The sequence below is a fragment of the Conger conger genome, chromosome 4 (assembly GCF_963514075.1).
Source record: "Conger conger chromosome 4, fConCon1.1, whole genome shotgun sequence".
In the NCBI taxonomy this organism is placed as follows: Eukaryota; Metazoa; Chordata; class Actinopteri; order Anguilliformes; family Congridae; genus Conger; species Conger conger.
This window is the reverse complement of record NC_083763.1, coordinates 6,795,783-6,936,112: the sequence shown is the minus strand read 5'-3', so window position 1 is coordinate 6,936,112 and position 140,330 is coordinate 6,795,783. Positions and strand designations below refer to the sequence as shown.

Here is a 140,330-nt window from a genome sequence, read left to right as displayed (position 1 = left end):
GCATCGTAAGACCATCCCGGCCTCGCCGCCGTGGATACGGGCCTTCTGAGGAGCAAAGGGCCGTGCTATTACGGTCTACATAACATGAATAATGCCCTATAATCATTTCATAATCATTTATGGTCACCTGGGCAGGTTGATCTGACTGTCTGACTTTCCTCTGGTACAGATGAGAGCTATATCACTATTTAACGTAGATTCCCAGGTGAGCATTTATGTGGTGAAAAGTCAGCGAAACACCGTCTAGGCATTCAGGTGAAAACCTGGCTGCGTTTGGTTGAAAGGTCAGTTTTCTAACCAACTAGGTTAAAATAGGATAGGCTACAGCCGAGTAAAACATTGGCTACGTTGGGGCTAACCTAGTCGTTTGTGCCGAAAAACGTCTCTCAAACTTTTCCACCCCCACTATATGTCCAGATTCCAGCTTTTGCTCACTGGGTTTTCCAGCCAATGACAATGCGTGTGGCCTCTTCACCACACGCTGCACAGTCCATATCTCTGTGCAGCAGATGAAAACGCTGAGCTGCAGTGCCGGGCTCTGACTGCGTGTGCTCCTCAGTGTGGAGTGGGATGGGCCGGCAACGGATACTTCTGCGGCCGCGACGTCGACATCGACGGCTTTCCCGACGAGAAGCTGGACTGCGGAGAGAGGAACTGCATGAAGGTGAGACGGCTTTGCGCACGGGCCTCAGACCGGGACTTCAGGAAGTCATACTATGTCATAAATCATAAGGCATAAGACTATAATGGCCAGGGATCTGGGATTCCGGGTTCAAGTCCCAAGTGGGGCTCCCAAACGGGATTTTAAAATGGGTAGGTGCACCCTCTGGCAAAGTGCTGAACCTGACTTGACTGTAGGAATGGCTCGTATTCGTAGTCATGAATGTGAGAAGCAGACCCTGCTCCGGATATGTGAAGTCTGCCTTATATCACCGTTCGCTCGTCAGGGATCTCGTCTTCCAGACCGAGGAGATACTAATGACGGTGCCTCTTTCAGGATAACTGCCTGACGGTGCCCAACTCCGGCCAGGAGGACGCGGACAACGACGGGATCGGAGACGCCTGTGACGACGATGCTGACGGGGATGGGATCCTGAACACAGAGGTCAGTCCAGACTCCAGTCCAGACTCCAATCCAGACTCCGGTCCAGACTCCAATCCAGACTCCCTCCCCCTGACCACCGCCGCTACAGACTCCAGTCCAGACTCCCTCCCCTGACCACCGTTGCCGTGGCGTTAAGAGCCAAGGCCTGACTCACCGGCAGACATGGGCAGACCAAATATAGCTGCTCAGGGATACGCACGGATAGAGAGCTGGTTACTCGCTAAAAATAGGACTACTTTTTGGATGTCACTTAATCACTCCTCACAGGATATCAGCCCCATTACGACTGATTGCGCGAATTTCGATTAATTTGTGAACACTCTTGAAGTATCCTTGCTTCTGAATTTTGATATTCCAATATGACTTCAGTGGGAAAAGGGCAACAATAGGGCATTGTCTAACTTGACTCCCTCCTCGGTAGGACAACTGTGTCCTGGTGCCCAATGTGAACCAGCGGAACGTGGACCAGGACGACTTCGGCGACGCCTGTGACAACTGCCGTCTGAAGGCCAACAACGACCAGAAGGACACGGACGGCGACAGCAAGGGGGACGCGTGTGACGATGACATCGACGGCGATGGTAAATACCACGTCCTGATTGGCCCATTAGAACATGGGTTAATGTTAGTGTATGCCCCAGCGAATGGTTCTGGAAATCTTGGAATTTTTCATCTGAAATATTCATATCTAACATCACACATACTGTATTTGCAGGTCTAAATACTCTGAATTTAGTCTAAATACAAGGTATTTCAAACGGTATATGTGGGCAAAGGAGCCATGCCATTCAACTATACCTATTATATCTATCACAGCACACATACAAGTTATCTGCTATACATGCACACACACACCCACACACATACACACACACACACACACACACACACACACACACACACACACTACACAAGCTCCAATACCTGTGCCAGATAATCACCTTGACGGAATTCTTGTATTCCTGCTTTCAGGAATACAAAACAACATGGATAACTGCATGAAGGTTCCCAACGCGGACCAAAGGGATCGGGACGGAGACAACGTGGGAGACGCGTGCGACAGCTGTCCGTACGTCCGCAACCCGGACCAGGTCAGTCGGACCGCCCCCGAGCCCCCGAGCCCCTGAGCCTGACCGCGGAGGTGCGTCACGGTGTCTGTAGCCTGGTGTCCACTAGGGGTCACACTCTCATTTCTTCCTCCCGCAGATGGATGTGGACAACGACTTAATTGGAGATCCGTGTGACACCAACAAAGACAGGTATCAGCTCGCCGCCTGTGGCACTGTTGTTTTATTGTCACCGCAGGCTTTCGATCCGCTGTGGGAATTCTGCCGACTTTTGGAGAGAGACGTGTGGAAAACTCAGCCGGACTCGCGGTCTCTCTCTCCTCTCCTCTCTGTCCTCGGGGCGACATGGCTCAGGCAGCAAGAGCAGTCGTCCGGCAGTCGGAGGGTTGCCGGGTTCGATCCCCCTGCCCGGGCTGTGTCGAAGTGTCCCTGAGCAAGACACCTAACCCCCAAATGCTCCTGACGAGCTGGTCGGCGCCTTGCATGGCAGCCGATCGCCGTCGGTGTGTGTGTGTGTGTATGAATGGGTGAATGGAGAAGCATCAATTGTACAGCGCTTTGGATAAAGGCGCTATACGAATGCCAGCCATTTACCATTTGACCATCCTCTGCGCAGCGACGGCGACGGGCACCAGGACTCCCGGGATAACTGCCCGGCCGTCATCAACAGCTCCCAGCTGGACACGGACCGGGACGGCCTGGGAGACGAGTGCGACGAGGACGACGACAACGACGGCATTCCCGACCTGATCCCGCCGGGGCCCGACAACTGCCGGCTCATCCCCAACCCGCTCCAGGAAGACTCCGACGGTGTGTCCGCCCGCCCCCCTCTCTCCGCCCGTCCGCGCTCCTCCACTGCTCTCCGCTCCTCTCGTTTATTTTTCAGTGTTTTAAGGCATTTTATTCTGCGCTATTCACGATATTTGAGCAGTACATCTGTACCAGATGAAAGTAAAAATGTCAGATCATGACCGTAAATGATTATGAAATGACTATAAGGCATTATTCACATACGCGTATGACTCAATGAATCTGTCCTTTGCTCTTCAGGAGGCTTATATTTAATGTCCAAGATAAAATATATCATGTTGTCATGACATTTATAAACATAAATAAAGATTATATTAGCCACGTCACAAAATGTGGCGAATATAATCTCATTGCACGGTTATTTCAATCGAATTAACATTTGGCCAAGGCATTTTTATTTCCGCGGAAATCTCCCTTTGAAGATTGTTGTCATGCTGTTTCACTGTTCGCCATTTCTTTTTTTTTAAAGATATTTTTTAGGCCTTTTTCAGCTTTACTGGACAGTATATAGTATAGAGAGACAGGAAGAATGGGAGCGAGAGAGAGAGAGGGGAAGACATGCGACAAATGTCGGACGGTCGGATTCGAACCGCCGACGTCGCGGCTCGCAATGAGCATGCGGTCAGTGCTCTACAGGCTGCGCCACCGAGACACCCCCCGCCATTTCTAACATTGGCGGCTGTTGATGTCATCCGACGCTTACAGGAGATGGCATCGGGAACGTGTGTGAGCGCGACTTTGACAACGACACCATCATCGACACGATCGACGTGTGCCCGGAGAACGCCGAGGTCACCCTGACGGACTTCCGGGCCTACCAGACCGTCGTGCTGGACCCCGAGGGAGACGCCCAGATAGACCCCAACTGGGTGGTGCTGAATCAGGCACGTACAGCGGATATGGAACTGGGGGAATTTACTCTGTTTAAAACAGTGCTCCTCAACTCCTGGTCCTGGAGAGCCACAGGGTGTGCTGGCTTTCGTTGGTACTCAGAACTTAATTGATCAATTAAAGAAGTTAATTATACAGTTAACAGACCTCACTTCGTTTCATGGGTCTAAATGAGTTACTTATATTAAGGCGAAAACAAAAGGCAGCACGCCCTGTGGCTCTCCAGGACCAGGAGTGAGGACCACTGATTTAAAACATGGAAAGCCTACAATGAGCGTACATTTATTTATTTTAACTAATATGTTTGCCATTCCAACGATGTCGAGTATATATTTTTTGCATTCTACAGGGGAGAGAGATTGTCCAAACCATGAACAGTGATCCTGGACTTGCTGTTGGTAAGAGCCAGAATCAAATAATATTGATTATTTTTCCCCAAGCGGAGACAAGTTTTTTTTCTGCACCAACAGGAACTGCAGCTCCAGTAACAGGACAGTCCATGTGCCTTATTGGAAGACACAGTTCAATAATAATAATAATAATAATAATAATAATAATAATAAAAATAAATGAAGAATTTGTGACCTTGACATTATAAGGTTCTATCTTCATTCTCAGTAGTTTTGAGGTATTGGCTTTCAAAGCTCTCCCATCCTAACACAGCAAAACTGAAATGCGGGGCAGTTCTATATAGATCAAAATGACAGCCACCCCAAAATGTTAAACAGGGCAATTTGATAGGATTTCCATATCAGCAAATTGCCATATTTACAACACCAGCTAATTTTTCAAAAGAAATATCAGTTAGTACCTTATAATTCTTAAATCTCGAATTGCTGACAGATTCTCAGGGTACTTAAACTTCGATCCTACACCAGAAAACTAGACTCTTGTCCCACAAAACTCTCGTCTTGCTGGCCCCACAGTCGGGCGTTCTCACTGCCCTCCTCCCCGTTCTCTCTCCAGGTTACACGGCGTTCAACGGGGTGGATTTCGAGGGCACGTTCCACGTGAACACGCTGACGGACGACGACTACGCGGGCTTCATCTTCGGCTACCAGGACAGCTCCAGCTTCTACGTGGTGATGTGGAAGCAGGTGGAGCAAATCTACTGGCAGGCCAACCCCTTCCGGGCGGTGGCCGAGCCAGGGATCCAGCTTAAGGTAACGAGACACCGCCCGGTCATTCTCACTCCTCAGACACACACATATTTACATTACTTTAGACTGCAGTTAAAAGTGCAATAGGTAAGATTTTTGAGTTAAAACGTTGTTACAAGACCATTGTAAATCCCTTCCTGTCATTGAAACAGGCTCACTGACATGTTGACTCACCCTCTGCCTCTGTTCATAGTCCTTAAGTTCGGGTTTCAAAATATACAGTTGATGGGCCGGCACTCTGTACCAAAGCATTGAAAATTGGTTCTAATTGCCACAGCCAATGGCGTTTCAACGTCAGCGCGTTCACAGAGAAGGGGGAGGGACAAACAGTGTTGTGGTTTGAGGGTGTTTGTTGCTGCTATTCCTCTCCTTGATCGTTAGAAGTCCAAAATGACCTATTGTACCTACTTACTTACGAATGACTACTCTCTCCAAAATTACTAATGTCTGAGATAGCTCACACCTGCTAACTACTCAAAGTCAATGTCCGTTGATCATAGATTTCACACAGTTTGAAAATGAATAAATTGGGTCAGTTTACACAAGATCAAAGAAAGGACTAATGCAGGGTTATTGGTGAGTGGGTGAAAACAGAGCGGTACCTAGCACTCTTTGGCCTTATATTTAGGTGCTGTTTTTGACAAAAATAAAGATAGTGGTCTCATAATTTAAACGATTTCAAAAAATGTAAACAGTGACACTCAACAAATGAGGGATTTTCCACTGCAATAAACTGCCCGGATCAGAGGTTTCCTCTCATTGGCCAAGTTAAAATTAATTGGAATATAATACGCGGTAAGACTTACTTTATTAAACCCAGGGGGGTAATTTGGCCTCTGCATTTAACCCATCCTAGCTGCTTAGGAACAGTGGGCAGCCACAGTGCAGCGCCCGGGGACCAATATACTCCTTGTTGCCTGTGTTTTTACATCGTCTCTCAGGCGGTGAAATCTGACACCGGGCCCGGGGAGAATCTACGCAACTCCCTGTGGCACACAGGCGACACCAGAGACCAGGTCAAGCTGCTGTGGAAAGACTCCAGAAACGTGGGCTGGAAGGACAAGACCTCGTACCGCTGGTTTCTCCAACACAGGCCCCAGGAGGGGTACATCAGGTACACCAGGCCTCGAGTTTCCATGTCCTCTGAATTATGTAAGAGCGCAGACCAGGTTATTTATTTATGGAGTTGCCTCTGTCCGTGTGTGTGCGGTACGGTCGGCTGGCGGCGGTGACCGTGTGCGATGTGATGTGCTTTAGGGTGCGCTTCTACGAGGGCACGCAGATGGTGGCGGACACGGGCATCATCATCGACACCACCATGAGGGGCGGCCGGCTGGGCGTGTTCTGCTTCTCCCAGGAGAACATCATCTGGGCCAACCTGCGGTACCGCTGCAACGGTGAGCCCCCTCCTGCCCCATCCTGCCCTCTCCTGCCCCCTCCAGCACCCTCCAGCGCCCTTCTGCCCTCTCCTGCCCCATCCAGTGCCCTCCTGCCCTCTCCTGCCCCCTCCTGCCCCGTCCTGCACCCTCCTGCCCTCTCCTGCCCCCTCCAGTGCCCTCCTGCCCTCTCCTGCCCCCTCCAGCGCCCTCCTGCCCCCTCCAGCGCCCTCCAGCACCCTCCTGCCCCCTCCTGCCCCGTCCTGCACCCTCCAGCGCCCTCCTACCCCCTCCAGTGCCCTCCTGCCCCATCCTGCCCCCTCCAGCGCCCTCCCCTCCACACACAACACAAACAGGGGAGAAAGGGGGGACGAACCAACTATCTGCAAAAGCAGCAGGCTTTAAACATTAAATGTCAGAGTTCAGAGACAGTGGGTTAGCTCCGTGGGAATTAAGAGCAGGCTCTCTTGGTGGTATGCACAGCAAGCGAAAGTCATTTGAAATTCTGAACCTCGTTTCCAAACAAATTATTATTTCAGGTTTTCTGACAAGCACTGTGCAGAATTCAAACAGGCCATTTAGAAGTATAAATCAAAGCACAGTTATCTTTCCTCTTACATCCACTCACATGGCAGGTACAGTGGACCACATTGATCAGTGGGCAGTGAATTACACCTGTGATTACCTCAATTCACACGGTGATAATGCATACCATGCAGCATCATGGTGATAATGCACACCACGCAGCATCATGGTTTTTTAGTTTCTAAGGAATAGGATAGTAAGACAGCCAAGACAGTCTCTGAAATAAAGGTACAAAAGGTTTTTTGCTTGGAAAATGTACTCATGTACCCAAGGAGAACATTACTGTGCTTTCAAAATACATTTGGGGAAATTTGATCCTTGAAGAACAAAAATGTACTTCCACTATCACTTTGTGAGTGCATGCTTTGATCTGTGTGTGTGTGCGTGTGTGTGTGTGTGTGTGTGCGTGTATGTGTGGATGTGCGTGTATGTGTGGATGTGCGTGTGTGTGGACGTGCGTGTGTGTGTGTGTGTGTGTGTGTGTGTATGCGTGCGTGCGTATGTGTGGACGTTTGTGTGTGTGTGCGTGTGTGTGTGCGTGCGTATGTGTGGACGTGTGTGTGTGTGCGTGTGTGTGTGTGTGTGTGTGCGTATGTGTGGACGTGCGTGTGTGTGTGCGCGTGGCCGTGTGAGTGTGTGCCTGTCGGCAGGGAGTGAGTGACGGCCGTGTACTGACGCTCCACCCTCATCCACAGACACGATCCCGGAGGACTTCGACACATTCAGAGTGCAGCAGGTCCAGCTGAGGCTCTAAAGTAGTGAGCACACAGGGGGATAACACCAGCAGCTCCTTACCGAGCACATGCCGTTTGAAACCCCAGCAGGCCAGACCTGCTGCATCCCAGCCCCACAGTGAAGGGCGGCCATGACAGTCCAGAGCCCCCCAAGGCCCATCCTGCAGCAACAGTCCCCTCCTTCCCATCACAGTTTTCATTCCTCCAGAGATTCTGATCCTATGAATACTCCGTAAGGGTAACGGTAGACTCTCTGAAGATACACCGCCTGCATTTCTGTTGCCTGGACTCGTTCATGCCGGTTCAATTTCCTTCACAATTTGGGAGCATATAAAAATAAAATAAAATAAGGTACTTCTGTGGTCATAATGGAACTATATTGGTTATGTATAGATCTCTATGAATAAAATACCCAATCAATCAATCAAGGCTATTTTACTATTCTTTAAGCAGGGACGTACACAGCACACACCATATCCCTGAAATAACTCCTCCACGGTGCATATTCAATACAAACGGTAACATTGCTGATAATAACGCACCATACAGTACACCCGGAAGTATAACTTGATACAAACAATAAATCTATGGGATATGAGTGGCCGGAGAAGGGTGACACGTTATAGAGGTAGTCATCTCGCTTCTTCTCTCCCTCTCACTGCACAGAAACTATCTAAAATCTGAGCAAATAATGAATATAAAACATGCTAGCATTCATGGTCGGTAACTAGATTTCATGAGAAAAGCAGATGGCTAAGAACACACAGGGACCCAATATCAACAGAAATTTTCCTACTGTAACACACACTAAATACAAATCGCATACTCCACTTGGCAGAGTTTTCTATCAAGCTTGCTTTCTTTTGCAATGGTTTTAGTTGTTGTTTTACCTCATTAACATGTGATTAACTCCATTCTTACTATGGGGATAAACTTATCAGTGAGGATTAATTACACAAAAACGTTGTAATGATCACAAATTATTGAATATTATTTTCCTTGAGATACGTACAGAAAATACTAGGAAAAGACCAAACGTGATATACTTGTCAGTTGAATTTTCTTCTTACTTTTTTATTACATTTAATTTACAAATAGTAATGCAAAGATACAAAGACAAAAGCCTTCACACAAGAAAAGATACTTAAAAATGTACAGCTTCCATGTCAGTCCTTGGTTATTTGCACATATCTATAGCCTACTACTGATTTCTGTTTAGTAAATCTTTAATATAAAAAACAAGATAAATCAAACCAGATTCGATTGATTCCTTTTAAAGGGGCAGCTCTACAAAACTATTTGGGATTGCTGAGCTTTGTTGCTAAATGCTAAGTTTTGCATATTTAACAAGAAAAATGATACAGATCCTATTGGTGTCAGCAGGAGTTGCCATCGGATGCCTAAACAACGAATGACCATCAAACGTAAACAAAAATAAACTATCTTACAATATAGCTGCCACTGTATGAGAAATGAACTGACAATTGAGTTCAATCTCATGTAATGCTCATATCAGATATAATTTGATTCTAGTTGTTGTTGATGGGGCATCTGTAAATTTTAATTAAGAAGTTTTGCTCTTACAATACTTTGCTGAATGCCAGATTTCCCATCAAGTTGGCTTTCCCTTTTGCAAGTTTTGGTGGATATTCCATCTATTTTTTTTCTTTTGTTACAGTACAAAACACATAAAATGGATCGTAAACATATCTTATATATTTATATATATCAAGACTCCTCCAGCCTGGTGCAGGTTTGGGAAACTGCGCAGAGGTCCCAGAGACCCTTAAGAGACGCCATCTGTTACACTCGAACAATACCCCCAAAAACCTCCCAGGTGGCTTCCTCATAAGGATACCTACTTTCTTAGCATACTGGAAATGACATCTAGTCAGATTACGACAAATGTGTAAAGCAAAGCCTATTACACCAGCCCCTATCGTTGGGGGTCATTTGAAACCTAGCTCCATGCAGCATGAACTTCTAATGTCATATTAACGTATATGATACTCATATTTTCTGCATCGGGTCAACAACATACAGTTAAAGCATATTATACACTGGAGTTCTCAAAGCCTCCGGTTCAACATGTAAACAATGCACGTCAATCCTGTAGTTGCTTCAGTTTCATCCACGCCGAAAAAACGAAAACCTAACAGACAGAGCAGATGACACTACTACATACGCAGCAGCTGAATGGGAAGAGTGATAACTCGCCAATGCTGGAACCGATCTGAGTCACATCTTGTAATGACAGAACAACCTATACTTAAAAACCAATATACTAACACTGAGTATACATGTACACATAAGAGATTAGCATCTATTTGCTATTAAAGGGTCTGTATGCTAATATGTTATGGCATTCTTTGTGGAGCTCTGATGGCTACTGATTTAGTGCTGGGAACATTAAAGAGTGTAGGTTCACCAGTAATTAGTATTCTTTTAAGTTTGGTTTATTTCCAACAGAACGTCAGTGCCGCCATGAAGTTATAAAGTTATTTTTTATTTCTATATGCAATTGAGAGAAACTAAATTCGGAGAGCTACATTTTAAAAGTTTAGATACAAAATTGTGTTAGTTTAACACAACATTTGGGTCTGTCAAATAGCTCTTGTTTGAAGCAAAATAAATGAAAATAATACAATAAAATAAACCAAACTTTAAAGCTAATCAGGCACTACATTATTCAATAAACTGTTCGGACACTTGACGCAGTAAAACCCCCTGTTTTTAACATGTCTTTCTGTTACTTTTGAAAATGCTGCATTCGAGAGCTCTCACAATAACACTCAAAACACTTGACACACTGTACACTGAACATTAAAAAAGCAACCAAATATTTTCTTTTTAAACTGAAGTAAAAAGACATAACCACATAATAAATATAAGGGAATTTAAACAGTCTTTTAAACCCATGTAAAACTTTTACTTTGATGTCTGATTGTATTTATTTTGGTATAAGTCAGAACCTCTAGAAAGTCACTGTAACTAACTGTAGATGTATTATTTGTGGCAAAATAGCCACACCGTACTACCTTACCTTAGCACTTGAACTAAGGTTTCAACTTTTTTTGTTTGTTGTTGTTGTTGTCATTTATAAAAGTGTTAAGTTTTGACATCACTTTATAACTCTAATAGAGGACTTGAATAACCACCCAAGCAAAATACTAGCTGATAAAATAGTATCACTTGTTTACAGATTTCACCTAAACCAACTGAGGCACATCATAGATATGTATCCATAGTGTCAGATGAAGATAACAAACAAACAAAAAATATATATAATTCAGGCCCTTTTATATTGAAAAGAATGTGTTGTAGTGTTGAAGTGTTGTAATTCCTGAGGAATGTTTTAGTGTCGTTTTTGTAATAAAGAAAAACTGATATTTGTCCGTGAGGGAGAATAACGATGGTAAAATTTCTGAATGTACTAATCAAATTTGCTCAAATAAAGTCTATATTTTTAACTAAATTAAGCACATAATTAAATTAAGCACTGGGTCCATTCACAAAGAAACATTATCCTTGTTCATATAGCTCAGTAGTACAACTTATAAATTAACATATCAAATTAAAAATGGAAATGTTTATGTTTTGTATATAGTTTCCTACATACATTTGGCTACATAGATACATTTTGACAAAGCTTCAGTCCTTATAGGTTCCTAAAGTAAACTCTATTTGTAACACTGATCCATCAGGAAATTAAAGCAAATTTGTAAATGTTTAGGTTTCTAATCAATGCAAACAAGTGACGGAATTGCTTTTACACATCCCAAAGAGGACAAAGCATACCAGTTATGTACCAGTTCCTTAAAATGTCTGCAAATGATGCTCTCCCCATTCTAGCAATACAGTATGTTTAAGCAACGGACAGCCTTGACGTGCTGTGTGACTTGTACACAGGAATAGGCACGGCGTCAAGCCCAAAGAGACCATCTGAAGTTAGCAGTTAAAGCAGGAGTAACTAACTATTTTTAAGAAATATATTGGGTAATGGTCGCGCTTACTTGGTAGCAATGGTGCAAGAGAAAGCAAATTCGGCCCGAATTGTTGTTTTCAAAACAAAGTGATTCCAACGTGAACCAATCAATCAGATAGGCCCGTTCTCGAATGAACCAATCAACAACCAGACTGACCGCGCGCGTTCACATATTTGTACGTCGAGCTCGATGCAATGATGCAAAGGATTCACCAATGGCGGACGAAAGACCCGGTTCTGCATCGCTAACGTTATCGAAAATAAAAGGTAATTGGATACAGCTCACTTTAAAACTAGAATGAACATAGAAACAAAATTCAGAAGGAATTTACGTGGATTTTCTGCTTGCCAACCAATTGTACGTTCAATTAATTTAGTCAAAGCAAGTATCTAAGTATTATTTTGTTTGGCGGCTAATTGTTGGAAGAAGGACATGTTTGTTAATGTTATCGGTATGTTAGGTGAAGGTAGGCAGTTTACCTCGGCTAGCTAGTTAAGCTAACGGGGTCTGTCTCTGTCTCTGTGGACATTTTCACAACATTGCGGAAAATTGGTTAAGTTACTGCTGCTTTAAGTTTAAACAGGCACCTAAAACTCATATCAGTGATGTGTTATGTTACATAAAAGAAAAACAAGCCTTTCAACATCATCCATGACTTTAAGCTACACACATACATATACAATCCGCATTGATACAGAAATGCAGATCAGTGATACTTATTTGCATACATTATTTAAAGGATGTCTGCACTGGTGTACTGATTGTGTAAAGCATTCCTAGTTTAGATTATTTTTATCCTCAAACATGCTATGAAATGTCAAGCAACTGTGTTATGCCATGAATCTGAAACTGCTTTCACACCTCTGTACATCAACTTAAAAAAAAAAAGAAGCATGACAGGCAGGCCATGATCTTGATATAAAAGTTTTCATGGTCTCCAGACTATAAAAGGTACTCAATTCTGTGGTTATTTCAGAACATAATAAACAGTCATAATATTCAGTTTTCTTACAGATTCCTTATAGCCATCTCCAGTGTTACATTACAGTGGTGAGTTATGAACTTAGCAACGCTATGTTATGACAAGTGTATGGGGGGGGGGCATTAGATCAGTTAACTTCGTACTTCCAGAAATGAGTCAAGCTGGCCCAGACTTCTCACTGTTTCTACATCAAACACTTGTGTAAAATTCTGTTGACTTAAAGGGGAAGTTAAGAGCCTCTATGTTAACTTGTTCCTAAAAAAAAAACATCACTCATTTCCTCAAGACAAAAATATGCCTTTTTGTATTTAAAAAAAGAAAAAGAAAACAGAATAAAAGACAGTAAAGCCAAACAAGTGACCAAAAACTGAGAATGGATTTTTCTGCAATAGGCCGCCGTGCTGCCGACACTTGAGGTCAGCTTAACCGTCACATGTGAGGAAAATTCAGCTATACAAATTCTGTAAACACCACTTCAGAGAAATATCTTCTTTGCCCTAATTATTTTTCTTAAAATATATTTATCGTGTCACATCGGCAAACATTGTTCCAAATCGGTTTCAGTTTCATACATACATCTACGTTCACAGTCAGATTTTTACAAGCTCTCATTGCATCAAACACAACAACTCACTCTTTCAACAGGTTATGGGGGGGGGGGGGGGAAACCCAAAACTTGGCAAACTTAATTGGAGATGTATACTTTCCCTGATTTTGTGCAGGGGAACTGGAGGTGCCATGCCTTTAGACAGACAGAGACAGACAGAAGCACATACCAAAACGTGTTTCTTTATCCATGACAGATCCATATCTACGCAGCTACACATAGAAACATTACTGTCATGAGACATAAGTTTGCCAAGTTTCTATATAAAGCAATAATCAACTGCAACCACTGACAATGAAAATAACAGGATAAAACAAATAAAAGTTCAAATGTAGTGCTTGTTACAGTTCTTAGAAAAAAAAAAGTACAAACCTATAATACATTTCATTCTAAATACATTGTGATTAAGAAAAATAATAATTAATTCATGCAGTGCAAACATACTGTATGTAATTTAAATAATATTCAAATCAAAACAAAAAAAACCCAGCCACACAGTAGACAGTAGTAGTAAAATAGTTTTCATATTACTACAACCCTTCCTACCACACAACCCATATAACAGCACTTATTAACAAGATAATTTCTCCCATTAAATACTAAATATCAATCAGGACTGTAAATACTGAATTGTCCTTGGCATGCTTGAATGACTTTTATGCAAACATGTTCTTTTTTTTCCCAATCCTTGCATTGGTACATGTAGATGCTGGTTCAACAGTGGCAAAAATGGCACATTTAAGTTTCTTTTTGAATTGTTTTCCGCTTTACACAAACAGGTATTTGTGTTTCCGCGTGTACGAGCGATCTGCTTACGATGATATTACGCTGGCACTGAATTCTACTCACATGCACAAGCATTTTAAACAATCTTTTTAAAAAAAACAAACAAACAAACAAACAAAATAAGAACAGTACAAATTACAAAGTAAAACTGATTAAGAGACCAATGACAATCTGATAACACGGCTCACATTTCATGCATGTTCACATCGCAGCATAGGCGATAGCCGGTCTCCACGGCTACAGCGTGGCCTTGAACAGATCTGACGGCTATATTATGCAATAATCAAGACTATGTACAGAGAAAAGTTGCCTTCCACAGTTAACAGCAACCGTTTTCACAAACATCTCTAGATACAGATCAAACTCACATTGGGATTTTTATACTGGCACAAGGAAAATGACATCTAGGAGCAAATTAGATTCACTATAAAATGGTTTGACAACTCATGGCATGGTATCCAAGATGAGGCAAATAGCTGAGAGAAAACCCTGGGCTGGATTTCCTCTAGAACTTATAACAACATCATTGTATTGTGCTCTGGGTTATTCCTTAAATTGGGGATTATGTTGCGATGCCTTTTTTTTCCCGAAAGACAAATGTTCAAAACAAGTTGCACTAAAATTAAAACACATCAAATACAGCACATTTTATGATAAAATAGAGCTAAAAGATAAATAGAGCTATTTTTTAGTTATATACGTGATCTTGCCATTATTTGGTTTATCGCCTCGTGTCGGGCAAAACACACAGCAGAAATGATCAAATCTGTCTCGCAAATTTTCAGGAATATTGCACCTCACAGTTTCATTTAAGGCTGAAAGGAGCTCCCATCTAAGGTTCGATTTTAATCTCGATGTCAACCATATCACTGTACCCCCCCCGGCAGCGCAGGGAAGCAGACCGCCCCCCCCGATCGCCATTTCCCATGCAGGTGGAGAGCTGTGATGTAAACTCACCTACACATACAAACGTCCCACTTTTGATTCGCGTAGCTTGCTTGTGTTCCGAGTGTAACGCACCATGTTGCAAATGACAGGACACTGCCAGGAGCCCTTTCAGTTTAGCACTGAGAAATGAGATATCTGTGTTTCAAAAAAAAAAAAAAAAGATTATTCAACAATAACGGACAAAGTTTAAAACGTCTGGAGATTTACAAAGAAACGCACGCAGCCGTTAAAGAAAAGACCTCTCTAGAAGAAAATATATACATCCTCTGGTTTAAAATAGACATATCTCTAATGAAGGCGATGATAACGGGAGACGGGAGAGACGGGGCTGACTACACGGGGCAGTCCGCTTAAGCAGAGTTTTAGGCTGACCCAGGCTTTCATGCTATAGAGCAGCAAATAAAGTGCAAAGTAATCCACAAGATTAAACTGGCACAATGACACAGGGGTTTCTTAGCAAGTTACACAAACACACTGATTTAGATACTGGGAAGAGAGCTGATCTTGTTTTTTTTTCTCCTTTTTCCTTTTTTTTTGGGATAAAAAATAAAATCTTAATCTTTGGGGGGTAAATGACACAAGTATGAATGGCACAATGGCCTACAAAACAGGATTGGCCTGTTCTCTTAAACACAATAAATACTTAAACATACTGTCCTCACTTGATGCAAATGTCACGTTGGAATTTCTCTGGGGAAAACGACACACTTTTGGGAATACTTTTGGCTGCATATAACAGAAATGCTAAGCGGACATTCCTACTTGGTACTAGCACGTGCATGTTATCTTAACAAGGCTGACTGAAAATGAGTAGTATGTCCAACCAAGCATATTCCCTGGGTTGAATATTTCTGAAGAGCAACCCACGTCACCTTTTGGATCGGGAACTGTGTAGAATCAGAGACCAGACCAAAGCATGCTTTCTAAACTGCACCAACTCTACACCCAACTGAGGACTCTCTCTCTCTCTCTACGCATGACTGAAGATCCCATTTTATGAAACGCAAGTACAACGAACGCCCCAACGGTACAAACGCCCAGCCGCCATTTTGATTTTAATGCCAACGGAAGAAAAAAAAAAGGGCTTTCCGGTTTTGGTCCAACATTAGGATTCCAAACGCTGATGTCATTTGGCGTGATGCAAGGGGCCCTCACTAACTGTAAAATAAATACATTCTTATTTCCGCAGTGCACCGACAGTATGCTGCAATGGTAATGAGGAAATGACATCAGGAACCTGAAAACACACACAGGACTCGCTTCAAATCTCAAACACGTCCCTCCTCTCCTGCTTGGGAGTTCATTGTGTACCATCTGTGGCATCGTGTCGTCTAACTTGCTTACCTCATGAAGGCAATTTTCTGTATGTCCTATTTTTTTCATCATGCAGTTTTTTAAAGTTTTTTTTTTACAATTTTAGCCATAACCTATATACAGGATATACAAGAATATGCATTTGAGTATTTCTTCTATTACGCAGAAAAATAATATTGTATTAAAGACAAAAAAACTAAATGAAAGAAATTGTAAACATGATGTAATGCTTTTTTTTTTTTTGCTAACAGTATGAATGGCACAGAACACAACAGGAAAAAGCACAACAGATTTTGCTCCAATAAAGTTATATACCATAAACATTTTTCTTCAGAACATCCACTGTTTTCTATGGTATGTTTAGTAGTTTATCTGTTTTGCATAGGAATCCATTTATTTCTAGTAAACAAAACCAAATTGATTAAAACCTCACACTGGAGCAAAAGCTGAGCAGCGTGACACTGAACCGGCACAATTTTTGACGGCAAAAAAAAAAACGTCACACTCAACATTTAACACTGCATATGAACTTTGCTGTCCAATGCAAACCGTGCATTATGGTTATTTCTACACTCTTTAATTTTGGGATGCGAGAAAAAAAACCAAAAACATAAATAAATAAATAAATAAAGCTGAAACATTATCCCATAGATATTCACACTTTAAGGAGCAGTAACCCTCCCCTTTCCTTGCACTCAACCTCTACGTTCTCAACACAGCACTGATCCAGTGATCACCAGGTTACGGGCCCTAGGGTTCAAAGTGTACGAATAAACACAGCTGTACACGGCCACAAGTATTTTCACTGATTGTACATCATTAAAAATCTTTTGAAAGCAGAGATAAGAGACGCTAAGAAAATACATTTTCACAATAGTTAAACAACAGACACTTGAAAACAGCATCTTGTTCATGTAAGGCAAAGTAAGGTGATCTCACAGTGATGAGCTCAATTGGTTTTCTATAGTGTTTCATTACCGGGGTTCACGGGTTGGTCTGTGTGCTTCCTTCTTGCTCTTGCAGAAATCCCAAGGACCACAAGAAAAAACGGAAACAGCTGTCAAACTCGGAAAAACAAAAGCCGGCCAAGTCTACACTAAAGAAGCGCAGCAGACAGTTAGGGGGTTCCCTTGGCGTACATGAAATCAATTACATCAATTACGGTTTGCAAGACATGATGGCAACAGCAATACTACACAGACAAAGGCATGTACATACTAGGAATTTTGTTGCCATCATTTTTTTCTTTTTTTTCTTCTTTTTTAAAATATAGCATCAAAAGCACCTTAATAGTTGCATGTCAGTCGTAAGCATATATAGCCTTAGCTATTCGCACCTCCTTAGGACATCAGACCAAAACAGTCGCAAAGCAACACTCAGACGAACCTTGACCCTTTTAGGACAGGTGTCATGAATAACTACACATACTTTCGAATACTTATGCACTGTGTAATGAGAGTACTAACGGATAGGTTTTAAATGACACGTGAAGATACTTTTGTAAAACCTGAGTACACTTGTATGGGGAGGATTAGTACTCCTTATACTTACAAAAAATATATACACGGACCAGTGCTGGCACAAATGAAATTAGAAAACAAAAACTGAAGTGTGCACAAAAAAAACCAAAAAAAACAACTGACTTTTGAAGTGCAATTCGGCAGGGTACCAAAATAGGCAGTGAATGCTGGTCAATTAAAGACAGAAAGCAACACAAATAAACAAAGCAGAAAGCAAACGGCAAAGCACAATAAATAACAAACACCAAAAAGCATTCATGAAAATTTGGCTGTGGAGATAATTTTTGTGTAAGAAACATGTAAAACATATAAATAAAGTTTTGTGTACAAAAATCAAAGCGTGGGGAGGACAAGCTGGGCCAGAGAAGCTGAATCTGCCTGAATGAAAGTAAAAACGGAAACAAACAAATTTTGCTGCCATTATTAATGATGTAAATATACTTAAATGGCAATTAAGATAGGCATTGTACCTTTTCAAATCCTTTTTTTGTTGTGTTTCTTTTTTCATTCCTCTTTTAAGAGAAAATACAGATTTCAAAATGAGTAGATACAAGCTCTGTAAAATACAAAAATTGACAACCCAAAGCAGGTTTGTAGGAAAGTCTGAACGATGTTAAAAACCTCAGTCTTCAACTGCAAGTAGGGACATATGGCAAGCTTACAGTGGGTGCAGTTGTTTTTTTTTGTTTTTTTACGAGCTCTGAACATTAAGCTTAATTTCCACGGACGTGACAGCATCACCATTTTCTTTTTTTTTCTTTTTTTTTTACCCCCCAGTACCCCCCACCCCACCACCCCCAACCCCGGCAAGCTGTGGCACATCCTGACCCAATCAGAGGACACGGGGGGTGAAGGATGGAGGTCAAGGGGAGGGTGGGTATCTGGGTAACTGTGCAGCGGGGCAATGACTCCCCAACCCTCCTCTCATTCCAACCCTTTCCAGGTCGCTTTTTTTTCCGCCATTTTGTACACCACCTTCTACATTACAGCCTATCCATCCGGAAAGTGTCTTCCGTGGCGGGGTCTGCCAGGACCATGTCGGGGTCGTTCAGCATGTGCAGCCCGTCCAGGGTGAGGGGGTCGATCTTCAGCTCGTCCAGGGGGAACTGGGAGTCCGCGTCGAAGCTAACGTCCCCGACGCCGGCCAGAGAGTTGGTCAACTCCTTGGACAGGCTGGGTGGAGACTCGCCGGTCACTGAAAGCGCAGTCGGCAAGTATCAATGAGGTCAGTTGCAGCTCCAGACATTCAAATTATACGGTTCTAACTGACATTTATTGAGTTATTTCATAGGATTTTCATATTGGACATTCACATACATAGGGCGTCTGTCATTTTGCTCAAGGAAGAACTGCCCTGCATTTCAGTTTTGCTGTGTTAGGAAAGCCTTGAAGTTCAATATCTCAACACTACAAAGAACGCAGACAGAACCTTACAATCCCGAGGTCACAAGCACCTGGCGAACGGTTACTCGAACAATGCAGCCATTTTCTCCCACACTAATACAGACACTCTACACATGACACACAATAACATGGAGAACAGACGACTCACGTCGTTGAGAATAAGTCCAGTTGATGGAATATTGGATAAATACACTACAGTACAGGCCAGGAACGATGAGATGAGCGCTGTGTTATGGGCAGCCGCCACTATACCTGTGAGAATGATATTGGGGATGTTGCCATGGCTACTGTAGCCTAGCTGCTGGGAGTCCTGCAGGTTGCCATGGCTCCCTGTCAGACCCATCATGGCCGCCTGTGTGTAGTTGAGGGTGGAGCACTGGCTGTATAGGCCACTGGAGCTGATGGGGTTTTCAATCATGTTGAACTGCTCAAGCTGTGCAACGGAAAACAAACGCAAAAATGGCGACAGTCAGCGTACATTTAAATCTTTTACATTTTAGTCATTTGGCAGACGCTTTTAATCCAAAGTGACTTACAAGTGCATAGGTTCTTCCACAAGTTAAAGCATCACATCCAAAACTAGTAAAATGCACATGAAGTGCTGTTCTAAACAAAAAATAGTCATCATAAGTGAATTTTTAAATTCAAAAAATGTTACTTTGATTTTAGCTTGCATATCAAGATAATTATTATAATAAAATAATTATTAATAATGAATAATATTAAGTAATATTTGAGAATGCATTGATCTGCGGGCGAGCCGTACTGAGTGGGTGTTGGAGTTAGCTAACAAGCTGGAATAGCTTTGCGATATGTTTGCATTCTATTTAGTAAACAGTCTTACTCGAAAATTAAATGACCCCTCGATACTATGCTTACTAACATGTAAGCTAGCAACATCATAACGGTAAGCTTGCTTGGAAATGATTATAGAAATGGTTAGCTAGCTAGCTAGCTAGCCGCCATGCTAGGCCGGCTACCTACATCTCTAAGGAGAGCCATATCTGTTGCTGGATTTCAGACCAAATAATTTACGAGTGAATCGGTCATGGTGCATATGGCTAATTAGCTGATTGGGCCAGGGTAACTGGTGGCAGCAAAATCCTGCATACACACTGGCCCTCCAGGACTGGAGTTAACCCTGCATACACACCAGCCCTCCAGGACTGGAGTTAACCCTGCGTACACGCCGGCCCTCCAGGACTGGAGTTGCCCATTCCTGGCCTAGGGAGACCCAAGCTATTGTTGTCTCACCTGGTGCGAGAGAGCATTGGTCTGTCTGGAGGCCAGCTGCTGATCATAGAAGGAGTCTCCGAAGATGCTTCCCAGGATGGAGTTGTGCTGGAAGAGAAGAGGCGGCAGGTTTAACGCACACCCTCGGAGCCTCACCGGGAACAGAGCGCAGACACGTCTCTCACGACACAAACTAAAAACCGAACGAGACGACGGCGCCTGCCGGCACAAAGAAGACGAATAGACAGACCAACTGCCGCACACATTGGAGGTCATGTGACCTCAGTCATGTGACCTCAGCGTTGCTTTCCCCAGAGATCCGTTTTTTTAGAAGGTTTCACAAACAAAATGTCTGCTGCAAAAACAAAGTGGGTAACCGACTGCATTCTAGGTCACCGGGAGACTGATGATGGGCCCCGTGCAGAGAGATCATTGCGGGGAACGCAAAGTGAAACAGTTTAACATGGTGCTCAGAACATCTCTTGGGGAAACGCAGTCAACAAAAAGCTTGTCTCAGCCAAAAAAAAGAAAGAAAAAAAAAAAAGACAGAGCAAAACAAAACACAGAGCACAAGGGAATTTCACAAGCCAGCCAATTTCAGCCACTGCTGCGGATTTCGGTGTGTGAGCTGTCACCGGAAACGGCTTCAAAGGGCTTTCAGATCGCACATGAAACGAAGGTGTGCGCTGGGAAGCGACACCGGACGCAGCGGAGAGCTCCAGGTACAGGCGCTCCGGTGCTCTCACACACATCCGCAAAAACATCACATCATTTCATCCACCGCTAGGCAGGCTTTTATCCACAACAGGATGACGATGGCTGATACCATTTCAAATGAAGTATATTAACAAGTGTGTTTACAGTCACTGGATTTAAGAAGAAGAGTGGTCTCACTGGAACATAACTTACATATATTAATAAATATCAAAACAAAGAGTCCTGCATGAAATAATTTCTCCATGTTAACAAATTTTCTTCTGAAAACTTCACTGAACACATCTCTTTGCAGTAACTCATAACATAATGGAAAATAACTGGACTTTCATGCAGTACAAGAGAAGCTTGATTATTTCTACTTGAATATGGTACAAAGAAAGAAAAAATTTACATATCGGTCAGAAAATGAATGGACATTTCATTGTATTTCACAGTTCATTTTTTAAGTGTTTTTTTTTCCAGCTTTTGTTTACAGCAAATATTACATACATTTTCCGTAGTAGATCAGTCTTGCAGTTATCTGTAAACTCTCATGAATTACAGCACTCCCTAATGCACTCTCCATACGACCTTACAGCAGCTGTAGCCAAATTTATCTGTCTGATTCCCCACCGACCCAAATTAGGTATAAGCACGTTCCACCCAATAAAGGTGGTCAAGGGCTCAGTGTCCAGAGCCAGTTCCTGGGTGCGTGCGTGCGTGCACACACACACACACACACAAACACACACACGTACACACACAAACAGCGTTCCGCTGCATGTAAAACATCAAGCTGTTTCAGAAAGTACACTACTGAACATCACAACAGAAGGAAAAAAGCCAAAACCACATGCAATGTTGTTCAAGTTTATAATTGCAGTAATAGCAGGGTTAATAAATGTTCTCAAAAGACACAAAACCCCAAAAGGTTTTGTGTACACATTTTGATGCAGCCATGCTTTTAAAACCAAAAATTCACAAAGTCTTACAGTCAACACAACCTTAAAATAGCATTTCAGCTCTACAATCCTGAGTGGTAGTTCCTATCTAGTGCAGTCTTATCCAGTGGACCAGAGCTGTTAATTACTTCTTCATCTTTCCAAAAATATATGTCCATCTGATTAAATATCCTTAAACACTTTTATTAAAATATTTCAGACCTTGCCATGGTCCACAGCTACTAAATGATATGTAAGTTTTCTGAAATATCTCACTGTCTCCCAGTAACATCCGGAAGGAGACCGACTTATGTGCGAAAAAAAGGAGCTGTTATGAACCAATGAGTCAACCAAAACAAGCACAGTAGCAAACAAAAACAGGGAACAGACACGGGGTTTCCTCTCGATAAGACTTTTCTGATTCACCCCTTCCATTTATAAACAGAGAACTAGCACATACTGAGCGCAGACATGAACCAAAACAAGAAACAAAACCACATTAATATCGCATCAACCGACTACACAAGGCGACATATCTGTTTTGCGGGGAAAAAAAAAGAAAAGAAAAAACAGAAGTCTGTGGTGCAGACGTTGCCTAGGCGATGTGAGATGCAGACAGAGCGAGATAGCGAGGCGGGCGTTAGCGGGTGGACAGGAGCGCTCAGGCTGATGACATCATGGGCGCTAATGTGAGCAGCTGCTGGATGGAGGACGAGGCAGGCCTCAGCGCAAAAAAAAAAAAAAAAACGAAACGAAATAACAAAAGAAAGTAAAAAAAAAAAAAAAAACCAACAACAAATAAAGAAAGCAGCGGGTGGATACGCCCTTACTTGAGGCGAGCCGCCGGGGGAGAAGCCTTGATTGGAGACAGGAGAGGTTGGAGACTGGTTGGCGGGAGACCCAGCCTGACTGCGGTACTGTTGGAGGGAAGAGGCCTACACAGGATAATGTTACAGTTAAAGACGGGCAGAGCCCCCCGATGGGGGGGACATCTGAGAGCGCTGTGCCTACGGTCGAGGGGGGGGGGGGGGGGGGTTAATAAATGCGTGTACAGACAAGAGACACCTCGCTGAACCACAACTACACACGGCACGGCGCTGCCCGCCAACTGCCCTGATCGCCTCTGTGGGGGGGTTCAACAAAATGGCGGCTCGGCCTGTGTCCAGAATATCTTCTCAAGAGATCTCCTCTACGTTTAGACAAAGCACTTAAGCTACCCTCCGGTCTAGTCAGGGCGTGGTCATGGTTTTGTGCAGAACATTTGCAAGAGACATGGGTTTTCAAGCGGAGCGAAGTGAATGGTTCCACGGCTGCAGGTTTCAGTGGTAGTGCAGACGCTTGTTCGAAAGTTGCTGCGAGGTTAAGTCAGTTCTTTTTGAGAAATTTCATAGATGTGCAATTGGAGAGGGAACCGAGTTTCCCTAATGACTACAAGTATTAATAATTACGTGCTGTTACCAAAGCTGGGGAGGGGAGACTGGATAGTATTTTATGCTTAAAAGAAACAGCACAAGGGAAAAAAGGGAAAAAATTATTTCTTTTTTCCCACCCCGATCAGAAGCCACTGCTGGACGTTCAAAGGATTCAATTTTTTGTTGAGCTTATTAGCTCTGCCATCTGAAGGAATCCGTCCGCTTCAAGACCCTCACAACGCTATCCGGCTAGGGACGCATTCACCACACCGCTTCCCCTTTCCGCCAGCTATCTGACGGCATAAAAAGGCCTTTTCTCAATCGACCGGCCCGGCAGGGAGGATCTGGCATTCTCTCAGAAGTACAAGCGCACGCTCTGAGAAGAGGAGCACAGTGAGGATGGCGGAGGACAGCTAGGTGAGGAAGATTCTCCGGGGAGAAAACCTAGACTGGGCCCAAGACCAGAGCTGACAAAGGCAGATACAAACACTGGGACAGCTGCGGGACTATCGTCTCTCATTCACAGATTCTACACATCTGGCTTCTTCACACACTGATTATGGAAGAGCATTACATTACATTACATTACATTAATAGCATTTGGCAGACGCTCTTATCCAGAGCAACGTACAACAAAGTGCATACCCGTAACCCAGGGATATACGTGCGCTGAAAGAGGGAAGTACAATTTCAGCGGCTAACAGTACAACAAAGATAAGGACTGGGGGCCTATTTGATAAGAGCACTGCTCAACAGTAATATGAGATACATACATCTCGACTGTATACAAAAATGGTGTTGAAGCTTTGATGAGAGTGCTGTCGTAATCAGGAAACTACCAGCATTTCATTTGCGGTAGAAGATAAAAGGACTGCTCTGGAAGCCTCACCCGAATGCACCAGTTGTAGGACTGATATTTCCCATCTGAATGGCTGTGAATAATGCCATTTGTTCAGCGTTTTAACACACATTCAGTTTTAGGCGCAAGTAAAAAAGACAATCTGTCAAGCAGAGATGCTTTCAGAAAATAATGAAATCAATGGTTTAAAATATCAAAAGACCAGTGGACAGTTAAAAAAGAAATCAAATCGATATTTTTTGCGACTAGTCTTGGCCTTTAAAACTGCATCAATTCTCTTAGGTACACTGTCCTGCATTTTCATAAGGAATGCAGAAAACAAAAAAAGAATGATTAAAATATCTTATATACCTCATTTATAGAAAACAAAAATACTTATGCACAGTTCTGTACTGTAGAAGCAGCAAGAAATTAGGCCCTCCACTGATGATGAGGTGTCTGACAGAGGATGAACATTTATGATCCAGACACATCTGGGAGGTCTTATCCGGGGATGCCAGGCGAGAAGGAGGTCTATCCAGTCTAGCAATTTAACATTTAATCAGTCTCTAATCAGCCAACTGAGGCACAAGGTATGGGATGGGTCCTCCATTGGCCCTAAAGCCCAGTCTCCACCAAACAGCCAAGACGAGACGAAACAACACCAGAGAAAAATCGCATAACATCCGTGTTTAAATCTCAAAACGTCCGCGAGTATGGACTAGGCAGTCCACACCAAAGCGGCAAGTAAATAAATAAACAACTGTTTCCATGACGACCCGAGTTAACTGTTAACGTTAAATAACTAAAACTCATCTAAAACTGTTCTAAAACTCTAAAGCTTAAGACTTGACAAGCTCAGTTTTCGAAACGCCAGCCGCAGAGAGCTGACGTTCTAAAACTGGACAGTTCACACCGATAAAACTGTCTTCTAAAAACGCTCTAAACCCGTCTCTTCGTGTCTTGTCTCGTCTCGGCTGTTTGGTGGACACTGGGCTTGAAGCTGATATCCCGGTTGAACTACCCTTCAAAAAGACTTTTTCATGAACATCTACTCAACATGTCAATGCAGATGGCTCACACAAACGATTATACATCCCAACGTCCCTCAAAGCCAAATACCAACAGTCCACAGGGCCGCCAATTTCTTACGCAACTTTCAGTGACTCAGCTCCATTCAAACTGGTTTTGACTTGTCATGGTTTGCCGATCTATAAAGGCATTATTTAAAGGCCAACATGAGCAAAACGACAGTTTTCCCTGTTACCGTATGAAGCTAATCTTGGACAGACTAATCTATCTGGCAACCCTCTAGCTGGAGAATGCCTAATGAGTCCAAGACTGCAGTGGATTTCTGCATCGTGTGGAAGCAGTTTTTGCTCAGACTGGCGGGTTTGTTTTATGTTAAAATGGCAGCAACTGGACATGATCGATTTACGGCACAAATCCACATAACACATTTCAAGGTACCCGGCTGTGTACATGAAATCTCTTCTGTCTGCAATTTCCTACATGCATCCTGTTTCCACCATAACCACACAAAGCAACTCCCACTACAGCACGAATATGTGGGCTGACAAAACACGCACTTTAGTCAATACAGCCAGTAGTTTTTCCAGGTCAAAGAGCCACATACAATTCTTTCTGCAGTTTCTGAATGGATTTGAAAGCGAGCAGACCTTGCTCTGGACAATGGCACCGATTTGCGTGCTGACTCCGTTGGACAGATGTAACCCTTTGGATTACTCAACTCTACATGACGGGGTAAGCTCTGAGAAATGATTCAGTGTCTCTTAATAGTCTAGTTCTGTACGACAGGTATCTTATGTCAACTTGAAATGAAATGATAGCAGTCATTTGTCAAAATCCTTTGACTAAGCAGCCTCTAAACTTTCATTTTATGGTCTGAGAAGGACGAACAGGAATAATGTTGATACCACAATATGCAACCATCACTACATTTTGAAATGCTGTACTGTACATTTCTCTGAAAACCTTTTTAAAATCATGTTGAGTCCACATGTGCAACAGCAATTCTGCAACAGTAATCATCTCCAATGAGGATAACAGTAATATTCTGTGAAAACAGGAACCTGCCATAATCAATTAAAGAATACTGCAGAGCGTTGTGATGATTGACATTTACACTACATAGGTGCCAGGCACTAATTGCTAGATTATTATGTTCAGTCATGTTTTACGTACCGTTACTCAATGAAATTGAAATACCAGTTTGAATAGGTAAAAAAAAAGAAACTTGCAAACCACAATTTCAATTTGCAGTACTATATACATCTATAAAGAGCATTGGTGAGGAATGAATCCTCTTGACTTCATAAAATCCATATTTTAAACTCTCAGTTACATTATTGTGTAATTAGTCATTAACTGATTTATGCAAAAAATAATGCTTAGTCAAGCCTGGTTTTCGCCAATCAACAAACTACAAGTGCGTTGTTGTAAAAATAGAGCTGTGGATGATTGTTCACTTGGCCATGGCCACTCCAGACTACAAACAAGAGTTCAGTTTCTATACGCTGGCGAGTACCGTCGCATTGATTCAGAGGGGTATGACAAACAGAACGGATCATTTGTACAGTCTGATGGTTCTGGCTCGACACAAGGAGGCAACAGATTGGCCCACTGGGACCGGGCGAGGGCTGTCTAACGGACGCGTCTCACACTTCAGTGACTGACGCCAGACAGTCTGCAAACAGGGGATTACCACAGGATCCACAACAGCGCCATGACACTGAAGCAGGAAATTCAAGATATTATTTCCAGCCAGTACCCCCCCCCCCCCCCTCCCATAACAACACACCACTTCCACACAGAGACGGAGGCCTGCGCAACAGACGCAAGGCGATTTGTGATTCCCCCCCATTCAAGTCTAAACATTCCAACCTAACAAAATATAATATAACCTCCAAGAACACAAGATTTATGTCTATAATGAGTGAGATGGCTGTCAGAAATTTATTTGAGCTCCGCCTTTACCAACAACACCGTGACATCCGTACACAACCGCCGATTTTCTTGAGCTTCGACACAAGAACAAACGACATTTCGTTTAGAATCGCCGTGCACTGCCAACTGCCCGTATTTACTGCGCGTGACCAGGCCTGCACTGGTGGGTCTGTGCTCTGTATTGTTTCACGAACAACCACTGGCAGTGGCTAATGAGCGAGCGTGGCTAACGAGCGTATACCCAGGGGAGAAATGCCGGCTATGCAGAAGTGCGGCTGCTGTTGGTGTGGTGGTGGATTGCAGGGATGGGAGATGGCAGGATGGGGAGCCGGGGGGGGGGGGGGGGGGGAGCGAGGAGGCCTGGTGTTTTATCAGCTCATGTCAGGCTGTCGGGTAGAAATGGCGCAGCAGCGATGTGGATGGGAAGTCAAAAGAAAGGAGCAATGCCCTAAAGTCCCGAAGCCAATCACAAAGGGTCTGTCGCCGTTACAGTACATAATCAGTTGGGGGGGGGATATATCGAAGAAGATATATCTCGTGTTATGGAGGTCAAGGGTGGGGTGGAGTCCATGGGGTTGGACTTTGACCGGGTGCGTCTTCCTCCTGAAGGAGTCCCGACTTTAAACACAAATTACCACTCGTCTCAAATTCACTTGTTAACATGGAATCTGGCAGAAGTTTTAATCAAGCAGGGCAAATTCAACATGTCCTGCCTGACTTAAGACATAAAGAACAAACAATTTCTTGTAAAGGAGCAAACAAGTGATCCGCGGACAAAATATAAGATCCGTAGGACAAGAGTAAGATTTCATCCTCTCAAAGTGTGAACCGAGGGTTAAGTTCTCGGCTATATTTACTTTTAATCTCCCTCGCCGTTAGAACGGAACGGCTGCAAATTGGACGCAGATCAATTTCAACATGCTTTCATAAATATCGGATATCAGAAGCAGGAGGGTGCAGCCAACCCGGCCCGGGATCGCAGCGCCAGCTCACCGAATTGATGTCGATGCCGACCGAGGTCTGGCCCTGGCTCCCGGGGCTGGTCTGGGACTGGGTGGCGCTGGTGGTGACGGAGAGCGGGGGCAGCTGGACGAGGCGGATGTTCTGCTGCAGAGGCTGCTGCTGCAGGTCGGTGCCCACCTGGCCCTGCGAGGTCAGCTGGCTGAAGAAGGGGTACTGGGAGAGCTGCTGCTCCAGCGTCAGGGCGTCCATCGTCACGGCCTGGGGGAAACGCAGCTGAGCGGTTAAGGGCCCGACGGCGGACGATTGTGCGTTTGACCACCTCGGTCGCGCACAGAAAACGTGGTGAACTAGCTCATGTCACACACGAAACACGGTCAACCAGTTCAGTCACACTTACACGACACGGTCCACGATCTCAGTCACACACAAAACATGGTCAACCAGTTCAGTCACACATACAAAACACGGTCCACGATCTCAGTCACACACAAAACATGGTCAACCAGTTCAGTCACACATACAAAACACGGTCCACGATCTCAGTCACACACAAAACACGGTCGACTATCTCGCTAACGAACAGAAAACACGGTCCACCATCTCAGTCACACACAAAACATGGTCAACCACCCGGTCAGACATCCGTCAACCGTCTGTCACAGAGAAAACAGTCAACCACCTCAGTCACACAGACACACACACACACATAAACCATGGTCAACTACCTGAGTTACGCACACAAAACAGGGTCAACCTGTGTCACATGCCAAACATGGTCAACCATCTCAATCACATACAAAACAAGGTCACCCGGCTCAGTCACACGCATAACATGGTCAATCACCTCAGTCACACACAGAAAACATGGTCACCAATCTCGGTCACGTGCGACCGCTCACTATCTGTCACATACAAAACACGGTGTACCATCTCACTCACACACACAAAACACAGGGTCAACCACCACAGTAACACTCACACCAAACACGGACCGCTTCTGGCATTCACAAACATTTCTGTGACCACGGTAAAACACAGTCACTGGATATACTGAGGCAGTTCACTTTCGTGTGTATATATGGGCGGGAAAATCTTTTAACATCAGCCTGAACATTTTTCATACTTCTGTTCAGTGTTCCCGACCGTTGTTCTGAACAGCTCAGAAACTGCTGCGTTAACTGTTTTACCCTTCAATATTTATAAATTCCCCTTGCTGCTTGCATCCCATCCCGTCTTCCCCCGATATCATCGTGAATTGGTCGACCAACAACTCTTTATTTTCCCATCTCTCTGTCACTGCTGCAACCGAGCTCCTTTTTCGATATTTCAGAGCCCCGCATTATGATTGCGCACTCTTCAGAGGTAGCCAACTTCAGAGGTAAAGTTTTAGAATCGCTTTATGATTGCTCTGAGTATTCTGGCACAGGAAGCACAGGACCTAAATTGCGAGCAGCCGACGGCGCACGGGAGCATCTGATGACTGTTTATCTCCGATGCAGCCGCACCAAGAGCACTTACGGAGTGCAAACGCGGCTGCTTTTGTTCGGCGACAGTGCCCTTGAAAGCTCAGCGGAATGTCATAATTGTTTCCTTTGCAGGGTGCGATTTAACTTTGGATGGTCGGGAAAAAGATGCTGCTTCTAAAAAAACTTGCACTGCGCTAAAATACTGAGCTAATCCATGAGCACAGTCACAATGAACCATTGTTCGATCTGGCACTGTGGTACGAAAAAAAAAAATACAACTCTTGAAATTGAAAATTTCACCACTGCTTCTCCAGCACACAGATTTCCCATCTAAAGAATGGCATAATCTGGACTCTTTGCCTTTCGTTATCGAGGGATTCAACTCCTCAGTCAACGAGGATAAGAATATCACATGGCATTGGGACAGTTCCTAGCAATCTGGAAATGCTAAAAAACCAACGGGAATCTAATTAATATTTATCTGCTAGAACGGGTGCTTTCTTCGACAAAAAGCCAGAGCTTGTTGCATAACCAGCGCCTCTTTTTGATAGTACACTGTACCCTAACAGGATATATCACAGCCAAGCCCCTTATGTAGTCAAGTTCTAAAGCAACACTTTAATTTTGAATCTTTTCTGCTCAGTAGTACAGTAATACATACATGTAAGATGGAAAGAGGAAGGTCTCCCAAACTTGATGAAAATGCTGATTAACTACAGGAATGGCAGCTGTCCAGAACCTTTTAATCCATTCCAAGGCAAGACACGCAATGCAATTAGGCTGTAGTGCACTGTCCGTCCTGTGGTGATTGAATTAGAATGTCTGCCGACTTGGGTAGCTCCTCGTCTCTTACTCCCAGCCACTATTCCACCATTAATCAATGTGTACCAACCGTATTGTGAATATGAGAAGATGGTGTGAATGTGTGGCCCGCAGACGTATTGGCATCAGTACAGGAGTACACGCACCTCAGTCACACACACAAAACAAGGTCAACCACCTCAGTCACACACAACTGTTCGTCACATACCAAACACGGTGAGCCATATCACGCACACACACAAAACAAGGTCAGCCACCTCAGTCACACACAACTGTCAACTATCTGTCACATACCAACACACGGTGAACCATCTCTCACGCACACACACAAGACACAGTCAACCACCTCAGTCGCACACACGCAGAAGCTGAGAAGGATTTGCGACGCACAGAAAAGCCAGAGACTGGAGCAGTGGAGGTGGGGTACCTGTGCGATGGTGAGGGGGGGAGACAGGGTCGGGGACAGTTGCTGGGGGGCCTGTTGGTGGTGGGCGTCCGTGTTCAGGTTGAGCGGGACCACGTTCTGTTGCCTGCGCTGGGATGGAGCGGTCATGGTGGGCTGGGACGTGGTGACTCCTGCAGGAACAGAAATGCCTTCAAAAGTCTGTCCACAGTGACAACTCAAATTATATACACAGCGAGTCACAAAAAAAATATATATATATTTTGCCTTATCTTTCTTGTACAGGTAGCAGTTGAAATTGTACTTCCCTCTAGGGTCTTTCAGCGAACTTATCCCTGGTTATGGGTATGCACTTTGTTGTACGTCGCTCTGGATAAGAGCGTCTGCCAAATGCCAATAATGTAATGTAATGTCTTGGGACAAAGATTTTTTTTTCTTCCTTTATTTGGCTCTGTACTGCGCAATTTTACATTTGTAATCAAGCAATTCAAATGGAGCTAATATGCAGGTTTTCAGCTTTTATTAAAGAGTAAATCAATACAGTTTGGTTTCACCAGGTAAACTTTACAGCACTTTTTACATACCCCCCCGCCCCCAACCCCACCATTTCAGGGCACCATAATATTTGGGACAAATGGCTTCACAGGTGCTTCTGATAGGTCATGTGTGTTTAATCTCGTCCTTAGTGCAGGTATAAGGGAGCTTTCAGTAGCTAGTCTTTATTCTAGGATTAATAAAATCTTGAAAATATGCCTACTTTGTACTCAAGGTACATCATCTTAAATACATAAAATTTCCGTGTTTGTTTTGCTGTACTATGTTGGCCTTTGACGAGAAATAGATTTTCCTGCTACCGTGTCTGCATTTTCATTACAGATGCCCTCTGTGCCAAGTCTAAAGAGCTGTTCCTCTATTCGACAGCCATGTGGGACACCTCCAGGAAGACAGTGTTCTTTACAGAGGGCGAGAGGGGAGGCCAATCAAAAACCCTCGTGTGCCGTAGCCGAACAGCCCAGCCTCGCTCTGCTCACTGCCCTGTAAAAGGTCTGCACCGTGTTTTAATTTTTATTTTATTTTATTTTATTATGAAATTTTGCATTCTGCCCAAGCTGCACCAGGCCTTGTGAGAACACGAAATGGGAACAACCAGCTGCTTTTTATTCTCGGGGATTCCTCACAGTTCTTTAAATTGCTTGCCTGGCACCCACACCCACAGAGGGAGGGGGGCGGGGGGGACTGTGCCAAATCGTGCAGTTGCCTCTAAAACAAGCACCCACAAGCCAGTGACTATTCCCAACAATACAGGCCATAGAATGCTAGTGCCTGCTCATTATCTCTGACTGCGGCACATCAATGAAAATTCACTCAGATAACTCCAGGCACTGCAAAACAAGGTTTTTTTTTGATAAGACTGAAGTTTTTTTTCTTCTTATCTCAAGTAGACAATATTAGCTTGTTTTATATTACTGTTTGCTTGACAAAAAGTGACATTTTCTCACCCCATTGGAAAATCTTGAAAATGAGTCAATATTTCTCACGTTATTGGCAGTTATTTTTGTCTCATTGAGCAAAAAAGTTAAAGAAATAAGATTTAAGTACAAATATGACTTAATTATTCAGTGTCAGTGCGCAAACTGACATTTAAAAAAAAAAATACTGCATTGGGATTTGGTTAATCGAGGTCTCAGGGTGGAATCTCCTCGAAGATGGCTCCGTGTTGCCAATTAAAAACTTTTCAAATAACAGCCTGCCTCTTGACTCATTTCACTCTTTGACTATTCCCTATCACACAAGCAAATTATTGTTGTGTTGTCTCACATCGCTATCAAGCCAGACACGTAATGGCATACATGCTGTGTTACCAAATCACAAACAGTGGATACTGTACATCTACTGTAATTACCAAGAGAAGGAAAGGGAGCAAATTCAGCCAGCCACAAGGACGTCTCTACAACATGGAGACCAGATAATTTCTGAAATTACGGTCAAAGTTCTGTGGACAGTTGTCTAACGTCAACCTACACGAATGACCGATTTATTATGAAAGGGAAAGCAATTTCATTTTATATGGTTTCACAGACAGTGAAATTGATTCACACTCAGCATACGCCCTTACTAGTGCCTGTTGTGAACTGTATGCAAGGAATAATGTCGACATCACAACATGCAGGAGGAGGAATCCCCTCCCCCTGCTTTTTCGGAGTGACTCGGGTCCTGACAAGATGGCGGCGCCGTTACCGTGGCTGGCAGCGCTGATGCCCAGGTGGGTGAGGTTGGTGGCCAGGTTGCCCGTGCTGTTGGAGGTGCTGAGGACGGGGAAGGAGGCCGCGTCTTCGGGGTCCAGCGGAGTGGGCAGCGGAGGGGGGAACTGGATGTTGGTGAGGTCCGGCAAGGACCCGCCGGTGTTGTGCGTGGCCGGGATCAGGGACGTGCTCATCTCCTGGTCTGGCGACGGAAATATGCTGCGGCGGACGAGAGCGAGGAAAACGTGAAGCCAAAATGAAGCTCAACGCATAGCTGAATTTGCTGAAACGGGAAACGTAAAGCCAAAATACTAGTAATGATAATAACAAGTTGTTATTTAGCTGACGCTTCAATCCAAAGCGATTCACAGTTGATTTGACTACGTGCCGAGACGATCCTCCCTTGGAGCAACGCCTTATGAACCACCAACCTTCCCGGTCTCAGTCATGTACCTCAGCCACTACCCTACAGGCTGACCCTGAGAAATACTGAGGAAAAGTTCAACGCACAGACTTTGCCGAAACGGATTCTGGTTGCTTTTTTTTTGTGAGGAACCACTGAAAAACAAAAGCAACAACAACAACAACAACAACAAAAAAAGGAGTGAGGATGGCAGTTTCTTCCTGCAGAAGTGATTATGGAGGCATCTTCAACGGCCCCCGCGCTGCTTCCTCCGCCACACGGCCCCTCCCCTCGGTGCGTGAGTCATGTTGGAGTCGGAGCGAGTTTCGCTCACGCTGCCGCGCGATCCCTGCCCTGGCTCCCTGCCCTGGCTCGCAGCCTCGCTGCTGTCTGTGCCGCGAGCCGCCACGCCGTCCGCCCCTGCCGCCCACCCACAGGAGCTGCGCTAACTGCGCTAACACACTAACCTCACAGCCCACAGGAGCTGCGCTAACTGCGCTAACACACTAACCTCACAGCATACAGGAGCTGCGCTAACTGTGCTAACACACTAACCTCACAGCACACAGGAGATCTGCTAACTGCGCTAACACACTAACCTCACAGCACACAGGAGATCTGCTAACTGTGCTAACACACTAACCACACAGCACAGAGGAGATCCGCTAAATGTGTTAACACACTAACCACACAGCACACAGGGACTGCTAACTGTGCTAACACACTAACTTCACAGCACACAGGAGATCTGCTAACTGCGCTAACACACTAACCTCACAGCACACAGGAGATCTGCTAACTGTGCTAACATACTAACCACACAGCACACAGGAGATCTGCTAACTGTGCTGACACACTAACCACACAGCACACAGGAGATCCGCTAAATGTGCTAACACACTAACCACACAGCACACAGGGACTGCTAACTGTGCTAACACACTAACCACACAGCATACAGGAGATCTGCTAACCGCGCTAACACACTAACCTCACAGCATACAGGAGCTGCGCTAACTGCGCTAACACACTAACCTCACAGCATACAGGAGCTGCGCTAACTGCGCTAACACACTAACCGCACAACACACAGGAGATCTGCTAACCGCGCTAACACACTAACCTCACAGCACACAGGAGATCTGCTAACTGTGCTAACACACTAACCGCACAACACACAGGGGCAGGTGCCAGAACTCCCCACCGGCAATGAAACTCACAAACACACAGTCACTGACACAAGCATGCAAATAAACGATTACTGTAGACACGGCACCGCCATTTTAGCACTGGTGTACTTAGTGTACTGTACCAGAAATGTCCAAGTATTGAGATGAATTGTGGTGGGGGGTGGGGGGTGAGGTGGGGGGGTTGTACCACTTCGCAATCAAACAGTATTTTTAGATTCGAAAGGGGAGAGGGGTATGTTAAACCGGCCCGATTCGCCCCGGCGTTAATCACCAGAGCAGCCTCACGCGGGCTTAATTACAGAGCGCCGCGGAGCAGTCGAATCACCCGTCCCATGAATCACTGCTGCTTCCTGACAACCTGTCTGTCTGTCTGTCTGTCTGTCACGCGCCGTTATCAAACTTTTACCCTGGCGGGCTCGCCCCGCGTCCGCCCGCTTTGCTGGGAGAATGACGTTTACGCTTTCAGCAGTCCGACAGCGTTTTCACTGTCCCTCAAGGCCGTTGACATCTCTCTCTCTCGCTTAAAGGCGCACGCGCATATTTTTGGGTATTTTTAAGGTTTTTATATCACCCTGGAACTTTCGATTCGTGTTCCATACTGATCCAAGTAAAACAATTGCAGTTGTGGTAGAGGTATGCATATTTTATCAAACTGCTATTTTTCGGAGCTGTTTGTCAAACGATTGCCCACTTGACACGACGTATGTTTTTGCGTAATTATCAGATGATGTTGTTAAATGTTAATACAGAGAGCTGACCACAGGAGGCGAAGGAGAGATTGGGGGCAGGGTTTTGTGGCTATTTTAAATGCTAAAACCAGGAGGAGAATAGTGATTGTGTGGGCCTTTGCGACTTTCCCAGAGAGACGCGTTCGAACTGAGCTTCTGCAGTCTAAAAGCCAGCAATCCCATCATGCTGTTAGTGTGCCAGCCAGGGGATACAAGACTAAATTCATCTCAGAGGCAGCCAAAAGAACCCAGCTATCAGGGGCCACTGGCAGTAACAGTGGGCGTTCCTCACAAGCTAACCTACAGTTATGGTGATCACTTTCCAATCCTCTGCTTTTGTGTTTTCTGCTTATCCTATGCATGTAGTGTATGTGTTCTGTGTCCCTCTACTAGGTGGGTTGTGACTGTTCTTCTACTTTACCGCATTTGTCAGTTTCGTGTGACCTACATTTTGAAAAACGATATTCTGCCAGAGATGGTAGAAGTGCAAAGACACAAGAGGGCACGTAGAAGCAAATCATTTCATGAAACACAGATTCAAATCACTCATAATAACCAGTGTTAATTTTTCAGTACTGATGACATATGCATGTAATTGTTGGCAAATCTCTGGTTAATAGACTTTTCAACTGTAGGTTGAAAAGACAAAAACAATGTAAAAATAACTAATAACTAAATGAAATAGAAGAGTTTATTTAAAGCGTATTGACTATAATATTACATCTACCAAACTAATCATATTCAGCCCTTGTTTCTGTCCTCCAAAAACGCCTTATTAACATTCATGGTTGTCTGGTTAACACTGGCAGGCTGCTGCCAATCAACATGGGGATAGAAGTCATTTAAAATAGGAATTGAACTAATTGAACTGAAATCCAAGGCACTGGGATGATTGTAAACAATTAAGCAAATTACGGACTGTAAAGCCGGCTTGATTGGCATCCCATGGAAGCAGGAAGAAGATGAAAACGAAACCGGGAAAAACTCCCGTCTCCTAATTAACCGAAGCAGCAGATGGCCAAGTTTAAAATAACGATCATTTGAGCACCGTCTTAACAAGGGTTTTAGTCCTCTAATGAGACTTAAAATCTTATTTATTTTCTAGTAAGATTATGGATAGAAGTAAGTCTAAATATAAGACTACAATACTTGTTGAGATTTACTTATTTTTGGTTTTGGCAGTGAGAACAGGGACCGGAGCCCCCAATTTTTACTTTTGTTAAAAACAACTTAACAAGACATCACTAAATCACCCCAAGGTTTCTATTGAAATATGGGGGGGGGGGGGGGGGTCTATTCTTGGTCAATAAAGAGCAAACTAAAATGAAAAGCTATTTTTATTGTTAGATAACTCTATTAACCAGTTAGGATTTCTACAGCTACTTTCACCCTTAATGAAAACCTTATTTCCCTCGCTGGACTGTGTCAGGAGTGTGCTCACACACACTCTGTGCCTGTGGCTATTTTCCACAGTACACGCGATTTTACAGATTAAGGGCTCTGCACAGGGACCCTGCACAAGAGCTCTTTCCATCTGAGCCATTCGGGAGACCAACCTGAACATTTAAAAAAAACGGTGTGAAAACTACTGCTGTACTGGGATGTGGAGAATTGAGTCAGTTCAATTCTCTATCTCGAAGGACGGCAGTGGGGAAAAAAAAGCCGAACTGAGAAACAATAAAATCTTTGGGTTTGAGGCTCAGGCTTCATGGCTGGCCTAACAGTCAGACTAGCAGAACGGGAGAAAAAAAACTAATAATTCTACTTTTCAGAGCATTTCTTGCTACAAAGCACAAAATGTAACACCATCTCAGGGTTTTAATAAGTGTGGTAATGAGCGATTAAAAATAACGAAGCAGAAAAGAAGAGTAGGAACAGTTTGGCGCATCGTTTAAAAAAACTCACTTTATTCCTGGGACCTCACAGGACTTGGGCCTTGATGACAAGTTCTGAAAGAAGAACAGCATCGTGTGTCAAGCACCAGGGCTGCCTCTTCACCGTTATCTCAAAGCCATGTTAACTGGGGCTGGACCCAGGGGGGGATCTGCTCAACGTACCTTTTTGCTATCCCAAACCGTCTTCTGGTTTTTATCCATCTCAGACTCTGGCTCTTCTGTCCCCGGCACTGTGAGCAGGAGGACTGGTAGACAGCGAGAGAGTCAGGCAAAGAGATCAAATCTTTCAACACAAAGGACAATGATTTTAATTCATTTCCATTCCTCTGATCAGCCCGATAAGCTTCTCACGCCGTTCTGAAATATTGCAAATGGCAGACAAGCTGTGGAGGAGGTTCCTCAAAGCGAACAAGACAGGAACTACTGTACAGGATATTCCTCACCAAAGATCAAAGGCTTTACAAAATGTGTGAACAGGTTCTTTTCTCTCTCCATGGAACGTGTCATTAATATTGCTGATAGTATCTACTGTATAAAAAAAGGCATTCAATTAAGGGCAAGATGAGATCAATTATTTTCGTTGTCTGCATCTGTGCTAATTACAAGGACGGCAAGTGCTGGTGAACTGGGAGTAAATGGGTATTTGAAACAGTCCACAGTTTCATATATGATTTGGGACTTAATATGCACTCACTGAGCACTTTATTTGGTAGACCTGTACAGCATCTTGTTGATGCAAATATTTCATCAGATAATCATGTAGTAGGAAACTGCTGATCTCCTGGGATTTTCACAGACATGTGAAGAGTTTGCAGCTGAATAAGTCTAAAGAATAAGTCTAATAAATACCTAATAAACTGCTCACTGAGTGTATAACTGTCATCACTTCTGGTAAATCATTAGAATGACATATTCAGTGCGCAAATTAATCCATATGCTTGATAAACAGTTATGAGTTATGATGTGAAGTAACCAGAATTTTGCATGAAAAACGCATGAAGATACTGCATATGAAATATTAATACTACGCTGCAGGCCACTGTATTTTCACAAATAAAATTATAATGTCTCATGTGACAGACTACTTTTTCGCCAGAAAAAAAATCTTTCTTGCTTGTTTGCTTTATGTACTACCCCACTGCGATATCTTTCTGCTCTCGGACTGATTTTTAGGCAATTATAGTAAAGATTTCCAAAACCCACAATCATGACAATTATCCCTTAATTACAACACGAGATGAATATTTAATCAAAATATAATAAGAGCTTTCTGTGGAGGAAGCTAATAAAATCACCAACACATTTCTTGTGCTTATTTGTTTTGTTGACATAAGACAGGGGATCTTGATGCAACACACTGCAGGCCAGAGAAGGGTATTGGTTTGTGTAAATGTATATTCGGAAAGGGAATTTGGGATCACACGCTGAAACCGCTTAGCGTTTAAACCCTGCTTGAGGTAAAGGCCCATCCAAACAGAGAACTAGAACTACAACCGTAACGATAACGATAATGATGTGTGAGCGTCCACGCTGATGAACGATAACGCTCTGTAAACAGTCTCTCGGCTACGCCAACTGCCATTTTAAACGTGACACCCAGTCAATTCAGATGGCTTTTGATTGGCTGGCACTGTTTCATCGATCATCCAGCTGGGAAAAGAATCGCCCTGAAAGTGATCCCAGCGATATCATTCGTCACTGTCGTTGCCTTGATAGTAATTATAGACTCCGCCGTCCAGTTCAGTTAAAAAACGATATATTTCTGGTTATAGTTATAGTTCTGAATCTTGGTGCGGGCTGGCCGATAGAGGGTCTCACCACGCTTGGGCTGAAGTTCCTGTGAACCTCCGGTGAACGGGTCCTGTGGCGTGGGGTTCATGGTGCTCTGGTGTAACGCGGAGTCAGAATTAGTCCTGTCACAGGAAGGAAATCACAAAGAAAACACATCCAGAAGTGCTTGAATTAATAATGTATAATGTATATTAATGTAAATGGTGATGGTTGGCATTTATATAACACTTTTATCCAAAGCGCTGTACAATTGATGCCTCTCATTCACCCGTTGACACACACAACGGCGACTGGCTGCCATGCAAGGCACCAACCACTCCTAACCTCCTGAGCTCATTCCTAATTGCTGTTGTTTTATTTTATTTATTTACATTTTGAAATTGTTCATTTCGGAGCAATACTTTCATTATGTATTCTTGCAGAAGAACTGTTGCTTCAGTTGATATTAATATTCGGGCCAGTTCGTAAATTAATTGACTTCTCTCTACTTGTCAGACACATAATTTAGAACAACACAAGGGGCATTAGAAATGACTTTGCAGCAGCAGCAAACACAACGAAGACATCAACTTGATTTAACGGAGACGAACACTGAAATAGTATGTTACGGATTCCCACGTCAACAGCAGTATCTCTGAACATCTACTCAGGTTAGAGTAACCCTATGCAGAATCACTTCATCCAATGTGTAGGAACCGTGTCTTTCAAAGAGTGACAGTTCTAAACGTTTAGGGTCTTATGGCAGCAGTGGATAGAACAATGCCCATGCCAAACACTGCAATGGCTGCCCAACTTATGAATGCCCAGTCTTGTTAATCAGTAGGGCTCACCGTTGCCCCCTCTATTGACTGGCACAGCATGCAGCCTCCTCTGAAACACGTGATGTCAGTGGCGCCCTTCCGCACACTAGAACAGGGCCTTCACATCGCGAGCCATCCAGCAACGCATCGTCGACCGCCGACTCACATCCGTGGCGCGACATGTAGTTATCGCACTTGTGTATGCTTGTTTTATTATCGCTCGCCTTATATCCGCCATGACTGTTATTGCTGCTTCGTGTGCTCTGATCTTATCCGATTAATCGACAGGGTCCAAGTTATCTTATCTAATTCTATCAGAACTGTACTTCCCTCTAGGGTTTCCCTGCACTTTTTGTATGGATAAGAGCACCTGCCAAATACCTGTAATGTAATGTAGTGTAATGTAATGTAGTGTAATGTAATGTCGTGTATTGTAATGTAATGATACGAAACGGCAGGGTCTTCACGAGGTTTGGAGGACGGCGCGGGCTTTTCGGCACCCTTCCAAGCTGACCTCGGAGGAGACGAGGAGCGTCGCAGTGTGAACATGACCGGGTAATCCAAAATGGAGGAGGAGGGGTGGGGGGGATGGGAAAGCCTTTAACCACCGGCTAAATTAAAGCTCCACATAAATGAAAACTTGATAAAAGACTGGCGTTTGTTTCTATAGCAACACTAGTGCAAGGTGAGACGCAGTGTGCCTACACACAATCGGTTCTGACTCCATCACGATTAAAAAGAATACATTTGCTCAACACAGAAATTGGTACTACCTGCAGGGTTTTGTTTCAGTGAGCGTTTTTCTACACCAGCAGCGAGGCAAATACCGAATGCATGCAGATTATTATTAAACGGATTTCTGCATGCATGATAAATGGGATTTCGAAACCCACACAAATATCTCTATAATTTCCTCACCACCACCACCACGTCGGCGAAGGCTGAGGCGATGATACCGTGTGAAGTTCCACGCCGAAAACTAAGCGATTCTGGGGGCTTTTGTTCAGCAAAATATTGTGAATGACTATGCTTGGCATACACAGCTCTTTCCTACACTTGAGACCTGGATCTTACGTCAGGCCGCACAATGTGTGTGAAGTGTACGTGCGCTGGTTTGTGCCAAGCTAGTTGGTAGTACTGTGTCACGCTCGATGACTACCCTTCCTGGATGCGTTACTAGATGTCATGTGTAAAGATTTTTTCTATCATCAGCCTATAAAGGGTTATTTCTATTATCAGTTTATAAGGGTTATTGCTATTATCAGCCTATAAGGATTATTGCTATTATCAGTTTATAAGGGTTATTGCTATTATCAGTCTATAAGGATTATTGCTATTATCAGCCTATAAAGGGTTATTGCTATTATCAGTCTATAAGGGTTATTGCTATTATCAGTCTATAAGGGTTATTGGTGTCATCGACCAATTCAGGGATATTGCCATCATTAGCCAGAATTCATCTATTAAATCAAAAGGCTTTATTCTCAACTTTGCACGATACATTTGACCGAGCATATCCCTCAATCCATTATTGAAAAAAACCCATCTTCTCAATTTCCGCGACTTGAAAGGACAATTTCTACAACAGCCGTGTAACAAAGTCAACATACTGGATTATCTTTTTATCATAGCTTGGTTAAAGACAGAAGTCTGAGACTAAACCCCAAGTTTCATGAGCGAGCGTTTCGGTTCTGTAGACGGGGGCGTGAGGCACAGTTTCAGGACACTGTAAAAACAGAAAGACCATTAGAAGGTGTGACCGTCTTACCTTCTCCAGCTTGTGTCAGGTGGGGGCGACAGATACACTGCACCGTAGGGACAGCTGTCAATGTGAAACTGGGAGTTAAGGACACAAAATGGCGGGGCAAACTTACATTACGCGGCACAGAAGGCAACGATGCTCTCCATTTCAAACACAATATCAAAATCACTGATACATTAAATATGCTCAAATGATGGACATTAAATGTGATATTACAACATTATTCACTCTGTTCTGGAAACCCATTATGTACCACTGTACGCTGGTACTATACTCCAGTGATAAAATCAACCAACGGGAGAGTATGCTATTTGTCCTGAATTTATTGCGACAAATTTAAGTAGCCATTACACAGGTTCATGGGCTGATCATTATTACCACACCAGAACACTGCATCCTTGTCAACAAGAGTTTGACATTCTAATCAACAACATTTATTTTTAGTTTGTTCAAATTCAGATTCAGCCTTGAGATGGTAAATAAGATGAATAGTGCCCTATACACTCTCCGTATGAGAGCAGGAGATAATTTAACACAGAACAGGCACTGCACAGAAACACTAACATCCCTAAAGTGTAAACATTTTTGGTCCTACATCCGGCCTACCTTAAGACTGCTACCCGTCAAACAAGAATGCCTTTCAGACTGAGCAGAAATACTTATTGTACTGTTCAATATTGACAGAAATGCCCGTGTTAAAAGGAAACGGCAGGGTTGTGAGATGCTCAAGGACAGAACTTTTTATTGGGAAAGAAACGGCCCAGCTAGTTAGCAATCATGTGGATGAGTCACGCAGCACCTGGATATGAAGGCGTTTGAACAAACTCGTCCCTTTTCCCGAGCCCCTGAGGCTTTGTCCTCAGTAAGGCCAGCGCGTCACTCGTGACTGAATGCCTCCTCTTTCAAGAAAAGCTAGGTAGCATCAACAAGCACAAAGGCGAGCACTGCGGCTAATGAAAACGTTCTACACCAGTATGAAACCACACACTTCTGCATGTTCTCCCCTGCCGTCAATTTGCGATGCCAGTAGGCCAGGAGTGTGACAGTAATACTTTTCTACACTTTACTGAACTTGTCTGGTGTATTGGAACTGATGAAATACTCTGAAAAAAGTGCAAACCCCCCCCCCCCCTTCTGGTCCTCTTTGTTGGCTGAATTTCAACAGGCGAGAACAATCGAGCACAAAAAAGTCTTTGAATCCAACACTGCAAAAAGTGTCTTAAGCGTTTAGTCTCGTCATTAAGAGTTTCAAATCTTTTTTTCCCTCTCAAGAAGAAAATATTAGCTTGTTTTAAGTAAATATTAATATTAAATATTTGCTTTACAAGTTCATTTTTTTATTCCATTGGCAAATCTTGAAATGAGTCAAACTGTCTTATTTCATTGGCAATATTTTCATCTTATTTTAAGATGAAAGAAATAAGATTTATTTTTGCGGGAAGAAATTAAGGCTATAAGTCTCAATATAATATATATTTTTCCCGCGCAAACAATGAGGTATTTGACCCGGTTCTGGCTGAGTAAATTCGGGACGGGGGGGGGGGGTGGTGGGACTGCTTCGACTGTCGCGCCGTCAGACGAGACCGAAAGGATATTTGGCGCCCGTGTTTGTCCACGGAGAGGGGCCGGCGATGGGGGGAGGTGATGCGGTTCCGGTCGCGATAGACGCGGTCGACCAGGCCGTGGTGACGGGTCGTCCGACTGGTGTCCAGCCCGGTCGTCTGAAAAGGAGTCTGTCAAGAGCGACACACAGATCACAGCAGGTGACTGGACAACCCAACGGCATGTTACTACTGCAAACCAATCAAGCATGAAAGAAAAGCACTGCAATTATGACAGGAAAACAAAAATATGGGAAGGTATGTTTGGCTGAAAGAAAAATAAAAATAGTAATTTTCTTTTTTTTTTTTATATATCTGCGTGCCCAGAAAGCTTTTTTCTGGGCAATTATGTAACAAATGCGTTTTATAAAATAAAGAAGGAGCGTGTTCAGATGTGAGACTCTACACTAGCTGTGTCATGGCTGGGACCTGTCACATGGGTCACAGCTGTGTGCTGCCTGTTACAGACTCATAGCTGTGTGTATGAGCTGTCCGTCATGGAGCCGGCAGCCTCGTGTGGAAATGACAGTCTGCAATTACATTTAAATCAGGGGCTACGCTTCTTCTCCGTACACCCTACAACACTAATTATTGTTTGCGTTAATTAATGTCACATCTCACCTTCAAAGAACAATTAGGTATACTGGTAAAGTCCACTGGCTATGTTGGTAAAGTATGCTATGTTTTTTTGAGGTTATAAGGTATTTCTCAAGGGTTTTAACGAGGCAAACACACACAGAAACACAGCTCACCTGAAAAGGCAGATCAATGGTGCTATTTCCAATCTGATTGACATTAGGCAGTGAACCTCCATAGAACTGTCCACGATTCTGCCCTAGTTGCAAATACTGGGTCTTCTGTAACTGCAACTGTGCAAAGTAAAAAACAAAACAAACAAAAAAACCAAATAGATAAATGAATGAACAGGCAACCAATAAGCAACCATGGGGAATTCAGCAGAACAGAAAATAATCATCCAAGGCAAAGAGCAAGGAGTTCAGCTGAGCGCTGGGACAAATTAAAAAACAAAAAAATTAAAACAAAAAATAACGGCAAAGAAAAAAGAGCAGGAAAAAGTGATCAGTTAGCACTTCCCATTAAAAAAACTGAAAAACAGCCAAAAAAGAAGCATTCTGGGTGTGCTCAGCTGTGGTGTTAATGACTAAGAGTAATGACAAGGGAGGGGGGATTTTTCCGGAATAACGGTGGAACCCTCGTCCAACAGCACTTCATAAAAAATGGATAAAAAGGAGACAGGTCCGCTGTGGGGCTGATTTAATTATTCTGCTGAACAATATCGGAGCAGGCCGAAGGAGGGCGTGCCTGGGAGCGCTCCTCCCCGAGGCTCACCTGGCCCGCTGTGACCCCCAGGCCTACGGCGGACTAACCAACAGCCCCCCCGACATACGGCCAGTTCAGACGCAGCTCTCAGATCTGCCACTGGAGCAGAATACTGCAACTGGACCGCAGTACTGCAGCATTTAGCCCAAAACCATCCGGGCCAGTTTAACAGACGCCACTGATTCACAGCGAGGAAAGGCCTGGCTCACGCCTGTCACTGTTGATCCCCCAACGCTCTGCATCTGTCTCAAATCTGTCACGCTGTCGCGGCAATAACGTCTTCCTCCTTGTCTGTCACTCCAGACGGAAGCTGGCTCTGGCCCACGGACAAATGGAAGCGCAGATGAGTAAGGCGTTCTCGTGAAACTGTCCGATGCCCATCCATTTCCCATTGCAGATTGATTAATGGAGCTGCCGCAGGTTCATTGTGGAAACTCTGCGGGGCTGTTAGTGATTCGAGTTGTGCATCATATGTAAATAAAGACAGCTGTTCAAGCCACAACAAGGAAAAGCAAAGTCATCCTGAGGAACAAGATGTTCACAGTATGCTTTCTCACCAAGACTGAAAAACTGTCAAATGTACACTTTATAATAAGTAATTAATTCCTGTTCATATTTGTCTAAAAAGGATTTCCTAAATACATTTTGGGGAGCGCTACACATCCTTGCTTCTTGAAGAGGAATATTTTTGAAGAGGGACTTGTCATCGGAAATTGCAATATGTCTGCTGTGATGACAAAGTGAAATTAATTTAATTGAGGGTTCCCTGCACATTACAACCCGTGGGGGGTCTATGTGTACACGGGGGACCTGTGGGGGGGTTATGTGTACAGGGGGGACCTGTACACATAAACCTCCACCTTCTCTGCAGTTGGCAGCAAACAGGATCACGCGAGTTTCACGAGCAAACACGATGGGGTTAAAGCCTGGCTTCACACTGTGGTGTATATCGCTGAACCGTGGGAGATCTATGACCTCCTGCAGGTACACAGGAGCTTGTGCCAAAACCCAGGAGGAGACAGCGGGAGAAGGGGGATGTCTGCATTTAATGAGACAAACAGCTTGGATTGCCCTACACAACACATCAGAGCATTATCCCGTCAACCTTAAATACACACAAAAAAAAACACACACTACTCAAGTCACGTCAGCAGCTGACGAACTCCAGACGTTGGCACCGCACCGATCTGCTCTCATTCTCAAAGAGGCTTTATGAATTTCCTGCAATGCAATGCTCTGCGTCTGCCCGATTAGTATTATCCCGAATGCAAGCGTATGCTATGGGGATGGACTCTACCTCAACGCAGTATTGTATGACATGTCACATACTGTAGCAAAATATTTACGTAGAGCATAGAGACGCATTACGCTACGATCTGACTGATCTGACTAGGGAATTAGGAAACTACTCTAACAAAGATAACATTAACATGCTTCAGTTACTTATTAAGACTCTGTTTCCAGTCTTGCACGTTAGGCTACTTGGGGTGGGCATTAACAGAGCATTGCTGGGAAAGAGCATGTTACCCTGTATAAATAAACTTACCCTGTATAAATAAAGGTTATCTAGCCAGAATACCTGCATAAATCAGAACAAGAAATGTAACCCCCGGCTAGTTCGTAAGGATCTCTTTGTTCACAAATAGAGCTTTGTGTTAATACAACTGGCATTTATTACGTCAAATTTTCCATAGGCTCCATCCCCCATTTTTGTTGTCTCTTTTAGTACAGCAATAAAGTTACATTTAAAAAAAAAAAAAAAAACTTTCCTTTGTTGCATTTCATTATGTAATGCACATCTGAGCGATTGTGGCTGAAAGGGTTGTGCTGCTTTGGGCTATTTGAGCATAATAGTGAGAGAGATCCGGGAGAGACCAGTCCCTAGAGAGAATACACACAGTGACCGAAGACTTGCCCCTCCTCACAGGGCAGAATACAGGCTCGTGTGAACATAAAGGCCTAATGAATAAGGTGTATGAAACTGTTTAAACGATAACATGATTGAAATTAAAATCCATAATGCACATGTACAATGCCCTGTCACTCAACTGCCTTTAGCTTGTTCAAAAAAAAAAAAAAAAAAAAAAAAATTGTCTGATTAAAATGGTCCTCACAGTAATATGCCGACTCAAAATGCAGCTCCCTTGGAGAGAAAATGCATTGGCCTGTGTAATATTTTAAAAAGAAGTAGGCACACATCCAGACATGCAAGTCACAATACAGCAGAACATGAATGTTCATAACCAGTCAGCTGTCAGCAAGATTTTTACTTTTTTTTTTGTAATAATAATAGGTATAGGTGAAAACTAGTAACTGCTAGCAAAAAATTCTGTCGTACTTTTGCATTCAAAAATTAAACAAAACTGTTCATGTATGTGTCAATAAGACAAACTGAAAGCTACTGACCAAGAAATGTGCTATAAGGATGGGGTAAACTGTGAAATCAAAGCTAAGCTTATTAATAATAAATAATAATAATAATAATAGTAATAATAATAATTTGTTATTTATCTGACGCTTTTATCCAAAGTGACTTACAGTTGAGCAGAGGACAATCCCCCGGAGCAATGCGGGGTTAAGGGGCCTTGCTCTTGGACCGAATCGCTGCACAGATCTTATCGTGGCTACACAGGGACTTGAACTACCAACCTTCTGGGTCCAAGTCATCTACCTTAGCCACTAGGATACAGGCTGCCCCTAGTTCTTGCGAGATCATAAGACCGTGCCATCAGCAAGGGACCGAGTTCTGACTACCCACCCGAACAGCTGCAAACAGTATCTAGCACTGCAAATGAATAATGAAACACATTACAGGTGTTTTATTGTACGTGAGAAGGTATGTTAGCACCGTTTTAATTTCATTGAGCTGCTCTTTTGGAAACTTGCTCTCCTTGAAAATGCCAACTCGCTGATGAAATGGACCCAACGCACAGTTTCTGAAGGAGACACCTGTATTTCCAGGTGTCTGTGGTGAAAGGAAAGTGTGACTAATAATTTTTTTTTTTTTTTTGCATCAATCATAATAACAAAGAAATCTATGTATTAGAAAATAAGGAGGTTATGTGTAAACGTGTAACTGCTTTCGCTACTTCTGGGTTCATGCCCCGTTTGGTAGACCGGTCACCCCCCCGAATATGAGTCAGAAACACTGTGAGCATCTTTGTGTACATGAGCAGGAGCTTTGCTTTGCCAGCTGCAGACACAAGCAAAACAAAACAGACAGAGTTACTGGAAGCTTGCTGCTTTATCTCTGCTTTGAGATTGATCGTTTTGAGACAGTCTGTTAAGTACTATCTCTTTCTGGAAAAGCATGTGTATCCTAGATAGGTCTCAGCAATTTTGTATTTCAATTTTTGAGATTTATTTCAACACAAAAGAGGCACAGGACATGGGTGTAATAGAGAGTTCAGGGTGATTTTTCCAATCAAGGTCCCTTTCACAATTTGGTTTTTGGGTCAGAAATCAAGAGGGACATTCAGAGAGGGTCAGACAAGATAGGTCACAGTTTGAGTTGTGTGAAATGACTGAAGTACAAAAAAGGGGAACACCCTTCTTGTGTCGGTAAAATAACTGATCAAATGGTAAATGGTAATGGCGTTTATATAGCACCTTTATCGACTGGCCGCCATGCAAGGCAACAACTAGCTCGTCAGGAGCATTTGGGGGTTAGGCGTCTTGCTCGGGGACACTTTGACACACCCAGGGTGGGAACCGGCAACCCCCAGCCAGACGACTGCTCTTACCACCTGAGCCAATGTCGCACCAATGATCAGTGTGACGAAGTGGCTCATAAGTACTGTACCGGCTCCCTGGGACACAGTCGAATGGTAAAGCACCAGAGAAGCAAGGGGTTGATGCGATGCAGGATCCAGATTTTTAAAGTGTTTGAAATTAGCCATGTTAAAAAAAAACAACAAATGGATCTAATTAGTGCTAGTTTCCACTGAAGCGCAACGGTATTCTAGTTGAAGCGCCCGGGCGAATTGTCACATTGTTTTCATCAGTAACCTCGACAAACTGCGTATCTTTGGCGGGCACTTGTGTGTGCTGGCGCGCAGACGGTCAACTAGTTCTCGATTAAATGTGAAACTCTGCTGATGTCCACAAGTAACCTCGTTGGTATATTTGGAAGGAGATGCTCCTGTCAAGTTTTCCTAAAGTAAATTGTTGGCGCGTTGATGAGGAAGAAAGATTAGACCGCAGATTCCCATCACTGCTCTCCTAAATTCCCAAGTGAGAACTCAAGGAAATACCAACAAATACAGTCGCTCCATTGACAATTGTGCTTTTTAAAATGAAGCAAGGAAAGATCACTTATACACAAAAATAAAAGACTGCAACACACCACTCTACATGACTTGACCATTGCAGGTATCCCAGCAGTTAGGTTGAGGATGTTTGTTATTTTCTGTAGGCTTAACAAACTAATCATTTGTGGCATTTTGGAACACATTGAGTTCTACTTTCCCCACAGCAAATTTCTCCCCAAATGTGCTTCAAGAACAGCAGTAGCATATTGAGATAATCTGAGTGATTTGCAGCTCAGATGTTATATCTGCACAGTGGATCAACTTCACAGATTTCAAATCAGAAAAGGCAGGTACCACGCATTTACAGGAGGATGGCTCACGTGAGCCTGGTTCGTTTTTCAATTCAAACTGAAATTCGAGAACAAAATTACTAACATACTAAGGGAATGGCCACACAAAGGAATAAACTAGCCTAACCGACAGACACTTTCTCGCAAAAACGTCAGTGTTTCCGCCCAAAGTATTCAGCTAAACTCATCTTTAACATATTGTACCAGTACAATGACAAAAATGCTAATGATTTCACTGAATTTGTTCAGCATATTCAACCATTCACCATACCTCGCACGATCAAGCTACTGTTTTAACAAGTGCCAGTGTTATAAACTCAGCTGTTGCCAATAAAAATGAGTCAAATAAATGTTTAAAACATAGATTTTTCAATAAACTCAGCACTTATATATAGGTATATTATACATGTATAAAACTGTAAAACAAGATATTGGCATATGTTATTTATTTATATTATATTGTGTTTGTGTATTTATATTAATTCCTATTATGTTTTATTGTATTTGTATACTTTTACGCATTTTATTTTTAATGTATTTATATTTTATTTTCGTTTCTTTTTTTATTCAGTTATACTGCTCCTGTGAAGTTCCTCGTGCTTGAAATATGCTACATGAATTACGTTTTTGCTATGTCACCGGAAAATGTGTACAAAATGCTACCTAGATAGCTGGTTCGCTTAAACCCTCCTTTAAATACAGCTCTCACCAGAGTGCCTTCTACGGCTAAGCCAGCAGTCGCGTAAACTTCCTCAGAACATCTTTTTATTGGCTAGCTAGCTCACAAACTAAATACGACGATTATACGCATTTTGTCACCCTATTGTGGGTTGTAAAATTAATTTGACGATAGTTAAATTTGCCCCTTAAGAATGAACTCACAGATAGCGTTAGCGAACTACTCACGCTAACTAGTAAACTAGCTAGCAACTGGGTTGTGGGACAAAAAGGGCAAAAGATTGCTGCAATGATTCAATTATCACACACGTAGAAATACACTGACTAGTAACGTGACGTCTACAATGAAAATAGACACACAGGTCTCACCATGCTCATCCCATTATAGAATGAGCATGCAGCGACAAGCATTAATTAGGCAAATCAAACCAACCAGTCTGAACACAATTTCTTTACTCTGTAAAATTTCCAAAATGGGAATTAGACATATCAACCACTGTAGCAACCATACAATAGCAGTTTACGCAATCTACATGAATGAAACTTGAACCTGAAAGCAGCCCCAGAGACCTAGTGCTATAGCTTGTTTAATTAAATCAACCGGTATGGGCTTCAACGATTATACAAAAAAATCGTTTCGTAGAAGAAAACATTTTTTTGAATGAAAAAATCAATTCACTTTCTGTGACAAGCGCAAACCACTGAGTTCCGGATTTGCAGACATCTGGCTATGCATGTACAGACCTATCGTTACAGTAACATTATTTTGCTGGCCAGGGTTTGTTGATAGTTTATATAAATCTAGTATAGACAGGTGACTCATGCATATTTAAAACGTTCAACTGAATTACAGATGTTAGCTTCACAATAATACCATTTCCTTCCCTAGCTGAAATGTACACACGCTAGCTAGCATTAGCTAACCAACGTTATTAATGTTGCATGTTTGGCACACATTCCAATGAAAACTAGCTATTTATTAACTAACATTTATTAAATGTGACAGATGCTCAACCATCAAAACGGGACGGATAACGTTAGAGCTATTTTGGCTATCATAGCGAACCAGCCTGTGTTGACAGTTAGCTAGCTGCGGTTCAGCTGCGGACTGTCAAAAGCACACGCACACTCGCGCTGCCTTCCACAGCATTTTTTGTCAATGTAATTGATTACGAAAAAACAAAAAACTTTAGAACTGCGAATTTCAAAACAATATTGGTGCATCGCAGCCGCCTGGACGGGCTGTCTTGGCATAAATTACATCTATCAATGATTGACTGGATTGAGGGTGTTTGTTATTGTTTACCTCTGATCAATGTGGCAAGCGCTATGCCTGTCGTGCCGCGCACGCTGCATATTATTAGCGCCTAGCTACACAGTTAGCAAACGAGCGAGGGACAGTGAGGCTTACCCGTGCTGCTCTTGTAATACTGAGGTCTTTCATCACCTCCTCGAACGCCGCCGTTTCCTCGGCTTGCTTCTGGTTATGTAAAGCGATTTTCTCGCTAAATTTTCGCGGATTGTTTGAGGTCGCCATTTTTCGCTCTTCTCCGACTCTTTCCCTCAACTGGACGTAGCGTCCTCACGTCGTTTCGCTTGGGCGGCGTCATCACGCATAGAGGATGCTTTGCATCTGAATCCCTGCATCCAAGATTTGTTGCATTGAACTGAAGGAGTCAGCACACGCTAAAGGCATTTTGTTTTCTGCAGTAAACGGTATTATGTACGACATGTAGTGCCATAATTATCGAAGTAGGCTACTTTTCATGGCAAATTAATTGAAACAGAAGGTATTTATTTGAAAAAAATTCAGAGAAATAGCTATAATCCTTGTGCATTTCAGGGTAACTTGCTAAGTGTAAGTAGTTATGCTATAGCTAGCTATTTCTGAACACAAACATGATTGGTACAAATATTGAATCTACAGGGTGGGGGATTCGGACTAGAGTAAAAGGGGCTATCTATAATTTATCAACATGTTTGTGTTTTGGAAACTGACACGTCGAAAATACCCTCAATTTATCTTCCATGCAACCGATGATATAATAGGCTAACAATAAATACAAATCCGCATTACTATAATCGTTATGGTCAAGTGGAATTATTCGTCTTGTTTTTAACAAAACAAAAATCAATAAGACATTTATGAATTTCTTCTATATCCTGGTATAAAAGCCAATAATTCGTGTGGGCAATTGTTTCACCTTCCCTTCACTGGTAGGAAAACTTGGTTCTAAAGTAACCAAGGAAACCAACAGGCAATGGAATATGGGGGAGGGGAGGGGGCGTGTGTTTTAGAGGATGCTACAGTATTAGGCAATGACTTGAAAACCTTGAAGACCTGCTTCTGCGATGGCTCTGTAAAAATCTTTTTTTTTTTAAACACAGAAGCTTCTCTCGTACTTTTGATGAGGACATCGCCTCATTATTCAGAATCTACTGATTCTGCTTGATGCGCACATCAGATATAAACCTAAACCCAAAGTTAATTGTATTCCGATATTATATATATATATTATATATATATATATTGTCAGCTGCGTTTCATTATCCTCTGGGATTTTATCAGAATTTTATTTCTCGGCTTTTTGTGTCTCAGTATGTTGACCTAAAATGAGAAACGTACCATCTGATTTTGATGTGCCTTGATGTGAAGGCTGCTTCCACAAATGTAAACGCGAAATGGTTCTAATTGGCCTCACAAGGTAAAACCTTTGCTCTAACCCAATTATCCACAAAACGTTCCTTCCAATCTCCCTTTTTGATTGCACGCCCACATTATTATTGATATAGTTGGAGAAATGCTTTCTGTCATACCTTAAAGCAGGGCAATTTCCCTTCATTTGTTCTTAGCCTGCAGTAGACATAAAGGACAATGGAAAACCTTGGTTGGAGAAGTCATTCTAAATAAAGCACATACATAGCCCACATGTTGCAGCCCCCATAGCAATAATGCAGCCACTTCAATTCCATGTAAAACAGATAAGCTTGACTTGATGAAACATGCCTCGAGACCAGGTAATTTCATTTGAAAAGTTTACTTGAAAGTAAAAAGTTAGACACATATTGACACTCGGTAAATACCTTATTTTTCTTTCCACATTACAATGGACATTCAAAATTAAAAATTCAATATGAATATAAAATATTTTCACTGCAACATTTTTTGTGATTCAAGACACTTGGCCTCATGACAAGAAATAAAAATATTCCAGTGCACATGAAATTCTACCATAATTGAAACATGGCTACCATATTAATCTAATACTATTGATTATGCAATTGTGAAATATATTAAATAAGAAATCTGCATCTAAGATGTGAAGTTATTGTCTTAGTTATGTTTCATATGAAGTCCTTGGAAATTTAAGAGTATATGTAAGCATATGTGACTGACAGGCCAACAGCAATAAATTAATTCAATGCAAGATTATGCAAAAGGAATATCAGGAATATCAGAGAATATCACAAACTGCTCACTATTTTTAGCACACCACATGCTTCCATTTTATTTTATTTAAGGAGAAGATGACGTTAAGGACACATTTGGACTAAAAGTATAGTTGCATCCAGTTGCACACCGGGGACCGGGGTTCGATTCTCGGTCCTGCCAAAAGCCAAGTTTGGCCAGCTCACGTGGAGCAGCAATAATTGGCTCGCTGCTCCAGAGGGAGGGACTTGGCAGGGTTGGTAGATCGCCGCACAAAACAAGCACCTCGGGCGCCTCGGAATCACGGTTACAGCTTCGGAGGCGAGACGGCTTGAAGAAGGCGTGTCGCTCTCCCGTTGGCCGCCAAGGGACGGGGTGTGGGCGGTGTATCTAATACTAGCTCTAATTGAATCAGGCGGGGTCCAATTGGCTACCAAATTGGGAGAAAAAGGGAAAAAATCGGATTAAAAAAGAAATAATAATAATAAAAAATAAAAAAAGTATAGTTGCACCTGGCTTTCAAAATCCACACAAACAAGTGACCAGTTTTTTTTTTCTTTTATTGAAAATCACATCGTCATAAGCACATACATGTTTGTTTAGTTTTGATAGCTTGCTGAAAGTCAATGCATCCTATCAATGAGAGACAAGGTGTTTGGTGTTAGAAACCAAGAAAGTGCTGCCAGGTAAGGTACATTCAGTTATTTCAACACTGCGACAGTATTGAGGTTTCTGTAAGAGTAAAGGTCATTTGGTGAAAAAAAAACAACCAAAAAAAAAAAACATATACAACAACACAATTAAAGGATACGTTCAAAGGAACAATATAGGTAGGTTCAAATAAACATGCCAAACCAGACTTGTAATCACACACAAATATCACATCAAATTGCACAAGTGGAGAGCATACACAACTAATGGTCAATATGCTACAACATAGACACAAAACCTGACATACAACACAAAGCCATTGCTTTATAAGCGGTTAAAGTTTAAATTTAAACCATTGCATAATTTGAGTTATGAGCACTCCTACATTCAAACCACTGATTTGAAAGCTTTCATTCCAAGGGTGCTGGATATTCCAAAATATGCATTATAATGCATATAGCCCCGACAAGGACAGCTTCGATCGATGGAGCCAACCCAATTTTCTGATATCAAATCAGAAAGGCAATAACCAATAGTAACTCTTCCAAACACTTACTGTAGGTACTGTCAACCAATTATTCACTGAGTTGTTCATACTAAAAATGACATCCAGGTTGCTCCTTCAGAGTTTGCGATATCGTTAGCACCCGTTCTCAGAAGAGAATCCTAGAAATTAATAATACAGTCAACATTCAAACAGATTTTCACAAAGAACCACATTACAGATATTAATTCATTTTGTCTTGTCATTTTGTCTCAACTGGACTGAAACAAGACTGATCAAGCAACTATTGTTGCAAGTGATAACTGAATGCAAAAAAATTCGGGAAATGCAATCAAAACCAAAAACCCATCATCTTTCTCAACGGACATATGCACAAGCAGTGGCCATTTCATTTGATTATCTGTGAGTATATACCTTCAATTTATCTTCCATGCAACCAATGATATAATAGGCTAACAATAAATACAAATCCGCATTACCATAATCGTTATGGTCAAGTGGAATTATTCGTCTTGTTTTTAACAAAACAAAAATCAATAAGACATTTATGAATTTATTCTATATCCTGGTATAAAAGCCAATAATTTGTGTGGGCAATTGTTTCACCTTCCCTTCACTGGTAGGAAAACTTGGTTCTAAAGTAACCAAGGAAACCAACAGGCAATGGAATGTGGGGCATGTGATGCATGTGTACACTTATGAATAAAATAATGCATAAGATGATGTTTGCCCAGTAATATGAGGACTAACTTGTCGTCATGTTGGCAGCGAGAAGCATTAGCTGTGTTCACACTATACTTTCCAAAGAGCCAATAGCTTCACAATGCATACAACTCATTGCATGAACAACAAAACATATATCCAGGACCCTGTAGTGCATCAATTGGTCTTTAATGACCAGTGCTATGCCTGTATATGGAAAACCCTGATAGGACAGTCACAGTACATTCTTATTATAGCAGCAAATCATGCCAAAATATATCCATTAGACTTATTTAGAAATTACTATAGAAAGACACAGATGACAATTACAGGATCTTAAATTCCAGATCTTGTACATGCAAATTACACATAGGTTACACAGCTTTCCTGCACTGGGAATCAGGCCAACCCTTTAACATTAGCCTCTACTGCCTTTGAGAATACCTTTATACAGCATGTTGAACATCCGAATTTAAAGGTAACACCGTAACAGGGCACACCGAATATTTCACGTTTTAAAAGTGCTACACTCACCCTAAATATCGGGCCAATTAGCAACTCATTTATTTTGATTCATGATCTCATTCACAGGAAAAAATACACTCCACGACTGAAGCTGTAACACTGGAGAGCTCCTTTCAATTCATACAAAATTGTTTTAGCAACAGTTGAGATCGTATGCAAAAATTATACATTCATCAACTTTGAGTAGAAGACATTTATAATGCATTTAATGTAACAATAAACCATAAAAATGTGCTTTAGTGTTAAGAGACAAGACAACCAAAAAAACGAGTACACATCATATAACAGAGATATAATATAAAGAAGGCAAATAAGTGCCATCTTTAATCCAAATATGGTCCATGTGATGATTGCTAATTGAATGCAGAAATCTGATGTTTCCGTCCAGGAGTGGCCAGTGCTGGAGGAGTGGTCTGCTGGTTTTTACCTTAAATACTCGACCCAGGAAACCGCGTGAAACTATCCAATCGGCTGTTTAACGGATTGATTCAATGTCGAGTGACAACAGAAGCCAGCAGACCTTGTCGACCTGCGTTGGGACTGTTCCAATCCTACCTTTGCAGGATGGAATTCAACTTTCCACAACTGGCAACAGTTTCATATTGAAGCAAGGGAAAAATATATCAACATCACAAAATCCACACTATACATGTTCTTTTGGGACTATATGTTGCATTTAAAAAAACATACTATTAGCAGAAAAAAAACCCTACCAGATGAAAACGGAACACTTCCATAAGTAGGAATTTGACGCGCTTCATCTTAAAATTTAATTTAGTCTAGTTCACTTATATGTGTCTGTCATGGTTTCAGGAGTCAATCAGACTAACCATTTGACCAACTTTGCCCCATTGCTGCACAGGACAACAATAGAAAAACATTTGATAATGTGCTTCTCTGCCATTTTCAAAGTGCTATAAGTAATCTCCATTTCACACATTTAAACTAACCCTTTCTAGCTATTGAACATGGGTATGCATTTTTCAAAGGGAAAGGCTAAGCTACTGTACATATGAAGCAAACAGACACTGGAGGACAAGAGACACACGATATTGGTGTAAAGAAATATATTGATTAAATAACACTTTCTGACCTTTGAAAATCATATACATTCCTACATGTTTGGACTGAACTCTTGGCTCATTCCATTTCACACAAACCAATATTTGTGGGCGACTCACACCTTTTGATCTCAGATATGACTAGTATAGTTCAAATAGTTTGTAGATTTAGTAGTGTCTTCTGTTTGTTTTGCTAATTTTCAGATAGCAGATCTCAGGAAATAAACTACATAAAGTCTCATATAAAATTGTACGAAATGCCAAATCCATATAAAGCAAAATTTCAATTTATGAGGGACACTCTCCCAAAATCACATTTATTTAGACAAAACACATGTGGGCCTATGACCTGAATCTCAAAACCTTCACATTTGAAAGATTGGCTTGTAGTTAATATGTGCCCAAGTACATTTTTCTTATACCAAACTTCAACAATAGTTTTGAGTGGAAGGGCATGCTATACACCCCTTTTAACAGATGAGGTAGAATCAACTCAGCTGTCAATCAATACAGAGGTTATAAGGATGTTTGATCGATTCCATGCTTGCCAGTTGGCTTGCTATCTAACGGTAGTTAGTCGAAGTAGTTGAGTATTTGTTATAATGTGTACTGTCAGAATATGCACAATAATTGACAGATGTGTGAACCTTCATAAAAATAAAACAAAAATGAATTTTGCATATATTAACTACCTGCAAATAGGTTCAATCTTTTTCTCACAAAATACATTCCAATGTATTAATCTTAGGAGAATGTCCCTCAAGTACTATTTTACAGCGCAAAAAGTGAGAAAAACAACAACAAAAAAACGACTATCTCGAAAACAACTTAAAATCTCAATCCTGTGCCTCAGACTTGCACAAATTCATAATTTAGGCAAACAGAAATCACACTGGAAATACGAAAATGGGCATAGTTTGTAACTCTGAATGCGCGTGGAATGTGAATATATGCCTATATACGATTATAAGATATAAACTATATATGATTAAGAACTGAAATCTTTCACTGATTGGAACCATAGCTGCCTTTTTTTTTCCCACAAGAAGAGGGTGAAAGTCCACTCACCTCATTTGTCACTGGAAACCAGGTTTATAGAAAGAGCTAGGACCACAGAACAGACAGTAAGAAGTCAAACGTTCAGCAGTGTGCGGGAACTGTATGCCGTTTGAGTGTCAGATGCTCTATGGTGTCCAATCTTATCCTAAAAGGGCCGGCGTGGGTGCAGGTTTTTGTTTTAACCCAGCAGTAACACACCTGATTATACTAATGAACTAATCCTGTTCTTTAATCAAGACCTTGATGAGTAGAATCAGCTGTCTTAGTCCTGTGCTAAAACAACAACCTGCACACACCCCGGCCCTTTCTGGGTAAGATTGGACACCCCTGCTCTACGGTCACGCAATCTCCCCGGGGAAACACCCTTACATTATTCTTAAACTATTTTTATTTGCTATAATTCTTAGTTTATGACCAAAAATTGGGTACGTGGAAACTGGAATATTGATTGTTTTCTATGTTGACTTTCCAAATTGTACAGCTCATTTTCAGTGACCTGCCCGTTTGTAAACGGTTTTTGTTCCCGCCATTCCTGTGTTAAGATACAGCCATATTTTTCACACCATGTTCTTCAGCAGTGGCGATAAGATATACCTCTATCTAATTTTGACTCATTAGGGAATTAGACTCACTTTAGCATTAGCGATAGAGCGAAGCGTTAGGCTCAATTGTGCATGCTAATACTGGTTTAATGCCCATACGGTTGACTGGTCAGTCTGTAACAACAAGCTTTCAAGCTGGTTTCAATCTTCCATGTGCAACAAAACTTCATTAAATTTGAGACCAAAGAGTGTAATCCTGAATCCACAGAATCACCAGGTAGAACTGTGGACTCAGAGACCTTTTATGAGGAGGCTGCCATGAACCATTAATACTGAAAATCTGATGCGGTTTCCCCTTTTGAGGATTTTTCTGTGTGGAGCCTTTCCCCAAAGCATGCTTTGTAACAGCACTGCACACCAATTGCAGTTAAAAGGTACGGTGCTCCTCTAAGTTTAAGGAGCAACAAATTCTACACTGACATTTTCTTTGTATGATGGCAGGCACTTTTATCTCTTAATATGTCATTTCTTTGAGGAAAATCCACTCAAGACAGAGGTTTTAGTACGATTAAATTAATTGGATTTCTTTTATGAAACACAATTTCAGCAATGTCTGATTCACCTCGCACTTAACAGTTGTTCTCCACAAAGAGGTTTCACCAAATTCAGCACAAAATTACTCCTAAATGGACCCAATTATCAACTGAAAGAACGTTAAAAGTAAATATTGCAAATTAAAAATAAAACGGGGTCTCATGGCCCACTAATCACTATAGGTATGCAATGCCATTTTCACTGCAATGGAAAAATGGTCAGAGAAAATATTGATTTAAGGTATTACTGTACTCAGAATGCATAATTATTTCAATATCAACACTGCTCCATGTTCATACCATTTCAGGGCATTTTCTACAGTACACATGAAACGATAGTTCAAGTCTCCGTTTCAATAATGCCACAAGCGGTTCGTCGTAGTCATTATCATTGAGTGAGGAGTTACCGTTGGGTCGTGGTTTGTGGAAGTATGATAGGTGTGCATGCGATTCCCGCAAAGGACTCTGGGAAATGCAGATCTCGCTCCCATTCGTCAGTTTCTGTGTTGTATACTTGCACGATACTGGTGACGTTGTTCAGGTGCCAGTTATAGCCCCCTACAATGTAGATCTTTTTATCCAATAAGCAGCAGCCGGCCTCCGATTGGCCGGCTCGCATGGGGCTGACCGTGGTCCACTGATCCGTGTCCGGAATGTAATACTCCACCGCCAAAACGTCAAAGCAGCGGTCCACGTGGTCCATGCGCCCCCCGAGGGAGTAGATCCGGCCGCTCGCGCTGATCATGGCGTGCAGCACCCGGGGTTCGTTCATGGGGGACTTGAACTCCCACTGGTCGGCAGCGGGGTCGTAGCAGTGCAGGGTCTTTTTGTCCTCCACCGAGACCCCGTAGCCCCCGGAAATGTACAGCTTGTCCGCGCAGGCGGTGCCGGCGTGCCCCCAGATCCTGCGCTTCAGCGAGTCCACGTAGCCCCACTCGTTCTTCTTCGGGCAGTAGCACTCCACGGACGACAGGCTGCCGGAGCGGTTGCGCCCCCCGGTGGCGTAGAGCCGCCCCCGCAGCACGTTGAGCTGGAACTGGATGCGGCTCTCCTGCATGGGCGGCACGCGCAGCCAGCGGCTGAGGTGCGGGTCGTAGCGGAAGCACGCGTCCACCGCGCCCTCGCCGCTGCGGTACTGCAGGTGCTGGCCGCCCACCACGTACACGAAGTTGTCGAGCACCGCCACGCAGGCGTGGCTGCAGCCGGCCTCCATCTCCGTCAGCTCCTTGAACTGCCGCGCCGCGGCGTCCGGCAGGCAGTACACCTTCCCGCTGACGGTGCGGTCGTTGTCGGTGTAGGGCGTGCCGCCGAAGGTGATGAGCGACACCGCGTCCGAGCGGATGGCGGTGCGCGGCGACCGCATCTCGTGCTGGCGGAACGGCAGGATCTGGAAGTTGAAGGCCTCGAGCAGGAACTGCCGGCACTGCACGTCCTCCACCATGATGTCCACCGTCTGCACGCTGTCCACCAGCTCGGACGAGCGCATCAGCGGGAAGCGCACGTGACGCAGCACCTGGCTGGCGCCCGCCCGCCGCGCCCCGTCGTGCTGCAGCCAGCGGACGGCGGCGTGGAACAGGTCGATCTCGCTGCAGTTCTTCAGCTTGTTGCTCTGCAGGAAGAAGACCAGGCGCTCCGCGGGGATGTGCAGGAAGTCCTCCTCCTCGGCGATCTGCAGGAAGTGGCGGAAGGTGAAGGCGTCCACCGACTCGCGGAGCGAGGACAGGTTGAAGGTGGTGGCCATCTGGCCGATGTTCAGGCAGGTCTCCACGCTCATGGCCGACTTGAGGAACTCCTCGCAGAGCTCCACCACCGGCACCATCTGCAGGAAGACGGCCGCCCCCAGCACGTCCTGGATGCAGTCCAGGTCCAGAGTCACCTCGGCGCTGTAGGCGAAGTCTATAATGTGCTTGAGCCCACGGGCGGACAGACCCTTCAGCTCGATGGTGTCCTGGCTGGCTTCACGCATGCCCCCTGTGAACATAGCTCTACAAGGCAACATCGCACACAAGTCAGACAGCCTGTCAGTCCAAGAACAGGACATCACACCGTTCAAAAGCACAGTAGCCTTAACAGAATATATATTATGTTCGATGACCCAAAAAAATGCATTATACCTACAGTTTGGTCCTTATCCGCACAAAAGAACAAACTACCAGACAGCATGGAAACATTAAATGTATCGCCGAGGGCAACATACTTTATATTATGTCGAGAATATTAAACAATGTAATGAAAACATCACATAATCAATTTTGTTATATTTAGCCATCCATCCATTATCTTAACCCGCTTATCCTGAACAGGGTCGCAGGGGGGCTGGAGCCTATCCCAGCATACATTGGGCGAGAGGCAGGAATACACCCTGGACAGGTCGCCAGTCCATCGCAGGGCTAGTTATATTGAACTAATCATATATCGGCATTTCTGGTAAACCTTTTTTTTTTTCTCTAAATGAATCAATTTCCCTATTTCTTGATACACATTAAAATTTTCAGTACAAAGACTAAAGCTGTACCAAACTACATAACTTGTTCATGGCTAAGATGTCTGGTGATGTTACAAAGTACTGACCAGTACATCATTCATAGAATTCTAGTCATCATTCTTAGGCAACTAGTCGGTCAGTTGTTTATAGTAATAATACTGACCTAAAAACCCCAAAGGCAGTAAGCTAAATCTAACAAAAAAGGTTAAACTGTGTGGTATACTCCATTATTCAGCACATATACATTACAGGAATGCTACCTTATACAGCAAGCTATAACAATGTCGGCATCTCAAATGAACATAGATTAGACTGAGTAGAGAATTAAGGTGTCGAGGGAGATGAGATATTGACTGAGTTCTGCAGGCTCCTGTAAGGTCAGGTCATCAAAGAAATGAATGTGGATTACTTGTGTGGTGGCTAATTGACATAAAATATTGATTTAAACTTCAAAACAGGGTGGCCTGTAGCGTAGTGTTTAAGGTACATGACTGGGACATGCAAGGTCGGTGGTTCGATCCCCGGCGTAGCCACAATAAGATCCACACAGCCCTTGTGCAAGGCCCTGAACCCTGCATAACTCAAGGGGAGGATTGTCACCTGCTTAGTCTAATCAACTGTATGTTGCTCTGGATAAGAGCATCTGCCAAATGCCATTAATGTAAAATATAGATTTACGTATAAAGAATCAGAGTACATGTGCATCAGACCATCAACCATGTTTTAAGGACCTAATAGATTCGACAATTTGTGTATATTCAAAGCCAGCATTGCTGCCAGCCCATACATGACAACTAGAGGGCCAAAGAAGGACATCAATGACTACTGCTGTCTCAAGATTTCTCAAGCAGAAATATTCCAGATTACATAAGCAGTACCCTTCTCATGACAAATATGGGAAAATTTGCACAGCTGCAAAATGTATTGGCGAGAGGCAGTCAGGTTAAATAAGAAAGGTTTTCTTTCAGAAATAAACATAAGATGTAAGCAATGTCATGCATTATATGGAGCCTGTAAGTTGGTAACAAACTTCATGAAGGTCAGCGGAGTTCACATAGTGCTGGTGATTATGCGTTGGACAGCTAATTCAAGAGGAGTTAGTCAACAGGACTGACAGAAAGACCAAATATAGTGACAGATTGTTTCATAATAATGTGTGAAAGTCTTCCGGTAAGCTCCTTAAGCAACTCCTAACAGTGGTTCATGTTTAACCGCTCTAAGCAATGCTTAAATAGTGAGACATAAGTTGTTGAGCCATCTGTTTAGACATTTTAAACAATATTTTACAGGAATGTAAACTATATACACACGCCACAAACAGTGACATTGGCCTTCCCTCCCATACAAACAGGATGGGCAGTCTGTAGCTTGAAGGTTGGTGGTCCAAGCCCCGGTGTACCCACAATAAGATCTGTGTAGCAATTTGGCCCTTGAGAAAGGCCCTTACCCCTGCATTGCTCCTGGGGGGGGGGGGATTGTCCCCTGCTTGCTCTAATCAGCTGCTTTGAATGAAAGCGTCCGCTAAATGACACATTGCTCTTAGTAGCATTATCACCAAGCTTCTACCTTAACCAACGCTGCTCCTCACCTGAAGTAGTCGCTGCAGGAGGCCAGAACGGCCTTGTGGACCTGGAAGCGCTCGTCGTTGATGGCCAGCACCACGTCGAGCAGCTGGCCCTGGGCCCGCAGGAGGGACAGGCCCTGCAGGAGCGTGACGCTGTGGCCGGGGGCTGAAAACGTGCAGCGGAGGGTGCTATTCTTGTTAGCCATGCTGCAAGAGAAGCACCCAGGCGAGGCGAGCCACCCCCCAGCCCCCACCCCGACCCCACGTCACAGCATCAGTTCATCCGTCCAGCTGCACATCCCACATCACGCTCAGCCTTTCCCTCTGACCGTGCGGCACGCCTGCCGCCTCACCTCCTCAGATCAAACGTCTCCGTCTCCCTCGTTCTCTCGCTCCCCTCCCCTCCTCTCCTCTCCTCTCCCCTCCGCCCTCTCTCCGTTTCCCAGCAGGTCCATCACCACCCTCCTCCCCACTCCCTGCTCTCTTTAATTATTAATCTGCTTCATGGCAAAACGATACCCTCTCTTTGTATGCGGTACGCGCAGACGCGGGATCTACTGTACCGCTCACCGGCTCCACTGTCTATCGGTGTTCCTCTTTTCTCGGTATCGAGCAAAACCCTTCCCTGACTGTAGCGGCAATGGTGTACAATGTAAAGGCACACAATTTAGGAGACGAAACATTCTTAAAGGGCTACAGATATGATTGTGAGGATTTAGATAATACATTATGTATAAGATTGCAACCAACACAACTTGATGGAAAGCCTTGATGTCTCATGGGACAAAAGTAGTCTAATAAATGGTAAGCCCCGTGGTTAAAAAGAGTTATAAAACACAACAGAATGTGGCTATTTTAAGTTTTATGGGGCCTGTCAATCAACCTGGCTGATAGCAAGTTTAGTTTCTTCAGGCAGTAAAAACTGTAGGTAACCTTGAGATGTCTGTAGGTAACCTTGAGATGTTTGTAGGACTGCAGCAGTTTATTACATATATTTAGTTTGCATATCTACCTAATCAGCAATTAATCATGCACATTTTGAAGTTAAAAGGTTTGCCAAATAAAAAGGTTTGACAAATACATTCTGTCATTTAATCACAGTTTGATATTAGTAAGCAATTTGCTGTGTTGATAAAGGTCACCTTGAATCAGGGTCTTGTTCAAATAATATTTTTTTGTTAGTGTATTACAGCAGTGCTGAACCAGTGACTGGAACCTTTTTTGTTTGAGGCCACAATGGTCCATTGAAACCATGACAAAACCTGATCTGTGACCTTGCCAATTGTGCCACAACTTCAAAGGCATGTTATCATTCATTTAAATGAATGAACTGCTTTCTATACAGCCTGACGTATAGAGGAGGGTGGATGGAACAAACGTATTAGTCACAGAGACATCTTGCATGCTGCATTAATACACTTTGCTTTCCCTAGTAGTAGCACCAAGCCAAAACAAAAACAGTGGCAGGAGGAATTTATTAAAATATTCTTTGTCTTTCCATTGTGCATTTAATATCATGTTTGTCATTAACATCATTTAATAGGTAATTGTTTTAATTATGCCCATTGATAATATAAAATAAGTGTGAGGCAGTCACTTGATTCACCATAGTTTATTGTAGATACAGAAAGCTATAGCTCCAGTGTTGATTCACTAACTTGTCTGGCAATAGAACTAACATTTCGAAATAATAAGAAAACAAATCCTTATCAACTTTGTTAGTCAAGGCCACTGGTATCGCGCAGTCACCTGAGTCATATAACCTTAGTATTACTCAATGCACCCAGAGACACAAAACAGTGAACGCTTTCAAACTAGCAAAATAAAGTAACGATCCCGTGAAAGCCGGCGTTTGAGTCTATTCATGCACTGGGCGAAGCAGTGCTAGTGCTTTTGTTTGTTTATGACGTCTGTCAGAAAGTTTTACAATTTGTGACCACAATTTCTTATAAGCTAGCCCTTATATATTTAATACCATGGACAGAATTATGTTATTTTAAATACAGGACTGAATAAATATGGGACGGAAACTGGTAAACGCATCCTCATTTGAGTACCTAAGACTGCACTGCACTTGCTAAATATGTCATTATTCCCGATTTCCCAACGTGTTGCACTATAGGTGCTAGCATAGCTAGCATAATTACAGTTAGTTAACGTTATACACCGGCGCTCCAAAACAATATGTAGCAATAATTGGCAAACGCCATTTTGAATTCAATGCAATATCTCAAGACTTGTAGTATCGTGCACATATGTAACTTAAAATACAAGTGTTTTACAGACCGACCAATCTATAGTGTTATTTTTCATATTATGCAAAAAGGCCATGTGTCCTCGGCATTTCCTGCATAACCCGCCCGTTATGCGTCCCTGTAAGCCGTAAAAAAACTTCCACGGTTTTCCCTCCGCTTAGCATATACTGCGCAAAGGGTTAGATATATGTTCACACTAAACTTGAACTAGGTCGTTTTTCTATTTTTAAATCCCCTCGTTGGAATTCGTTGTTTTCTCCGAAATGTTTTATCCTCACCTGTTCTGTGGACGGTCCGAGTCCAACTCCCCACCACCGGACTCCGCCATCTTCGCTCTCAGTGGAGAATGCAGCTGGTACGCAATGTGGATGGATCATCTCAAGGATTTAACTGTCGACCTTTTACTACAAATAGCGAGTCTTTCCATGGAGGCAAGACTTTACTTAAGTGGTTTCCTGTCACTGCCAAGTTTAGTTTAAAGGAATACCGTAAAACGGTTGAGTGTAACAGCGGGACAGAGCGATGTCAACGCATTCATGTCGCTGCGCGGTGCAGCACAAAATAGCCTACGTCTGATAAGCTGGTTGAAACAGATGATTAAGAAGTAGGCTAATGACGGAATCACTCTTCTTTTAAAATAGCAACATTAGCCTATCGAATATAAACTTCCACGGTTTAATAATAATAATAATTAAAATAACAATTTGTTCATATACAGCAAGCATTTAGAATGTTTTTTTTCCTCAATGAGATATACAATTCCCGCAGTTTTAAATAGAATACTTGCTCTTGTGTTATATTTAAGCGCAATGTTTGAATTCCTCATCTCCTCGCACCTTGACTAATGTCAATTTCAGAAAAGTTGACAGTGGTAAAGTTTTTTCCCCCCGTAGGGTAGGTAAGGATATGCAGCCTATTATCAACAATAGATCTCAAAAGTAGGCTACAAAAACAAGAAAAGGACATTTATAAGTTGCATGGTATTATCATACAATGTAGGCTACCTGAATGTATAAAAAGAAAAAAAGATTATGTTCTATGTTCCCATCCATGAATATACCAAGTGTACACCCCTAGATTTCCATTGTTGCAGGCGGAACTAGATTTCCTGCAAGTTGTTCATGACGAGCTTTGCATATATTAAAACTGAAATTTGCAAAAACGAGCTGTGGTATGGTTCCGCTATTTCAAAATGCACATTACAACACACTAACACAGAAAGAGGAACCCAAAGGAGACCTTGCATTTTTTGCCATCCGTCCATATACACAGATCATACTGGCTCCACAGGTTTTCTAGAAGGAATCATTAAGTAGACGCAATTTTGGCTTTGGGTTCATCTTGCCTAGCTGCAGGTAGGCATGTATTTACATATGATACTCTTATCAATTATCTTACTTTTAACTGTCGGACAGATAATATTATGTTGTTTTGGTTTTGGTTTTTAACCCTGCATTTCAATGGAACTGTTTGTCATCACTGATGAATCTGTTATATTTCCTAAGTTATCAAAATGTATTTACACATTATTTACATATTTACAGGTTATCGATATGAGCACTACAACAGGAACCCAAGCACCCGACATCACTCCAAGCAGTAACCTTGAATTAAGTCTGGGCCTCCCTCTAGCCTTGGTAATAGTGGTAGTGGTAGTGGTGATCGCAGTGTTGTGTATTCGGCGATATAGATCTGCAAAGTGTTCTCAGCCTACAGAACAAAAGATCACAGAGGACCCTGTTCACAATACAGCCAATCCACGATATATTGCTTCAATTGTGAGACCTCCATCAACTCCGCAAGACCCTGTTTACGAGAACTTCCAAAGCAAAGGTCAAGCTCTGGCACAAGACCAACAACGCAACTCCACGAGTACACACAGGTGCGTATATTTGAAGTCTGCTGTGTTCGTGAAAATGGCTTAATAGGATGTATTAATGCCACACAGAGTAATCGCATACATTGTTTGACTGCGTAATTTTGAATTTGCCAGTCTTGTGTAATTTCCTGCCGAAACACCCATTGCTTACTCGCATGAGTTTCTTTCTTTTTAACCGATTCCTATAACTGAATATGTATTCTACTCGCACATCATTTCCCAAAAGTTGACACCTGTGATTGCGAATGCATTGGATCTGGATGAATGAGGACTTTTGAGGATGCAGAGCGATCTATTCACAGAATATTATTTTTTCATTTTTTCAGCAGAGGAAACTCTCAGGTTGAAGATGTCTACCTGGAGTGTGATCCTCAGGATGATGCGATTTACAACAACGATCCGTCTCTCTTTCCGTCTTTCCAACAGCCTGACCGCAGCTATGATGATGAGTATGTGATGCCGGACATGTCATAGGGTTTCATTCAGTAGACGTTTTGTAAATAAGCTGCTGCGAGTGGCATGTACTACAAAACTGTTGGTTTTATATTCCATACTGTAAAACAGGGGTTTCAAACTGAATTCCCAGGGGGCCGCAGGTTTTTGTGGTTTCCTTTCAATCAGCTGCCAATTATTGGCCTTGAGAACAAAGCGGGTGGATACTTTAACCAATCAATGACTTGAATGAACCATGGGTGCCCAGAACAGCCCAAAAATCAGTGGACACTGCGGCCCTCCAGGACTGGAGTTTGACACCTGTGCTGTAAAACAATGTTCTATAATGTAAGATTCCATACTGTATTCCATGTTGGGTATTGCTGTTCCATACTTAAAAAATGCACTTGGTTTTAGGGCCATATGGTGAGAATTCTATACACCCAGTGAGCACTTTATTAGGTACTTATTAGACTTAGGTTTTAGAATTATTGGTCTTCTGCTGCTGTGGCCTATCCACTTAGAGGTTTGATGTGTTGCGTGTTCAGAGGTGCTCTTCTGCATACCGCTGTTGTAATTCATGGTTTTTTGCACTACTGTCACCTTCCTGTCAGCTTTGACCAGTCTGGTCCTTCTCCTAGGACTTCTCTCATTAACAACGCAAAATTGCTGCTCACTGGATTTTTTTCGCATCATTCTCTGCAAACTCTAGAGACTGCTGTACGTGAAAATCCCAGGTGATCAGCAGTTTCTGAGATACTCAAACCACCCACTCTGACCAACAATCATTCCATGGTCACTTAGATCACATTTCTTCCCCATTCAGACTTTTCTTCCGAACAACAGCTGAACCTCTTGACCAATGTCTGCATGCTTTTACGCATTTAGTTGCTGCCACATGATTGGCTGATTAAATATGTGCATTAACAAGCTGGTGTACAGGCCTACCTAATAAATTGCTCACTGAGTGTATCTGTGGTGGTGTAGCTTAGGTTTGATGTTTTTTGTTTGTTTTAAAGTCAGAGAATTAGACCTTGTTGCTTAAAAGTTGGTTTCTTCAGTTTAAAGTTTGTACATCTCATTATTTCCAGCTACTGAAAGTTGGAAAGTTGGAAATAATTAAGTCTTTAATTTCCTGTGCCACCAGCAGGTGTATTACAGGTTACTGGATAACCCATGTTGTATCTGTCTATCAGCACTATAACAGAAAATGGCAGTTATACTGTATGTTTATTGGAATGAAACTTGTGTCGCGACTAGCTTTCTTACATGGAAGAAATGGTATCCGGACTGTGAAATGCCAAGGATGTCATATTTTATGCATTACCAAGTGCCTCTCTACTTTCCAATTTTGTAAAAAATATTTAACCACTTAATAAGTCATTCAATTAATTAAACAAACTCACACTGAAGCTATATTCACGTGATGGTGTTTTTTTTCAGAAGATATGGCCTGGTTTGGATATGCTGACAGCCTTCTTTTGGCTTCTCATTTTCCAGTAAGTTGTTTAGGACTTCCTCAGATCTGATCATGGGTTATTATTGTACATATGAGAATAGATTTGATCCATCATGTCAGAATTATACACAGTATCTGGCAGCTCCCTTCCCAGAAATTGTACGTAGGCAATATTTTACTATATCGGAACCTTATGGTCTCTCGCTGCACTGTATACTATGTGCAACGGGAAACAATTCTAAATTGTTGAAAAATAATCAAATGCTGTCCAATCTAAACCAATCTGAAAGACAGGCAAATGGGAACATATATTTGTGAAAGTAGAGCAGTGCAACGCCTTTTCATTCACAGCGCAGTAAAATTAGAGAAAGAAGTGAGACTTGGCTCAAAACACTTTCCTCAGAGTAATTGTCAGCTCATTTTGACAAACAGAGGCTTCCTCAAGGACAGGGTGTCCCTGCTGTCACGGAGGCCTCTTCCCATTCTTGAGTGTGTCTTCATGAGCGTAAAAATAGAAATTCATGTGAAATTACAGGCAAAAATATTTTCTAAAACACGGAATTTCAGTCCAGCCCCATGCAAATCTCGCCACCTTCATTTAAAGCAAGTAAAATGCGTTCAGTAGGTTTTTCCAACTGCTTTGTCGCAGTCATCCCAACCACCCAATTGCACACATTCCACAATGACCTGGCAAGAAAAAGTCGGTCTCACAACAAAGGTTTTGTAGGTACCACGAGAAACATCATCCATATGATTCACCAGATCTCCTCCCTACTCCAAACAAAGCTTCATCTCTTGTGGGTCGATCCTCCATCGCCCAGCAAGGCCTCATAGTTACTTACAGAGCACAAGATATTTAGAGTTTTTTTTTTTTTCAGCAGACAGTACAGTATAGAGAAACAGGAAGAATGGGAGCGAGAATGCATGGTCAGACATGCAAAAAATGTTGGCCGGCCGTTCCAGTTCGTATAAGGAAACAGCCGCCTTGGATCCGCAGATGAGGAAACCATCAGCGTTTCACTTTCAGAAACTGTGGTGCCTGGACTGCTTATCTAATCTCTGCAGTCCCGGAAAAGACACCGGAGGCCCTGAGCGAGAAGCATCCCCGTGGCTCTGCATAAGAATGCGTTTTCACTGAGAAAATTCTCCCACGTTTTTCAGTTTCTCAAAGACTTAATAAATTAATTGTGCCTTCATATTGTTCAATATGATCATTGAATGGTAAACGGTTGGCATTTATATGGCACCTTTATCCAAAGCGCTGTACAATTGATGTTTCTCAGTCGCCCTTTCATACTCACACACGCCAACGGTGATCGGCTGCCATACCAGACACCGACCAGCTCGTCAGGAGCATTTAAATTTTATTTTTTAGGGGTAAGGTGTCTTGCGCAAGGACACTTGGACACACCCAGGGCGGAATTGAACCAGCAACCCTCTGACTGCCAGACGACTGCTCTTACAGTCTGAGCCAATGTCACCCCATTATTTACATGTTTGCATTATTGGCAGGGGTCCTGAGATTGTGAAAAGTGTGTTTATACCATTTTTGGTATACAAGACTTTCCTCTCAAAAATGTGTACTGGATATTAAGTTCCTCTGAGATAATGTGATTCTAAAAGACATTCTGTGTGTATGTGAAACATCTAGCTTGCATCGGAGACAGCTGCTGTTATTGCTGTTTTTTTATTTTATTAATTTTTAATTATTTTTATTGGACTTATTTGGCTCTTTGGCTCTTGTGGATCTGTATAATCTTAATTGGACATTTTCATGAGTTTGTGCTCAGTGCATTCTGAGTGCTGTATCCAAATGAATGAGGTCATTCTGGGATGACCCACATAAGTGGTATGCCTAGAGGCAGAGGAACTAATAATAAAAATATTGCTTGGATGACATAACCTTAATTCCATATAAAATGTAATATATCAGTATCAACTGATATTTACTTACCAAAGAATGGTAAATAATGAGTTATTCCCATGGTTTTTATAAGCAAACTAAACGTCATTAGTTTATAGCTCTTGGTAATGGCAAACAAGCTGGCATTTTTCTGGTGAAAAGCCAAGGAAATATGGCATAGGCATTCAGGTGAAAACCTGGTTACATTTGGCTGATGTTTTCTAGCTGACTACTAGCGTATACCCAGGTAAAACCTGAGCTGGGGTTAACCTATGTATTTATGTAAAAATGTTGATTTTTCACCCCTCAAAGTCTTGGTTCAGGGTTTTGCTAGTGCTAAAAGCAGTTCAGAGAGCCAACATCCTCCTGGCACACCTTTCTGTCAACGTATGTCAGAATGTATGTTTAAAATGGTTTATGGGCAGTGCGTTCAAATCATACCACCCTGTTAAATACTTCCTGCTTTGTTTAAAAAGTTCATTTTGTCTAATGCAGTGTTTAATAAGTTAAAACAGCACTGTTCTACTGTTCAAATATGGAAATGTGGACAGTAATCTAGAAAGTAGCACAAAATAACAATTAAGAGTGACATGCTTTGTGTCCAACAAACTTCAGAGTACTGGAAAAGCTACCTTTTTGCCTAGCTACCTAAAGGCAGTTTCACTTGACATAATACCAAACATGGTCATCTTGTGGCATCAGTCACAGTAGCTTCAGCTAATGTAACAACTCATTTGCAATGGAGTAGCTGTCATGTGTCACTGGGCAAAGCTAGCTGCATGTAAAGCACAGGATTATTTAGCCTTGTGGTAAGCAAAGTAGTATTCACTTCATCCTGGAACTGGACAGTTCAAAGTATACCAGGCCAGAATACCACGTCTTTAACTAATTAGTTATAATGTTTCAACTTGTAAGGTAGGCTGCCTACAGGTCACTGTTGGAGGATGTGGATTGATATGACTGAAAAAATGCTGAAAATATTTTAAAAGAAGATTCACTGGATTTTATTTTTCAGAATATAATATGAATTAATTTCAATTTCAATAATATGAATTTATTCAATATGAATAGATGGATGTTTAATTTAAAATGCACATGATACATACTTGACAACTTGAATCAATAAATAACACAAATGTACAGTACACTTCTCAATAAATATCCAATAACTTATGAAATAATAATAGTTACATTTCATGTTTGCTGTATTTAAAAGAATAAAGCAAAATACAAATTTTGGGTTTACTTTCTTATTCACTGCTGTAGTTATTATTCAAATAAAGTAAATTCAGGTTTAGTTATCTGCCTTGGGAAAATACCCTTTCACACATAAAGAAAGCACTCTGAGGTACAGCACCACTGTACGCAATGACGTGAGCATTACCTTGCCAACAAAGTAAGTTCACAAGCCGCTTTTCCCCCGTGCGTCATTTCACTCAGGGTCCAGGTTCAAGGCTACTCATAATGTATACCCATGTTACCCAAGTGTTTTCAGTCCTTTCCGGCGTAAAGGAAACGGCCCCCTTGTTTTGCCGCGAGTTGCGCGCCGCGTTTTTGTCCTGGCCGACTGACGGCGCGGGACTCAGGCGCAGTGGCAGCGGCTGACGATCATGTCGTTGAACGCGGTGAGCGTCAGCGCCCCCTGGCTGTCGTAGTGCAGGAGCACCATGGGCTCGTAGGAGGCCGGCACGCAGCAGGGCCGCGGAGTGGCTCCCTTCGTCAGGCGGTGCAGCCTGGACTTCACCTGCGTGTGCATGCTGGCCGGCCGGTAGTTACTGGGACACGCGCCGTCGCAGAAGTGCATGGTGTAGCCCTCGGGCGCCACCACCCAGTCGGACCAGCCCACGTCCTTGAAGGAGACGCTCCGGGACTTTCGGCAGCACCTGTCCTCCCCCTCGCAGTCCTCCCTGACCGCCGCCCGTCTGCGTTTCCTCCGCTTTCCCGACGTTCGGCGTTCGGCCACTTCCATTTCCAGAACCAGCTCGGGAACGCCCTCCGGATAAATCACTCCCTCTCTTCCCGTACCGAGCTCTACTTCCAGCACTAGGCCATCCTCCGTACTTGCTCTCCAGTTTTCCACAGTGGGGTGAATATCAAGCGTCAAGCCGTTCGAATCTAAGACTTTGGTCAAAACAGGGCCATCTTTCTGCAATGGCTCCTGGGAAGTCATGTTGGTCGACTGATGTATTTTGACTTGGAACTCTTGCCGAGATACAGGCCGGCCAGGCGGGTGTTTGTCCAGAAAATGTCTGTGAAGTTTCAGCTTGGCGTGAACCAGAGTAATCTCCTTCCTGAGGCGATGTGTCTTGTGGAAGATGGCCCGGAACTGCTGGTTTCCAAGGTACTGGACTGTGAGGAGAAAATATATCATAAGGTCATCTTGTCTATCCAGCCTCAAACTGTTTCAAATTTACATCCTACTCTGTACTCTTGAACAAGATCTTATAATTATGCGCATGATTATTATGATGATAATGACTATTGGTTCATTTTATTTATTTGATCGATTTCATGAATGTGTTATGAATGTATGAATGAATGCATTCAGTACAAGTAATAATATTGGTATGAAAATACTGTCAATATGCTACTAATAATAATAATAATAATAAGAAGAAGAAGAAGAAGTAGAAGAAGAAGAATGCATTTTATTTGTTAATGTGGATGACTGAAGGTTGCTTCAGGTCAATGCAAGAATGGAAACACAACAAGAGAAACAATGATACAATTAAACAAATATTATCAAATACCGGACAAAGATTACACAGGACTAAACCAGCATATGTTACAGTACTTGGACAGAAACAGTGAAACAGCTAGATATAAGGGTGACAGAGCCAAGGAAGAATGTTCAAGGGCTTTATAAAATGAAGAAATACAACAGCGGTAATATTACATTACATTATTGGCATTTGGCAGTTGCTCTTATCCAGACCGACTACAGTTGATTAGACTAAGCAGGAGACAATCCTCCCCTGGAGCAATGCAGGGTTAAGGGCCTTGCTCAAGGGCCCAACAGCTGTGCGGATCTTATTGTGGCTACACCGGGATTAGAACCACCGACCTTGTGTGTCCCAGTCATTTACCTTAACCACTACGCTACAGGCCGCCCTAATATAATCTGAGTTTGGAAATTAAAGATGGGTATATTTAAAAATATACATAAAATTGTATGAAATATTAAGAGTAGTCCTGAAGAAGGACTAGTTTTTTTATCAGTTTTGATAAAAAGCCGGTGATGTGCAGTACGGCATGTCTTCATTCTCAACCGCGGGGGTTATCAGCCACAGTCACCCGGACGTTTCGAGCCCGTGTGTAACGTGCGAGTGCACTTCTGCTAGTGGAATTTTACGGCAGGAGACACACCGTATGGAGCGGAAGATTCCGGTTTCCTGATGAGTGAACGCGAAACGCAGATCCAAAGTTCACCCAGATTACGTCGCCCTCCCTCTGTCGTCACACGCCACCTCACCGCCAGGGCAGTGAGCGGCATGATTTCGGGTGAGGGTAAAGGTGTCTTCTAAGACACTTGTCCCACAAGCTCCTCAGATTATATTTTTTATAGACATCATAATGCAGCGCACCTCTGTCGTAACGGGGAAAGCTGGAATGGGACATCAAGCTTGGCTCGGTGGCGTTGACCCAGAGTTCATTCAATTTGATGAATAAATAATGAATAAAGTTTAAGTCGTTGGGTTACTCACCCTGCGCTGGTAACCGCACTGTGGAGGTTCTGGTGACAGAGCGCTGGGTCTCCGCGGTCTGGCTGCGGTTCCTCCGCAGCTCCTGAACCTCCCTCTGGTACAGGAGGTGCATCCTCCTCAGCTCCTCCTGGGGAGGCTCCACGCGGAACGCCGGCGGTCCGTCCATCCCCAGAGATTCCAGGATTCCCTTCTTGACCGCCTCCGCCCACAGGCCGCTCTCGCCCCGGCTCAGGGGCGCCCGGGCCCCCGCTCTGCCCAGGTAGCAGGACAGCAGGAGAGCCCAACGGAGGAGACGCATCGCACCGCTGCAGCTCCTCATTATGTGTTTACGGGAGGGGCTGTAGGAGCCGCTCGTGTCGACACTCGTGTGTGTGTGCGTGCGTTTCAATGTTATGAATGAAATTCCAGGAGCTCGCTTTCATTTATACTGGAGCCCTGTCTGGCCACGCCTCTCAGTGTAATCTCCAGCGCCAACACCTCCTTTTGCAATGGTCCGGCTGCCTTCAGTGAATATCCTCCAGTAAAAAGTATTCTTAGAACAAATGATAAGGGCCCTCATACAAAACAGTTGTTCCGTACATGTTTCCCAATGCCGTTTTCATGTCAGCCGACTTTTGGAGATTAGTATAACGATAGCTCAAAATAGTTTCAACTCGATGTGTTGATAAACAACACATAACAAAACAGAATCATTGAGTTCACATTGAGTGGTTTTGAGATATTTAACTTCAAACATACCAAAGTTTATGGGCTCCAAGCACAACCCTTTACATTTTGTACTGTGACATACTTTTTAACAGTATTTTTGTGTAAAACTTCACACATATATTTAGTGCCCTATAAACAGCGTATTGACACAAACTTAAAAGTGTCAGTTAGCGTCAGTTATAATTCAAAGGTTTCGTATTACATGAACATTTCTTGACCTTTGTCTGAAAAATTCTGTGATGTGGCAAACATGTCGATGAAGTCCGGAATAACACCTCTTGCCTCACATTGAGGCACCTATAGAAAAGTGATCACATGCCCTGTGGACTTACAAGCAGAAGTCATGCAAGGAGTTCAAGTATGACTCAACTTTGGAGAGCAGTGCATTGCCCTTCTTCACCAGTGTAAAATGACACGGCTGAATAATCATCTTAAGCAAACACTGTCAGCTTTATGAAAAGGAGCCGCTGTTTTTTTTTTTGGCATTTGTGGCCAATTGTACGATCACACGCACGCTATGCCCTGTGCCACACCCTCTGAAGAGCGGCTGAGGGTGGGACGACGATAGTTTTCAGCTGAGCATGACAGGAGCGCAGCAAATTTTTAAGCAGGCAGCTGTTATCCTGTGTCTGTTCAAGCAAATTCACAAGTTTATTTGTACGACTGCAATATTTCTGGGCTGGAAGGAGAATTCTAAAATTCTAAGTGAGAGTCACATGCGTACAGTTAATAGAAATGGATAACTAATGGAGTCTTCATTTCCCAGGTTATTGGTATTTATTAATCATATCCCAAGGCCACAAAAAATATATATATTTAAAAAGATACATTTAAAATGTCCTTACAATTGCACACGTGCGCACGCACGCACACACACACAGACACAATATGTTGTTACAATATTAAGAAATTGAATGACTCAACAGTTTACAGTGTACCAGTACAATAAAAGGTCAAGCCTGTTGTAATCCACTTGTAATCCAGTCGAAATGTTTGAAATGTTTCATTTTTAGCTGAGTCATCTTTATAAAAGCTTGTGTAAAACTTAAAACTTTGTGTAAAAATCTGTTCTTATTGTGATGAAAGGGGCGTGACTAAAGTTGACAAACACTTTGTGAGATTATACAGAAAGCACTGAATGTGACTAAATGAGGAATAAATACTGACGGGAGAATGCCAGCAGCATAGGTCAGACACAAACAGAAGTGAAAGTGGACTCTGGTGACCACACTGCCGCACTGCGTCCCTTACTGTGGAACGATAATATTATAGGGTGTCACATGTGCTATGTGAGAAACACGAAACTGAAAACTTTTTCTTTTTCAGTTCAACTAAATCGACAGTAATGTGCAGGTCCCTCTAGTGGCACCCTCTATAATAACAAAAAAATATTCCAATTATAGAGTGTCAATATATTCAATATACTATATGCTAGTATTTTGCAACCCACACAAAGAAGTTAAAATTTCCGTCTGTCTGTCCATGTCAGCAATTCTTCCTTTTCTTTTTCTTTCTGTTTGATCTTGCTTGACTTGCCATTTCCTGCCCTCTTAAAAGTGTTAAAACAACCCTACAATAAAGCTGAATCTGAATTTTGAGGGACTTTTTCAGTTTCTCTCTGATGTCTGCAGAGCAAATGAGACAACGAACAAGGGGCTGGCTTCACACTCGACTTGTTTGCGGCTGTGCTTAACCCCAGTGGTAATGAAGTTTGGTTTATATCTTGAAAAACCGCAGAACAGAAAACAGAAAATTCCCCTCTATTCCTGAACAGGCTACCTACATTTATTGTAAACACACAGCTAATCCTCTCTGTGGCATTATTAGGATAAATACCTGACACACTGATCATATCTGTGGCTTGCTTGCAGGGCATATGAGTGACAGTCCTGGTGTAAAATCCAGCTAAGACCAACTTGATATACCAGCTACCAGCTGTTTCAAAACATAGCTTGAGCTGGACAAACCATGTTGAGCATGGAGTTGGTCTGAACTGATAAACCAGCTACCAGCTGTTTCAAAACCTAGTTTGATCTGGGTTTTTTTTTCAGCAGGGAGACCAATCATTGCATATCGTTTTCAGACACACTTCTTGGCGAGCTCCTCTGTGGCTGTGCCCAGACGTGTGGGCTATAGCTGCGTGTTGATCTCCGGAGTGTTCTCTAAGACCAGCCCCTTCCTGTAGACGGGGGAAGTGACCTCACAGTCGACCTGTTCCTGGCTGAGCTCTGTTATCTCCGGAGCGGACAGGACCTGCCGCTTGTAATCAGAACTGAGCGGGAGACTGATCTCAAAGGCGTCCGGGTCGGCCTGCGTCTCCTCGCCCTCGTCATCGCCCAGGGTGGTCTCACACTCCTCCAGCAGGGGGTGCTCCTCTAGGAGGGGGGGAGGGGTGCTACTCTTGCCTGGCAGGTCGTGAACCAGGACGACAGGATGCAGCTCCTCCCCGACGGGATACACTCCCTGTGACATGAGAGCAAATCCGTCACATGACTAGCGACCACTCGCCAACCTCTCAGACGCCCTATTTAACAATGTGCGTCCAAACCTGAATACAGCGACCAGGCGACGTGTCTTACCTCGTCACTCCGGAAACGGTTGACGGGCGTTTCGGTAATCGTGGGAGTTGGAATTTCCGGTAGCAGCTTGTGTTTCAGTCTGTTGGGATGGACGGGTATGCAAGGAAAAGCTTTACTTGAAGTTCATTTCAAAGGCGCTTTTTCACAGAGTACACGCTCAAGTCACACCCACACTGCCACCCCACCCATCTAATTTTAGACAGCAGCAGCCTTTGCATTTGTAAATGCCTTGTGACAATAGACAGGCACTGTTAACAGCATGCCGGAGAGCGATGTTTTCAGGTATTTTTGTTAACAGAAACCACTGACTGAATTACTTTTTTAAGCTTGGGTTTAGTTGGTTAAGCATTGTTTGCCTGTCTTTAATGTATTGCTTTCTATGTATTGCCAGTCATGACATAAGCCTTACAGACATCCAGTAATGAAAGACGACTTATGAAACAATATGGATGTCGGGAAATTTCCTGTGAACTGTGAACTGCAAATAAAAATTTCTTCAAATAATTGGTTGTTTGAGAAATATTCAACAGGTCAGTGTCAACAGTGTCACTGTTGGTCTTTGGGGGCCACGGGCATTGACTCACAGTATCCTCTCTGATCCCACTGAGACTAACGGCAGAAACGTCAGCATACATCCAACTGAAACTGAGCTCCGTAACAGCACTTGACAGAGACAGAGCGTTGAAAGATAACGCCTATCCTGCTCGACTGAATCCTCGAGACCTTGGAAGGACAGCCTCGGAGGGGAGGCAGAGGCCGGGGGCCTTCAGGGCCTCTGTGTGTTTTCTTGTCCTCACCTTTTGACGACGAAGCTGCAGAAGACTGTGAGGGCCAGGAGTCCAGCGACGAGGCCTACGATCATCCAGTCCAAGCCAAGCAGGCCTGCGTTGAGATGACAGGAGGTGATGCAGGTTTTATAATTCCGCCACTGTCACTCAGCCATGTACCAGTTTTGAAATATAACCACTATAACAAAAAAATAGTCTTCTAGTTATCTAAGTTAACATCTGGCTACCTAACAGATTTAGACACAAAGGAATGTCAAGCACAATACTGCTTAGCTAATCAGGACACTAATAAACAAACAAAGAATGGCTCCATGATCCAAGAAAGTTCCCGGTGGAAAAAAAACAACTGCAATACCTTGTTGTGGATTCAGCAGTATCTCCTGTGTTGTGTTTGGTCCCACACCCTTAGTTGTCTCCCCAGCAACATTCACAGTGTAAAGGGTTCCAGGGGTCAGACTCTGAATAGTGTAGCTTGTTTGAAATTGTGAGACATTCACTGAGAGAGGGAAGAGAGACAGATATATATTTATTTATTTATTTATTCATTTATATTTATCATGATTCTATTCTTTATAAGAATGTGTTGGTATACGTTGTTCATTGTATACTGTTTCATATATTGTATGTGCTTTAGCAACAATGCTTGGTTTCTATTCCTGCCAATAAAGCCATTTGAATTCAGATTTGAGAGAGAAGAGGGGGAGAGAAAGAGAGAGAGAGAGAGAGAGAGAGAGGGGGGGGGGAGAGAGCGGAACTCACCAGCAGAGGGCAGGATTTAGACTGTTCTACCTCGATGGAATAGACACTTTAAACCAGAAGGCAAAATGGACTCCCACATGCAGTCACTGGCTCAGTGTGCTGGCTAGTACTGCTCATAACCACCGAGCTCTCAATCTGATATCTCCATGTTAGATCTGACATATTCTTTGTGAAATAAATGTGCAGTTGCATGTACATTGATTTGCTAATATGCAGTTGTTCATTCAACATATTGTTTTCCCTGGTGTAAAATCCATCTTAAAATTACCAGCTAACAGCTGTTTCAAAACCTAGCTTGAGCGGGTGAAACTATGTTGAGTATGGAGCTGGTCTCACCCGATTAACCAGCTACCAAATGTTTCGAAACCTGGCTTCAGCTGTTTTTTTAAGCAGGGTTGTAAATATCAGTTCAGTCCAAACATCTCAATTTAGCTGATTTATTTGTTCAAAGCACTTGTTTGTGCCCCCCAGAAGAGCTAATTACTGTAAATCAATGATGGAACTGAGCTATATTGCTGTCGTGTAGTTTAAAACTAACTTGAAAACACTGTGCGTACAGAACTCAGTTACATAAATGCTTTCATTTGGGTTACTTCAGCAAACCCATTTCCTGGAACCCGTGGCAGTAACAAAGTAACAAAACTGCTGATACTAATTTTCCATGTTGTAAAATCCTAATTTGGACAGAATATACTTTATTCATCCCCAGAGGGTAATTTCACCATCCCACTAACAGCAAACATAAAATACTGTACATACCAAAATAACCATTAAATGTAACATAAAATAAAAATTCCAAATACCTAGAGCTCACTTCTTCAATAAATTAATTAACAAGCAAATACATCAAATTTACAAAATATGCCTGTCTGATAAATTAAAAATTATTCTACAAAATAATATGATGGTGTAACAAAAACTCATCAAGTATCATATAGGCATGAAAAGCTGAAAAACCCGAACAGAACAACCTTACCTACGTCTGTGTGATTCCCTCCTGTGATGTAAATGACATAATTCTTCAGAAATCCTTGCAGATGTGTTATTGGAATAGGTTGCCATGACACCAGGACAGAATTATGTGTTACATCAACAGTAGTCACATTTGGAGGTCCCTGTTTAGGTACTGAAATAAAATGCACTGTAAATGATACACTCAGTGACCACTATGTTAGGCAGACCTGTACACCAGCTTGTTAATGCAAATATCAAAATCAGCCAACCATATGGCAGAAACTCATGGGCAAGAGGTTCAGCTGTTGTTCAGGCCAAATATGAGAAGAAATGTGATGAAAGTAATTTTGACTGGATTGATTGTTGGTCCCAAATGGGGTGGTTTGAATATCTTGGATATTATCTCAGTTTACAGAAAATGGCGAAACATTTGCTTTCTTGAATTCTGTAGGAAAAAAACACCTTTTTAATGAGAAAGGTCAGAGGATGACTCATTCAAGTTGACAGGAAGGTAACAGTAACTGAAATAACCACGTGTTACAACAGTGGCATGCAGAACGCACCGACACTGAAAGTGTATGGGCTACAGCAGTAGACCAGCAGAAGACCAATAAGTAGAAAAAAGAATAATTAAAAAAAAAATCATAAATACCTAATAAAGTTAGTGTATATTCCATTGATTAATATTGTTCTTATAATATGATTATTAGTAGCTTAATTGTTCTGTTGATTTTTACATGTTCATGTGCATGTGCATTGCATGCACAATGTTATTTTCATCAATTGTATCTCTCTACTGTGTAGTCACTGCGTCAGTGTATTTCGTTTTGTACTTTATTCTTGTTGTGTAGCTTTGTTCATCACACAACCATCACAAAAAGAGGTCTGTCATTGTCATGTTTTCTTTTCATTTTAATGTCTTGACCTACGATGGTATCCAGTTTAAATAACGTATATAATAATAATAATAATAATAATAATAATAATAATAGGTCTATACACTTACCTCCCTCTGTCTTGTAAAAGGGGCACATTGATATTGTCTGTGGGTCCTTCCCTTTTTTAATGTGCACAAAGTAATGATAGCGCACAAAGTCTTTCAGGCCTGAATAAAATACACACCAGGCTTTAGCGGAGACACCATGAATGAGTCTACTTCAACATTACTTTCATCATGTCCAAGTGCAGCACTTAATATTTTACAGATGATATATTTTACAAAATATTTTGTTTAGCAATACAGCCAAAACATTTTTTGTTTTTTTTAAACCAAACAATTTCAATTCAGGTCCTGAATGCTAGCTCCTCACCTTCCGCTATTTGGCTGATATTTCCATTGGTTTTGTGATTGACAGGACCTGTCCTGGTGTTCCCTGTCAGCTCATACCACTCCACACAACTTTCTTTCGTCACATGCTCATCCTGGTCTTTTGGACAGTCTGAGGAGATGGGCAAAAAAGATTTCAATTTAGTCTCTAAAAGACACATAGACACACACACACATGTGCACACATACACGCACACATACACATATGCATGCACACATACTGTACACGCACGCACACACACACATGCGCGCACACATACACGCACACACACACACACATATGCATGCACAAGTACTGTACATGCACGCACACACCTACATGTGCGCACAAATACACATATGCATGCACACATACTGTACACGCACGCACACACACACACACACACATATGCTCGCACACACACGCATTACACATGCACATACACAATCACATGCACAAATAGAATACAAGCACACGCACACACACAGGCACGTGTGCGCGCACATATACGCACACACATACGTGCACACACACACACATGCACACATACACACACACACACACATTGATTGCGCTTACTTTCGAGGTGCAGGGCTGGGATGCTGATGGTATGCTTTGGTGACTGCCCTACATTGTTCATAGCCAGGATGGTCACATCAACAGCAGAGGCGGTCACATTCAGTCTGTACTCTGTAGTGTTCATGTGGATGGTCTTAGGTTCTTCTGGCTTACACGGCATAATAACAAGGGACAGTATGTACTTCACCCCTCCCACGGACTCCTCCTCTGATGGTGCCTGGTGGACCACATAATATGAAGTGACACACCACAATGTAATGTATATGCCAACAACAACATCCTTTTTCAACTATACATGCAGTTACGGAACAGAGTTGCGCAGAGTTTAAGGAACGTAGTGATAGGGGAGAGCAGGTGTGAACACTACATGCCTTGAACGCTGAATCAAGGCAAGCAATTAGAGATAGAACAGGGAGGCGAGTTATAGAGCAGTATCGAAGTAGAGCTAGAGTTAGTCTGTTAGTTTACATGATTAAATTACAATTACCCAAAACTAGTGACTGTCAGTTAGTTAGACAGACAATTAGTGTGTTAATACAATTTAGTACTGTACAAAATCTATGTTAGTAGTTCTTAGTAGATTAGTGCTATCTACAAACATGAATGGAGAATAGTGAATCACGCAGACAGGGAAGTGACTCGGGTGCAGAACTATATAAAGACACAGACATCACAGGGGAAGACGAGTGCTATGAATATGAATGTAAACAGAAAACCAGGCATAATTATGAAAATATATATATATATATATACAAGAATAACAGATAAAACTAACAGACAATACTCAGAATCAGGCATTATTGTGGTTCACCTGTGGCAAATTGATTGGACATCGTCTATAAAGTCTGTTTATTTAAGGTCCAACAATTCACACCGCATGTCAAGACAAAAATCAAGCCATGAGGCCCAAGGAATTGAATAATAGATGGTAGATGGGTGCTACTCTTGAGTAAAGGGCATATAACAGTAAAGGGCATATAACAGCCCGCTTGATGTTTGCCAAATGGCATTTAAGGAGCATGAGGAGATTGATGGTATTCTGTGGTTTAAAAAAAAGAATTAACCGAACTACATCGCCACTGGGGTTAAGGGAGCGCCAGGCCATTACAGTTTGAAATTAAGTGAAAATCATCAGGATTGAGTGAAAGTTGTTGCTGCAAGAGCTCTGTTAATTTCTATTCTCTTCCACATTCTCAATGCTGCATGCCACAGTCATCACAGGAACACCGTTTTCTGTCCCATCACCGAGCTGTGGTTCTGAGCAGGACTGGCGTATCTCCAGAGGCTGACTGGATTTTTTTACTTACCGTCCAGTTCAGAGTCAGCAGGCGTACACCACTCTTCAGCTCCCCAACTTTCCACTTAACCTCCGGCTGCTTACGGATTTCTGCAACAGGAGAGGAAGATATGCAGGCTATGCCACCAGAGAACACACACATATGTGATATAATGGTCAATGTGACGTAATTGTTGTATGATGTAACTGTTGATTGTGTAATTTCTGTAACATTTCCATTGAGCCTTTAATTTTTTTTCGAAAGCCTGACCAGGGACAGGGGCCGCAAATTAGCCTCTGCTAGAAACCCTACATGCAACACTGTTATAATGTGCTCCACATTGTCCCTGTCAAATAAACCAATACATAAATAAATACATTTAAAAAAATGTACAAGGTCTAAAAACAGGAGATGCAGTATATTGGTATTATTATTATTATTATTATTATTATTATTATTATTATTATTAGGGGTCCAAGTACAAAGGGACCAGAAGTCCATACAGCCTATGTATGAGCAATCAAAAAACCGTTTGAAAAAAGAGACTTGCATACTGCATCAGTGCATCACTGCATCACTGCATCACTGCATCAGTGATGGGGCGACATGGCGACATGGCTCAGGCAGTAAGAGCAGTCGTCTGGCAGTCGGAGGGTTTGCCGGTTCGATCCCCCGCCCGGGCTGTGTCGAAGTGTCCCTGAGCAAGACACCTAACCCTTAAATGCTCCTGATGAGCTGGTCGGTGCCTTGCATGGTAGCCAATCGCCGTTGGTGTGTGAGTGTGTGTATGAATGGGTGAATGAGAAGCATCAATTGTACAGTGCTTTGGATAAAGGCGCTATATAAATGCCAACCATTTACCATTTATGGGGTATATGCTCGTGTGCTCTCCAGAGTAAGAATGACAGGACGGCGCTAAAGACACTCACTCACCAGTGGGTACTTTATAGGTCTTACTCCAAGCACTCCATAGCAGGTTTGTGATGTTAGCCCTGCGTCTAACTCGCATCTTATAAACTGTACTTTTCTCGATTCTCAGAGTGTGTTCCTCTGCGGAAAGAAAAGGATTCATTTTCAACCAGCACCACCAACCAGTTAGCCCATGGATGTTCCGAAATGTGCTATGGTGACCTCGACAAACATGTTTACTTGTTATTACATTAGACATGTCACATAATGTACTACGGTTTACCCTACACAGTATTTATACCTTTTTTTGTTCATAGTAGATTGCTAGTTTCTCGCACTCTATTTTCAGTGACCTAAATATTTGACCGCATTTTGTCAAGCTCTGACAGACTAGCGTGAAACTATTTTGGTATAATTTTGCACAAGTTTGGTGAAGTTATCAGTTTCATAATCATTATCAAAAGTAACATAAAGGAAAAAAAGATTTTATCATTTTAGTATAAAGCTCCACAATAGTATATTTAAATAGCATGGAGATATATGTGACAGCAAATGCAAGTTTCTTTCAAGTGCTGAAAATTGTTCATTGCTCTTAATGAGAGCTAAAATAAAATATTGAATAGAAGGAAAAAAATACAGACCTAGTTTATTTTCACCACTTGTTTTCAATGATTTCTGTAACAACAGCAATGACATAAAAGCATATATAAAAAATAATAATCTGTTCTAGGCTTCCCTAGAACCATTTAACATATGCAGCTGAACCGACTATATAGTTGTTCCACTTATGTAACATTCACATTCGCATTTAAGCATTTATCCAGAAAAACTTAAAAATAAGTGCATCAAACCTGGGCAAGAAGAAGTGCTAAACCCTAACAAAAGACAAATCCAAATGAACTGCTGACAAATGCATGCTAGTTGTTTGGAAATACATAGCTATACCTATTATGTTGTTGAGAGTTGCTGGAGCTGTATTTTATTTAATAATTACAGTATATTCCATTTTAGGTACAATGTGATAGCTATACACATATTCATATAGAAGCACGTAGGTACAATAGGTAATTTCGGACTCGTCAAGAGTGGAATAGTAGCAAGAAACACCTTCAAAACACAACACTGCTAACCCTCCGTCTTCTCTGTAAATGCACTGACGTTGGAACGCCATTGGCTGTGGCAATTAGAACCAATTTTCAACCAATGAGCTTGGATTATTGTACAGTTATACAATGTTTTGGTACAGAGTGTCGGCCTGTCAACTGTATATTTTGAAACCCGAATTTATGGAGTATAAACACAGGCAGAGGGTGAGTCGACATGTCAGTGAGCCTTTTTCAATGACAGGAAGGGATTTACAATGGTCTTTAACGCGAACATCTTGCCTATTGCACCTTTAAATATACAGCAGGAGATGCTAAGTCTGGGACCAGCTGGGATACATAGGACGTGAAAGGTAAAAGACTACATTTTGGGAGGAGTAGTTGTTTTGGGACGAGTAGCGAAGTTGTGAATCTAATAAAGGTACCAGTTGGGTGGCAGTTGGTAGGTGGCAGTTGGTAACCAACAGATGTGACCTATGCCAGCACAGGAAGGTTATAAAGCAACCATGTGAATACCACTAGCACAAGAAAGGCTATGCCGCTACTTGGCATATATGTCTAAACTAAAAACACATTGTTATTGGTTCTTACACTCTGCCACGATTGTTCCCCCCTTCCTCTGAACTGTATTTCATTAATAACAGGCTCGTTTTCCTTTGGAGGGTTCCTCCAGAGCAGAGTCAGGTTTCCCAACGACCGTGAAATCCTCTCCATATGGGGAGCATCATACTGAACTGTAGACAACATATTAAAACTGTAGAAAACACAAAGTACACAAACACAGAAACTTCCTCCCACTAAAACATCTCCTACAGGTTCAAACGTCCTAAATATCCCAATAATCCTAAAAATAGAATAGCCTGTTTACTATTGATAGCTCTCTGGAGTCATTAAAAAAAAGTTGCATACTGTATATCTGACAACTGTTACCTTTGCATATAAAGATATTATGTCCACATCATCGATTCATATCTCTGACATCTTATGTCACTCATACATCCAGTGGGTGCGCCCAATTTAACGAAAAAAAACGCCTTGGTTTACAAGGGGAAGCACTTACCTTGATCCTGGAGAACCATAGAGAAATTGGCTGAGCTGTGTTTGGAGCCATTGGCATTAGCATCCACCCACATGCAGTATCGGCTGTTCCATAAATCCTCAATGAGCAGAACGACCGAACGTTTCTGTCCGGCGTCGACATGCTTGCATACGTAGTTCTTTATCTGCATATCAAAAGTACTAAGGTGGCATTAATTTTTTGGAACTGGCATAATTGTTGTACAGCACAGGTTTATGACTTACTGTGAGAGAGGCCTGGGTCGGCAGTTAACTCACCAATAATTAAGTGTGTAGTTGGGCTTGCTGCCAGAGGCCCCAGGTTTCCAAGTGCATGTAAAGTCGTTGTCCCAGTCCGTGGTCTTCTTGTAGCACTTCAGATCACTGGGGGCCTCAACCGTTGCTCCTTAGGAAACGACAAGACAATTTAGCAGTGAATTTAAAATGTAGGCGCAGCATAATACTATGTCATATAAAACGTGACTGTTGCACGGCAGACCGACTTTAAGTTAAAGGTTTTTCCTCAATTACTTGCAACAGATAATCTCCTGAATGTAACACAGTGATGATATTATCTTCCAGCAGAGTGCTCGAAGACTATACCTGTGGCATGTTTGAGAAGAGGAAAAAAACTTTAATGGTAAAAGAATAATTCTCTCAGGCTGTCCCACATTTGTAAGTGAGTTTATCTGTCTGACTGAAAGCGATCTCATACCATCCACTACAACTGCCAAGATCATCATGACAACCATCCTGACAAGCATCATGACAAGCACTTCATCCCACAAGCAGCCCTCCCTTGGAGAAGATATTGTGGGAAAAGGTCCTTTGCGTGTAAACCTTCTGACGGCTCGATGGAAGTCCGTTTGGCTGGTGAGACAAGGGACAGAAGTCGCTGCTCTGCGACTGTTTCAGTTGCCCTTCTTGTAAGTGAAACCTTTCTATGTCAGATAACGTCAATGTGTTTTCGTTCTTTCTCAGGTATAGAGCATACCAAGTGTCGATACAACCACAAACCACACAGCTCACTCGGGGGAGGGAACAGTGTTGAGTGGTGGGGGGAGGGCTTCGCTGTACTGCAGGGGTGTAGGTTAAACTGAACATAGAAGGGATGGAGAGGTCTGTGAATGGGCTTCCTGCCTCTCTAACCAGGTCACAGAAAACACCCACACAACGTGAATTCAATCATGTGTGACTCTAATGTCCAAAAAACATTTCCTTCCTTTTTTAATAGTAGGGAATTATTAGAGGAGAAAATGGTAGCAACAGAAGCACTTTTGAAAGCATGTTGTTTCAATGAAGAGGAGCTATTTGTAGGAAACAGGATTTAATCCCCGAAACTATCCACCCTTAATTACATCCGTAAACTGTGTTCTGCCATTTCCCCAAACTCAAAATCATTAGAGTTCCTCAAAATTACAGAGTAGAAAATGATTCCTGTGCCTATTTTGGATCGAGGGTCATTTTGCTAGTTCAGAAATGAAGGCACAAACGTAGTATCTAATTTTTCCACTAGACCTTGTTTACAGTCTATGACAATACAATTGGAGTAACTTTTCTGACCCTGAAACTAGAAAGCTGCACTCTGCTGGCTTCAGTCCAGGTTTTGTTCTTCATTTCTGCAAAACACCTACACATGTACTGTGTAAACGCATTTCTAGAGTTGATTCATCTGCAACAACACACACATTCTCACACAGCCATCTATTCTGTATCTTTCAACCTACTTTCACCCCAGAATCATTGCACTCTCACTGCAAACAATACTCTGACACAGCTCCTGTCCCAACACAAAACATTTTAAACCCACTGCAAATGAAAGACACAGTCTGTTTACTTCTTACTTCATCTCAGACCATGAGTTCTTTCTCTGTGGTAAATTCTGTATGACCTGACATGCCCGGAATTGGCTGCAGGTTACTGCTGCATGGCGGGGTGACATGGCTCAGGCAGTAAGAGCAGTCGTCTGGCAGTCGGAGGGTTGCCGGTTCGATCCCCGCCCGGGCTGTGTCGAAGTGTCCCTGAGCAAGACACCTAACCTAACCCCCGAATGCTCCTGACGAGCTGGTCAGCGCTTTGCAGGGCAGCCAATCGCCGTTGGTGTGTGAGTGTGTGAGTGTGTGTATGAATGGGTGAATGGAGAAGCATCAATTGTACAGCGCTTTGGATAAAGGCGCTATATAAATGCCAACCATTTACCATTTACCATTTGCTGCAGTGCTACAGGCCACAACGTGGTGACACAGGTGACCCCCAGTCTCTGGAGTCATTAATTCATTCATTATCCTAACCCACTTATCCTGAACAGGGTCGCAGGGGGGCTGGAGCCTATCCCAGCACACATTGGGCGAAAGGCAGGAATACACCCTGGACAGGTAGCCAGTCCATCGCAGGGCACACACACCATTCACTCACACACTCATACCCATGGGCGATTTAGACTCTCCAATCAGTCTAACCTGTATGTCTTTGGACTGTAGGAGGAAACCAGAGTACCCGGAGGAAACCCACACAAACACGGGGAGAACATGCATACTCCGCACAGAGAGGCCCCGGCCGCCTAGGATTCAAACCCAGGACCTCCTTGCTGTGAGGCGGCAGTGCTACCCAGTGCTGTGAGGCAGCAGTGCTACCCACTGCACCATCCGTGCTGCCACACAAATGTGCCACTTTTTTTCAGTCTGGATGGAACAACGAAACAGCCATTTTGTCTTCTAACACCTAAATATTTTACCCATTATATATATATATATATTTTGCATACATGAACAGAATATCTGCAGGTCATGAGATAATCACACATGAGAAACTGAGGAAACACATTTGACACATTACGTCCTCACAGGCTCCACTCAGATTTGACAGCCAGCCTTTTCCCTCATACAGTTTTGCAGGTTATTTCGATTTTAACGGCTAAATTGTACAAGTAATTCCAGGGCATTCTTTCATTTCACTTTGATGTGAAAGGCTATTCTTGTTTCCCCCCGAAGGGCAGGGTGGCAAAAAACTATCTCTGACAGTTCTTAGAAAAGAGGCCTTGTGTTCAGGCAGATTAACTGGTGTGCACACCAATGCCATTGTTTCGTTCATTTTACAGTGTCCGGACCTGCATACATATTCAGACTGCTGAAAGCTGTGTGTTTTTTTTCCTCTGGTTTTTCCATGAATGAGATATCAGCCTTTTATTTGGCCATCTGCAGCACCAACAGATTACGTAAGTAGGCAGGCTGCCAAGTAGGGCAGCAATTAATTGGGTTATGCGACGCCCATCGATGGGTTGTAACTTGTGGACTTCTGTATCTGAGGCTTCTCCATTAAGGAGTCTGAAAACATGTGGACAAATCCCTAAAAACCCTTAGAGATGATTGATTACTTTATTTACCTGCTGTAAAATCCAGCTATGACCAGCTTGGAATGACCAGTTACGAGCTGTTTCAAAACCTTGAACTTGAGCTGTTTTTTTCCCAGCAAGGTCTTGTTTTAGAATATGGAGGTAATATACTTAAGGCCATGTATGTATTCATCTGCTCATTTGAGCTGAAAAATCACCTCACTTCTGTAGAACTTGTCTAGTCAATAACACATACTCTGTTAGTAGCGAGGTGTTGTTGTAGGCAGTTGTATGAAATTGTATTCTTGTCTGTGTACCTCTGTAATGGGATCCAATCACATTTTAAGCGCCGTATGTCACATTGACCATTTGCCTTTTCAGGCATGAAGCACACCATCTTTTTACGAAAATACATATACATATATACATATTACCAGCCTTTAAAAATATGCAATATTTCAGTGCCTATTGATTCAGTGACAAACTGCTAACTGTTAACAGGTGTACTGTATCCGAAAACAGCCAGTAAAAGACAAACTGACTGTCTGGTTTCTCCTCTCCTGTCCTGCCTTTTTGGCTGTTATGATGTCAACTCAGTTCAATTAAATTAAATAACATTTTATTTGCATTGCAGTTTTCACAGAGGACTGTCACAAAGATGCTTTACAGAGTAACGGCAGGGAAGAAACCCTGTCAGCCCGAAGCCCCCAGATAGTATATGAGGTAAAAGACTCCCTTATGGGGAGAAAAACCCTCAAACAGTGGCGAGAATAAACTCCCAGATGGGAAGACATCTCAATAGGAACCCGGCTATATGGGGATGCCCATCCTCGGCTGGCCTATAAGTTGAGATGGTAACATTCAATGTATTAAACCAGCAGGTAAACTAGAGAGTCCATATGGAGGGTTGTACAGTTTAGACTTTCGAGGGCGGTATCTGTATTGTGATCTCCGAAATACCCCGTGGAGTAGGACGCAACATACTGTACTTCCTCCATGTTCTTCATGGCCAAGCAGTTCCGTTAACAAGACCTCATTATGATCAGTCCTCTCATCCTACAGTTACGCTGCAAGTCCACTGAGAGCGGTCTGAGGGCAAGGATGGATAAGCCCTTTCACATCGAAATAATGTTAAACGAGTCAACCAGGCACAAGGGTTCTCAACGCCGCTGAATGCCCCTTAGTATGACTCACATTCTTCATTCCTGTAAGTGAATCATGCATTACAATAACTGGATAAAAAAAAGTCATGAATGTATTTCAATAATTCAATCATTGCGCTATTGGGTTCAAGAGGGTGCGCGGATAACTTCAAACAGTAAACAGGATTTTGAGCCTTTCAGAACTGGTCCACCAGCGTGGTCTGCTCACCCACTCCGTGCAGTCGGGGGAACATTGGCACATTGTTAATAGGGGCGGGATCCGCACCCAGATACTGAGCTCATGCTGTTTAGAAGTTGAAGGCCAGGACAAAGAAGTAGTTCTTGCGGCTCGCCTGCATCAATGACAGTGTTGTCCATATGAAAGCTGCACTTTGTTTGCCTTGAAAATGTTTAATTCTGGTACCACTTCGAGTCTGGCTACTAAAAGTTCTCGGTTCTCCAACTTTGTGTGTGTGTGTGCAATAAACTGACAACACTATTAAAAATGGTTTCAATACATTGTGCTTTCTCAATGCAGTATTAACTGAAGTAGAATCTCAATTGCACTTGCTTCCCAATTTGAGATTCCAATAGCTCTCCCTGAAAGTCCAAATATTTCTTCTTTGAACAAAGGGTATAATTTCATCCTTTATAGACGTCTTCTTTTACAAGATCTGAAAGAGAAAATTGGAGCACGGTAATACCATTTCACAAATTTGCTTTTGCCATTGTTCTGTCTTAACCGTGTGTCCATTTGGAGTGTTGTTAGCACTTTAGTCTGGATTGCAGGCAAAGCAAAAAATAGAGAAAACGTGCATTATTCATAACACTACGAGCATAAAGGAGGTTTTACTATAATTATATCTATGGGAATATTTAATTAATTTAAATATACCTCCATAATTTCCATAATTTGACAAACTAGTAATTTTACAGTTTTGACTCTGCGCAGAGGCTAAAACATATGCTCTCCTATCGTCACAAGCCAAATTCCCGGCAGATTGGGCCATGTGAATTCATTCAGAATCTCTGTACGGTCAGCTGACTGCTCGACTTGCAAATGGGAGACGAGAAAGGCCGTCCTGTGTAGTGGAGTGAGCGGCGGCGATACTTCCATGCCCATTGATATCCGGATATAGGAGCCAGCATGGGCTGAATCAAAACGGGATTCAAGCAAACAGTATTCGCCACATTCAGCAATGGATGAGCCAAATATTCTAAGACGTCGCGGACTTCAGGTAGGAAATGACCGTGTCATCACCCGAATAATCATTTAACAATATTAGCAACGTTACCAACGCGATATATTTAGTTGGGATAACAAAAGATTTATGGAGTGCCAGTGATGGAAGTCTTTGTTTAACAATTATTTATAAGAAACGTCACGGCTTATACATTGCGCAATATGTATTACAAGCAGTAATTATTGTGTCATATTGATTATTATGTCGGGGGTCCTGTTCGTCCCTTGGAAGATATAGTTGCAGTAGCGTGAACGTCTAGACTCTAGACGCTGCCGGTTGCCGCTGCTATTGTCTATTGAAGTCATTAGTGCAATCTGTTAATCTGCATACGAGTATGCTACCTGTTGCACTGCACGTTTGGTGCGTGGTGGGCGCTTCAGTCGAAGTAAAAGGATCTTGAATGGGTTTCCCCAGAGACTCCGGTCGCATTCACTACAGTGTAGAACTCCGCCCAATCTCCGCGCAGTTCGCTGTGCGTAAAAATGAATCCTTTCACGGCTTTTGATCATCTAAATGGAGAAATGCCTTTTTTTCTGCCGTTCCCAGCGCAGCTAATTTCATTCAGGAGTGGTTGGTTTATATTAATAACAATAACAAATATGATATTTTAGTCACTTTGCAATATCAAAGTAAAATACATAGTATTGCATTTTTGATCGCGTTTGAATAAATAGTCTGAATATCTCATATTCACGAGTGATTTATTTTCACTGATGAACACTTCAGTCATAATAGCAAGAGCAACGGGAGAACATGTAGCTACTTTGTAGAAACCTTTGGGTGCGTAATAATTGTTGTTCAAACACTAAATTATTCATACTGGATTCAAACAAGCATACCTTTGTCATTACCGTTAAAATTAATTATTGATCACTGTCAAGTTTATAAATTGTTTCTATGGTAAATAATTTATCTCCTGGTGCATTTCTTATAAGATGGCAGAATGAGGTCTTGTCAATAATTAGCTTATAATGTAGCCTATTTGAGTGGAATCGTATTTTATGTTTGTATATTACCTCGTATATTAGCTCACGTTCCGTCTCCGCATGCGAAGAAGGGACGTTTTTGTATAGTTTCTTTTACGTGGTTAAAGACACATTCGCTCTCCCTGCAGATATGTTTTGATTTTGGTCTCATGCATTGATCAGAGATCTGCTAACTGAACCTTTGATTAGCCATAATTATTGTCCATTATGAGATTTCTGAAAAGTACTGTTGAACGATTCGCATCCCTTCCTTACGTAGTTTGATTTGTGAAGAGGGGCGTGGAAGGTTGCAGTGGGGTGGGGTGGGGTGGGGGTGGGGGGTTGTAGACATTTACATCACCAGTTGCTATGGTGACATCTGGGGAGAGCCTCGATCCAGTGGATTTGCTTTGTGGACGGGTGGGCTAGTGTTTTCCCAACACTGTGTCGCGGCGGAAAGAAATGGGAAGGAGGGAATGAGTGTTCCGAGATTAGCGAACACCATGCCTCAATAGACATATAGGTGCACGTGAGCAGCAAGAGAATGCAGGAAGGCAACGCTTCGCCCTGACACAGCACTCCTGCGAGCGTCTTTCGTGACAGGATATGTAAAAAAGAAAAAAGAAAAAAAATAAGGCCACACAAGGTCTAATGCATGTTGCGTGTCTGCAAAAAGTCCTACATAGTCTGTACTTTCCCGTTTCATGAGCCCAGTCAAAGCTTTGAAAATCGATGACGGTTTATTTTTTTAAATGTTTTCATCTTTCTTTGTGCGTCATGACACAAAGCCCTCAATGTCATGTAGGGCTTGTGAAGTCACTTCGTAAATTACACATTAAGGATAAAAAATCGGTAAGAAGTGGCAACAGATAAACATAATCTACATGAAACCCTGTATGGATTATAAATCCAGAGTAATGTCAGAATAAAACAGTAGTATGGTTCGATGATCATCTTATGTCATCAAATATTTAGGCTGAGTGTAAATTCAGTGTAGATTGAACCTTTGAGATGAGAACTTGACCTTCGGTGCCGCGACGCCGACGGAAGGAAGGAAGGAAACTAGTGACCTTCAGACAATCAACTAACCCGTCCAAACCTAGAGGGAGTCAAAGACTGAACACGGTGATGTAAGACATTAAAGTGTCCACCTCCGTTTAAAAAAAATACAGAACGTCGGTTAATCTTTAGTGGAAGTGTGACTGCGCAGAAAACCAGCCGACTGTTAAGGCGCAACGTGTGCTGTGCGCCATTGTGTTGTGGGCCCTGCTGCGAGACACAGCTGTCTTTGCCATGGAAGCGAACGCGCAGCGGAGCGCCTGGCACCTCTCTGCGGCTTTCCATGTTCAGAGAGGAAGTGCGCGTACCTCGAGGTACATAAAGCGAAGAAGACTACAGGTAGAGAAGAGAGCGCATGACCTTAGAGTGGGTGACCTTAAAGTGCTGAGAGAGTGCCTTGTTTGACTGAAGGGCTCGTGGTTGATAAGCGGTGAAAACGTGGACGTTGTTGTGGATAGTTGATAAAGATCAAATGTGAGCCTGGCTGAATCATTTGCAATGATTATAGTTATGTGGCATATTGTTACATAACCGGATTATTTTGCTCATAAAATGTCAAACATGCTTGAGTCAGTGCATGAGGAATATCTGTTAATTACACAGCAGTGATTAAGATTTATCTTGGCATGTTCATCGTATCATTCCCTTACATAAGCTAGAGTGAAGGTACCGTGCATTTAATGTTCAGTAGATTTTATTCTGTGTCTTCGTTCTTGATCTTTTCTAAAATAAATCTAACTACATCAACAGGAGTTTGGCTTTTCACAAACCTGGCTGTCAAATAAGCCTTTTGATTGTAAAATAATTTGTTTTTCCATTGTCGAGGGGAGTATTATCACAGTCTGGGAAATGAGACGCCTTCCTGCCATTTTGAATGCTGCTATGCATGAATAACCAGGACTTTGCTCAAGAGAAGCCCTCAGTCCTTGAAAAACGTGCTTGCCCGGTGTCTGCTGGATTTATCATTTATTCCATGTTAATTATTATTCTGTCTCGTTTGCAGCACTCTTGTGCGAGTGTAGCTCTTAGATGATCTATGATTTTTTAGGAATATGAAGTGTAAGAAATCTGTCTCCGATGCCACTATGTCTGCTGGCCACACATTCCCTGGAACTTATCACTATTATAATACAGTTTGTAGGGGAGATCAAGGTCTGTTGTGACACAGGGTTGATTGTTAAGTTTTCTGAACATGAAATTGACACAAAACTGTTCTATGTGCAATGTGATTTACAGCAGGCTAGCTTGTTTCTGATTGGGCAAAAAAGCATTTGGTAACAATGGACCCCGTGTCACAACAGACCCCGATCTCCCCTACAATGGTCGAATAGCTAGCCGGGAGTGAGAGATCAGGAGCTACTTGAGTCAACAGACGTGCTAATTCAGTCACAGCGGGATGGCCAGTGCATGACGGCCTGACTGATAGGTGTCACAGATGTGTCTGCCTCCTCCTATAATGTGTATTGACCATTCCCGATCAGTCTGGGTTCAGATCAGGATCAGGTTCTGGGTTCAGTCTGACTCTGCTGAATCAGGTTCTGGGTTCAGTCTGTTTTTCTTAGGAAATATTGTGCGGCTACTAAATGCATACATAACACAGTCATGTGCATGTGCATGGGCACACACACACACACACACACGTTGCCTACCACAGTATCTGGGCATAGAGCACGCTGTTTTGCGATATTGCTCAGCTTTCAGCGCTAACACAACTACGCTCATTGGGGAAAGGTGTGCACTGTTGCATTTGCGATTGGCTGCCAGCCATCACATTTACTCACAACCCATACCTGATTCGACATCTAAACATTGTTTATTCTTTGTACTCGAGAATAACATTTCTATTGTTTATGGGTGTTGTGTCATGGGTGATTTTTATCAATTTGATATATATGTTGTATCTAAGCCGGCCTAAACCACAGTGTGATGACAAGAGAGTGTTTCTTGATGAAGAGATATATTTTCTCACACATTCATACTGAAAGACTGACAAAGAGCCAGGCCTGAAACCAATATGGGCCTGATATGGAGATGTGGCGAGATATCTCGGTTAATTTCATGTCCGTTCGGTTCTCTCACTTGCAAAACCATTTTGGTTTATCAAGATAAGCTGGGGGGTTTTGTTTATACCGTTTCAAAATTCAAGTGAATATTTACCTGTTTAATCATTGCAAATATCATCCCAGCGCCATCTTGTGGATAATGTATGCACATCAATGCTCATCACAGAACTGCTACCCAACACAGTGCTTTTGCAACCTCAGATTTCTTGTAGCAGCGTCAGAGTCGTTCAAAAACAACTTCCCCCCCACTGACGTTTCTCTCCTTTATTTGCAGAAGGAGCTGAGTCTTCCCAGAAGAGGCAGTATGTGAGTAAAAAAAAGTGGGGATTATTACTTTTGCACTGCTGAGAACATGAAAAACGTCACCCGCATCCTGGTCAGGCAGAGAGGCTGCTGGGAAGCCTGGCCCCTGATAGTGCAGCAGCACCCAGCTTGACCGTTTTGAGGGCGCTGGCTGGGGGTACGCGAGGGGTACACACTCGGCCTGACGTTGCCAGAGACCCTCCAGCGCACAGGAGCGTGCAGTTCTCAGGTTTATGCTGAAGTCGCAGTGGAGCTGTCGGCCTTACAGGAAGTATTCTGTGTGTGGCTTTTCTGCAAGTCATCTCGGAACTTTCTGTCGCAGCAGAGTTGAACAGTTACTCAGTCACTGGATCGTGGCGCCACGCCGTTCCTTACTGCCATATCCGACAGACAGTATGTTAGCCGATGGCCTTGGACACATTTAAAACCCTTTCTGATTGATACAGATGCTCTTTTGTACCGGTTTGCTGTTTATTATGCTTGTCATATAATATGAACGATATACAACATAAGGTTATATCGGTGAGTTGTCAGACAATAATTGTGAAGGAAAATAATTGAAGAGTATGTCATTGATTTGATTGACTTTAATGATATGATGTCTCCAGAGCTCTGTGTTGGGGTTTAAGTGTACAGGGTGAAATATTTTCAGGCTTCTTCCTTGCTCGACTGTTGACATGTTTGTTTTTCTTTACCCGCAAGGCTTGGTATAATTTCTGTTTTATCATGCACTGACTTTTAACCCATTATGGACTGAGGTGCCCTATAGAAAGGCCTAGGAATCACAGTGCATTTCAACGGTCATGTGTCCTGAAAAACGGTCATATGGTCAAATACAATGCCGGCGTCGCATCTGTCTGTTAAGGGAGATGTAACACAGGTCACATCTGTCTGTTAAGGGAGATGTAACACAGGTCACATCTGTCTGTTAAGGGAGATGTAACGTGCAGGTCACATCTGTCTGTTAAGGGAGATGTAATGCGCAGGTCACATCCGTCTGTTAAGGGAGATGTAACGTGCAGGTCACATCCGTCTGTTAAGGGAGATGTAACGTGCAGGTCACATCTGTCTGTTAAGGGAGATGTAACACAGGTCACATCTGTCTGTTAAGGGAGATGTAATGCGCAGGTCACATCTGTGTTAAGGGAGATGTAATGTGCAGGTCACATCTGTCTGTTAAGGGAGATGTAACACAGGTCACATCTGTGTTAAGGGAGATGTAATGTGCAGGTCACATCTGTCTGTTAAGGGAGATGTAACACAGGTCACATCTGTGTTAAAGGAGATGTAATGTGCAGGTCACATCCGTCTGTTAAGGGAGATGTAATGTGCAGGTCACATCTGTCTGTTAAGGGAGATGTAACGTGCAGGTCACATCTGTCTGTTAAGGGAGATGTAATGCGCAGGTCACATCTGTCTGTTAAGGGAGATGTAACGCGCAGGTCACATCTGTCTGTTAAGGGAGATGTAATGCGCAGGTCACATCTGTGTTAAGGGAGATGTAATGCGCAGGTCACATCTGTGTTAAGGGAGATGTAAGGTGCAGGTCACATCTGTCTGTTAAGGGAGATGTAACGTGCAGGTCACATCTGTGTTAAGGGAGATGTAATGTGCAGGTCACATCCATCTGTTAAGGGAGATGTAACATACAGGTCAAATTCGAGTTTAAGGGAGGTGTAACGTACAGGTCACATTTGTGTGTTACGGGAGATGTAATGCGCAGGTCACATCCGCCCATAAGGGGTTAATACACCAGTGCAGGAATCAATTATTTCAATCTTCTAGCCTTGCAAACCTGCACAGGCCCACACTGAAATAATGTGGGCTGAGCCACTCTGAGGCCAAAGCACAATGGTTTCACAATCATGGTTATCGTACATGATAAATGTTTCTCCATGGGTGAACTTTTGTTTGAGAGGTGGTTACTGATTATGCAGAAGGTTTTATACATTTTCAAAATCTCCATGGTGATGAGTTGTTACATTCGTCATGGCAAATGTTCAATAGTCCTGGATCTCATGTTTTGGTCTACAGTTACTATGCCTATGCCTTTGAACTGAATTCATACGACACAACAAGTAGTTGAACCCCTCCAACAGACTACTGAATTATGTATACACATTGGAAAAAATAAACAACCTTTTGAAGTCCACTGAAAATGAAATGCGTGGCGTTATGATGGCCTTTTGTTGGTAGAATTTGCATTAATGAGTATACAGCAGGTCCATGTTATGGTTCTGCTCTGAGGGTAGCTTTTTTTTTTGTCATGTCCTATTTAGCGCATAATGGTGTAGCTTTTAATTATCTCTGGAGGAGCCCATCAGCTCCTTCATCTCCCACTGGATTTCTGCCGCCCCCACAATGACCTCCTTCACTGCTGTTCAAATACAACCTTCTAAATAAACACACAGTCTATCCTTAAAACACGAGGAAAAAAATCAAATTAAATGGATTTCTGACAGATGGAATGGTGTGTGTGAGTGTGAGTGTGAGATTTTGTGTGTGTGTGTGTGTGTGTGTGTGTGTGTGTGCCTATACTTCTGATTTTTAATGATAAAACTGAGACTGTGACTCAACCCACAGTCACTTAGTCACTTACACTGCGTGTTCTGTGGCCATCTTGTACATCCAGCGCCATTGAACTCACCTGCGGTAAGACGAGCCAAGCGGAACACTGCAGACAACAAGGCAACAGGGAGCAGGAGGGTGATTTTCTTTGACTGTAAAATTACCAGCGTGTATTACGTTTAAAATAGTGTGCCTCGCACTTTGGAAATTACTGCACTTGGACTTCATCTGGAAACCCAGAATCCAGAAATTATCTATTGTGCTTCCAATTCAACCGTTATAACGGTTTAACGGTAGACCTGTGTTCATATGACATTTCACGTATGAAGCATCTTGGCGTATTGCTGAAGGGTTATCTCCCAGCACCACTCAGAACCATTGATTTTCACAGAGGTGGTGCGTGCCTACAGCTCACGCAGGTTATTAGAAATGGTATAATTCCCTCATTTTATGTAATACATTTTGTATTCTGTAAGTGCCTGTATATATGCCTTGTGTTCATTTTGCCCATTTGTCTGTTCATTAACTAGAAGCAAAACTAATGCATATCCTTTATTTAACAATAAAAGATATGTATTAATTCAAATGACCCCTTTACCGACAAATGTATAAATCGCCTAAGTGTGAGTTTACTCTATTATTGAGAGGCTAGCACACGTCCTCGTACTTTGTTCTGTGTGTCGAATTGGCCATTCAAAATGGTTCGTATGAAAAAGGCAATCCTGGAAAAAAAAAGTGGGTAAGCCTGCATCACCATGGTTACCAAGGGACCAGGCTCTTCCCAGAGCTAATCTGCTGCAAGCTTTTCAAAACAAGGCAAGGACCTAGCAATCACAGGGAAACCCTGCACTGCATTAAGGCCATTTCAGTGTCATTTCTCTCAGTATTTAAGAATTTATTGATTGAAAACAGCATCTAAATAACTTTTGACAGCATTTATTCTTCTGTTTTTGTGCCCCCAAGCTTATAACTGCACACAGGCTGACCAGTATGGGTAGCCTAGTTTTCACTCTGTGCTGCGTAGGAGAAAAGTAAGATGGCAAACTGGTCAACAAGTATAATTGGAAACATCCCAAGTGTAAGCTGTTGTTGCATTTTGAGAATACCATAATGTGCACACTAGAGATAGGGTGTTGGAGGGTGGGGGTGGGGGTGGGGGGGGGTTAGGTGCTCTGTTTGTTCAGCTGCCCGAGTGTGTGTTTCTCTGGGTTCAGAGCATTTGGAGATCTACAGGAGGTGAGTGTTTTGATCTCACTGGGAAGTCCGACACCTGTATTTGTAAGTGTGCGGCATCCTGGGAAGACCAAATCTCCGGACGCTGCTCGGGGTCAGCCGTGGACTGTGCTTTGGTGCCTAGCAACCAACACTAACTGCTGTGAAGCCCCTTAGCAACCACTGGTGTCTGAGTTTTCCGTAGAGGATACTGTATACACTAGTGTAATTAACTCCATGGTGCCCAGAAGTGATTTGAGAAGGAAGACTGTGCAATCTGGCTTGTGCATTTTACACACTGTACAAAGGTGGATTTGTAACAGATGAGTTCAAACTCCTGGTTTAAAAGGATGCAGGGATATATGATAAATGTGCTAACATGCACCTCTGAAGAAACGACAATAAACAGTCATTGGATCCATGAACAAATATGTATTCTTATTTACGTTGCAAACTGATTTAATTATATTCACTGTAGGCCAGCAACATGGGCTTGTCTTTAACCCTTTAAGGGTTAATTGTCTCTGAGAATTCTGACAGTTGTACGCCACAAAATCAATAACGTCGTTTCCCAGTGGACGTATCCGTTTGCAAGTTAATTAGTCTTGTAAATGACACATGATTGAGGCTTACGTCACAGCTCACGAGCATAGTGGTAATCCGAGAATTGTATGTAATTGTATTTTACATAATTTGTTAAATAATCGTTGTCTACACGTTTTTGTGTGTTTTTTTTTTATTTGTTTGTTGGTCCTTTGCAATTCCGTGATATCTCTTAGATTTAGTCACGAGCGCGCTCTCTCTCTCTCTCTCTCTCTCTCTCTCTCTCTCTCTCTCTCTCTCTCCCTCTCCCTCTCTCTCCGCCTCCCATCTAGTCACATGGGAATGATGATTACATGATTTCTAAGCACCTCTCAGTCGTCGCTCTAATAGTTGCCTGCGTTTGGTGTTTGGTCATTCTTTATGATAATTCATTTTCAACGCGTGCGGGATACGCTCTATTGAACGTTACCAACGGCGAAGAGTGCTGCGCATCACAGCGAGGGGCGATGCCCTGAAGCCACTTCAAACCTGATGGCTGAGTGAAAGCTTGTTGCCCGTTATTTTTAGTGTACTCCCCGCGATGAAGGGAAAACGGTCGGCGAATTTGTTTCTGCCTTGCCAAGACTACTAAGGAGGAGCAAGCAAGCAGTTAGTTAAGGAGTCTTCAGGCAGAAACTACAACATCTTACAAAAAGATGAAGTCAAGGAGGGACAAGCTCAAAATCCCGTCGCTCACTCTGGAGTAAGTTTTAATGTTTTAAATATTGTATATTTCTCATGAATAAGTAAGCAGTAGCTGCACCCTCGGGTTTGCATTATAAATCATTAACTGGTCTTGGAAAGACCGGAAACAAAAGGGAACCCCCAAGTACCCGAGGTCGTACAGTATTCAGACGAATAATGTCGGTAAGCGTTGATGCGTCCTGGGGAAAAGATAGGATGTTGCATTATTAACAATGCTGTATTGTTAATGAGCCGCATATCTGTGATAAAACGGCGCATTTAGCAGCGGCGCATAATCTCGGCTTCATGACGGAAGCTGAGATTAACCCACATGATATTTTTCATGGCCAGTAGTGGATAGGCAACTAGCTTTCATAGCCAGAAAGCTCTAGGCTCAAATCCCAGGTAGGACGATGTTGGCATAACCAAGAACAGGAACTTCATATGAACTTCAATTGTGAAATATTGTATGGAGTCATGATGTTATGGGGTTGTTCTGCACCTACCGGCCCTGGGGAATCTTGTTGACATCAATGAATCAAGAACTCCAGCAAATACTTAGATAAAATTCTGGCATGGCACCGATTTTATTACTTCTCAAAAATTCTCAGAGCAATTACATTCATGCAAATATTCCCATTTTTTCCTCATTTGAGCATTCAGTATGTTGTTCATGTTACGTGGCTTTTTTCTGTTCATCTTCGTCAATGGTGCCAATCGTTTGGGAGGGCACTCCATACTGCTAGCCACGCGAATACACACATCAGGCAGACTGGCACAGCAGTCCGCATCTTGGCTGACTCACCCTTTTTTATGTCTACCAAGACACCTGGTGGCAATCAGTACCTCATTCAAAATAGCTACCACCCACTGTGCATCGAGAACAGTGCACTGGATTAGCAGGTGTTAAAAAGCCTGGATGCAATGCAGCTTAAAGATATCACCAAATGTTATCATCCCCTCCCCTGTATGACTAACCAGATACTGTGGGCTGTAGCCTTTTTAGAAGTGTTAACAAAAAAATGTGAGAAAGTAGATGAATACCTGCACTAATGCATATTGTTGTTCTAGAGATTAATTACCACACTGTCAGTATCACAGAAGGCTAAAGTGCATATTTTCGGCTTTCATTCAAGAGTAGTTTCATACATTTTGGTTTCACCTTATAGAAATTGCAGTAGCTTTTATACATAGTTCCCCATTTCAGGGTGCCATAATTTGGGAACAAATGGCTTCAGAGGTCTTTCTGAGTATTTACGAGTATTCACTCGCTTCCATAGTGCAGGTATGAGAGCTTCCCGTATCTAGTTTTGATTCTTGGATTTTGATTGCCTTTGGAGTGTGTTATTGGCGTTTGTCAACATGAGGACCAGAGTTGTGCCAATGACAGTCAAGAAAGCCATTATGAGACGTATATATTGTATGCACATAGGTCAAACAATAGGGTGATCAAAATAAACAGTTTGGAACATCGTTAAGAAGAACGAGAGCACTGGTGAGCTTGGTAGGCCTATAGGAAGACCGCTAAAGTTGATGACCGAAGAATTCTCGCCATCATGAAGAATACCCCCCTCGAGTACCTGTCTGAGAGATCGGAAATGCTCTTTGGGAGGCAGGTGTGGATGTGCCAGTGACTACTGTCCACAGAAGGCTAGGAATCTCTTCTCTGGATCTTTATATGTCTATTTAATGAAAATATACAGTGGTCTGTCAGCTGTATAGTGGGCCTCAATCCTGCAGGTGCACTAGGAGGAAAAAAAACGATATTGAGCATGGTACCTCCCCTTTTGATTTGTAGCACTCTGCACGAAATCCAACCACGCTTAGATGCAAATGATGTATATGTTATTATACTTATTGGCCCACATACATAATTTGTTCTCAGTTGTGTTGTTGGTCATAAATCTAGGTTTCTATGTTTTAAAATGTATTACATTGAATAATCTTTCCAAAATAATGGTGTTGCATTCAAAAAAGATTCAACAATAAACACTTCAAGGGTGCAAGAAATTCTGAATTAAACAATTTACATGGACAATTATGTTTGTCTATGATCACTAACACATTATTAGGCATGGTTGGTGAAATACACAACATTACATTATATGCATTTGTTTTCATTTCATTGGCATTTGCAGGCGTTCGTATCCAGAGCGATGTACAACAACAAAATTACGCGTTTGAGTGCAATTTAAACAATAAAATATGACAAAATTTGAACTTAAAACCAAGCAAACAGTGCAAACTGAGGACCAGTGAATACAATGGGAGAGAAAGAGAACAAACAGAGGGCGTGAAGTGTGGCGTAACTGGCACACTGTAAATGATCAGAGCCAATATCGTACAATGCAGGGATCTGTCTTAGAGCAAACGGTTGTTTTCCCAACCGTTTCTCTCCATTACTATGACAACCCCCCGTCTTCTACGCCCGGCTGCAGCCGTTGCGGCGTTGGGTACATATGACAGCAGTGCCCCGACGCTGAAAATACGCTTCTGCGCGCATCTGTGAGGATGGCACCGGGAAGCAGATCAGCTAAATTAATTAATGAAAGAGCGGTGTAGGATTACAGACCAGCCGGTCTCAGACAACTTAAAAGTTAAACTAGCAGTTGATAAAATGCTATTGACTCATTTCTAAAGAAAGAAGAAGATTGCTCATCAGAAGATATCGCAACACTTCGGTGTTGTAGTCGAGCGTTGTGAGTACGCCTACATGTAGCTGTGTGATTCTTTCTTTTTTTGTGGATATTCATCAAGTCCATAGGTTGCTTGCATTAGTTCAAACAGGCTAAAACACAATGCAGCTTAATCACATGGTAAATATTTTAATAATAATAATAATATTTTAATAATAATATTTAGACTGCTATTTTTTGACATAATAATTTTATGATTCATTCCTAGAATCAAAGATGTTTGGTGTGATATTGTGATTAATAATGGAATTCATCAAATTAACCGAGCTTGCAGGCTCCAAAATCTGATCCAAAAATTGTAGCTACATATGTTTGTCTTTCGTTTGGAATGGTTTAAAACAGAGATTCCAAATGTGAGACTTAATATCATAAATGTGACATTGCTCTTCCACTCTTCATTTAAAAACGAGCCACAGTCTAGGATCTATTCTTGGATTTGAAAATGATGTTAGGTGTATATGTGCGGTGCATTTTGTCCACACATACTGCACGACGTCTGGAGTGATGAAAGACCATGCACAGCAGCACACACAGTGCTGTCACTTCCTGGTTTATCTCCGCGAGATTCATCCCAGAAACGTGGGATGCACAAAGGAATCAAAAAATTTGCAGAAAGTAAATCAAACTGCTCCGAGAAACCCCGGAGCAGCAGTGTAGGACGCCACACACACGCACACATACACACACACATACACACATACACACAGATACGCACACACACATACACACACATATACATATACACTCATACTTACACACGCACACATACACACACACGCACACATACACACACATATACACACATATACATATACACTCATACTTACACATGCACACACACACACACACACGCACACGCACACACGCACACAGCTCTGTGAGGCTCTGTACCTCATTCTGATGGCACATACACTCATACACACACACACACACACACACACACACACAACAGCTTTGCACCTGATTCTGATGGCACACACACACACGCACAACGTACATACGCATGCACACACACACACACACAGCACTGTGAGGCTCTGTGTCTGATGGCACACACACACATGCACGCGCACACACACACACACATACGCACACACACACACACACAGCACTGTGAGGCTCTGTGTCTGATGGCACACACACACATGCATGCGCGCGCACACACACACACACACACACACACACACAACAGCTTTGCACCTGATTCTGATGGCACACACACACGCACAACATACATACGCATGCACACACACACACACACACACAGCACTGTGACGCTCTGTGTCTGATGGCACACACACACATGCACGCGCGCGCGCACACACACACACACATACGCACACACACACACAGCTCTGTGCTTGATTCTAATGGTAACTGATATCATAGGATTCCTGTGGGCGTGTTCATCTGGGCTCTAATGCAATAATTCCTCCAAATCAGATTTGTGTCTCCAGGAAGAGGCCATCCCAATCGCTGCAGAAGAGACCTGTCCACAGCCTCAGACTAATGAGGCAGGCCAGTGTGACCTGCTCACAGACTGTACAAATATCGTCAGCATAGTCAGGGCATAGGCCTTAAACTTAAAGCTAAAGCTTAAACCGTTTTTATATTCAAATAGTTTTTTGATATCCACATAAACTCCGCTGTGAGCAAACACACACACAGTTATACCACTACTTTGATGAATGATTAATCCTGACTATGCTACTTGGTGATGCTATACATATCCACACTTCCAAACTAAACAGAATATATCGGCCTGTTTTAATTTTAGTAAGCAGTATTATAGACTTATATTTAATCTGTCTGACGAGTAAGATAAAGTATGCACCTTACATGAGGAGTGTATGAGAATCTTTACAGATTAATGTAAAATTGCATATACAGTTTTTAGAGATTTATTCATACTGAATCTGATTATCTTGAGCAGTGAACATTCCTTTAACTTAAAACACTGAAATGTGAATGCATCTTGGAAATTTAATTAAAATACTGAAATAGCCAGTCAGTTAGTGAATAAATCTGGGCAATTTAATTAAGGAAGCAACATAGAAATACTGACTGCACAGAAAAATGTTGTCTGAAAAATGTGTGTTTAACAACCATTTTTACAAACTCACCTTTAAATATTATTTTCTCAATGAAAGCATGAAATTACCTTGGCCATCTCCACATTTTCAGTGGTGTTCCAAGCGTGGTGTTCTTGTCTCCAGCGTGTTTCAGCACGTGTGCAAGATGTGTCCATACTGCAGTGAACTTCAAGCAAGGGAAATAGGAACAATCTATAACAGAGTAAAATGACGTGTTAGAGAACATAAGAAAAGTAGCTTACAGAAAGACATACCAGAGAAGGGACTTGCTGTACATTTTGGTCCCAAAATGTCTTGTTCTCTTCCGCCTGTGTTCACAGTGATGGCTGGTGGCTTTTCCAAAGGGAACATACGTGATGAGTAGCCTTCAGTGGATCGTAATGCTCTCAGTGTCTCTGCGTCTTCGGCAGGCACGGTGTAGGCAGAGATGGTCACCAGCTTCTTCACCACCTCATATGGCTCAGACAACCATCTGTCAGCTCGCTTCAAGCCTCCGTACGATAGAACTTCGAATTGCGATGTTATACGCGGGATGGCATTCGCCCTGAGTGGCGTTGTGTTTTTTTCTGTTTCCGGTGTCGCTTTGCTTTCAGAAAAACACGCCATATTGGTCTTGTGTATGCAGTAGCAGCTACCAACTTTTTGCGTAACATCCATAACGACAAGTTATTTGTCAGTTTTCTTCAATATTTTTTCAATTCTTTTTTTGGCCCTTCCTCAAGTCGGTGCTATGATAATATGCATTAAAATGTTTATCATTTAAGAAGAGTCATTTTTCTGAGGGATGAGCAGGGCCCTGTTTGTTTGTCATTTTGTGTCCAAATGTCACATCCATAACGCTGGAATTGCCCACGTCTTGTTTCGGCTAGGTAGTTTAGTAATCGGTGAAGTCCTTGTTGTTTGTGGTTGGGTGCATCTGTTCAGCACGGATTTAGCATCAGGTTTCTCACCCAAATGGCCTCAAAATGAAGCCCTTGTTTGCTGCTATTTAACTTTAATCTTGGTTTTCCTTGTCTGCTCACCTGTTTGTAAATTGTTTCAGACAGTGCTCATTCTGACATTTGTGTCCCAGTAGCTCTCATTGATCCATCAGTATGGACTTCATTTATATCTGATCTGGTAATGTGTGTTGTCAGTCCACTTCTGGTGTAGTTCTTATGTCAAAGTCAGAACCAGTTTTAGATGGTGACTTTGCTTGGTAAAACATATCTTATGGAGCTTGGCAGAGAGGATTAACTTTGTAAACCATTTCTAAGAAATGGTTTTCTGATTGAGGAACAGGAACCTCAGATTTTTCTGCAGGGCAATGTGTCCATTTAGTCTCTGCTCCTGACGTGTAGACAGATACCATTTCACTGCTGCTCTCAGTGTGTCCAAATGCCTATCTGGAAAGGTTATCCTGCAACTCAGAAAAAAACTGTAGTCAATTTGAGCCATAATTTATGGGTGTTTTGGTCTGAAATGTTCTAAAGATGCAAATGAAAGACCACCTCTGTTTGTCCTCCCCTACGGTAGTTTTCTGTAATAGGCTAGGGCACATGTAATTGAAGGAGTGCAACCAAAGCAATTAGCACCTTGAGGAAAATCAATTATCACCTTTTATTATTGATATTTTATAGCCGGTATTGCTCTGGATCAAAGTACTTGATCCTTATTTGCTCTCGTTGAGCAAGTTGCAAATGTCTTGGACATTCTTGAAGACAACATCCTGTGGCTTGACTTGAAAACATTCCTTCGAATCATTTTTCTCACCAAATACGGTACTGTCTTGTCCACGTCACTGAATATTAAATCAAATCATAATAGACCTTGATATTGTGCCTAACCTGAAGCAGATGGCTGAATTTGTCCCATTACTATGACACAATCGTTTTGCAATAAATGCATGACAGTATTAATTATTACAGACATGCAAGGCCATCTAAGGGTAACAGCAGGAGCTGTCTGACTATTTCGCGCTAAAAAACACTGGCATGGTTTTATCACTTGGCTAGACTAAACCATGCAGGTGTCAATATTCAGTTGCATAAATGCTCTTTTTGGGGAAGAAAAGTATCATTTTGCCATGTGCCCAGGCAGCGAAGACATGATTATTATTATGATTATTATTATGATTATTATTATGATTATTATTTTTATTATTCATTATTTCTAACAAATGTACCTTTTCGTTACACAAGGTGAGGATATTCAAAAGAAAGTTTCAGCAGCTGAATGGAACAACAGTGATTCTACAATGACTAGGTCTCTGTTGAGGAGGTGTTGTCCACAAGTGTGGCTCTATATGGCACACATGAATAGTACATACAAAGACATGCACGTTAGGCTAATTGGGGGGAGGGGCATTAACAGGGCGTTGCTGCAAAAGAGCACACGTGCTCAGTCAACTTACCCTGTATAAATAAAGGCTAATAAATGAAATCAATAAATAGTGGCACTGCTTTCTTTAGCGAGCTCTTGAGTGATGCCCAAAGGATTCACCACGTTTGGTCCCACTCCAACTGCAATCCCGTTCGACTATAGTAAGCCCCGCATCAACGTTTTCATGAATGATATAGCCATAGCTACTTTTTACGTTAACAAATCTAAACTAATTCACGTGGCAGAAATATATTGATTTTGCAAAAAACTAATTATAAAATATCACATTTTTATTTAGAATGACAAGTTATTATTGGAGCATGTGTCATGGGAAATGTCGCACTGGTTTGGGTGGTATTTAATCCACCATGCTAAATGGTGCCTTCCACATCACTAGCGCTAATCTCAGCAGTGTCTGACATCATTCCCTGAAACAAACTGATATCTGATTGACTGAGTAGCACATATGGTATTTTTTAACACCCTGATTGGCTATGAAATGTAATTTACTCAGCTACAAAAGCATAAAGTGACTTTAAAGCATTTAGTGACTTAAAAAAAAAACCTAAGAGCCTTTTTAGGCCTTCAGCGATTTAGTACTACATTAATATTACTGCATGTCCGAGAGAGTATTACTACATACTGTATACTGTGTACTTTTTCATTTTCATCCCAAAACTTTTATTCAATCACATGCTCCTGCCAACAGTCGTGTGCCATATTATAACAGTATATCAAATGTATTAAGCGCTTTGCATTGAATAAACAATCTCAAAGTGCAACATAAAAACATAATAGGAAAGATAAGCAGAATTTAAAAGAATGAAAAAAATTATTACAAAAAATAAAACACAAAACCCAGTTGGGTCATGTGGGGTTCCCTTCACTGTATAGGGCTCTGTTCAGACACACAGGCAGAGGGGGAGATGGGCAGGGCTCTGTTCAGACACACAGGCAGAGGGGGAGATGGGCAGGGCTCTGTTCAGGCACACAGGCAGAGGGGGAGATGGGCAGGGCTCTGTTCAGACACACAGGCAGAGACGGGCAGGGCTCTGTTCAGACACACAGGCAGAGGGGGAGATGGGCAGGGCTCTGTTCAGACACACAGGCAGAGATGGGCAAGGCTCTATTCAGACACACAGGCAGAGATGGGCAGGGCCCTGTTCAGACACACAGGCAGAGGGGGAGATGAGCAGGGCTCTGTTCAGGCACACAGGCAGAGATGGGCAGGGCTCTGTTCAGGCACACAGGCAGAGGGGGAGATGGGCACCCACGCTGAGCGAGTGCACTGACCCGTGTGAACGTGTCTTGCCTTACAGTTTGTCCCCCACTTGCCAGAGCCCCACTCTGCTGAGCCCGTGCAGTCCGTGCAGTCCCTGCAGCCCGTTACTAACCCTACATCCCTGGAGGTAAGACGACCCACCTGCCCGCACGCACGCCGCCCCGTGCTGCTCCCACACCTGTGGAGAACCAGCGACACGGCTCCCGTTACGCCTGGGAAAAGGTCACCGCTTTTCACCTTTCACAAAGACAGCTGTAACGAAAGCTGATGCTCCCCCCCCCCCACCCCCACCCCCTCCGCAGGAACACCCCGGTGAAGAGCAAACCTGATGTTTATACGCCGCCATAACCCAAATAGTCAATTGCAACACTCAGACGGCGCTTGGAAATGAGTTACTGTGACACACTGGCACAGTCTGTACCCTGGCCCGTAACACATTATAAGAGCAGAGGGCAGAGTATTGAGTAACCAGCTCTGTGTTAACAGTCCGCTCGGTCTGTGGTTATAGAAAACCAATCGCACATTATTAACTTTGCAGCGCATGTGTGGGTTGCCTGGCAACTTCCTATGACCATGCAGTGAAAAAAAGCCAATGCATCAGGAACAAGGTCGGCATAACAGTATTGGTGAGAAATCTCCTGCTATGTTCTCCGTATTGGCAAACTAATCCTACACTTCATGCCCATATACAAAATGAAGGTTTAAATTAGGCATGCACCTTCTGTTGGCAGTTCCGTTGCCAGTTCAGACATGATACGGTCATCATCTTTTACATATATTTACTTTTCGATAAGCATTCTGAAACGGTAATCATGTTGTGATACGAAAAGCCAAAGAACATAAAGAATATATAATGAGAATTGTCCCTCATGTATGAATGTCACTTAAGACATTCATGTATCATGGTATTCATTTGAGCAATTACTTTTCAATTTTCTTTGCTGCAAACATATAATTCCACTTTATATTCAGCGGTGCAATGTTTGTAATCCCATGGGAATCTAGAATGAATAAGAGATGTATAGATAAAGTAAGCTATAAAGTAATAGAATAATCATACCCACTCGATTTAGTATCTCACTGTATGTTCCTTCTTTTGTATCTGACTCAGTCTGATGTAACAGTCAGGTCATACCATGTGGCTATGAAAGGCAGCATGCCAGCCAGTTTTTTTTTTTTTTACACAAAAGTTTTAAATGGAATATCTTAAAACTGAATATCTAACGGATACACACACACACAAACACACACAAATTAATAAATAAATATATATAAAGAAATAAAGAAATAATCAAATCTGGGTGATTTGTAGAAGCAAAAGATGCTAACAGCATCGAGTAACTGGCTGCTCAGTAATATAACTTTACAGATCGGAGCCACCATAAATAGCTCCATCAGTCGCATGCTGAGGAATTACATTTTTATTTCGTTATTTTGAGCACAAAATGTTTAAAATGTGCACAAAGGCAATGGTAAGTTGGGTACAGTACCCAACATGTCCCAAAATATGCTTTATCAGTGGTAACAAACCCTATTCCTGTAGGTGCTCTCCAACCCTAACAAAGCTCACCTGAGCTGTGTATCAGTAGAATCAAGTGTGCCAGATTAGGGTTGAAATGAAAACCTATGGGATGCTAGATTTCCAGGAACAGGGTTTGTTACCACAGCACAAGATATTTTTTGCCATGCCACATGTCTGGATAACATCTGAGTTAGTCCTGTACACTGCAATTAATATTTGTGTACATGCAAACACATATGCACCCACACACACCCACGGTCAGGTACTACTATAATACACACAGTCCAGCTCCAGCAGGGGGAGGCATTTCAATAGCTTCCCAGTTAATCTCCCCTACACCGGAGAGAGGGAGACAATCTGGAGTTTCAGCTCTTGGGGATTTGTCTTTGTAGAAGAAAGGAGGCATCCCTTCTGTGTGATAATATTTAATTTCAGGACCTTCATTGTTCGTAAGCCTGTGCATATGCTAGTGTTGATGTATAAATGTACCATTTTGCAATTTGGAGACACTTTGTATATGGTTGCACAGATAACAGAATAAACCCAAGTGTTGAGATGGACCTGCAGGTATTCATGCAGACTGTTAATGTCTAAGAAATGCATTTTTTCCCCCTGATTATGGAACTGTAGTTCTTCAACGGTTATATTTTCAGCCTTGTTATATTTCCCATTAAGACTTAACATGGCAAGGCATAGGCAACCAGCACAATGCAGTGATGTACATAAGTGTATATCCAAAAGGTTTTGATGTTGACTTTGAAGTGTACAGTTGGAATTGATGTGAACATTTATGAAAATGTATTTGCTTTGTGTAGCATCAGAGAACATAGAATGTGTGAGATTCTCAATTATGTAATAGTCTTGCAGTGTAAAGTACAATGAAAGCTGTAATACCAATGAATACAAAATATGAATAATTTGCTGATGGTTACTCTGTTGTGGATTAATCATTTGAATTAATCAGCTCAGAAATATGTCATGATTGTACAATTTTCAAATATCGTGGCCTACTGGAAAATTACACTAATCCTAGTTTTGGATCACTGTGCCTTGTTAAAATGAAGAAATATCTGTGCCAGTAAGACCATGGCAAATTTCTTGGTCACTATGAAACATGTCTGAACTTGTCTCTGAGGTGATGTTCATCATTTGCCGATTTTTAAAAGTAAAGGTGGGGTTGCAAACTTTTACGCAACCTTGAATCGTGCAAAGAGTATAAACAGAATGCGTGACAGTATGCCGGAGGTGGCAGGTGATCGTTTCAAGATTTAAGTGTATCTTTGCATAAGCCGCTTTAATTTGTTAATGCAAGTCTTCCTTTGAGTAAACACAAAAACAGCATTAACTTCCAAATGCATAACATGACAAATCTCTGTCTTCCTTTTGAACAGTTTTCTCCAAAGCCACTTACCGTTTTTGTGTAATTTGTATTTGGACAGATTACCATTTGCCATGGACAGCGTCTTATAAAGCCTCTTATATTGTCCTCTGGTTCTGCGCTGTCTACATTCGTCTGAAATGAAAAAAGAACATGCTGTGTGTTCCCATACCAATAATTATTCAGGGGTATTATTTCGTAAATCCATGTGTTGCACTGGGCCTACAGGACGTTGGTGCCCTATCCTTGAGAGCTCAAGGATAATGCCGTTTTGCCCAGACTTCCTGAGTGAGGGGAGGCTATACGATGAATACAAGAATCATTCAAATATATATATTTTAAATAATTTACGTATGCAACAAAATGGTTTGTTTACAAAGTGGTAAACTACTTTTAAGCTGATATGCATATTGACTGGACTGGACATCACTTTGCAAGCAACGGTTGCACGTTGGGGAGCAGGGTGTGAGTGTGTTTATGAGTGAGATTAGTTCCCCAACACTTGACTAATGCGGCTTTATTTAAATTGAATTGACAGTTGTATTTTATTGTAGTGAGTGGACGAGACTCCATTAGCAGGGACGTTGTCAACACGAGCAATTATTATGATGTATGGATTTAGGAAAGACTGGACGGCGAATCCTCCCCTTTTATTGGGTGAGAATGGTATATCCCAATGATGTGGAGTCCCACATCGTCAGGTTTCCATACTAGTGTTGGGTGTCGAGAAGACCCCAGTAATAGGCTAGCAAGGTGAGAACTGGCGTGGTAGCTAATGAGGCGAGTGAAGAAAATGCTACTGTATTGGCAAAATGGAATTTAAAGTCTCAGACACACCAATTTCTTGTAGTTCTGGAGATTTCTGCTCGTCAGGCAGCCCGAGGGAAATCCATTTGAGCCGTGATGGCAATAGTGTCACCAAGATCCTCAAGATGAAGCATTTTTACAAGGACTCGCACGTTAGCAACAGCTAGTTTAGCTAGCTAGCTAACACAAAAGAGTGGTCTACTATGGCAGTGGAAACCAGGACTTAATGTGTTTATTACGAGCTTCCATTGTCCAACTTCTGAGAGGAGAAAGCACATTGTTGGAATGAGCATTTTGTAGACCTTTGATGCATCATCACTCTCGGAGCCATCTATCATGTCTGATCCAAGTTATTGGACCGCATTACCAAGCTACAAGTCTCATTTTGTGACTGGAGCAATGCTAAAGCGATCAAAAAGGTAACTAGGATATTTTCTGCCTGAACTGTTCTTTTAATTTAGATTTAAAGTTTCCAAGTATATATATAAAATATATTGCCTGACTGTTTCAAACAGTCAATGTTTGTCAACATTGTAACCTAATACTACGTTAGCTCGAACAATGAAATAAACTATGCAGGACCGGGTCAACAGGTTGCTCTCTAGCTTGTTGCTAACGGACCTTTTTGTTCTCATTGTTAACTGATACCAGGGAAGCAGATTGGTTATTTGCATATCCTTAGCCATCCAACTGGATATGCAATGAAGTACCAAACGTTTGACAATCAACATCTCATTAGCAAGCTAGCACGTGTAGCTAGTTAGTCATAAGTCGTGCAACAAGGCACAATCCGTAGGCTAAGCGAAAAGTAACGTTAGCCAACCTGACCTAAATTAAGTTCGTCTACAGCTGTACATACATACGCTTCAGTTGAAGACGTTGCTAGTTCGTCTAGACTAGTTAGCACCAGCTAAATGCAGTAACGGTAACTTTAAGCTAGCTAACTAACCTTAAAAAAGTAGCCTAACGCTCACTAAGCGCAGAGATGGTTAACGTTACCTTTGTTCTTCTAGATTCATTAGACTCTTACATCTAGACTCTAGATTCATACTACTATGCTAGCTAGAATTTTATTTTATGTTTATTCATACTAAATTCTCGTGGCCTAGCTAATTTTATGGTATGTACTTTCCACCTGGCTAGCCATAGGCTACATCCCAACCGTTGACCAGCTATAGCTAGCTAGCAAGCCAAGTTAACGTTTCATGGCATCGGTTGGTCGTTTAAATGAAAATTTCGTTTCGAATTTCTGGTTGTGTACGTGACTAAGTAACCCCGATATACATATTTTGCTTTCTTCTGAGTTAACTAAGCTGGACATCAAAGGATATGCTGCGGACAGTAGCTAGGTACTAACGTTAGCAAACATAACTTGTTCAGACAGCGGTCTTGCTGTCACATTCTGTGGACAAAGGACTGATACTGAAACGACGGTTGAGTACAACACGCAGAGAACCAATCTAGCTAGCTAGCGTGCTAACTTTAGCTAAATAAACATTATATTGGCTAACGTTAACAAGTTATACATTTGAACTACATGGTATATCGGACGTAAATGGGAAACCAAACCTTTTCCAAAACTAGTAACTTATTTAAAAAAGAAGATGGACCGCGTTGTTTATACAATCTAGCTAAATCATTCACTTTTACTGGCTAGATTCTCCAGATGTTGTGCATAATATAAGTTCATGAATGCATTCCCATTATCTGAAGCAAAGTCTGTTATTTTGTCTTGCAATTCCTATCCAAATTCCAAACTTTTCCTTTAACTTTTTCCTCAAGGAGCTGCTGTTGTCATGTAAGGATAGCCCCCGAATTTGATTCCTGATGGATTTGATTCCTCCATCAGTGTTCAGTGTATTACGTAAAAAAACAAAATGTAGGTGACATTTGTTTGCTGCCATGAGGTGTTGCCTAGGGTAAGGAAGTTGTGAATTGTATTTGTTGCTTCAGTACAGTTCTGCTGTAGATCAGCAATACCCTTATGATGCTATTATTAAGGATAGATTGCTATCAATATGTGTGGAAATATGTTGTCCTTTCACTTGGGGAGTTGGACTAGTTCTTGGCTATATAGAATCATTCTCTAAACTATCTTAAATGTATACACTCTGATGGCCCAATCTAATGAACCAGCGCTTTTGTTCCGCAGAAACAGGCAAACTATGATTACTAGGGTTGTGTTAGCTGGGCTGGAATGTGTATGATGAATCACTGCATCCTTTTGGAATCAGGATGTAGTCGGCTAGCTTTTCTGAAGTGTAGGCAACTGTTATGCGATGTAGATAATTTATACTGGCTTGCTTTTGTGGAGAAGCCATCTTAATCTCTTCTTCCCAGAGCAGTGATTAATTTTGTGACCCAGAAATGTCAGTATCGGTAGGATATTATTTCCTGTCACAATTGCCCAACATGGCCACAGCGTTTAAGCTGTATACATAGTGCTAGAATGGAGCTACATAGATTAACTGAGATTATGTAAACCCTTTGCAAATGGTTGTTTGTAAATACTTGGCGATAGATACAAAACAAATTATTTCCATGATAGATAGAAAACAAATTTGGTCGGTTCCAAGCAGAATGACCAGATCGTAGGAGGAAATGGGCCCTTGATCTCATCTGGCAGCGAATGTGAAATATTAATAGTTTGACCAGTTATGCATGTTGTAGTGTTGTGAAGCATTGAGCATGGTTGCTTTTGCCTGTTTTGCACAAAAAATTCTGTCACAATATAGGCTTACACAGAGACTGACTATTCACATTTTCTATCCCTTTTTCTCTATATGGCATTTGGATTGTTTTCACTGGAGTGACCATAGTTGGTACTTATGTGATTTACCCCATATAATTTGTATCAATACAAATTCCTAATTGCTTCCAGTAGTTGATTTTGGAGTGGAAACTGAGATGTTGACACTGAGTATTTAGCAAGTGTGTGGAATATAAAAATTATATTTGTGATGTTGGTCCCTGACTTGGGTAAAGGATGCAATTTCAGTCCAGTGCAGCTGTCAATGCAGTTCATGTCAATACATGTCCTGTCTGCTGCCATATATTCTCTGCATACGTTTCTGCTGGCTTAGCACTGACACAATTGTAAAGAATGAACAACAAGGATGTTATTAGTTTGTATGAACTTAAGGCACCTCACTGTTAATGAAAAATGCTGAGCTTTGTTTTTGTGGTCTACCTTGAGTAAACGTAGACACTCGTGAGCTTGCAGGATTGTGGTTCAGAGATTTGTTCTCAGACAGATTCTCTCCTGATTGCATCCTGTGGGACCTCTCTGTAGAGGAAGCAGAGCAGCTGTACACTCAGCTAACAGGAAAAGTGCCTTTAGAGCCGCAACATCAGGCTCCAACATTAAGGATTTTTTCCTGCTGGCCCCGTTGGGCTAATGGGCCAGTGTTCTGCTAACCCCACAAACCTTTCCCGTTTCCAACGATGACCACCTTTTCAGTTTATTTGTACAAACATTTGTAGGAGATTAAACTATTTGGATTTTAAAATCAGAATGGCAATCTATAGTGCTGGTAAAAAAATAATATAAAATTAATATTAAATATGAAAATCTGCCAGTCGCCGCCGCTAAATTGTGGACAAGCTTCAACTTTCTCATCTGTGTCGACCATTTGGAAAATCGAGGACAGCTTCTCCTTTACATGGCCTAGATATTGGCTAGATGGCATTTTAATGTCACTTCAGTAAGCTGCTGTTTTACAAGTAAATATGTAAAAGCTGGTTGAGACGTTCATCGATACAAGTATTAGCTAGTGAACGATTAAGTTGTAAGGCCTAGGTTAGTTATTGGTAAGCATGCACTGGTACAAAAATGAATTAACGATAATGATGTAACTTTAGGAATTGATGAGTAAGTTTCTGTAGAGAAAGGACTGCTTGTAAAGTTAGTTATTTGTTAGAAAGCATTGGTGCAAATATTAATGAATGGCTTAGTTGTAAGGCCTCACTTAGTTATTGGTAAGCAAGTGCTGGTACAAAAATGAATGAATGATAAATGTATGATGTTAGTTATTGATCAAGTCTCTGTAGAGAAAGGACAGCTGTTAGGTTGGTTATTTATAAGAATGCATTGGTACAAATATGAATGAATGAATCAATTAAGCTGTAATGTTTGTTATTCATGAGTGAGTTGTAGTTTCCATGATTGTAAAAACATCATTCTCTTTGACCCGTAAAAGGCTTATTGGCCTGATTGAGCTAGTGACTGATCAGTCAGCTGGCCTGGACGATCTCCTAGTGGCCCTGGGACAGTGGGCGCTCCTCATTGTTGAACTTTACTGCAGACCTTTGAAGAAATACCCTGGGATAAGAATGATACTCATTTTGATTTGATTGGGTTTTTTTTTAGTGCAGTGTGTGCTGCTATTCACTTGTAATTTCATTGAATGCATTTTTCATGTAATGTCGGTTACTTCTCTCCGGTATTCTGATTTGTTTGGAGGTCGAGTGCTTTGCCCAGTCCGGGAAGACAAATGGTGTTTTCCCGTGTCATTACCATTCACAGCAAAACTGTGCATTTGATTTTAAATTCAGCCCGACTGGTGTTGACCTTTCAAACTGACCATGGATGTTGTTGTGATGGGGGAGTTCTATAGCTGTGAATAGACATTTTGAAATTGAGAAGAATAATAGCCTTCAAATACTCTTTTGTTGTACTGTATGTCTCATATGTTTGTTGGTAATAAATGTTCAGTCATTTTCTTGTGAAATGTGTTTGCTGCAGTTGCCGTAGCAGCAACAGGAAGAGTTTGGGCGTTGGCACTCCATCACCCACCCTGTCTCGGCCCCTCTCCCCCCTCTCTGTCCCTACAGGTAAGTTTGAGTGTGGAGAGACGTTATGGTACCTGTCACCTTTACACGAGTAAAATTTAAAAAATTAAAATATTCCCTTTTCAAAGATTAGAACTGGTTATGATTCTGATTTGATTAGAACTGGTTATGATTCTGATTTGTGAGGAATCCCATTTATTTACTTAGCTTCTTTTAAGACACTGAATAATAGTGAATCTATCCAATGGTCTATAACCAAGCCTGATAATCATAATTGAATATTCATATGATTGAAGTTAACTCTCATTTTCTTGCTTTTTCAGCTGGTAGCAGCCCTTTAGACAGCCCAAGAAATGTGTCAACTAGTGCCTCTCTCAACTTCCCCTTTGCTCGAAGGTAAAAACATTCTGTAGTTTTTCAGTGTCTTCCCTGAGTTCAGAGAAATTATCTGTGTATTTTTCATCCCCATTGTGAATCTTTTGTGGCTTCCTTCAGCTGTGGCTGAAATTGAGCCAGTTGGCCTCTTCAGCACAGTGAGGTTTGCGGTTAGGAGAATGGATGCGGTTAGGAGAATGGATGCGGTTGAGAGAATTAATGCAGTGTCGATGTGGTCTGTGTTTTGAATCACAGAGCAGATTCACTCTTTCTCCCATTAGGATTTCCATCCTAGTGTGAGAGCTGGCTGGCAAGATTTACAGCTTAATGCTTAATGGCTTAATGGCCTCTTTCGCATCAAATATGCCAGCTTTTTGCTGGAACAGTTTGCTTCACCCTGTGGTCACCCTTAAGTGTGTAGTCCAGTGCTGCCAAATGTTGGCAAATTGCTGGTGTGGTACCATTCACATTACATTTGGTGAAATTGCTGTTCAAGGGTATTTTTGACATTTTCTTTTTTAACATTTTGTCTGTATTTATTCTTGGGTCTCAAAAATTGTATGCCATTATATTGCACGCATTCCTTCTCTTGTCAGTGTAACTTTCCTCAGTTAGTCGTTATTTTGTTTTCGATCACTCTAGCAACTATTTTTTCAAATCACCAATAAAAACAAAGGACTCAATACTACTCACCTTCACAATCTCACAAACAATTCTTTTTAGATTTGATTTCATTCTGAAGTAAATCTTAGTAGATGCTCATCCACCCCTCAAATATTCATAATTATTTCCCGAAGGGCAGTGATTTAATTTGGAACAGCTGTCTTATTCCAGGGCGCAGTGCGATCACTGATGAACGCTTCGTATTGAGGTCAATTTACTTTGATTAATATTTTGAGATTGATTGGTCCTATGAATTGTTGTTGCCTTTGCCCTGTTAGCTTTCTGCTAAGTCTCTGAAAGACTACATTACTAGGTTAAATAGCATGCTCCTCCCCATCTTAATTTTGACCAGTCAAATATCTACAATATTATTTGTGTATGGGGTGTGGTGCTTAGTGAGGCTAACGTATAATGTACATGTTTGGTGATTTTTTTGTGCCATTTCCAAAACCTTAAAACTGTCGGGTGTTTGCTGTAATCAGTCTGGGTGGGTTCTCCTGAAGGACTTTACTATGCAAACATGGGCATTTTACTATCTCCCCTATCAGTGAGACTTTGACACAATGCAAAGAGGGTGGAGGAAAGCACTTCCAGCGAAACCCCAACTCCCTGCCTTATCTTGAAAATCTTGACGTTGTGTCACTTGACGTTGTAAGCACTTCTTGATGGCCCGTGTCTGGCTGTCATCTTGCAAGGCGTGAGCATTTTTTTTTTATGACAAGACTGCACCGATGTAGTTTTTATTTGACGATGCGTGGTTATGAACCTGTTACCATGGCAACGGCTGCTGAAGAGTTCAGGGGAATGCGGAGACCATTCTGCAGTCGTGCAGCCGTGGGAACACCGGAGCACTGCGGATGCATGCTGCAAAGTGTGTTGTCACACAAACACCACGTGTTGGTATCTTAGTTGCAACATTTTTTTTTTTTTTTTTTTTTGATGACACCATTCAGAAATCGAATCGCATGTCCGTTTAAGCCTACTCAATAATACTTAATATTTCCCGTGACGTATTTTGTGTGCAATCGAAGGGATCTTCCCGATTTAGTTTCAAAGCCTTGCGCCAGTGACATTTGAGAGGACGCACAAACTGTAGATCTGTACGTTTCTGGCTGGTGCATAATGTGCAGGCGGAGAGACTCGGCACGGAAGCAGAACCAGCCTCTCATGACATGTGAAACATCAGCGGAAACCATGGTTTCCTCCCGTCCAAGCTCGTTTGCAGAAGTGTCAAACCCCCTTGTTTTGAGCTGATGCGTTCACAGATGCCATCTCTGACAGCGTCAAGTCAGCTGGCCCACGGTGCTTTGTGCTCGTCAGTTGGGAGAAAAAGCCAGCTCTCTTGATATGGGCTATATTAAGGTCAATAGAAATCACTCAATCAGTTGTTTTAAATGTTTGTTTGAGTCCTTTGCTGCCGCGGAACAGTCGAAGCAATCAAAGCAATGGTTGCTTTACATGGTTGCGGTTTGATCTTGTGGTGCATTTTCTGTGTGTAAGGGTTAATTTGGTCTCGTTTCTCATTGGCTCTTTCTCTTCTCTCCTGATTGCTGTGATGTTCAGCCACATGGCCCGCACTGACAGGTAATGTACCAATTTTCTTCTTTTTTTTCTCGTCTTCATACTCTCTTAATGAAAGAAAAAAATGGATCAGCAATCGGTCACTAATTTACATTTAGCCATTTAGCTGAAGCGCTGATGTAGATTAAAGAAGAGGATGACCTGTATCCGATGGTCGACGGCCGGATACAGGTTATCCTGTATCCCTAGAGTTAATATGTGGAAGGGCAGGTAGAGAGGGCTTTTGGTGGGGGTAGTTTGGTAAATATAGGATAGATGGGAGGAGATATGAAAGAGGGGAATATGGGGGGGGGGGGGGTCCTCAACATATGAGTATTCCGGGTACACCAGAATGTAAGGAGGCTAATCTAATGTTGCTGAACCAATACTATATCATTTGTATTCGTATTGGAATTGGCCCATTGAAGTAAAAAAAAAAAAAAAAAAAATCCCTTAACTTAATAGTACGTGCGTTTCTGTTGGATTTCTGTCCTCTTTAAAGACTGCAGTGGTTTAGTTTATTAAGAACAGGCTGAACACGATGGTATGTGTATGGATGACGATGTGCCATCAAATTATCACCCAAACGTTTCCCTCCTGAGTGAAAATGCTTATTTCTGGACAAAATGGCCATTTTTCAGAGCGGAAGGAAGAAGATGGTCTCTGGCCTCCCTCCCCTCCTCCGGCTACGGAACCAACCCCCCCAGCTCGACGGTCTCGGTACGTTACCGAACATAAAACCTCTTCCTGTCCATGTCTACATTTAATTGCATCATACACTGTTTTTTTAATTTATTTATTATAATGTACTACTTAGTACCATTTGTCATTGAACTTTCTCACTTATTGTTGCATTTCAAACACAGCTTGCATTTAGAAAGCATTCATTTTCCGATTTTTTTTGGATTTGAGCTATTTGCTAGGAGGATTGTAATTTTACCCGACATTCGACTGAACGAAACATAACATTCCAGTGTGCCAGTTCCTAATTCGCGCAGAAAATAAAAACAAAAACAAAATTGTGTATGCTGTTAAATTGAATTACGGCTCTGTTTATCCACTTGTGCGACAGCGACATTAAGAGTTTACCAGACATGAGTAATCAAATGCTGATTTACGTGAATTGCCCGAATCTTTGTCAACATATTTACATGAACCAGTCACATTTTATTTCTGTGAGTCTGTGTAATGCTGCTTCTTCCCAAGGTCCACGGAACCCGAGTTTGCACAAAGCCCTTTCCAGATAGCTGAATGTAATCTTTTGGATGGCTGATCTGTACATCACGTTTAAGTGGTTATGGTTCATAGGATTCATTTGTGGCAGTGTGTGGAAGGGAAATTCCGTAACGGCAAATTCTTCACTTCAGCATTTGTGACACACTTCTACACTAAAAATTACGCACACTTCCACACTACGCAGAGGAAAATGAACCGTTTACCATGATCACACAGTTCCGCGTGTTACCGATGGTGGCCGGGGGGGGGGGGTTGATCACGGATCAGGATTACTGAGTTAGGTAGGTAAGTTTGCAGAGTAAAACCCGGAGCAGCTGACTTTACTTGAGTCCATGTTCCAGTTTTTGGAAGTGTTCCGGGTTTTACTCGGTGAATTTATCCGGCTAGACCTGCTTCGTGATGTACCTCCGTGAGCTCGGGCACTCGACAAACGTCAACAAGACGAAACGAGACTAAACTTCCCCAACGGGCACTGTCATGCGGCCACCGTTGTGAATCTGGCCTTTGACACGGTTGTGCCATGCATTCCTGCCCGTGTCTGTCACTGATGTGTCTCTCACTGGAGCTTCGCAGCTCGAGAGCTTCAGTGTCAATGCGATTCGTATTTCCCGGAGGAGCCGGAACGTTCTGTGCGTCATCGGGAACGGCGTGGAGGAATAATATCGGACCGTCTGCCATCTGGGGCTCTTCACGCTTTTTGTTCACCCCCCCCTCCCCCCCCTTTTCCTCTCTTAAATGATCCGGACCCCGATGGGGAAGGTATTCCGGTTTCGTACCTCTCCGGTTCTTGTGTGTGTGTGTGTGGGGGGGGGGATGAGATGCCTTCGGAATGAAAATCGTGACTCTTTTGAAGCACCCAGCGAACGTGGATAAAAGAGGCAAGAGAACAGCTTGTGATCGGAGGCAGGCAGGCAGGCAGACAGACCGGGCCGTTTGTCACCTTTCATGAGTAAAGTTTTTTTTCCCTCCCGTCTTTCTCATCTCTTTCCAGACCGAATGGAACAAATGATTCCGACGGTCTGCGGCGGCTCCCCAGCCCTCATAAACTCAGGGCCGGGAGCCAGGGATGGCCTGGCGGCGTCTGTGCTGTGAAAGTGGTGTTGGCCGGAGCGCCGGTCAGACCGGGTGCTGGTTCATGGTGGCGTGCACGTGCGACGCGGTCAGACGGCGGAGCCTCTGACACACTGGGGCTTTCAGGGGGGGTGTCACAGCCCTCTTTATGCGGAGAGACTCACTGGAGCCCCCCCCCCCCCCTCTCGAATCTACAGACCTGTCCAATGGGCCTCTGTAGGCTGTGTTTTAACTCTAATGGCTGCTGCGTATTTAGGACCATCGCTTAAAGCTTCGGTCTACTTCACACGCAGTATATAAAAACGCTTCCGGCGGCCTGGTCCGGTAAAGAGGACAATTATTCGATCTCCGCGGGCGGGATTACAATTGTTTTGAGTGGCAGTGGTCCCCACTCGTGTGGCGTGTCGTGGGAATATTGTGTGAATGGGCACAACGCACGCACGCACGCACGCACACACGGTTTTGCGTTCAGGGTTCGGGCAGAATGAGGCGTGGTGTGGCGTGGCGAGTCTGTTTCTGAAACCCCCCCCTGTGTTTGTCCCTCTTTGTTTTACAGTCTTCATCCTCTTCCCAGGAGCGCTTGCACCAGCTCCCCTACCAGCCCACCCAGGACGAGCTGCACTTCCTGTTCAAACACTTCCGCAGCTCGGAGAGCGTGACGGACGAGGACGGGAGACCCTCGCCCTGCATCCGCCCGCGGTCTCGCAGTCTCAGGTACCCCGCCGCATCCTGCCGCCAAGAACAACACTCCCCCCCCGCGCCTTCTGCGCCTTCCTCTCCAAAACCCACCCGCCCGCAATCTACAAGGGCTCCTTTTAAAGCTGCTGATGGGGGGTTTAGCAGATCATTTACATTTTTATGCCGCTGTTCCATAGTGCTGCTGCCAAAGACCGCTTGAAGCCAAATATTCTTCCTGGTTAATGCAAATTATTATTTTTTTTTCCCCATTTCATCCAAGCTCAGAACTTTCTGAACTTCCATAAGAGTTTGCACTTCCAACTATATGTTTCAATCAATTCCGTCGAGAAATAAGGTGCTTTGGGCTTTGCGAGGAGACGGGGAGCGTTCAGTGTGTGCGTGTCAGTGGCTGGGAGCAGCCCGAGCTGTTTGCCTGTAGCTGCGGTGCGTGGGCGTGGGGGGTGGGGGGGGGGCGTGGTGCGCGCGGGGGGGGGCGTGGTGCGCGCGGGGGGGGGGGGCGTGGTGCGCGGGGAGCGGGCGGGGGCGGGTGCAGAGACCCGCTGGGCTGTAGGCTGGGGAGGCTGCTCAGAGCGCTCCGGGCACGCTGCCATCTGCTACAAACACAAGCCTCCTTTCTTCTCAAAAAGCCGAAAGGTCCGGCAGCCCCCGTTTTGTTCCGTCCGCCTCTGCGACTTCGCGAAGCGTAAGATTAGCCGGGAGACGAGATGAAGGCAGGGCTGGGCTTGCTGCACGCGGTGCTATGAAAGCGGCACCGGCACCTGCTTCTTCTGCTGCTGCTGCTGCTGCTGCTGCTGCTGCTGCTGCTGCGTTATGCAACGCCACTCTGGAACAGAGACGTGTGCACCAGACGTGTCCATGAAATTAATCCATACGTCTAACACGGGAACCCTCCGAGGCCACTTCCAACCGGTGGGAATGGCTGGTGAATTCCGCTCCGTGTTGTCTTGGCGAATCTTTGTTGAGTTTCCGAGTCGACTCTGAAATCCGAACCTGGTTTCGGTGCTCGTTTCAGATCCCCTGGAGCCATGAACTGGTAATTAATCCAGGGTTTCCCCCTCAGGCCGGCTTTATGTTGTGTCAGAGAAGGGTTTGCGTGTAGATGTCATCGGCTTCTGTCATTGTGAAACTGTGACATGTGTAACCAAAGCTTACAGGACAAGACTCGACATGAGGAGAAGGCAGCGATAAAACTGGTCCTGGGGCTATCATTGGAACGGTGTCGAACAGTGCGATTTTAATGATCTAGTGCATGAGTTTAATTCGACAATTAATTGGACGATAATATGGTTGATTAGTACATTTTGTAAAACTTCTGCACTGTGTGCCTTTGTACTTCCTTTCTGAATGCAGAATATATTTTTCATTTTAAATAAACGAAATACCTCAGCGAATGCTTTTCTTCTGTTTCAGCCCTGGTCGGACGAGTGGCTCCTTCGATAATGAGATTGTTATGATGAATCATGTTTACAAAGAGCGATTTCCCAAGGTAGGTTGCGTTGAAACTTAATTCCCATGAAGTAACGTGGTGTTGTAAGACCTTTGCTCAAATCAAGGTTTCTTTCTCTTTCTGAAACGCAACACTGAACGCGTAAAGAAGTATTGGCATCACATCGACATGCATTTTTCACAGGTTAATAAATGATTAAATACATCAGAGGCCCTTCTTAATGTCAGCGAAGATTGGACATCATATATTAATGTTCAGTCTATGCTACATATTTTTGGTCTTTGCACCCTCATTTGGAAACTGCCCAAGCCGTTTTCATTGGTTCTGCCGCTGAGGCATGCAATTACCCTGCATTTTATTCGTTCTCGTTCAAATGAGCAGGAGCAATGAGTGACACTATTGCAGTTAATTACAGTTCACTCACCTCACCTGGTTTTTTTTGGTCTGAATCGGTTGCTGATATTAAGGTCAAAACAAAAAAAGCCAGCACACACCAAGGCTCTCCAGGACCCGGCGTGAGGACCCCTTACCGTACTCTAGGTCAGGGGTGCACAACAAGGGCCGATCCGTTTCAGCATTCTGTGCCAAGCTCTGGTCTTAATTAATTGGCTGTAATCATATCTTATCTGACATGAGGATGAGTACTGGCTCCAGCTGCGGACTACAAGTGTATCCTAATCATTTTACTGTGCTCAAGTACAGGCTTGAACCAGGGTAATTCATAGAGCTGTCAGAAAATTGAAAAACTAGGCAATTTGTTGGAACAAAAACCAGTACGCAGACCGGAGTTGTGCACCCCCCTGCTGTAAGGTTGTGTGGTGTGTTCTGGCGCCCCCTGCAGGCCACCGCGCAGATGGAGGAGCGCCTGCTGGAGGTCATCACGCACTGCTCTCTGGACAGAGCCCTCCCGCTGGGGGACGGGGTGCTGGGCTTCATCCAGCACCAGCTGGTGGAGCTGGCCCGAGACTGCCTGGACAAGTCGCAGAAGGGCCTGGTCACCTCGCGGTACTTCCTGGAGCTGCAGGAGAAACTGGAGAAACTGCTACATGAGGTGGGCGACAACGAGCTTGGGACCCTGTGGGGCTCCGTATTTATCAGACGTCCCGTATCGTACACCTTTCCAGAGTTTTATTTCAGGTCCGGATTATCCGCGAGAAGACGTTTGTGTGGTTTTAAGTACCAAAAACAATCTCTGTCCAAGTTTTGCATGTCCCATTCTCCAGCGCCTCTCGTGAGCTTTACCAAGGTTGTTTTGCGTTTGATATCAGTGAACCTCTGTTCTGAGCTCCAGTGAGCTGAACACCCTTGCCAAACACTTTGATTTGTTCTGGCTACAAGGTGGGCCTTGCTGAAGCAAATGGGCATATTGTTGTGATGTCACAACTACACGGACGTCCAAACGGCACGTCTAAATGCGCATTTAAATGCACGTCCACATGGCAAGGGAAAGCAACACCTTACTTTAATGTGGAGAAATGCAAAAATAGTTTCATAGAAATTGGCATGAATAAATGGCTATGAAATCTATTTTGCTTGTAATGCACTGGAACTGAAAACAGCCTCTGAAAAGGGCCTATTCAGCAGTATTCTCATTACGGTGAAAATGAACAGAATGTAGAACAGACCCTTGCAGGGAGAATCGATGAGTCTTAAGAGGTGGCTCTTCAGAAGGCGAAGGTGGTGAGCGATGCTTTTCTGACATCGCAGTGGGTTTTTTTTTTCTCTCTTTTTTTTTTTTTTTCTCCTCAACCGAAGAACCAGCCATGAAAACAAGCGCAGTGCCAGCGTTTCTAGAAATTTCCATGGCAACGGTTTAAAGTTCTACTTTACCGTATACTCCCCTTCTTGTATGGATAAATGGTAACAGATGATGATTAAATTAAACTTAGACACGTAAGATAAATAACCAGATGACCATTTGGTATTTGTTTGACGTTTGCACACCTACTGTACGCGGTGTGTGTGTGCGCGTCTTTAAGATGGCGAGAGAGAGAGGTTGCCTTGTGGGCGTTTGAAGACGAACGTGGGGCTGTCCGTTTGGCACCGCTCCTAACTTCGCTGTGGTAGAATGTTAGTTTCCATGGCAACGCTCAGGCACCCCGTTCCGCTGTGTGCACACGGCTCTCCCCGCCTGTGTGTGTGTGTGTGTGTGTGTTTACTGTCAGATATAAGTACGGGCGGTGTGACTCGTGCGCCCACAGCTGTACGGGTAAACACGCGCACTGCAGGTGTGGGAGGGACCTTCTGCAGCGGGCGAACGATGCCTCTGCCGTGGCGTCCAAACTGCAGACGTAACCGTAGCCCGTGTTGGCGGCTGCAGTTTCGACGAAGTATATCCTGTAATCGTTAGCATTCCGCGCACCATTACCGAGCTTCGTTTTAATTATCGTTCGCAGTCAGGCTAAAGCTATAGCGCGCCGCTACAGTTCATGCATTATAAATGTGGAGCTGTGAGTGTAAATCGCTGGTAACCGCTCCTGCGTTTGAGTCAGCCCTTTGACGTGACGCACTTAATTAACGTTAAAGGCCGCTGATGACTCACCCAGAGGATCCCTGCGTGCGCTCGTTCGTTTTGCATCCTGGGATATTTGGTTTTGTCGGAGGTCATTTCCTACTCCTGACGTCTGAATTCGCTGATTTGTGTTTATGTAATGTTTCCCCTGCCATTTTAAAACCGTCTTTTCATAAGCACGCTGACAAGTTAAATATCAGTCTCTGTTCTTTCAGTTTTCTTTTATTTTTTCCAGGACTTGTTTCCTCTAATGAGTGAGTCATTCGTTTTGGGGGTCGAAGAGCCCAGTTGGTAATCTTGTGGTTCTGCGCTGTCGGAATGTCTGGCTGCCCGGCTAATCCTAAAACGTTGTTGATATGATGGCAGGAATAGCTATATTTTGAATCCATTTAGCGGTGACCTCCTTCGTTGTTTTGAACATGCTACAGCTCGTGCTGTAACCAGCCCTTGTTTACCACATTCATCTTCACTGAAGATTTCCCTTGGTTTTCTCATATTGGTTTCTCTTCAAGGAGGACTGTTGCCCTAAAAGCAGTTTCAATGCCTGCTTGCAGCATTTTATTTTTGTGTCAGACTGAAAGATGTAGCAAAGTGCCATTCTTTATTCTGCTGTGAATGACTGTTCTAATGCAAAGTTCCTGACTGTCCTTTTCTTTTTTTTGGGGTGTTATTTCTGGGGGGAAAAGTCATAAGAGTGCTGTGAGATTGATGGGTTGAGCAGTACGTCTGGGCAGGATCTGATTAGGGGTTGTGCCCAGCTGTGTGCTGTCTGGAAAAGGGCTCCAGTGCACTCTGACTGTTGCTCCACACCCAGACCACTGCAGCGCAATGCAGTGCAGGTACTCCTGCCACCATATAGGACATCCACTCGTTCAGATTGAGCTGTGGTGCAGTGGATGGCTGTCTCCTCGCAGCCAGAAGGCCCTGGGTTCATATCCTGGCAAGGGGCACTGTGTGGAGTTTTAATGTTTACCCCACGTCTGCGGGGCATTGGCACGACTTTGCTCTAAAAGAGCACGTGTGTCCTCTCAACCTACCCTGTATCAATAAAGTAGAACAACTTGACTGCTTTTGATAAAGGCCCCAAACAAACTCAGTTCCTACACTGAACAAATTAACTAATTGACACTGCTCAAGGAAGACTAGATTGTGGCAAGAGAAATTACCTACCTGTGCTCCAGGGATCATCAAATCTGGTCATCGAATCCAAATCCAGCCCTACTTTTTTTCCCCTGTGTAATTACCTGAACAATTAGTGCTGCTGATTGGCCAGACTGTCACGCCAGACTCCCACGTAAGGGGAGGGTGGAAAGCTACTGGAGTTATACCCTCCTTTACCTGGCAATCACGTGTGAAGACAGTATGGCTAATCCTCAACTCTAATTCTTCAGTAAATGATCAGCCAAGTTGAGCTGAATGTTCTGTTTCTGTCTAAATGTTTTATGTTCTGTTATGTTATGTAAGACTTGAGTGTTTTATTTGTGTGTTTTTCTGTTTTCCAGGCGTTTGAACGCTCGGAGAGCGAGGAGGTGACCGTTATCACGCAGCTCATGAAGAAGATCCTCATCATTATCTCCCGCCCTGCCAGACTGCTGGAGTGCCTGGTGAGGGTGCACGAGGGTAGGGTGGGAGGAGGACCAATCTGGTCAGGAGCTGCGGGGACTGGGGAATCCGCATGCTGCGATCTAGTTCAGAAAATGTGAAAATCCAACATGGAGGGAAATTGAGTGTCATGTCCACCTGAGACAGAAAGTTGTATTTTTTTTTTTTTTTTCGCATCTTTTTCTTGAACATCCCTTGAACAGCATGTTTCCACTTGGTAGAAAATGTTATAGGAATGATCTGTCAATGCTCCGGACAAAATGTCCCCTGACATGAATATATTGGACAGGAATTTGACCCGGAGGAGTTCTATCACCTGCTGGAAGCGGCGGAGGGTCACGCCAAGGTGGGGCAGGGCATTAAAACGGACATCCCGCGCTACATCATCAATCAGCTGGGCCTCACGCGCGATCCCCTCGAAGGTACGACCGCCGCATTCTCATTGGCGGAGTGAGGTACTCTCACAAAGCGCCTTATTCAGTGTGCCGTAGGCATACTACCGGTCATGTGCTGCTCCAATAAGACCGGTCCTTTGAGAGAGAATTCCCCCGTAACGCAGAAACCCATCACGTCATAGTGCTTCATCTGTTTGGTCCAAAGCTCTCCTGGGTCAATCGGCTAATTGGGCATATGCACCATGACCGGCTCACTCGTAAATTAGACCACAATGAAATGTATGAGCTGCTGTTTATATCACGGAATGTGGCTTAATTAAATTATTAAATTATTAAAGGCAGAAGTTGGTCTGAAATCCAGGAACCAATACGGCCCTCCTTGCCGTATTACAGCCCTGTATTGTATAATATTATGCACTCTGTGATTAGATAGACCTGCACACCAGCTTGTTAATGCAAATATCAAATCAGCCAATCATGTGGCAGCAACTAATTGCATAAATGCATGCATATATGGTCAAGAGGTTCGGCTGTTTTTCAGACCAAATGTCAGAATGGGGGAAAGAAATGTGATTAAGGGACTTAATATAAAATATATATTATATTGCTTTCTGGCCGCTCTTACAGACATGGTGCAGCTGGAGCACTACGACTCCGCAGGCCCCTCGGTGGCTGCTGAGTCTGATGACTCTCTGGAGGTAAGCCCACTTTCTCTCTGCCCCCTTTTGAAGTGGGGGCAACAACATATGTTTTTCATACAAAGGGATAGTGTTTGCATGTCAGCCTTTTTCTAAATGCTGATTCCCTCTCTCCGCTCTTTCTGTAACAGAATAAGTCCGCTTGCACACCTCCCCGACGGAAACCACTGGAAAGCGACTTTGAGACCATGAAGCTCATCAGCAACGGGGCCTACGGGTTAGTGTGAATTACCGCGCCGTTTGGGGTAAACCGGTCACTTGTGGACCGTGGTGAGTTCTGCTAGTGCAGGGCTGTCAGTCCTGGTGGGCCGCAGTGGATGCATGTGTTTTGTGTCCTTTCAGTCAGCAGCCAATTAAGGCCTTGAGAACAAGGTTTTGTAGCCAATGAAAGACTTGGTCATCACTCGTGCTAAAACACACCAAAAACCTGCAGAGTTAAACCAGCAGACACACTGCGGCCCTCCAGGGCTGGTGTTAAACCAGCAGACACTGCGGCCCTCCAGGACTGGAGTTAAACCTGCAGACACTGCGGCCCTCCAGGACTGGAGTTAAACCTGCAGACACTGCGGCCCTCCAGGGCTGGAGTTAAACCTACAGACACTGCGGCCTTCCAGGACTGGAGTTAAACCTGCAGACACTGCGGCCCTCCAGGACTGGAGTTAAACCTGCAGACACTGTGGCCCTCCAGGACTGGAGTTAAACCTGCAGACACTGCGGCCCTCCAGGCCTGGAGTTAAACCTGCACACACTGTGGTCCTCTGGGACTGTAGTTTGACAGCCCTGTGCTAGCAGGTTAGCGGTGTGGTGGGGCCCTGCGGGGTGTCAGTAAGCAGCCTACCCTCTTCTCCCCTCAGGGCCGTGTACCTGGTCCGGCACAGGGAGACCCGGCAGCGATTCGCCATGAAGAAGATCAACCGGCAGAATCTGGTGCTGAGGAACCAGATCCAGCAGGTGTTTGTGGAGAGGGACATCCTGACGTTCGCGGAGAACCCCTTTGTGGTCAGCATGTTCTGCTCCTTCGAGACCCGCCGCCACCTCTGCATGGTCATGGAGTATGTGGAAGGCAAGTGGGAACGTTCCTTCTGATGTTACCTTCTTAAAGACGAGTCAGTTCATCTGCTGGTTCTGTGTGAACCACCGTGGTCATGTTAAAGCAGGATTCAGCATTGATATGATAAAACTTTATTAGGTTATTATTCATTTATTGTTAAACTACAAATAATTCATGACTCCTGTTAATTTGAACCAATAATCTTGCTCATCATGAGCAAATGAAAACGGAACTCACTCCTTGGGGTTTTGAATATTCTTTAGCCTGTGTGGCAAAAAAATGAGTTTTGATTGGAATGCCAAAACGGTATCTGTATCTTATTTAATCTGCTAATGATGTGATTTCATCCCCCGTCTGTTACAGGTGTCATAATAAAATTAGAAACGAAAATAGAGTTGTTATTGTAAGTTGGCAGAAATATTTATTTTTATGAGAACACAAATGAATTTGTGGAAAACGTAGGTTTCTAAATGTCTTGCCTCCGCGACGTTGCGGCTTGCCATGGGCGAGCCGGACCACTGAAACTAGCCCATTGCTGGAACAAGCAGCAGTTCCCTGTGATTTTTGAAACGGGGAAAATGGCACCTGTGATTCCTCCAGGTTGCGTTGAGGCTCAGTGATGTGCTCGTGCCCTGCAGGTGGGGACTGTGCCAACCTGCTGAAGAACATGGGGCCCTTGCCCGTGGACATGACCCGCATGTACTTCGCTGAGACCGTCCTGGCCCTGGAGTACCTGCACAACTACGGCATCGTGCACCGGGACCTCAAACCCGACAAGTGAGCGGCCCGCCGCATTTACACACGTCCGGCCTGTTTTCCAGGCCCAGATTAAGCCCGGGCCTAGACTAATCCAATTCTGAACAGAGAATTCCCATACAAAACCCCTTTACCATTGCACATAGTCTTCACCTTCAATCTCCTTTTTTAAATTCAGACTCAGAACTTTGTCCTAGCGTCTTTGTATCGTTTGTCCTGTGTATGCTTATGTATATTCTACATGTATGTATTCTGTACGGCACTAAGCGCTTGGTCTGTCGTTGATACCAGCCCATCATGTTCCTCATGCACATTAGGGGGCAGTGGTGCACAACTCCAGTCCAGGAGGGTGCCTATACAAATGTCAGATCAAGACCTGATTGAGCCAATTCAATAATTAAAGCAGAAGTTGGAACAAAATCCTGAAACGGGTCAGCCCTGGTTGTGCACCCCTGCGCTAGGGCCTGACGGACGTTGACAGTGTGACGTTTTCCTCACACCGCGTCTCTTACTCCACACAGCCTGTTGATCACCTCCATGGGGCATATCAAGCTGACGGACTTCGGCCTGTCCAAGATCGGCCTGATGAACATGACCACCAACCTGTACGAGGGCCACATCGAGAAGGACACCAGGGAGTTTGTCGACAAGCAGGTGGGCCTGTGCTTCACTCAAAGCCTCTCCGAAACCAGGCTTCGTTTTTGATGCTCATTCCCTGGTTTTTGAGAGATGCTGCTCGCACCATTGCGGTTGGCACCAGTGTAGGTGTTTGAGCCACCCCTTTCAATGACATTTCAATGGTATCCGCAATGTTTTTTCTTCATCTAATGTGGTCCCGTGTGCTTTAAGGTATTGTGTTATTAGGACAATGCAGTAATACTTTGTGGATAAATCAGGGCTAGTTTGACATGGCCGAGTCCCTCTCTCTCACGAGAGGAGCCACACACGCGTGCACACACACACACACACACACACACACACACACACACACACACACACACACACACACACACACACCTGCACAGTCACACACACGCAGTCGCGCACACACACGCAGTCGCGCACACACACGCAGTCGCGCACACACACGCAGTCGCGCACACACACGCACGCAGTTTTCAGCGCTTCATCAGCTGTCCTCTAGAGGGCGTGCCGTGGAGCTGCACAGCATCTGTGCTCGTTTCTACAGTCTATGGTGTGGTGGCGTGCCCGGTTTTGGACCCTTGTTCTCCTCTCCCCGTGGGTGGCGGTGTAGGTCTGCGGCACGCCGGAGTACATCGCCCCCGAGGTGATCCTGAGGCAGGGCTACGGCAAGCCGGTGGACTGGTGGGCCATGGGCGTCATCCTGTACGAGTTCCTGGTGGGCTGTGTGCCCTTCTTCGGGGACACCCCTGAGGAACTCTTCGGCCAGGTGGTCAGCGGTGAGCAGCCAATCTCGTCTCCGTGAACCTGGGCTTGGCCTGGCTGGACCAGGGAACGGGTTACAGAACCTGCACGGCAGAACTCAATATGAATCTTTTGTTGGTATGGTTTGACCTGACGAAGATGCACTATGGATCGTAATGTTGTTTGATACCAATGAAAAAATGTGTATTGAGTTCTGGTGTGTTGGTTGTACTTTGACTCTTAATTACGCTCAATGTGCGCTACAACCTGTCTGATGTACGCATCGCTGCACAATTTTATTATCTGCCATTTACCATTTCAATCCATACAATGCAATGAAACAAGGTAAAATTTAAATTTCCTGTTCTTGTAAGTTTTTTTTTTTTTTTACTGAGAGATGATTGCCTTGCCTGTGCTTTGGCAGTCATGTAATTGAGTTGTGTAAAGATGTATTGTTGACCATAGTGTTGAGTTTGATTTGGGTTGACCGTTTGCTGTGTCGACCGTAGTGTTGAGTTTGATTTGGGTTGACCGTTTGCTGTGTCGACCGTAGTGTTGAGTTTGATTTGGGTTGACCGTTTGCTGTGTCGACCGTAGTGTTGAGTTTGATTTGGGTTGACCGTTTGCAGATGACATCATCTGGCCGGACGGGGACGACGCGCTTCCTGCCGACGCCCAGGAACTGATCACCCGGCTGCTGAGACAGAGCGCTCTGGAACGCCTGGGAACAGGTACGGCTATCCCGTTAGCGCTTAGGAACGGGTATGGCTCCACCTGCAGCTGTCCTGTTAGCACCTGGGAACAGATATGGCTATCCTGTTAGTGCTTAGAAACGGGTATGGCTCCACCTGCAGCTGTCCTGCTAGCACCTGGGAACAGGTACGTTCTGTGGCTATCGTGTTAGCACCTGGGAACAGGTACAGCCTCCTGCAGCCATCTCGTTAGCACTTGGGAACAGGTACGTTCTGTGGCTATCCCGTTAGCACCTGGGAACAGGTACGTTCTGTGGCTATCCCGTTAGCACCTGGGAACAGGTACAGCCTCCTGCAGCTATTCCGTTAGCACTAGTCCAGTCGCTAGCATTCAAACTACAAGTGCAAGTTCTTCTGGACGAGGGCTTCTGTTGAACCAGCTGCAGTAAAGCCCGAGTAAAGTCATGCAGGTTAGGTTAATCGGAGTCTAAATTGGACCGAGGTTTACGCCTGCCATTGCCCTTGACCAAGGCGCTGGCCTCAGAACTGGAGTTGGTCGCCGGGTGCCGCACTCTGGCTGCCCACTACTCCTAACGGACTAGGATGGCTCATGCAGAGAATGCGTTTCATTGCCTGGCAGTAAAACTGAATCAGGATCTAATGTAATATTATGTGCCACAGTCAAGAAAATGGCTGCTTTTCTCGGTGACGACCCTCCCCACCCCCCTCTGCTTTCAGGAGGGGCAAACGAGGTGAAGCAGCACCCCTTCTTCCTGGGCCTGGACTGGAATGGACTGCTGCGGCAGAAAGCTGAGTTCGTCCCCCAGCTGGAAGGAGAGGATGACACCAGCTATTTCGACAGTAGGTGGCGCCGTTCCCTTCACTTGCTGAGATCCGATCTGAAACGTGTCCCTCAGTCGTAGTCCTTTCCCCTCGTTGGGCTGCTGTCGTTGCTTGCCCCCCTCAGAGGTCTTAAACCCTGATTTTATATTTCGCTGCACAACCCCGACAACAACTGTCGCACAGAAAAAAACATGAGTCGTGTCATTTATACTTTGACGAAGGTCTGTTGTCTCTATGGTAACAAGATGCCAAACAGCTGGTGTCTGCATCTGCACAGCGTAGTCTGTCCATGACCGTTGATTTCAGTGTTCCATCTGGCTGTCCAACCGACACTGCGTGACAAAGTATGATTGTCGAAGTAGAGTCGAAGAAAGTCACTTTTTTAAAGTTGCAAATGCGTCAATTTTGTCATACAACACTTGTCACAAGGGTGTGCGACGAACTATAAATCAGGCTTTAGAGTTGGCTGCCGTTGTCCGTCTTCACACCTCGTGTCTGTCGCTCCTATCCTCTCCCAGCTCGCTCCGAACGGTACCACCACCTGGGCTCCGACGACGACGAGGAAACCAACGAAGAAGAGTCCTCCCTGGAGATCCGGCAGTTCTCCTCCTGGTCACATCGCTTCAGCAAGGTTTGTCCTTCGGGAATATGACCTTATTTCACCCGTGTGCTGAGCCAGGGGAGCGCCGGTGCCAAACGCCCGTTCGTCTTCATAGCCTCTCGTGTACCGACACGTGGACTGATTTCACACACTCCTGCCGTCCTTCAGGGTGGGGCAGTGTCTTGAGAATACACATTAAAACTGATTTCTATATTTTTTTTTTTATGAAATTAGACCGATTTGTGGCCTTGCTTCCTTACTTGCTCCATAGCAATTAAGCTACACACCGACACACTTGCATCCTGGAGCACCTGAACTCCGTGCCTTGCAGCCGTTTTTGAGAATCTTCACATGCCCGAAGCACGTGGCAATTTAATTAATAAATAATCGAATGTATAAAAAGTGTTAATTGTTGAAATGTTGCTCCACACGTTTTCACACGTTCTTACCTCAGGTGGTGTGCGCTTACAAATTACATTCACACTTTCCACCCCATGTTGGCTGATGTTTTGCGCACTGGAAAATATTGAGTGTGCAGGTGCTTTTAGTTTTTCTGCCATGAATTTAATGGTACAATAGGTCATTTCTAACGGTCAAGAGAGGAATAGCAGCAACAAACACCTTCAAACCACAACACTGTTTATCCCTCCCCCTCCTCTGTAATCGTGCTCATGTTGAAACGCCATTGGCTGTAGAAATTAGAACCAATTTTCAACAAGTGAGCTTGAATTATTGTACGGTTATACAATGTTTTGGTAGTGTTGGGCCGTCAACTGTATTTTGAAACCCGAATTTAAGGACTATAAACACGGGCAGAGGGTGAGTCAACATGTCAGTCAGCCTTTTCCGATGATAGGAAGGGATTCACAATGGTCTTGTAGCAATGTTTTAACAAAAATCTTATCTATTGTACCTTTAAAGCTCTTGCCATCATTCGTGGTGCTTGTGATGGTGCTGAAATGCCGTGTATCGCAGTGTGTTGCATTTCAGTTCAGGCGGGTGGAGCTGGATCCACTCCGGCATTCATTCACATGTTGAGGGTTAAAACATAAATAAATAAAAAACGTTATACCATGCATTATGCGGAACAGGTGGTGACTGCAGCTGAATAAGCTACAGAACACGGCGGTAAATGTCATGCAAACGTTGCTATGACGATTCGGTGGGACAGTTTTATTATTTTGACAAAGTGTTTGGTGCTGTACGAGGAGGGACAGGACTCCTTGTCTCATTAATTTAGCGTTACCTGCACTGGTAAACAGGCTGCAGGGACCACAGAAATGTGAAGATGTCATGTTGCTTCTAAAAGAAACATCCGGTTTGTCCCTCCGCTACGGAACGACAGTAAAAGCTGGGAAAACCGAGCGATTGCCGGAAGGTTCTTTCGGGGGTTGCGGTGTGGTATGAAAAGCTGGCGGTGGCTGAGATCTCCGTGGCCATCTCCGTGAAATACGTTGCATACCTGGTTTGCTGACGGCTGCATACCGCTACCATGTGACCGCAGCATAACTCTGCGTCTCCCTGCCCCTCAGGTGTACAGCAGCTCCGAGCACCTGGCCACGCCCTCCAACCTCAGCTTCTCCTCCACCGACCGCAGCCACAGCGAGGAGAAGGAGGAGCGCTGGGGGGCCTCCCCTGGGGAGGCGCACCGGCACGGGGGCAGCGGGGACCGCAGGCCGGCCGGACACCGCGGGAGGTGAGGAGGAGAGGGGAGCAGGGCATTCTGGGAAGAGCCAGGGCTTTGCTACAGAGGCGTGGGTCCTCATTGCTGGCCCTGGAGAGCTGCAGGGCCTGCTGGTTTTGGTTTTAGCCCTTAATATCCGTAACTAATTTAGACCCAAGATACCAGGTGAGGTGAGTTTAATTGATCAATTAAAGCAGTTAATTACACAATTAAGTGCTCAGTAACAACAAAAGCCAGCACACCCTGTGGCTCTCCAGCACCGGGAGTGAAGATCACTGCAATTGAGGGATAGTGCCAAACTACTATTTCTCATGGGGAAAATCACTGGCCTTCTGTGCGCACAAACAATAGCACAGACGTAGGGCCAATTTTCACTGACACAGATCAGGTTTAGTCCTTGACTGAATTGAACTGCACCTTCATTATCCCTTGTGGAAACTTGGCTGCATTTTCTGTGCAGGACAGCAGCCACACCGTGCGGCCATTTTGTATGTTTTTGGGTCTTTGATAAGAAAGGACTCGCACACTCACTGTATACTCCAAAAATCAAATATCGTTGTTGCAGTTGCACTCCGAGGACCGGGGTTCTATTCCCGGTCCTGCCAAAAGCCAACTTTGGCCGGCTCTCGTGGAGCGGCATAGTTGGCTCGCTGCTCCAGAGGGAGGGACTTGGCAGGGTTAGCGCATCGCTGCACAATAAGCACCTCGGGCGCCTCGGAATCACGGTCACGAGCATGAGACAAGACGGCTTGAAGAAGGCGTGTTGCGCTCCTTCGGGCCGCCGAGGGACGGGGTGTGGACGGTGTATCTAACACTAGCTCTAATTGGATTAGATGGGGTACAATTGGCTACCAAATTGGGAGAAAAAGGGAAAAATCTGAAAAAAAATCACATATCGAAAATGGTTGATGTTTCCGACCTAAACGGTCTTCATCAGATGAAGACCCCGGCACCTCTTTTTGGTGTGTGCTTGTTGTTCTGCCTCATACTGATGTTTTTGGGCCTCCCTCCCCCCGCCCCGCTGGCCGCTCTCCCCTCCAGCCTGCGGCCCCGCGCCTCCTCCAGCTCCTCCCAGTCGGAGCGCAGCGCCTCCCCCCTGGTGATGAGCAGCACACACAGCCTGGAGACCATGCCCCGATTCGCCTTCTCCACCGACGACGAGGGTGAGTTGGTCTTGTAGCAATGTAGTGGGCGTGACGTAACGTGATTGGTCTAAATGTGTGTGCGCAGTTGAGGTGGTGGCCGTGCCGTAACGTGATTGGTCTAAATGTGTGCGCAGCTGGGGTGGTGGCCATACCGTAACGTGATTGGTCTAAATGTGTGTGCGCAGCTGAGGTGGTGGCCGTGCCGTAACGTGATTGGTCTAAATGTGTGTGCGCAGCTGAGGTGGTGGCCGTGCCGTAACGTGATTGGTCTAAATGTGTGTGCGCAGCTGGGGTGGTTGCCGTGCCATAATGTGATTGGTCTAAATGTGTGTGCGCAGCTGAGGTGGTTGCCGTGCCGTAACGTGATTGGTCTAAATGTGTGTGCGTGGTGGCCGTGCCGTAACGTGATTGGTCTAAATGTGTGTGCGTGGTGGCCGTGCCGTAACGTGATTGGTCTGAATGTGTGTGCGCAGCTGAGGTGGTGGTGTCCAGCCTGCACCGCATCCGGCTGCGCAGCAACAGCACGGGGGCCAAGCACTCCTCCCCCAAAGACCCGCCCCCGCCCCGTCGCTACGGACACCAGCTGGACACGCCCGACAGGCAGCGGCCGCCGTCCGCGGGGAAGGTCCCCAAATCCGCCTCGGTGTCGGCCCTGTCCCTGATCATCACCGCTGGTGAGAGCTCTCCCAGAGCCTTAACGTCACGCTGCGCTCACAGCCCGGCTCGTTTCAGTCTCCTTTCCACCAAATCATGACCGTGGAGCTATGAGGCTCTATCTGTCTGCGTTTTGAGTAGTTTTCAGATCTTGAGCTTTGGTACTTTTGAGATTGAGCCATGTATTGAGTTTCAAAGCTTTAAAACATCCTAACACAGCAAAACTGAAATACAGGGTAGGTCATCATAGATCAAAACTGACAGACACCCTAAAAGTACTACTTGAATGTACAATATCAAAATCCTCTCTCATTGCCCAATAAACAACATATGTATGACACAAACTCATTTTGTCAAAGAT

The 140,330-nt window shown here is 43.4% G+C and overlaps 6 protein-coding genes and 1 long non-coding RNA gene across 12 annotated transcripts in view; 3 read left to right on the top strand and 4 right to left on the bottom strand.

Moving 5' to 3' along the window:
* Positions 1 to 8,166, top strand: part of comp (cartilage oligomeric matrix protein) — a 15,107-nt gene extending 6,941 nt beyond the window's left edge. Inside the window, exons 8-20 of the mRNA XM_061237527.1 lie at positions 1 to 5; positions 560 to 664; positions 998 to 1,105; positions 1,527 to 1,686; positions 2,078 to 2,196; positions 2,312 to 2,364; positions 2,789 to 2,982; positions 3,688 to 3,866; positions 4,223 to 4,271; positions 4,840 to 5,036; positions 5,975 to 6,147; positions 6,291 to 6,430; positions 7,690 to 8,166. The exon at positions 1 to 5 is cut by the window's left edge and continues 148 nt beyond it. Coding sequence (XP_061093511.1) covers positions 1 to 5; positions 560 to 664; positions 998 to 1,105; positions 1,527 to 1,686; positions 2,078 to 2,196; positions 2,312 to 2,364; positions 2,789 to 2,982; positions 3,688 to 3,866; positions 4,223 to 4,271; positions 4,840 to 5,036; positions 5,975 to 6,147; positions 6,291 to 6,430; positions 7,690 to 7,748 — 1,541 coding nt within the window. The 3' untranslated portion in view covers positions 7,749 to 8,166. The remainder of the gene's footprint in view (positions 6 to 559; positions 665 to 997; positions 1,106 to 1,526; positions 1,687 to 2,077; positions 2,197 to 2,311; positions 2,365 to 2,788; positions 2,983 to 3,687; positions 3,867 to 4,222; positions 4,272 to 4,839; positions 5,037 to 5,974; positions 6,148 to 6,290; positions 6,431 to 7,689) is intronic.
* Positions 8,167 to 18,679: 10,513 nt separating this feature from the next.
* Positions 18,680 to 51,605, bottom strand: LOC133125766 (CREB-regulated transcription coactivator 1-like). Of its 2 annotated transcripts, XM_061237339.1 has the most exons (14): positions 51,460 to 51,605; positions 44,182 to 44,298; positions 43,424 to 43,561; positions 41,835 to 41,896; positions 39,294 to 39,388; positions 37,638 to 37,720; positions 37,486 to 37,529; positions 33,255 to 33,478; positions 31,041 to 31,189; positions 28,356 to 28,583; positions 22,976 to 23,080; positions 20,530 to 20,616; positions 19,528 to 19,708; positions 18,680 to 19,066 (listed from the first exon to the last, which is right to left on the bottom strand). In XM_061237339.1, exons 1-14 carry the CDS (start codon positions 51,583 to 51,585, stop codon positions 18,855 to 18,857), a joined length of 1,851 nt encoding a protein of 616 aa, XP_061093323.1. In that variant the 5' UTR covers positions 51,586 to 51,605; the 3' UTR covers positions 18,680 to 18,854. The 2 variants fall into 2 exon arrangements, with proteins under 2 accessions (XP_061093323.1, XP_061093324.1); XM_061237340.1 differs by lacking the exon at positions 44,182 to 44,298.
* Positions 51,606 to 54,021: 2,416 nt separating this feature from the next.
* klhl26 (kelch-like family member 26) lies at positions 54,022 to 66,498 on the bottom strand. 3 transcript variants are annotated; one of them, XM_061238592.1, is made up of 3 exons: positions 65,699 to 66,498; positions 63,190 to 63,372; positions 54,022 to 61,101 (listed from the first exon to the last, which is right to left on the bottom strand). In XM_061238592.1, exons 1-3 carry the CDS (start codon positions 65,746 to 65,748, stop codon positions 59,520 to 59,522), a joined length of 1,815 nt encoding a protein of 604 aa, XP_061094576.1. In that variant the 5' UTR covers positions 65,749 to 66,498; the 3' UTR covers positions 54,022 to 59,519. The 3 variants fall into 3 exon arrangements, with proteins under 3 accessions (XP_061094576.1, XP_061094579.1, XP_061094577.1); XM_061238595.1 differs by having other exon boundaries at positions 63,190 to 63,331; XM_061238593.1 differs by lacking the exon at positions 63,190 to 63,372.
* A 135-nt stretch (positions 66,499 to 66,633) lies between these two features.
* LOC133127445 (uncharacterized) lies at positions 66,634 to 69,147 on the top strand. The gene is made up of 3 exons (XR_009708625.1): positions 66,634 to 66,775; positions 66,965 to 67,302; positions 67,626 to 69,147. It is a non-coding gene; the product is annotated as an uncharacterized LOC133127445 (long non-coding RNA).
* A 3,091-nt stretch (positions 69,148 to 72,238) lies between these two features.
* On the bottom strand, positions 72,239 to 75,167 carry LOC133127697 (inhibin beta C chain). Its single transcript, XM_061240775.1, has 2 exons — positions 74,798 to 75,167; positions 72,239 to 73,442 (listed from the first exon to the last, which is right to left on the bottom strand). The coding sequence occupies exons 1-2, from the start codon at positions 75,114 to 75,116 to the stop codon at positions 72,676 to 72,678; spliced, it is 1,086 nt and encodes a 361-aa protein (XP_061096759.1). The 5' UTR covers positions 75,117 to 75,167; the 3' UTR covers positions 72,239 to 72,675.
* Positions 75,168 to 76,263: 1,096 nt separating this feature from the next.
* il12rb1 (interleukin 12 receptor subunit beta 1) lies at positions 76,264 to 87,765 on the bottom strand. 3 transcript variants are annotated; one of them, XM_061240852.1, is made up of 15 exons: positions 87,532 to 87,765; positions 87,096 to 87,222; positions 86,821 to 86,999; positions 86,352 to 86,494; positions 85,299 to 85,332; positions 84,682 to 84,798; positions 83,779 to 83,858; positions 82,472 to 82,688; positions 81,896 to 82,024; positions 81,592 to 81,690; positions 80,608 to 80,757; positions 79,228 to 79,368; positions 78,882 to 78,966; positions 78,085 to 78,163; positions 76,264 to 77,968 (listed from the first exon to the last, which is right to left on the bottom strand). In XM_061240852.1, exons 1-15 carry the CDS (start codon positions 87,581 to 87,583, stop codon positions 77,636 to 77,638), a joined length of 1,965 nt encoding a protein of 654 aa, XP_061096836.1. In that variant the 5' UTR covers positions 87,584 to 87,765; the 3' UTR covers positions 76,264 to 77,635. The 3 variants fall into 3 exon arrangements, with proteins under 3 accessions (XP_061096836.1, XP_061096837.1, XP_061096838.1); XM_061240853.1 differs by having other exon boundaries at positions 86,821 to 86,983; XM_061240854.1 differs by lacking the exon at positions 85,299 to 85,332 and having other exon boundaries at positions 86,352 to 86,983.
* Positions 87,766 to 114,029: 26,264 nt separating this feature from the next.
* Positions 114,030 to 140,330, top strand: part of LOC133125920 (microtubule-associated serine/threonine-protein kinase 3-like) — a 35,627-nt gene continuing 9,326 nt past the window's right edge. The window contains 22 exon segments of the mRNA XM_061237668.1: positions 114,030 to 114,527; positions 118,853 to 118,941; positions 119,223 to 119,295; positions 121,501 to 121,521; positions 122,139 to 122,217; positions 124,361 to 124,518; positions 125,914 to 125,989; positions 126,792 to 127,001; positions 129,965 to 130,066; positions 130,354 to 130,486; positions 131,087 to 131,157; positions 131,289 to 131,374; positions 132,012 to 132,220; positions 132,847 to 132,985; positions 133,486 to 133,618; positions 134,220 to 134,385; positions 134,980 to 135,081; positions 135,781 to 135,903; positions 136,404 to 136,516; positions 138,019 to 138,182; positions 139,212 to 139,333; positions 139,789 to 139,989. Of these exon segments, the coding sequence (XP_061093652.1) occupies positions 114,445 to 114,527; positions 118,853 to 118,941; positions 119,223 to 119,295; positions 121,501 to 121,521; positions 122,139 to 122,217; positions 124,361 to 124,518; positions 125,914 to 125,989; positions 126,792 to 127,001; positions 129,965 to 130,066; positions 130,354 to 130,486; positions 131,087 to 131,157; positions 131,289 to 131,374; positions 132,012 to 132,220; positions 132,847 to 132,985; positions 133,486 to 133,618; positions 134,220 to 134,385; positions 134,980 to 135,081; positions 135,781 to 135,903; positions 136,404 to 136,516; positions 138,019 to 138,182; positions 139,212 to 139,333; positions 139,789 to 139,989 (2,653 nt within the window). The 5' untranslated portion in view covers positions 114,030 to 114,444.

Coding starts and splice junctions, on each gene's coding strand:
- il12rb1 (XM_061240852.1), bottom strand. CDS start 87,583: ATGATGCTTGTCAGGATGGTTGTCATGATGATCTTGGCAGTTGTAGTG. Junction 84,799..85,298: donor AAGTGGTGAAAATAAACTAG/GTCTGTATTTTT, acceptor TTCTTTCCGCAG/AGGAACACACTCTGAGAATC. Junction 83,859..84,681: donor GACCTATAAAGTACCCACTG/GTGAGTGAGTGT, acceptor CTCCTGTTGCAG/AAATCCGTAAGCAGCCGGAG.
- LOC133127697 (XM_061240775.1), bottom strand. CDS start 75,116: ATGAGGAGCTGCAGCGGTGCGATGCGTCTCCTCCGTTGGGCTCTCCTG. Junction 73,443..74,797: donor AGTGCGGTTACCAGCGCAGG/GTGAGTAACCCA, acceptor TTCTCCTCACAG/TCCAGTACCTTGGAAACCAG.
- klhl26 (XM_061238592.1), bottom strand. CDS start 65,748: ATGGCGGAGTCCGGTGGTGGGGAGTTGGACTCGGACCGTCCACAGAAC. Junction 63,373..65,698: donor TCGGACCGTCCACAGAACAG/GTGAGGATAAAA, acceptor CTTCTCTTGCAG/CATGGCTAACAAGAATAGCA. Junction 61,102..63,189: donor TCCTGCAGCGACTACTTCAG/GTGAGGAGCAGC, acceptor GTTGCCTTGTAG/AGCTATGTTCACAGGGGGCA.
- LOC133125766 (XM_061237339.1), bottom strand. CDS start 51,585: ATGGCGACCTCAAACAATCCGCGAAAATTTAGCGAGAAAATCGCTTTA. Junction 20,617..22,975: donor CCCCCGGCGGCTCGCCTCAA/GTAAGGGCGTAT, acceptor CTTCTCTTCCAG/CACAACTCCATCCTGGGAAG. Junction 19,709..20,529: donor CCAATGCTCTCTCGCACCAG/GTGAGACAACAA, acceptor TCCGTTGCACAG/CTTGAGCAGTTCAACATGAT.